The sequence below is a fragment of the Ochotona curzoniae genome, unplaced genomic scaffold (genome assembly GCF_017591425.1).
Source record: "Ochotona curzoniae isolate NIBS_2020 unplaced genomic scaffold, NIBS_Ocur_1.0 contig_2469, whole genome shotgun sequence".
Classification (NCBI taxonomy): Eukaryota; Metazoa; Chordata; class Mammalia; order Lagomorpha; family Ochotonidae; genus Ochotona; species Ochotona curzoniae.
Window position 1 is genome coordinate 88,227 of NW_024465471.1, and position 108,581 is coordinate 196,807.

Consider the following 108,581-nt stretch of genomic DNA (forward strand, 5'->3'; position numbering starts at 1 on the left):
TCTGCCATGTCAAGGAGACTACCAGCACCATCTCCAGATATTTTCAAAACCCCAAGGCACAGGACCCCCTACCCCCATTGTTTCACAATGTAAAACAAAAGCCTGCACCCTACTCTGACCTGCTAGTGTAGTACTCAGCTCTCACTGGAAATGTGCCCGGTATGCACTTGGCACATTTCCCCTCTTCACCCATCCCACCCCCAGCACACCCCACCCTCAGTTTCCCACCACAGACAGGCCGCTCAGGCACAACATCCAAAGAGCTTTATTGGAGAGAAACACTGACTGAAGCAACTGCAGAAAGGGGCAACCACACCTGATGGCCACCAGAGGCCATGTGTCCCTGACCTCCTGTGGGACTCCTCATCCGCCCTGCACCCCAGCCCCCTCCTCCCTCACAGGCCCGGGATCTGCTCCTGCTGTGGGGTGAGGGAGGCGCCCTGGCCTGGCCTCCCCCTCACCCCAAGGACTTCTGAGCCTATTTGCCCCAGGACGGCTCACCTCCCCAACTCTGTTCTCATTTCCCGACTCCTCCCAGGCAGACTGGAGCCCCTCCTGGGGAGGCTCCTCGGCCTCCTGGTCTCCTGCCTGGCCAGGGCTCTCTGGCTCTCTAGCCTCTGGTGGCCATCAGGTGCGGTCGCCCTTTTCTGCAATTGTTTCAGTCAGTGTTTCTCTCCATTAAATCCCGAGCCCTCCCCAGCAGCCTGCCAGGGCCAGGAGTGGCCTCAGGAGTGCTTTCTGTGGCCGGGGGAAGCCTCGGCTTCCTCAGCACAGGTGGAACCAACCCCTTCCCTCACGACTGTCCTGGAGGAAACCAGGGCAGGCTCAGCCGCGTCTTCCTCTGGCTGGCTGCTCATTCCTACCCGGGGCGGCCTCCCATGCCTGCATCTCCCAAATGAGCTACAGCAGCCTCATGAAGCCAGGCGGCCTCCACTCAAGCCTCAAGCTCCGCAGTTTGTTCTGCAGCATCTCTTTGGGCAGGGCCCTCATCAGCACCTGGCGGACTGGTGCCTGCTTGGCCATACTCGATTGGATGCCCCTCTTCTCTATACCCACCTGCAGGAAGTTCTCCAGGCGCATCGCATCACGCACAGTAGAGTCTCCCCACAGCAGAGACTCTCCTGAGGCCGCTGCGAGCACGTCAGGAGCTTGATCCGGCAGGTCATTCTCATGTCCTTGGTCCCGAACACCTGCGCCAGGGTGGCCAGGCACTCCTGGGCAGGGATGTCTGCGTTGTCCTCCAGGACCTCAGAAATGAGACCCAGGGTGGAGCCACCCAAGCTCTCCCTCCATCAGCCGCCACCTCCGCTCTCCTTCAGTGGGACACAGATAAAGCACGTCGTTGGCGTGGTCCAGCCAGCTTTCCAAGGACTCTTCCCCGCAACCCAGCTCTTCTATCCCAGAAAAGGTTCTCAGCTCCTGGTAGGCCATGTTTTCCAGCACCAGCTGCAGGGCCTGCCTCCACTGGTGGGCCTAGGCTTCTGCTTTGTCTACAGCTGGGTCTACATCTGCAGCTCCTGCCATGCCCAGAGATCCTGTGACACATGCAACCCCCATGTCACCGGCAGCTCCCTCCTCATCTGACACTTCAGCCTCGCCTGCAGCTCCTGTCCTGCCTACAGCTTCTACAACACCTGCACATCCTTCACCCGATACTCCTGCCTCACCTGCATCCCCTGCCTCACCTGGACCTCCTGCCGCACCCTCAGCTCTTGTAGCACTTATACATCCTGCCACTGCCTGTCCCTCGGACCCTTCAGCACCGTCAGATCTATTGTCCAAATCAGCATCAGGGACCTGGGGCAGGAAAATCACAGACCAGGATACCCCCTTGCCTGGTATCTGCCTGGGAGTCAAACTGTGGTTCAAATACTCAGCAAACTCTATGAAGGTACCTTGGACCTTAGCTCCATTCTGAAGAGCTTGCCAAGCACTCGGTATCTGCCCAAGGGCCACAGGGCTGCGTGCATGGCCTCTTGGAATTCATCTTCGGCGCAGTTGTCAGGGATGCCCAGGATAAGCAGCGTCCTCTGGGTGTTGACGCCCATCCAGCCACACCAGTGCAGCTGCATCTCCAGTGCTGTGGCAGAGGACCTATGGGAAGGGAGTATGATGTGATGGGAGGTGCACTGAGTATTGCAGATAGCCCCCACTGCATTTCTGTTTCCCACCAATTGGGCGTCTCAGGGCTCCTTCTCTTCGTTTTATTTCTTTCATTTTAGAGAAGTTATCTATCTGATAACAAAATTCGATTTATCATCTATAGTGTTGTTGTGTTTTCTATTTCATCTTGTATCAACTTTAGTAAGCTGCTTTATTTTTCAAATAAATTTAAGTTTTCAAAAATTTGGCACAATTTGTTCATAATACCCTTTCATTTTAATGACTGCATGATGCATAGCAATATCCTCTTTCATCCTGGCACAGGTGGCTAGTGAGATGTTCTCCTATTGTCTTGATAGACATGCCTGAACTGACCAGTTGAGTTATTCTTTTTTGACATTTTTTTTCAAAATTTATTTTTACAATGTCCCTTTATTATTATTAGCATTTTAAAAATGTTACCGAAGGCGGGCCTGGCAGCGAGGCCTAGCACCTAAAGTCCTAGCCTTGAACGCACCGGGATCCCATATGGGTGCCGGTTCTAATCCTGGAAGCCCCACTTCCCATCCAGCTCCCTGCTTGTGCCCTGGGAAAGCAGTGGAGGACGGCCCAAGGCTTTGGGATCCTGCATCCGTGTGGGAGACCTGGAGGAGGTTCCTGGCTCCTGGCTTCAAATCGGCACAGCACCGGCCGTTGTGCTCACTTGGGAAGTGAATCACTGGACGGAAGATCTTCCTCTCTGTCTCTCCTCCTCTCTGTATGTCGGACTTTGTAATATAAATAAATAAATCTTTTTAAAAAAAATGTTACAGAAGGCAGCAGACATACTGAACTGACATGAGATTAAAAAACATTGTTGGATATGTCACCAAAATGTGTCCCAGATGAGGAAATAGCAATATCTAACATTTGTCAATATCTCCTTCATATTTCTGATTGAGAAACATCAGAAGGCAGGCTAGGACAGACAATACCACCATGAGAAAGTTTAAGGAGGGGATTGGTTAAATTATTCATTAGGTTGCTCATTCCAGTTATTTGAATCTACTTCATGGTATCCCACAGTTGAATTATTCTTTAAAAAGACTTAACATCCACGGAGACCCAAGATGGCCAAACACGGTGTAGCCACAGTGACTTCAACTGCTTTGAGATACTGAAAGAACGAAGGAAGGACCACATTTCCGGGGCTCTGATAGAATTTTTTTTTTCGCCAAGAAGAGGAAGGACAAAGACCCCCATGGGATCAGAGGAGCAAAGACAGAAACACCGCTGTGACCAGCTGCTGCCTGTCCTACAAGCTGCCATCTTACCATGCCATGGTAGCAAGAGATTTTCATGTGTCCCAGTGCTCGCAGTTTCAGCTAAAGGGAATTTTGCAGTCACCCTGTGACTTTTGCTTCAGCCTGGAGAGTTAACTGGCATTTAAACAATGGCCATGCTAGGAACAGGGAAGCTGCACTGCTTCCTCCCCCTCCCCAAGTCACACAGAATGCCATACTCAGCAGCCAGAAGTTGCACAGGACAGCACTGTTTCACTCCCACCAGCATTAGTGTCAGGGCAACGTATGGAGCAAATGACAACTCTCCTGAAGCCTGAGCTGTGGGAGTTTTGGGGCATCAGCCCCAGAGCTGTGCTCACACATTCTATGTGTGCCAGGGGGACTCACCTTAGCCTCTGGGCACTAACACCAGAAATAACTCATAAATTAAAGAAAAAAATCTTGGGACAATGGCATAACAGGGTTAATAGGCTAATCATCTCCCTTGATACCAATATCCCATATGGGCACTGGTTCATGTACCAGCTGCTCCACTTCCCATCCAGGTCCCTGCTATAACCTGGGAAAGCAGCAGAGGATAGCTTAAGTCCTGCACCCATGTGGGAAAACTAGAAGCTGCCTTTGGATTGGCTCAGCTCTAACCGTTGAGAATTTATGGAAAGAAAATCTCTCTCTCTCTCTCTCTCTCACACACACACACACACACACACACACATATATGTATGTATAGATAGATAGATAGATAGATAGATATGGATAGATAGATAGATAGATAGATAGATATGATTTTCCATTAAAAACAAAATTCTCTTCCCAACTTAGGAGATCTGGGACCCTACTATACCCTATGATGCCTGAACCTATAAAAATCAGTTCCAAATTTCTCAATGCACTAGAATCTGTCCAATGGATCTAGTTAGAATTTATTTGCATTCCACCACTTTGCATTCACGCCCCACAAGGGAAAATCTCCTGTATTTCTTATGGTCAGCTGTAGAGACTGCAGGAGGATTCAGCTCAAATGCACTAGTCCTGGGCTGTTGGTGTTAAAAGCCACAGCACCAGTTGGAAACTCCTAGCTGGACCTGAGGAAGGATCCATCCACATCACACAATCCTAGAGCCACAACAATTGGAGCCACAAGCCCCAGCATCATTGGGGTTGCCAGTAGGGCATGGCAACGCAATCTTTTTCCCTCTCAATACCAAGAATAAGGTCCTGCCCATCAGTCACAGCGAGACTGACCCCAAATTCTCTGTGGACCCAAAATACACATCCTAAAAAAAATTACTCACCTCAAAGCCACATTTCTATTCATATTAACTGCAACAGACTAGACTACTGTGTCACTTATTGACACAACTGACATTAAGATGAAAGAAGATCTAAAGACTACACTCCTGGGCATACTTAAAACCAAAGCCAAAACATATCACTTCCAAAATCACTCACACAGCAGGTAGAATCAGTATCCAGTCAAAAAATGGCATGTCTTAGTTCTCATCTGCCAATACTAAACTTGAAAATAAGCAGAGACTTAAGTTAACTGAATAGATAAAAACCAAGACCCCACTACATACTACCTACAAAAAGCTCATTCACAAACAAACAACAAAACACACAAAGTCAAGGGTTGGAAACAAGGCAAAGGAGAACCAAAAATGAACAGGGGTAGCCATCCTGGTATCAGATAAACAGGTTTTAAATCAGAAACTGAAAAGAGATTTTTTTTTAAAGATTTATTTTTATTATTTTTTCATTGGAAAGGCGGATATACAGAGAGGAGAGACAGAGAGGAAGATCTTCCGTCCGATGATTCACTCCCCAAGTGAGCGCAAAGGCCGATACTATGCCGATCCGAAGCCAGGAGCCTCTTCCGGGTCTCCCACACGGATGCAGGGTCCCAAAGCCTTGGGCCGTCCTCGACTGCTTTCCCAGGCCACAGGCAGGGAGCTGGAAGGGAAGCGGGGCTGCCGGGATTAGAACCGGCGCCCATATGGGATCCCGGGCGTGCAAGGCGAGGACCTTTAACCACTTGCGCCACCGCGCCGGGCCCTGAAAAGAGATTTTTAAAAACACTATATTTTAATAAAATGTTCAATTCACCAGGAAGACATAACAATCCGAAATATATGTACACCAAATACAAGATCATCCATATACATACAACAAATACTATCAGACCTAAAAGTACGGATAGATTCCAATGCAGTCACAGTGGGTGATTTCAACATCTCACTCTAATCAACAGGCAGATCATCTAAGACAGAAAATCAATAAAGATATATCAGAGTTGAAATACACTATGGACCAAAAGGACCTAACAGACATTTGCAGGGCACTTCACACAACAGATACAGAATACATATTCTTCTTATCACCACATGGAACAGTTTCTAAAACAGACCTTATAATCGGTGACAAATCTGAGAAAATTCAAAAGCACTGAAATTATACCATATATTTTCACAGACCATAACAGAACAAAACCAGAAATCAACGACAGAACATTCATACATATTTGGAAATTAAACAACATGCTACTCAATGATCAATGAGTCATTAAAGAAATTTAAAAGGAGGGGCCTGGTGCGATAGCCTGGTGGCTGAAGTCTTCACCTTGAATGCCCCAGGATCCCATATGGGCACCTGTTCATGTCCCAGTAGCCCCACTTCCCATCCAGCTCCCTGCCTGTGGCCTGGGAAAGCAGTCGAGGACGGCCCAAAGCCTTGGGAGCCTGCACCCGTGTGAGAGACCCAGAAGAAGCTCCAGGCTCCTGGTTCATGGCTCCTGATTTCTGGCTTTAGATCAGCTCAGCCCATCGCAGCCACTTGGGGAGTAAATCAGGGAACAGAAAATCTTCCTCTCTGACTCTCCTCATTTTGTATATCTGACTTTCCCATAAAAATAAATAATTCTTTAAAAAAAGAAGTTTAAAAGGAAATCAAACTTTTTCTTAAAATAAATGAAAATAAAAACACAACATATAAAAACCTGTGGGATACAGTAAAAGCAATAGCAAGAGGGACATTTATAGCATTAAGGGCATTGAGAAAGTCTCAATCTAAAGATCTAACAATGCATCTCAAAGACTTAGAAAAACAAGAACAAACTCTACCCAAAATCAACAGGAAGCAAAAAATAAGGATCACAGCAGAAGTAACTGAAATCAAAACAAGCATGTATATTATACATGTTTTATATAAAATACATTTATACAAAATACGTGTATTATAATATATTAAAATACACTTTATATACTTACATATTTAGAAAATAGATAAGTATTAAAATGCATTTTTATATGTTGTTTTTTACATATTAAAGAAAATGTATATGTAAGATCAACAAACTAAAAACGCTGGGGTTTTTTGAAAAACTAAGCAAAAGTGGATAAGCCTCTAGCCAAACAGAGAAAGAACAGTAATTGGAGATTTGAAAAAGGGAGGCATGACAACTAACACCATGGAAATACAAAGAATTATAAGAAACTACTTTGAAGAAACTCTTCCTAATAAACTGGAAAATCTCAAAGGAATGGATAAACTCCCAGATACATATAAGCTACCAAGATTAAATCAAGAAGATATAGGCAACGTAAACAGGTCCCTAGCAGGCAATGAGACTGACACAGTAACCCGAAATCTTCCAGCAAGGATGTGATTGCTTCATCACTGAATTCCACACAACATTGAAAGAGGAAGTAACTTGAATATTTTTCCAACTCTTCTAAAATACTGAAGAGGACAGAATTTTTATGAGGCCATCAGCAGTTTGATAACCAAAAGCAAAGACATGACTTGAAAAGAAAGCTACAGAGCCATATCTCTCATGAACACAGATGTAAAGATCGTCAACAAAATGGAATCCAAATGGAATTTTAACCACATCAAATATTCATATGATCAAGTGGGATTTCTCCCAGAAATGCAAGTGTTTTTAACATTTGAAAATGAATAAACATCATAAATCGCATCAGCAGAATAAAGAACAGAAAGAAACCATATGGTCATTTGAAAAGATTCAACACTCCTTTATGATAAAAATTTTCCACAAATTAAGTGTAGAAGGAACATGCCTCAAAATTATAAAGACTATAAAGCACAACCCAACAGCCAATATCATACTGATTGCAGGAAAGCTGGCAGCATTTCGCTCAGATCTGAAACAAGACAAGTATGTGCACTTCTGCCACTCTAACTCAATATAGTACTAGAAATTTGAACAAGAGCAACTGGCGGGGGGAGGGGGAAGAGGAAAAATAAAGCCATTGGGGGGAACGGCGTTGTGGTATAGTAGATGCTGCCTGCAACACCTACATCCCATGTGGGTGCTGCTTTGAAACCCAGCTGAACCACTTCCAATCCACCTTCTTGCTAATGCACCAGAGAATGGCCCTCGTGCTTTGGCCCTGTAATCACGTGAGAGACCGACAGGAACCTCCTGGCCTTGGCCTGAGCCAGCCCTGGCCATTGTGGTCATCTGGAGAGTAAACCAACAGGTGGAAGTACTCTCCCTTTCTCTCACTCTCTCTTGATTTGCATCTCTCTCTCTCTCTCTCTCTCAATTTTGCCCTTCAAAAAAATAAATAAAATCTTTTAAAAGAAAAAAGAAAAGGAAAGAAATCAAAATTGGAAAAGAGGAAGTCAAATTATCCGTGTTTACAGATGATGTAATGTTGTATGTGAAAAAACTGAACACTCCACCAAGAAGCTGTTACTGGTAAACCAACTCAGTAAAAGATGCAGTTTACAAAATCAACAGCTAAAAATAAGCAGCTTTTTATGTGCTAGTCATAAGCTCACAGAAACAGAAATCAAGAAAGAAATCCCACTCACAACAGCCACAAAAAATGAAATATTTAGGAATAAAAATAACCAAAGAAGTGAAAAATAATCTCTACAATGAAAATGACCAGATATTGATGAAAGAATTCATCAAGGATACAAAAACCATAATGATATTCCTTACTCATACATTGGAAGAATTAATACCATTAAAATGTCTACACCACCTAAAACAATCTGCAGATTGGGATCAGAAAAGACTCCTATTAGCCGAAGGAGTCCTGAACAAGAAAAATCAATCCAGTGGAATCCCAATACCTGAGTTCAAAGATTAAAAAATTATAGTAATTAAAACATCCTGGATCTGGCATTAAAAGCCTATACACACAACAATGAAACAGAATAGAGAACCCAGAAACTAACCCATGTGCATGTAGCCAGTTGATTTCTGACCAAAGTACCCAGACCACACAGTGGAGTAAGCATAATGTTTTCAACACATATTGCTGTCAAAGAACAAAAATGAAGTCAAGATAGATAAAAGATCTATACTTAAGACCCAAGTTATTGAAGCTGCTGAGAGAGAAGGTAGAGGAAACACTCCAAAATATTATAAAGAACAACTTCCAGGAATCAAAATGGCGGAATAGGGAAAAGACACATTTCAACTGATGGAAAAAATTAGGCAGTGTGATGAAGAGAGGGAACATTCCAGGAAATAGGAGAGGACAGAACAACAGCAGAGGGGTATCTGGAGAATGACAGACATAGGAAAGCAGTGGAAAGTGCTCCTCGTGCTAGTCTGTTTGTTTTAGCCAGGAGCAGAGAAAGAGCGGTAGACCCAGGCAGGCAGTGCAGGAACAGGGTGGATTTCACAACCCAGTCTGCCCCTACAGCTGAATCAGGCATCATTTTGTTTAAGGAGGTGAAGGCTATGGATAGTACCAAGCATGCACTGAGCTGGGAGTGAACTCATTACTGGCTCAGTAAAATGCAGCAACATGGCATCCTACAGGTTCCACCCAAGACAGGTCTGGGTAGCACTCAGAACTGAAGGCCAGCATCAAGAACTGCACAAGTGGCACACCAGGTACCATTTCTTACAATGGGGAGAACAATTTAAGACTGCGAGGCTGGGCACCATGGCCTAGTGGCTAAACTCCTAGCCTTGAACACGCTGGGATCCCATATGGGCGCTGGTTCTAATCCCGGAGCTCCACTTCCCATCCAGATCCCTGCTTGTGGCCTGGGAAAGCAGTGGAGGACGGCCCAAAGCCTTGGGATCCTGCACCCATGTGGGAGACCTGAAAGAAGTTCCAGGATGCTGGCTTCAAATCAGCACAGCACCGGTTGTTGCAGTCACTTAGGGAGTGAATCATTGGACAGAAGATCTTTCTCCCTGTCTCTCCTCCTCTCTGTATATCTGACTTTCCAATAAAAATGAAATAAATCTTTAAAAGAAAAAAAAAAGACTGCAGGGAACAATACTGATCTTTGCATGTGCTGAGCCTGGCAAGACTTCACCAAGCTCAGTGCATTGCACTGGTCCCACAGGATAATAATAACAACTATGGCATCATACTGGTCAAAAGAGGTACATGTGGCCCTCAGACCTAATGGACAACAGGTTCCTGCAAGATCAACACCACCAGCAACCTAGCTATATAGGATACCTGCTATCTCCCTAATCCTGAGTCCTACTCAGCAGAAAGTGGGAGAAAGGTTGTATAGACAACGGGGCAGCCTCAGCACAGTATTACAGGAGGTGGAGACTTGTGAGCCAGGAGCTGGGGCTACGGAAACCATGGTGGAAATCTAACAGAAGAACCCAGACCTGGAACTCACTGGAGAGAGTGGCACAAGTGACTGCAAACAAAGAGCCCTGACCAACCACAGTAAGTAAAATCAAACTGTAGACCTGTGGGTGACGCAGCTTAGAAACCTGCCCCAAGGAGAAGACTCTGCTAACCAGAAGTACAATGACCAAGAGCAAAAGAAGAGACAAAGGCACAATGAACATTACCGAAAACTCCCCTGCAAAGGGGCAAAAGCCCTTGCCAACCTCAGAGTTCACTGAGGAAGACATCGAGGAAATGGGGGATACAGAATTCAAAACACTGGTTATAAAGCTTCTTATCAACAAGAAGCAAGTAAAGCAGGCATTCAAGGAATTCAAGGAATATGTCATATAGGAAATGAATCAAATGAAAGCTGATATATTAGAAATGAAGAATACAGTGGAGCAAATGAAAAGTACAGTGGAGAGTCTCCAAAGTAGAATGAAGGAGGCAGAAGAAAGAATCTCAGAATTGGAAGGTATTTCCTGTCATCAGAGGGAAACAAGCAAAAAGCTGGAGGCAGAGCTGAGTCAAGCTAAAAAAAAAAGTCTCCAAGAATTGAAAGACACTATTAAAAGGCCAAATATAAGCCTTTTGGGAATCAACATGCAGGAGGGACACAGAACTCCCATCAGGGTTGACCAAAAGCAGTCTTCACCATGACACATGGTCATCAAGCTCTCTGCAGTTGAATATAAGGAAAAGATCCTTAAATATGCACGTGAAAAAAATCAATTGACTTATAGAGGAGTGGCAAATAAAATTACACCTGATTTCTCACAGGAAACTCTACAGGCCAGAAGAAAATGGAACGACACATTCCAGACTCTAAAAGTAAAAAATTGTCAGCTCAGGATAACATACCCAGCAAAGCTTTCCTTTGTCTTTGAAAATGAAATAAAATTCTTCCATAGTAAAGAAAAGTTCAAAGAATATGCCCCTTCCAGACCTGCCTTACAAATGAAAAGGATGTTCTTTTGACAGAGAAAAGGGATATAGTACCCAAGAAAACCAAAGACAAATGTGAAGAACATCCCAGTGAAATAACAGAAGGTTAAATGAAACAATGAACAAGCCATTGCTAAAATCACAGGACCAAGTTACCACCTATTCATATTAATTCGGAATGTAAATGGATTAAACTCATCAATCAAACGTCATGAATTAGGAGACTGGATTAAAACCACAAAACCCATCTATTTGTTGACCACAGGAGACACATTTCACCAACAAAGATCAGCAGAAACAGCCTCTCATGGATTTTGATTTTTTTGTTAGTTTCATTGCCTCAAAACACTTTCTTCTGTTTAAATTCTTCACTGACTCATAGATCATACAGAAGCATCATTTTCTTCATGAAGGTTCTTGATTTTCTTTTTCATTTCTTCTGCGACACATTAGTCATTCAGTAGCATGTTATTTAACTCCACAGCGTTGTTAATTTCTTTTTTTTTTCTTCCTGTTGTTTATTTTGTTTTGTGGCTTTTCATTTAAGGGGATGTGTAGTAACTGCAACGGAGACTGTCATATCTAGTAACATGTTATTTACCTTCATGGTGTTGTAAATTTCTATTTTTCTTCTTGTTGTTGATTTTGTATTGTGGTTTTCATTTAAGGGGATGTATAGTAACTGTGTGATGGAGACTATCATATCCAGATGTGAGGATACAATGTAGTATGCATCTCTACTTCCAGACAAAGATGGACTCCCAATGAAACTGTTCACTATATCTTGACAATAGGATGCTGGACTCTCTGCCATTGTCCATGCCGCAATGATGGACACATGACTGTTTACGAACCATACTATAGTAATAATTTAGGCGAACCCAGTGGGAGTGAGGGGACTTGGGAAGGGAAGCAAAGAGGGAAGGAAAGGAGGAGGTATGTCGGGCTGTGTCTCAGTATTGCTGCAAATACAGTTTTGTGAAACATACCTTTGTCAAACCAATGGTTAATATTTTAGCTATCTGTGATTACTTTAAAAGTTACTGTATGTGAATGAAATGATCATTTTTTCCATTCAATTAGTGTTCATAGCCATTGTCCCACTAAACTAAAATCTTTTTGCTATTTTGTCATTAAACTACTTGATAAAGTATTAAACCTTTTTTTATTGCAATGTAAACTTAAAATTTTATTTATTTTTTTTTTATTTATTGTTGCTTACATTATATTATGTAGTACAGTTTTATAGGCGCTGGGGATCCCCCCCACCCCTCCCATACCCCTCCCCCCATGGTGGATTCCTCCACCTTGTTGCATAACCATAGTTCAAGTTCAGTTGAGATTCATTGCTTGCAAACACATGCCTAGCATAAAGTTCAGCGTCTTATTGTCCAGATAAGTTCAGTGGCCTCTTGGGGAGACCTTCTATGGTCTGAAGATAGGTCTAACACAAACTAAAAAAGAAAAAGAAAAAAGAGGGGGGAAGAAATGAATATTATCTCCAAATAGTATCAAATACTAAAAATTAATCAAAATTTTAATAAATAAAAACCCAAAAAGAAAAATTAACATTTTATTTGCTAATTGTGTCTATAATTTGTTTTCTATGACCAATTTCTTTTTGCAATGCTATTTCTTCATTTTATTCAGTTTGTGTTTATTTTTGCTCTTCTTTTTTCAGTTTCTACAAATGGACCATTAGATCATTAATTTATGTCATTCTTCTGTAAAACAAGCATTTAAAGTAATAGAATGCTCCCTGGTCTGACTTCCATTGTGTCTGTTAAGAATTCAGTGCAACATCTTATTAGTGTCCACTTAACTACAATGTTTGACTTTGCTGTAATTTCAAGATTTCCTCTTTACCTTCTGCTTTCAGTACTTTGACATCACTGTGTCTGAGTGCAATTCTTTGTGTTTGCCCAGTGTGGAGTTTCAGTGAGCTTCTGGAATCTGTAAATTACCTCCACACACTGGACATTTCAGTCACTATTTCTTCAAGTAGTTCCTTCTTTCCCAGACTCTCTCTTCTCTCCTGGGATTCCAGGAGACCTTTGCATGTAATTTTAAGACCTTTGCATATTTTTCCACAGGTTACTGATCTTCTTATTCAGTTCATACTTTTTAAAAAGTTTTTTTCTTCTCTCAGATTTCAAGTCTATGGTTTGTGACTTTCTGGTGTTATCCATAATCTATTAAGAGCATAATGTGAAACCTGTGCTTCATTTCAGGTGTACAGTTTACAATTGGTTGTTGTTAATAGTTTTCCCTTCTGAAATTTCCCACCTATAAAAATTCATTATGAACATTATTTGTGTCCCTAACACATCTTACTTTTTAATTACTTGTTTATTTTTATTTGAAAATCAGGCAGCAAAAGACAAAGAGATCCCCCACATCTGTTGATTGATGTACAAATACCCTAATCAGTGCGGACTGGGTCAAGTGAAAGCCAGGAGCAGGAACCCAATTCAGGCCTCCTAGGTAATGGCAGGGAATAACTACTTCAGGGGTGTGTGTGTGTGTGTTTTCAGGGAGGCAGGGATCATGACATTTTGTTTCTCCTAATTGGCACTGCATTATCCCAGACATCATCCTAATAAGTTCTAGTGCCTGTGGCCTCTTGGCTTCTATTCTATTTCTCAAAAAAGGATTTGTTAATAATGTTGTCATTACTGTTTTGCCTGTTCACTTATCCATGTGAACTCCACCTTTCGTTTCCTCTGCATTGAGCATCAGTTTAAATCTGTTTTTAGCGCTTTTGTTAGAATCTTTCCTGTGCATGCACAACTCTTGAGTCAAGAGTCAAGCAGCAATTTGAGCAAAACTTATATGCTAAATCCAGGACTTTGTATTTGTTATTAACTCCTCTTCAGTGCTACCCCTCTTGGTCTCCTTCTGCAGGAATCCTCCCCAAGTCTACCCTCCGTGTCTTAAGTTTTAGCCACCAACACAGCATCCTCTTAAGCCTGGCATCCCATACGGACAAGCAGTGGTCCCGTCGTCCAAGTGTCAACTTGCCTACAGTTCCTACCTCTGTTGTTTCGCACCTAGTGTCATCAATGCTTTTAATGCATTGGGTTTCTAGTTGTTTATCTTCAGGATTGTTCTGATACGAGCTATTCTATCATTGTCAAAGACAGAAATTGACTTCTGTTTTAATAAAATCACACGGGCTTAGAATACTAACCATCTACTTGAGGTATTGTCTCTTACCCAATGCATCTTTTCGTGGTATGTGATGCAGAGTTATCATGGGTGTCTAAAAACATGACTCTTAAAACCTTTCCACAAATTCTATGACACTACCTCTTTTAAGAGGTGTGACTTCATTGTCTTCCCTTTGAATGGAGGCTAGATTCAGTGGCTCACTTCTGACAACAGAAAATACCAGTAACCATGGTATATAGCTACGAACTATATGCTGGCATTTTGGGTGTCTTTCTTCTTTGGGTGTCTGTCTCTCTTCTCTCTTGCTTCTGCCTTCCCCCTTTCTGTTTGACACTCTTTATGCTTCAGTGGCTTTGTGGGCTTCTCTGCGGTTGGCAGCCTCGTGGAGAGGCCCACAAGGAGAGGGACCACACCTCTTAAGAGTCAATGGTCACATGAACAGCCTTGGAGTGGATGCCTCAGCCAAAGCCACATCTGCAGTGACTATAGCCCCTTGCTGGAATTTTTATGGTCACTTTGTGAACCACCCTAAGGCAAAACATCCCTGCTAAGTCACTGGGGATAGTTGCTACGGAGCAAAAGACAACTATCACTGTAGCCGTTCCTTCATGCGTCCAAGCCTCAAACACAGCTACAAATTTTCCCCCACCTATTTTTCTGAGAAGCACTGACTTAGTAAATGACACTGAAAATCACTCACAGAGTTATCACTGGGAGATACTTGAGGCCATGTCATCTATCTAACAGGTGATAGGATGCCACCAACTATTACTAACCAGAGACAAACCATCCCTTTATAGGTAGGCTGGGGTAAGAGGAGCCAGTTAAGGGCTGTGCGACATAGGGGCTCCTGGGAACTAAGAAGCAAGCCGAGAGCAACTGGTGTGCCTGAGCCAAGCCTGGGAAGGGGCACGTCAAGCAGGGCCAGCTCTGGTGGCATCTGCAGAGTCTGCTCCTCACACCTGTCAGTGGCCCCCGATGAAAGCAGACTGACTGATGGAGGCACAAAGGAACAGCTGCAGGGCATCCCACCTGCATCTCGGGAGGGTGGGAGGAGCAGGCTTGGCAGCTTTGCAGGGAGGTGCCCCTGGCTCCCCTCATGGCTGGTGCAGACCCTGTGGGACTCACAGCTGGCACTGCTCCTCAGCAGCAGGTGGTGCTGACCCTGCACCACCTGGCCACCCTTGTGGGGTGTGGGGCCCATTCTCTTCCCCTCTCAGGCCTGAGAGTTACCGCAGTGGGTACATCTGACCACATCCAGCTGCAAAGGAAGCCAGCAGAGTGTACACCTGCCAGGTCCCTTGTCTCTTACAGAAGGTGGAGCTGTACCAAGTGAGACACCTGCACGAGCAAAGATCCTGGGGTTGAAAGGAGCTTAGTGTTTTGAATAAAGAGAGCTGATGTGAGTGGAGGATAGATGGAGAGGGAAGAAGAGAGACAGAGACACAGGGAATCTGGGGAAGCCATATGGTGGAGTTTCCATGAGTCTGCGGTTGGCCACCCATCTACAAAATTTGCCAGTAACAATGCATGCACACCCAGAGCTTTTTGCGATGTGATTTTGTAATTTAACAAGTAAATGCTGTATTAATTGTGTTTATATGTATATACTTGCCTTTCTATTTCTTTGGCTTCTTTGGAATTAAATTATGTGAGGGTCAAACTCCATGTACAACAACAGGTACAGAATAAGTGAGAGTCACAAAAAGAAAAAAAAAGAGCCGACTCCAGTTTTTGTCCTTTCATTTGGGTGCAGGGGTCTTGTTTTCTCTGTGGCAGGGATCACAACAAGAGCACTGCTATGGCATAAAATGCAGGCTTCCCTTGCCCCTGCAGCACCACAAACATCTAAGAGCAGGTGCAAGTCAGGCAGCTGCATGCAAGGACCTGGAGCTCGGAAGACAGATGTGACCTGGGGATGCTGACAGCACAACATGCAGAAGTTCAGGTGAGCAAGCCTGGAGTCTCACCCCTGCCACTACCCTCCTGGGCCTGGCACAGGTAGCCAGTAGAGCGACAGGCACCCTGGCCTCACGTCAGCCACAGACTGGGCAGCTGGCTCACCAGTACAGCTTGGCAGTGGTGGTGCTCCCAGGTGATTCCCTACCAGCTAAAGAGGGACTGCAGATTGCCCACTGCCCTTCCTTGCAACAAGAATCCTCTTTTCACTGCAGTTACAGCCTTGCCCTGACCTCCCATTTCTGTTTAGGCACCTAGGGAGTGTAGCAGGTGGTCAGCCCCAGACCAGAGCCAAATGGAGTTGGACTGCAGAGCGCAAGACAGCCAGCTCCTCCTCGCCACTCCCGTTCTTTGTAAATCTTCCCCACTTTGTAAATCCATCTGGGTTTGCCAGTGAGAAGGGGTGGGTCGAGGGCGGGTCAGGGGAGTGGAACTGCTCCCTTCCTTGGGTGACCATAGCGCAGTCCCCTAGCTGATAGCTGCCCCACAGGCGTCCCACTGACCGCAAAATAATGAGTGCAGTGCCCACCAGTCTGATCCATGAGAGCTGATCAGCCAGCTCTGGCCCCACCCTTGTCCCTTCAGGAACTGCGGACACCGACTCCCAATGTCCCTGAAGCCTGGCGGCAGCCCAAAAAACAAAAGTGCCCTGAGATGCTTGAGGAGCCAAGCCAGACGCCCCTGTGCCCCTGTGGGGCGGGCACGGGACAGCACCCTCCTGTTGCGCTGCACGTGCTCCGCATCCCCCTTCCACTCTGGCCCCCCCACTCAGCGTCGTGGGACACACAGGACAGCAAGCAGTACGCGCCTACTGAGCAACTGCCAGGGCCAGGGTCCAGACTTGGCCAGCAGCCACCCACCCCCTGCGCCCTGCCTCTTGCGAACGTGGGCCAGGCAGGACTTCTGGAAAGTGGTGGCTTGGGTTTCCAGGGAACAGGAGGGGAGGCAGGCTGACAGCCGGGCCACCCGGCCACTGGTGGAGACCAGGTATGCCAGCACCGAGAGTGGGTCAGGGGCTATGATGGGGCAGGGGTGGGGGAGTGGGGAAGGTAGGAACAGGTGAAGGCAAGGGCAAAGGTACAGCCAGCAGTGGCCATAGTCCCAGGAGGCAGGAGAGCCAACAGGCTGCCTGTGACGCTGCCCCTTTCCAGGGAGAACCTGGGGAGCGGAATAAGCTGGGGAAGGGTGCCAGGGGAGCAGTTTTTGTCCTCTGATTGATTCTCAACATCTGTGCTTGAGTTGGCCAAAGAGCATTGCCTGGTAAGCTTGCATTTCATGCCTGGAGCTGTGGAAATCCTTGCCATAGGTACGTGTTAGCTGGTGGCGCTGGTGGCGCTGGTGCCACCTGACCACAGGCATGGGCCCACAGGGGCCCTTGGCAGAGACAGGGACCCCCCCATTTGTGCTACTGTAGCCATGGACAAGAAGGGTGTTGACATCAAAGGGGGGGTGAGAGAGAGGAAACAAAGGCCACAGGGCAGATGGGAGAGAAAGGGGGAAAGCTAAATGAAGCCAGTGGCTGTGCCTGAACTATTTCAAGCCACCAAATATTCATCCCACACTCACAAGAGGGTGGCTGAAGGCATCCAGGAGGGTGTCGGGGAACAAGGCAGCAGCAATGGCAGCCTGTCTGGTTCTGGTGAATGGGCCTTGGCAGTAACTAGCAAGTGCTCCAGGTGAATAACTAGAGCTTTGCAAAGGTGCTAAGAGCCAGGGAAGGGAAGTGCGGTTGGAAGTTTGAATAGTGTGATTAGCCTGGGTCTCACTGGAAAACACCATTTCTACAAAACCTTGATGGTGATGAAACAGAGAGCCATGTAGTTGTCTTTTGGAAGAGTTTTGGAGGAAACAGCCATGCAAAGGCCTTCAGGCAGCAGTGGCTCATTGACTCAATGGAGGCTAGTGTGGTCACATTGAGAGAAGGGTGTCCCAGAAAGGACTGCAATAGGGAAGGTCAGGAACAACCCCACCCAATCAGAGGGACTTTTAAAGTCCAGGTTGGCCTGTGTCGCCATCAGGTACCTGCACCTGGAGACATCACTGGCAGGGGAGCAAGTTTTGCCAGGCCAGGCTTCGTGGAGGTTTCTGAGTGGAGTGGGGACTATTCAGCTCTCCCGTCAAGGCTGTATTTCCAGATGGGCATCAGGTGACAAGAGCCTAGGGCTGAGGGAAAGCTGGTGGACTTGAGAGTGGGCAGTCAAGGCCATGAGCTGCTAGATGCCAGAGAAGTTCCACCAGCAAGGAAGAAAACTGCCCATGTGGCTCGGCCACTCTCTCCTATGGACGCCAGAGCCCGGATTCCTGTTGCAATGTCACTGACCTTGCTGCTTGCTTTTCGGGACATTTGGTTGCTAGGGTTTTCCGTTTTTTGTGTTTTTGGTGTGTGTGGTTCTTTTTGTTTTGTCTTTTTGGTTTTGGGGTTTTTTTCCCCTCTGGGGAAACTGCCCCATCTAGTGGTCATCTGCAGGAATGGGCCGGAAGCCTAGTGCTACCTCTCCCTTTTTGTTAGTTGAGCTGCCTTTGGGTTCATTGTCCAACACTTTTTCACTGTCCTTTTTACATTGCTTAGTGTGTGGCTGCTTGACACATTCATCTGCACTGAGAGCAGCACGGGAGGGGCACCTCCTCTCCTTGGAGCCTCACAGAGGTGGGCCAGCTGCGGAGCAAGCCCTAAGGGATGCTGGCCACATCAAGGTGGAGTCCTGTCTGGGCAGGTCACAGCTCCTCTGTGGCCTGCTGCTGTGCAGACCAAGCCAACTCCAGCTGTGTTGTGGAATGGCAGAGCTAGGCATAATGGTGCTTACTGCAAATTCCTCCAAAATGCAGACTGAACCTGCACTGTTGTGGTGGGGGGCAAGAAGCAGGGCGGGGGAGGGGTGAAGGACCCACGCGATAGGCTGATGCTGTTTCCCAACCAAATACGTGATCCAAGGCTGGAAACATAGAATTTGCCGGAACTCCTGACATACAAACCCTAAGCTCCTCAACAATCTTTCCTCAGGCCCCTGGACTCCAAGTTCTGGCAACCAAACAGAACTTGTGGATAGTCTTATTATGGACACATCCTACCATCTGGATGCTACACAGATGTTAGCTGGCACATCACACACCTGCCAATGGATAGCCATTACTATTGGCACAAATGAAAGGCAGAAGCTTTCATTGCTTGCAGCCCTGCAAGACAAAAAACATTTGTGGATGGTCCAGAGTGTATTGGCTGTCCCCAGGGGTCTGCTTGGTGGCTGATGAGGAGGGCAGTTTAAAAGCTCAGGGAGCGAAGCTATCAGAAAAGGAGCCTTGGGGAGAGAGCCTCAGCATGTGTGACATGGACAATGTCATGTGCACGAGTCACATATCCCTGACTCCAGGTGACTGTTGCTGCTGTAGACATTGGGTATGTAGCTCACTGAGCAAATACCCACTGTCCATTTTCATGAGCATTGTCCTCAGGAATGGGCAACATGCGACTTGCCAGCCACACAAGATCCACAAGATTATTTCGTCTGACTCTGCCAATGCAACCGTGGAGGGGCATTCAGTAAATGTCTACAGGCTAATGTTTAAGTTGATTATTTTCTCTGGCCCACCTTTGATGTTGGGAATATGCAGATGGTTTCTGGCAGGAAAGGCATCCCAACCCTGCTCTAGGCAGTGTTCCTGGGACCTGCAGTGGTCTGCCACAGCTTGGTCCTTTAGGTGGTGCTTGGGGAGGTGAAGGGACTTTTAAGAGGTGGGGCCTGCTAGGAGATCTTTAAGAGAGCACCAGTGAGTTCTCAAGAAAGTGAAAGTTTTGAGGAGAGCAAGGCTTGCATACACTCCAGCATCTGCTGGCACTATTGGGAACAATTGCCATTCCCAGTTTCCTTTCTCCAGGGGACACCTTTGTGGCTACCCCATGGATGGCCCACCTTTGAGGTCACTTTCATGCTTCCTGGTGTCCATCCCTCCCTACGGGAACCTTTTGTTCCTGACTACTAGTCATCAAAAACAGCACTGATTTTGTTTAGCATTGTGTCAGCTGAGGGGTGAGACAGCAGCAGCGTTGAGGGCGACTGGCTGCCAGGTGAGGGCGGGCCTTCAACTGAAGCTGTCATGATGCCACTGGGCACGCCCCCACCCATAATCAAAGTACCTGGAGTGGAGTTCCAGCACCCCTCCTGACTCCAGCTGGGAGGCAGCCAGCATGCCCCAAATCCTTGGGTCTTTGCCATTCACATGCGAGACCTACCTGCATTGGGTAAGCAGCTCCCAACCATGACCTTGGCAGTGAACCAGAACATGGGAGTTCCCTCACTCACTCCTCTGGCTTATGGAATAAATAAAATGAAGAATTGAAATATCAGATGAATTGAGATGTAGTGTCCCCAGGGATGTAGCATGCCTGGGGCTCTTGGGAGTCCTGCCCCTCACCCCCTGTTTCTCTCCCCTGTCACCCTCTTTCTCTATGTCCCCTTTTTATGTCCCTTTTATCTGTCTCTCCCCCTCCCTGTCCACAGTCTCTCCCCGGTCTTTCTTCCCCTCCCCCATCTGTAGCCCATCCTTCACACTGTCGTCATCCTTACCCTGCCCCCACTTCTCTCTGCCCCGCATCTCTGTCTTTTCCCTTATGTCCCCCTCCTCTCTCTCTCTGCCTTCACCCCCTCCCCTGTGTGTCACTTCTTATTCTCCCTGTTCCAACTGTGCTCCCTGTAGCACCTTCTTTGTATCTGTCCCCTCTCTGTCTCTGTCACCCTGTCTCTCCCTGGCCATCCCTTCCCGCCACCATTACTCTGTGTCCAGTCCCTGTCCCATTTCTCTGCCTGCATTCCGTTTCTGGCATCTCCTCTCTCTCACTGTTCCCACCCCAGCCTCTCTTTCTCTGTTACTCCTTCACTCTCTCTGTCCCTTCCCCTGTCTCTGACCACTGTCTCAACTGCCTCCCCCTCCATGTCACCCTGTCTTTCATGCCCCTTGTCCCACCCTCTGTCCCTCTCTCTCTCTCTTGCTCTGTCCCTGATCTCTCTGTCCCTTCCTGTTTCCCATTTGTCTCTGAGTCCTTACCTCTCCCTGACTTCTCCATTTGTCCCATTCTGTCCATCCTCTCTTTGTCCCCAAGTCCCCTGTCTCTATGCCCTTCTCTGTCCCCCCTTTCTGGTCTCACCCTATTTCCTTCTCTCTGTCCCTCTCCCCCTATATTTCCTTTTCTCTGTGCATCCCCATTCCTCAGTGTGTGTGACCCCTCCATCTGTGCTCCTTGCTCTATCCCCTTCTCTGTCCCCAAGTCTCCCGTCTGTCCCACACCCTGTTTGCCTCTCTCTGTCTCTGCCTTCATCCTATATTTCTCTGTCCCCTCTTCCTCATACATGCAGCACCTTGCTGGCTGCTGCCCAGGCTGCTTGCTGCCCAGGCTGCTTGCTGCTTTGCCTGGGACGTGCATGTCTGCACTCTGCCAGCTGGCCAGGAATTACCACAATGGACAAACATAGTTCTACCGACTGACACGGGCCCATGGGAAGTGATACAAAGCAGCATGAGGCTGAAGTAATTTTCTGTCTCTTCTGTCCATGGTGTGCTGTCTCCGGCCACACGTGATGTTCAAGATGCCCTGCCAGCACCTAGTTCTTGCGCTTCTGGCCTCCACATGTGGGGGAGAATCCATGGAAGTGGTTTGGAAAACCCAGGCCATGGTGCTTTACCATGGCAGCTGCAGTGGGCAGGGGTTAGGGTGGAACTGCCGTGGATACTTCTGCAAAGAAAGCTGCTGGTGGCGCCTTTGCTCCGTGCCCTGTCTGCTCTCTCTCCCCTCACAGGAGAGTGATGGACAAAAAAGAAAGACTCAGCTTGGAGCTTGTGAGACACATCTCCCTGTGATATATCCTGTGCAGCCTGGGGCCACTCCCAGCTGGCCTTGTCTCACCTGGAGCTCTCTGCACTTTCTTTAGCTCCAGGTGGTTCCCCGGTGATGGCAGCCATCTTGCTATCCATGAAGCCAAAGGTGAGCGGTCTCCAGCTGCCCCACCCAGGGGCCCAGGGACTGCAATTGTCTGCCCTCACAGCAGTGGCTTCTCTTAGGTGCTAATATCCTTTGAGGATGTATCTGTGTGCTTCACCAAGACAGAATGGAACCTTCTAGACCTCAGCCAAAGGCTCCTGTACAAGCATGTAATGCTGGAGAACTATGGGCACTTAGTGTCTCTGGGTAAGTATACCCTGTTCACTCCTGGTTGTGCCACTTGCACGACTCTGGGGCTCCCCTTCCCTGCCTTTGCCTGCCCCCAGCGTCCCATCTTCGTGACACTGTGGAAAGAGCCAATTTTGCCAAGTAAAAGGCAAAACCAGGATTTGTAGGCTTGGGGCACTAAGTACACACTTCCAGCGAGCCAAGGAGGAAGCCTTGAGAATGCACTAGCCTTTGCCTCTCAGCAAGTCCAGCATGCTCAAGAGCTTGCCCTGGCTGTTGTCTTTCCAGAATCTTCCCTGCTGCTGCCCAGGGTTGAAACAGTTCTGCTCCCTTGCCTCTCTGATGCCCTACATATCCCACCCCAGGAGTCTCACCCCACGGGAGATCACCTTGTTCCTCCAGCTACCTTCTGACCCTCAATGGGCCGCTCTGGAGTTCCAGGGAAAGTTCTAGAACGTTCAGCTGAATGTGCTGGTGAAGCAAGAAGCTTCAGTTTTGAGGGCTCCTTGTTCTTTGAATCTTCATGTGCCATGAGCCCGGCTCCCTTCACAGCCCCCAGCACAGCCCTTCTCTGGCCTTGGCCTTGCAGCCCAAGCAGTGCAGCACCTGCCCGTGTCTGCCCGTGTCTGCCCAGCCCCTGCGTACCCTCTGCTTCCTTACATGCCTCTTTCTGCCTCTTCATGGGACTTGCGCAGCAGTCCTTTCTAGAGACTTCTTTGTTCCCCACTACTGTGTGTTCAGGAGTGACTCTCCGTTCTTAGTCACAGAGATCCTGACTTGCTTTGTTTCCATACACAGAACTTGTCTTCTGTAAGCCTCACCTGGTGTCACAGCTGGAGTGAGGAGAGAGGCCCTGGGTGGCAGAGACCTATTGGATGCAGACCACCTCAGGATCGCAGGCAGGTGAGTGACAGGTGCTCAGAGGCTTGTCTCAGTCAAGCAGAGACAGCAGCAGTGACGGAGGGGACTCAGTCACTTTGGAAGGCAGATGTCAGTGTCCTCAAGCATCTCCATCCTGGTGTCCAGTGAAGGGCAATCTTCTCTCCTCCCCTGCCCTCCCAACTCAGCCCGGTGTGCCCTGTGTCGGCCAGCTGCCTACTCCTTCCATTCAGGCCTGAGGACAGAGGCGCAGAGCCATCGAGTAGAGACCCAGGGAAGGGTGGCACTGTCCCCACAGGTGACAAGGGAGTGAGCAACACGGCCAAGCCTTCTGGAAGAAACTTCCCAGAGACAGGCCTTCGGGCTGGCACGTTGGCTCCGGTAGTAAGACTGCCTGCACAGTAGAGTGACAGTACCACCCAGAGAGGCCCCCGGCTCGGGGCTGCCCATGGCTCCGAAGCCCAGTCCCCAAAGGGCCACGAAAAGCGCCACTCGTGCCAGCAGTGCGGCAAGAGCTTCCCGCGCAGCTCCAACCTCATCGAGCACCAGGTCATCCACAGCAGTGAGAAGCCGTTCATGTGCGCTGAATGTGGCAAGCTGTTCCAGCGCAGCTTTGCATTGATGGAACACGCATCCATCCACAACACATAGCAGCCCTATGTGTGCCCCGATTGTGGCAAGGCCTTCAGCCGCAGCTCCAACCTCATCCAGCACCAGCGCGCATACAGCGGTCGCAAGCCCTACAAGGCCGCCGCCAGTGCGATGAGGCCTTCAAGGGTGTGTGGCAGCTCACCCACCACCGACGCAGCCACCGTGGCGAAAGGCCCTCCGCGTGCGGCCTGTGCGGCAAGGCCTTTCGCGGTTGCAGGGGCCTCCGCCAGCACAACAGTGCAGCAAGTGCGGAAAGTCCTTCTCGCCAACCTTTTCAAGCACCAGGCGGTGCACAACGGGCCGCGGCCCTGCGAAGGCCAGGTCTGCGCCCGGACACGTGCCAGGCAACAGCAGTAGGCAGTCCCACGCGTGTGGGCGTTGCGGTGTGGTTCTCGCAGACAAGGCGCGCTTGATCTGCCAATGGCGTGCCCCTGGCAGCGACCTCTCTGAAGCACTCATCAGCCCCCACTGCGCCAGTGCTTCAGGCAGTCCCCCCTGTGGCTGGGGAGTGGCAGGAGAAGGCAGGATGGGTTTGAAATTTGCTTTAAATGGACTTGGAATAGAATCTGGGCAACAGAAATTCTGGATTTGCTGGACATTTCTTAAGAAAATTAGAGATTTGATTTGCTTTGAGGGTTCTCTTATTCAGGGTTAATGTCCAGTGAAAACAGGTTTTGGCCATATGAGACTGTCAGGGAATGACTCCTTAAACAAAAGTCTGCCCCTCCTCCCCCTCCCCAGCAGACCTCAGGCAAGAGGGAGGGGACAGCCTCAGATGCTATGCGTACTGCGTGTGCTCACAAGCCTGGTGCCCTAGTCCTGGGAAGCCAGGGCAAGCCCCTTCAAAGGGCACTTGATGGAAGCCTGCAGGGCTGTTTCAACAAGCGAGCTTGTGGCTGCTGCCAGGTCCTGTCCCACCCCACCTATGCTGTCCCTGGAGCTGGGGTTGGGATTTGTGTCCCTTGGTGTTCTCAGCTGGCCACCTTGTTTCAGCTGTCTCCACTTCCAGGGGAAGGGGTTATAGCATGTGCACAAGACGGGCAGGGGTGAGGGTAGCAGAGCCCCCCTACCCTGTAGGGTTGCCAAGGAGGAGCCTGTGGTTTCCATGCCAGGACACTGCTTAGCGCTCCAGTCACTAAGACAGCTGTAGAAATTACACACACACCTGTGCACATCCACACACAGATAAGCACAATTCCTATACCTACATAGCTATGCTTTGTACCCAAAAGCAGAGTCTAGAAAGTTCTAGATCTTTGTTGACTTGCTTTTTGTCTTCTTTGCTGCATCCGCATCTCCTTGCCCTCGGATTGCCTCCTCGTCTGGCAACCTGCACCTCCCTGCACTGCTAGCCTTTGTGTTTTCCATGTCATGTGACGGAACCCCGGCTTCAGTGCACAGGGCACCCTGGCCTTACTTGGAGGTAAGCCAGAGTATCTGCCATTGCTTAAGCCGGATGGGTACCAGCAGCAAGAAGCTGTGGGCATTGGATGTAGCCTCATGTGCCCATGTCTACTTTCATTGCTCTGGCAGGCAGATGACCTGATTGGCACAAGTTAGAGCATCCTCAACTTTTACTGTGCCATGACTCTTCTGCTGTGATGGCCTTCACTGGTTCTTGCGTGGGAGCCCACTCTTTTTCACAGGAGCACCTTTGTTCCCCAACCCCAGAATCTGCCCCTGAGGATGACTTCCAACAGGGGAGTACTCAGACAGGTGGTTCTGGCAGAAAGTGGTTCTGCCAAGGAGACATGCTGGGCCTTGCTTGCAGTGGATCCTGTTGCTTCAAAAAGCACCTACTCTTGGGTTCTGATCTGGGTGAATGGCATCCGTAGCAGCAGCATGTCTTTTTGTTGGCCAGTTCCCAATCAGTCAAATGTACACCTTGCTACAGGATGTTACGGGAGCATTTTCTTTTAGGTGTAGCAGTCAGCTATGCCACATGAGCAGAGTGCTTAGGTGCCTTAAGATTGGCCTCCCTTGCTTTCGCCATGCAGCAAGCTGCGATGCTGACTCACGGCTGCTTTTCCGGGGCTGTGTGGATTGTCAAAGCTTTGGGCTATTAGAAAAAGTCATACTTGCTGCTTTCCCGTCTTGCCCCCATACTCCCATCCTCCCCAATGATAACTTCCTTAGATGCCACACTTGGACACCTTCGCCTTTGGACCAGTTGGCCTTTGGGACTCTAGACACTTAGCAAAAGCTGTGTAAAGGCTGTGGCAGTGTCTGGAGTAACTGCTGAATCGGCCTGACTGAATGCATCGGAAAGGGTCATTGGGTCAGAAAGGAGCTTCAAGCTTTGGCCTTGAAATGAACTCTCTAGTGGGGAGGAGCTATGTTGAGGATTTAAACTACACAGATAGGTAGTTGAGCCCAGATACAGAAGGTGGGCTGCTCAAGTGTGCATGTGTCTCCTGAAAATCACAGGCTGACATGTAGGTGTTTTTGTCTCCAGCTTTTGGGCAATGTGGCAGTGACCACACGGCCATGGTGAGTGCTCTGCAGAAGACAGCATTCTGAACCAGAAATGGAGTGAGAGATCCCCAGCAGTGAGGGGACAGAGAAGGGCTGGCTTTGGGACAGTTTAGGAAAGAAAGAGGGATATGGTGTGTGTTGAGCAAAGGCCGAAAGGTGAGGAGGTCACAGAATAGCTGTGGGTGGAGCCTGGGGTGCCCCGTGTGAAAAAGCAGGAAGCCAGCAACTCTGAGCAATGCCCAGGAGTACCCACTTTCCATGGTTTTTGTAACTGCGCAAATGTGTCTGGGATATCACAAAATAGCATCCCTCCAGGATCCCTGATCCTCAAAGCAATGCAGTGCCTCCTTTGAAGTTCAAGAAAACTGCAGTCAATCTGTCTACCACCTGGGAACATTCAGCTGGGAAACAAAGGCTAGCTGCAGCTTTGAGGTGACTGATTTGTTTTTGAACTTTCTCTGACAGCCTCATGGAGGTATAAAGAGTGCACAGTAGACTCTATACCTTTATGTGTACGATTGTGTGGCTTTGGACATCCATGTATTGCTGTGGTCATGACAGTGAACATAGCCACCTCCCCTAGAAGTGGCCTCTGCTCCCAGTAACTCCTCCTTACTGCCTCTCCCTGGCCCCCATTCTACACACCCTATGCTTTGCTGTCTCTTAGCTTAATTTGCACTTTCTAAAATTCTGTGCCAGTGGATTCATATAGTGGATGTCTGGCCTTTCAGCATAATTGGAATTTTATCCTGATAATAGTAGGGCATCAATACTGTACAGTTATTGCTGAGTAGTGTCCCATCAGATGCATGGGCTACATTGTGGATACTGTTGCTAGACATTGGGGTTTTTTTTTTGTCATGGCATATAGAATGCTATGAATATCAGTGTGCAAGTTTTTGTGTTGATATGTATTAATCTCTTGGCAGTTTATAGCTAGGAATGCAGTTGCTATTCTCTAAAGACATTGCACCACTTGGTGCAACGGTGGTCCCAGTTTCTCCAACTCTGCTCATTGTCTATCATTTTCATTTTAGCTATCCTGGTAAGTGTGAGTTGAGATCCTATCCTGGTTTTCATTTGCCTGCTGACTAATGACGTTGAGCATCGTATCATGTGCTAGTTGGCTGTGCATGTAATCTTATTCGATGAAGTGTCTGTTCCAGCTGCTTGCTCATTTTTTATTATGTGTTTTGTCTTATTAGCGAATTTTAAGAATTACAGGCACAACCATATTGTTTTTCAAATGTCCTCTTGCAAATATTTTCTGCCTTTCCATTATTATAGCAGTGTGTTGTGAAGAAGATAAGTTGTTTTGCTTTGATAAAGTTCAAATGATGGATTTGAATATTTTTAGTTCTTTTTATGTTATGGTTGAGAAAGTATGCAAAACTCAAGTCACTATGATTTCTCATTCTATGCTTTTTCATGTAAGTTTTATAGTTTTTCTCTTGATAGTTTTTATCTCATACTGCTTGCTATCCTTGTCCAGTCTCCTGTCAGAAGGCTTCATTGAACTATAAAGGAACCTCGGGCCTTTGCCGCACATAAATAGTATTATTACAGTCATAAAGACAAGAGCAAAGAGAGTACAGCCAGGAATGCCAAGACCCCTAGAGATGCAGCCGAATCCAGGAGGCATCCTTCCTTGAAGCTTCCGCCTCGGCCTGGTCATTTCTCACACAGGCTCCACTGGATGAGGTGTGACACAGCTGTGACCCATGTTATGTATGGCATGATGCAGATGCATAGTTTACTTTTCCTATATAGATATCCACTGTTCACAGTACTCTTTGTTGAAAAGATGATCTTCTCTCCACTTTTTGGACTCTTCATGGCACTGCATTGATTATGTGCAAAAGTCCCGCCTCCTAAGAGGATGATTTTAGGAGGTGGCACCTCTGGGAATTAATTCAGTTTGTACAATGTCATGAGACGGGAGCTCTCAGTATGGGAATGGTGCCATTATAAAAAGAAACACCAGAGCTTTCTCTGCCCACCAAGTGAGGCCTTAGCAAGAATGCAGCCATGTAGAGAGTTCTTCCTTCAGAAAACATGTGCCAGAAGCTGGACTGCTCAGCCACCAAAACCGGGAGAAATCATCTCTGCTATTTGTACTGCCCTACTGTGGAATCTGCTTGCTACAGTGCACGCAGTCTTAGGCAGTCTGCATGTGTTTATGCCATGTGACTCTCTTGACTACTGGAGTCTTACACTAAGTCTTGAAATCAGGTAATCGTGAGCTTTCCATCAGTCTGCTTGTTGACGATTTTTTGCTTGTTCTAAGTTTGCTGCATTTATGTGGAAGTTTGGGAACACTTTTCCAAGTTCTATGAAGAAAGACGCCTACTGCAATTGGGGTTGTACTGATTCTACATCGTTTTTTGACTTCGTAACAATATTGAGCCTTCCAGCCCTCCCATAGACATGGTACATGGCTCCATGTTGGCGGACCTGGAATCCCTCTCAGCAATGGCTTGCATTTTAGGTGTCTGGCTCTTCTGCACAGGTTGTTGATTTTTAAACTGTGGTCTCAACCATCCCTAGGAATATTGATTTGTTCCTATGATGGGGGGGGGGTGCTGCAGATCGTATTTGACAATAGGCTCAATAATAATAATTGTGTATCCCTTCATGATGGTTCTGGGGACTAATAATTATTCACAGAGATTTTTTAAGGCTTCTGACAGAAAAAACAAAATCAAAGCAAGGGAATTGAGAAAATAATTTTGAGGGTTTTTTTCCCAATTAAAATTTCCTCAATGTCCTTTCCTTTCATATTCTAGCTGATGAAGTGGCCAAAAAGTGAGAAGATGCAAGCAAACAAAAGGCAGGGCGAGAAGGACACTGAAGGAGAGAAGCAGAGCACTCTGTGCTAGAGAAATGCTTGGCTCAGAGGTGCTTTAGGAAAGGTTGCTGTGGTGGTGCAGTGACTTAAGCCACGGCCTACAACGCCAGCATCTCATATGGGAACATGGGTCCAAGTCCCAGCTGCTCTGCTTCCCAGCCAATTCCCACTAATAGGCCTGAGAAAACAATAGAAAATTCTCTAAATACTGGGGGCCCTGCATTTGCTAAAGATCCAAATGAAGATCTGGGCTCCTGGCTTCATCTTGGCCCAAGTCTGGCTATTAAGGGCATTTAGTGAGTGAACTAGAGACTGAAAGACATTCAGTCTCCTCTTCTCTTTCCTCTTCTTTTCTCTGCTCTTCTCTCCTCTCCTCTCCTCTCTCTGATTTTCAGAATAAATCTTAAAAGAGGAAGAAGGGTCTGTGGCATCGTGGCATATCAGGCTAATCCTTCACCTGCAGTGTTGGCATTCCATATGAACGCCAGTCCGTGTCCCAGCCACTCCACTTCTGATCCAGTTCCCTGCTTATGGCCTGGGAAAGTAGCAGAGGATAGTCCATAGCCTTGGAATCCCTGCCACCCATGGGGGGAAACCCAGCGGAAGCTTCTGGTTCCTGGGTTTGGACCAGCTGAGCTCCAACCATTATGGCCATTTGGGGAGTGAACCAGCAGATGGAAGGTATGTGTGTGTGTGTGTCCCCTCTCTCTATAAAAATCTACCTTTCAAATAAAATGATAAATATTTTAAAAATAGAAGTTATCTTGGCTTGAGGACCAAGCACAGCATACAAGTTAGGAAACTGGTCACAGATTATTGACTATGCTAGATTAAATAATGAGAAGTATGATTCTTTGCTTGAAGTTTCTGGAGAATTCTGCAGGTGGCTTTCTGGCTCTGGTTCAGTAGCATCTCTCTGAGCAGTTTCACCTTACCTCATAACCACAGCGAAGGTATAACTATTACTTAGACTTGCAAGTATGGACAGAGGAAGGGGCAAGGCCAGAGTCCTGAGTCTCCACTTTAGCTTCACCCAAGAAGTTTCTATAAGGATCCAAGAAGGGTCTCTGTAGCCAGAAGCAGCTCACATGGTCACCCTTAGCTGCAGTAGAGGCTGTGAGAGCAGGCCTAAGATGACAGGGCCCTGAGGCCAGGCCCACTGTTGCCCAGAGCAACAATGGAATGACGCAGCAAGCCGAGAGAGAACTTTGTAAGTGACAGAGTATGTGGCAAGCCCAGCTCCAAGCATGAGGAAGTTGACAGGAAACTCAGATAACAGGCCAAGGACCTGGTTTAAGCCACCTAGATCCAAGGCCAACCTCCAAGACCCAGCCTCCAAGAGAACAAGCACTTACCATACTTGAATCAGAAGGAATTGGCCTGGTAAATATCACTCCAGCTTACCGTTGCCATAGCAACCTATAGATATAATCAGGTTTGGAGAAAAGGAGGAAGATTCCCTAATTCTCAGAAGTCACTGTCCCTTTCATGCAAATAATGTGCATTTGCCAAAGCCCATGAGAAAAGAGCAGAAGCCACACGTGGGGCTGCTCTATGGCCACCCCTGCTCCTTATTGCTTTTGTTAATAAAACCCTCACGTTCATGTCCATGATTTGTAACTGATCTTTCTCTTTCCCTTTCCAAAGCTATGGGCTTCTCTGAGGTCGCAGTGGTTCTCATGGGCCTCCTGGCTGTCCATACCTGCAGGAACATCCGTGGGATGCCAGGAAGCAGTGCGTGGGCTCCTTCATGTTCCTCAAGGTCTCCCAACTCCAGCCAACCCCAAAGCTGCTGACTCAACTCTGGTCCAATTTCCCACCTTTGTCCATTTAGAGATGACTCCATGAGTTTAACAGATACAATCACCTCGAAGTAAATTCGATGCTCTGAAAGGGATTGTACAAAACAAAATAAACTGGTAAGCCCTGCCTGGGGTCTAGATTCTTAGCTACTGGTCCCTTCAGATACTCTGCACCTCCATTTCCAGCTGCCACATTGAACTGCACACTGGAGACAGTAAAGAGCACAAAGGAATACCTGAACTCATTGCAGAGGGAGGAGGGTAGCAAGGCATCCAGCCCTGCAGGGCTCCCAGGGCTCAAAACTAACAAGAGCTGTGGCCCCTCCTCCCATCACTGTGATCCTCAGATGGTCTGCAGTTTACAGGTGAGCACACAGGGGGGCAGATCACAGAGTAGTTTCAGCTGCTCATGGAGCAGCCAGTGGGGGACTAGGGAATGTTGTCACCATCAAGTCCACCCCCACTTCCTGCTGAGTCCCTTCTATCCCAGGAAAGGCTAAGGCTGCCTCACTCTGGCTCAGTAAGCAGGCAAGTGGGCTCCCCAGGACAGCTGAGCTGCTGCCCTGGGCTGTACTGCCAGGTTCCTGGACAGAAATGCCAGCATCACAGCTGTCCCCAGGGCTGTGGTCCTAAAACTTGTGCTCAGCCCTCTGCCTTCTGACCTGATCCTGCTGCCTGGGTGCAAGTCTCACGCCGCAACCCCCCCCCCCCCCCGCCAACCAGGGAAAGCTGTATGTTCTTTACCCGAGGGCTGCCTGGGCTCTAGTATGGCCTCAAGGGGGCATCTGTCCAGTCAGCTGGAAGGTGAAGGTAGGGACCAGCATCCCAGCTAGCTGGAGAGACCTAGACCCAGGGTGTAGGGTTGGGGAGGTGACATAGAAGGACAGAGTGAGTCCCTCTTGGCCTCCCTGACCCTTGGGTAGACAAACCCAAAAATCTGAATCTCTACCTCTATCTCTTTCTCTTACTCCTCCTCCATCCGCCCTCCCACTTTCTCCTTCCCTCCCTTTCAAATAAACAAATAAAGGAATTCTTAATAATCTGAAATCCACAAATATGAGGGGTGTTTGAGTTCATGGAAGATGTGTACTGTGGGGGGGGCATGGATTTCAATTTATTGATTTGGAGAGAGAGAGAGAGAATGTCTTCTAGCTGCCAGTTCCCTCCCCCTGCAACAGCTGGCCCCCAAGAGCCCAGCATGAATTCAGGTCCCCTGGGAGGGTGATACAACCCAGCACTTGAGCCATCCACTGCTGCCCCGCAGGGTGCGCACGAGCAGGAAGCCGGATGGGAACTAGAACTGGAACTTGAACCTGGGCACTCTGATAGGAGCTGGGGGTTTTCCAAGTTGTGTATTCGCTGCTGTAGGCTTTCAACTTTCAAACCAAAGGAAACTTATCATATAATGTCTTTTTCCACAAACTTTTGAAGTGCCCCTTTGTAGCTAGTTTTTGGCTGAATACCAGCATTGCTGTGATTGTGAAGGCATTTTTACATGAGGTTAACTTTCTACGCGCACAGTTAGATGGGTCATAGTGAACCGGAATCCTCAGAGGCCTACAAGTGCTCTATTTGCAGCCATCGGAGACACCCATGCTCCCAAGATGCCTCTGTGTTTGATCCAGAACCAGGAAAGGGGAGAATCTATACAGATATACAGATAAGAAGGTCCATGTGAAGTCTATGGAGGGGCCATAAACTTCCCAGATGACTTCATGCATGACCTCGCAAACGAGGCTGGGAACAGGGCAGAGCTATCTGTCATGGTCCACGGCTCGGGTGCACTCAGGAGGGATACTGGCGACCACGTGCTTGCTCTCTCACTGTTGAAGAAGCCCTGTGCCTACCTGGGTGCCTCACAATGTCTCCACTGAGAATATCTATGTCTGTGAGACACTTGAATCTGATTAAGAAATTAATATACTATGCGGCCGGCATTATGGCTCAGCGGGTTGAGCCTGTGTTACTGGCGTCCCATATGGATGTCTGTTAAATACCTGGCTGCTCCACTTCCGATCCAGCTCCCTGCAAAAGATGACCCAAGTGCTTTGGTCTCTGCACCCACAGGTGAGACCCAGATGGGAGGACTGAATATTTCTATGCCCGCACCAGTTGAATCCACTGAAGACCTAGAGGAAGAAGATGGAGCCCTCTGCAGAGGACTCCCACTGCCGCATTAGCTCTCCCTGGGCCTCCAACTTCCCAGTTCAGACTGCAGGATTTCAGCCCTAACTCAGTTCCTTAAAATCTTTCAATCTCTCCCTCTCTTTCTCCCCATATCCCTACACACACACACACACACACACACACACACAGCATTTGGAAAGGAAATGTAATAAAACACTAATTGGGTGCAGAAATTGTGAAAGCCCTGGAAAGCTTTTTCGTGACCCACATTTTCCATGAATTTCTGGAAGATTACCTTGTGTGAGTGTGCGTGTAACATGAGGACTCTGACAAGCACATTGTTAATTCAGTAAATGCAAACATAGTAAAAACGTAGTACAATATGTAAAAGAAAAATCACTAGACATGAAGAAACATCCCTATCAATGCTGGTTGCAATAAAATACCTTAACATGGGTCCAGCACGGTAGCCTAGTGGTTAAAGTCCTTACCTTGCATGTGCCGGGATCCCATATAGACACCAGTTCATGTCCCAGCTGCTCCACTTCCCTTCCAGCTCCCTGCTTGTGCCCTGGAAAGCGGTAGAAGATCTTCCTCTCTGTCTCTCCTCTCTGTATTTCCTCCTTTCCAATAAAAATAAAATGAATCTTTAAAAAAAAGATTTAGGATTTGCTCCAGAGCACATATACAACCTCAGCACCACAGGGGGTGGAATAACTTGCTATGCCACACACTCCGTGGTTGGCGTCGTGACACAGAGGGTTCAGCCAGTGTCTGCTCATTTGCCTGGGAAAGCAGCGGATGATGTCCCAAGCATTTGTCCCTGGCTTCTGCTATTTCAGTCCTCTGGAAAGTGAAACGGTGAATGGAGGATCTGTCTTTGTCTCTCTGTCACTCTGCCTTGCAAATAAATAAATTACATATAGCAATAAATCTTTTAAACAGCATCAGTAAAATAAAGTGTTTATGATTTTTAAAATAAGTGATGTCTGGTAAGATTCCACTTATACAAAAGCATTAGTCAGGGATCCGGCAGGATAGCCTAGTGGCTAAATTCTCTCCTTGCAACTGTTGGCATCCTATATGGGTGCCGGTTTGCGTCCCAGCTGCTCCACTTCCCATCCAGCTCCCTGCCTGTGGCCTGGGAAAGCAGTGGAGGACGGCCCAAAGCCTTGGGACCCTGCACCCATGTGGGAGACCTGGAAGAGGCTCCTGGCTCCTGGGTCCTGGCTTCAGATTGGCTCAGCTCTGGCCATTGTGGCTGCTTGGGGGATGAACCAGTGGATGGAAGATTTTTCTATCTTTCCTTCTTTCTGTAAATCTGCCTTTCCAATAAAAATAAATAAATCATTTTAAAAACATTAGTCAATATGTGGGATGCATATACATATGTGGTGTATGTGTTGCACAGGAGTTACGTGTGTGCAGGAATGGGGGGGTGGGGAGTTGTAAGTGTGTGTGTGAATATTGATGTGCTGTGGTCCGTCTGTATCCCCCGAATTCCTGTGTTAGAACGTAATCACCAAAGTGATGGTCTGAGGAGGTGGGACCAGCGGGAGACGACAGGGTCATGAGGGGATTAATGTCTCTGTACAACATGAACACACCACACAAAGGCAGCATCTACAAAGGGCAGGTCCTCAGACACTGAACCTACCAGACCCTTCATCTTGAACTTCTAGCACTATAAAAAATGTGTGTTGTTTAAAAGCCACCAAGGAGTGGGGTTCTAGCCTACCAGTTTAGTTGCCAGTTTAAACACTTGCGTCTCACATTGCAGGATCGGGGTTCTATGGCTGGCTGGCTCCTGACTCCAGCTTCCTCGGAAACAGCAGGTGATGGCTCAAGTGCTTGCCTTCCTGTCACTTACATGTGACAGCTGGCCTGAGCTCCTAGTTGCTGGGCTCAGTTCAACTCACCTCCAGTCACTGAAAGCACTTAAGAAGTGAACCAGCAGATGACAGAGCTCTGTCTCTTTTTGTTTTCATTTAAAAGCCACCTGGTCAATAACTTTTTGTTGTGGTAGCCAGCACGCACTGAGATGAAATGCAAATAACACTTCCCAGATCCTCATCCAAGCTGGTTCGCTTAGGAAAGGTTGACCGTCACTTTAAAAGGCAAATTCAGGTGTGTGTCAAAAGGAATCTAAGTGCAGCGATGCCTGGGGGCCAGGGGGAAGGAGGAAGGGTATTAGTGTATGTGGCGGGGGTATTAGTGTATGTGGCGGGGGTATTAGTGTATGTGGCGGGGGTATTAGTGTATGTGGCGGGGGTATTAGTGTGTGTGGCGGGGGGATTAGTGTGTGTGGCGGGGGTATTAGTGTATGTGGCGGGGGGATTAGTGTATGTGGTAGTGTTCGGATGTATTGCACGAGCGTGTGTGTGATGAGAAAGGATGACTGATCCTGAGAGGGAGCGTACCGCTTCTCAACTTCACAGCTAAAAATCAGTGCAGAGTATGTGTATCCGTGTACAGGGACGCCTCTGTGTGCAGGAAGGGCTTGTGTGTGTAAGGATTCCCCTGTGTGTGTACGGAGATGTCTCTGTGTGTCTGTGAAGGGTTCCGCCGTGCTTGTGTGTACGTGTGTGTAGGGGCTCCTGTGTGTATGCGTCTGTATGTATGTGTGTGTAAGGATTCCTCTTTGTATGCGTGTGTATGTGTATGTAGGAGCTCCTCTGTACACGCATGTGTGTAAGGATTTGTCAGTGTATAAGTGTGTGTATGTGTGTGTAGTGATTCCTGTATATGTGTGTGTAGAGGTTCCTTTGTGTGTATGTGATGTGTGTAAGGATTCCCCTGTGTGTGTGTAGGGATTCCTCTGCCCCCTGTGGGTAGGGGGATTTTCTGTGCACGTGTGTGTAGGGTTCCTCTTTGTGTATGTGTATGTATGTGTGTAGGTGTTCCTCTGTGCATGTGTGTGCATGTGGGGGGGGGATTCCTCAGTGTATATGGGTGTGTATAAGGGGTTCCTCTGCATGCATGTGTGTCGGTGTGTGTGTATGTATATGTAGGGACTCCTCTGCGTGCATGTATGTGTAAGGGCTCTTCTCTGTGTGTGTAGTGGTTCGTCTGTGTATGTGTGTGTCTGTGTGTGTTAACAATTCCTCTGTGAGTGTGTGCCTGTCTGTGTGTGTAGTGGTTCCTCTGCATGCATGTATGTGTATGCATATGTGTGTAGGCATTCCTGTTTGTATGTGTGTATGTGTGTGTAGGCATTCCTCTGTATGTGTGTATGTGTGTATGTGTGCTGCTGAAGTGCATACAATGTGTGTGTGTAGGGGTTCCTCTGTGTGTATGTGTGTGCATATGTGCATGTGTAAGGATTCCTCTGTGCATGTGTGTATGTTGTATATATGTGTGTGTAGGGGTTCCTCTGGGTGTTTGTGTGTGTGTAGGGAAGCATGTGTGTAATCCTCTGTGTGTATAGGCATGCCCCTGTGTGTGTATGTGTGTAGGGAAGCGCATGTGTAGGGATTCCTGTTTGTTAATATCCGTGTGTGCGTAAATGTGACAGAGAGTGTAGGGATGTCCTGTGTGAGCATGCGTGTTTTTACAGAAGCCTGTATGTTTGAGTGTAAGGGTGCCTGCACATGAGAGTGTGAGGATGCCTCTATGTGTGTGTTACTGTAAGTGTGTGCGTGTGGGGGTGTATAGGGGGCCTTAGGGACCCTCTGTGTGGAGTGCCTCTCCTGACAGCAGGTGTCTCCCAGAGGTGAGGGCAAGGAGGGCAGCTGCTTCCCACCTCTGACTTCCCACGCTGGCATGCTACATGGTGTGGTTCACACTTCCCGTCCATCACGAGTCACTGTATAAAGACCAGCTGGTGATGTGCATGCCCTTCATTGTAAATGTGTCCCACTCCCTGGATAATTCCCCCGTCAACTGACTTAGAGATCTGCCCCCTGCCCCATGTGCTGCTGGGATCACAGCTGTGTCCCCATTGGCAAATACCCTTATGAGCTGATGCACAGCTCTGGGAGGAGAGCTGACGCAGTGGAGCGGCTCTGCACATGTACTACAGGCTCTTTGCAGCCTGGCTCCTTTCATTCGGCCCAGTTGTTTTGAGTGCCAGTCACTCAAGTCATGGGTGGCGGGGGGGTGGGGGGCGGCTCACTCCTCTTGGTTGCGGTTGCTTAGCAGCAGCTCTGATCCAGATGTAGCATGCATTACAAACCATTCACCTGCTAGTGGACACTGCAGTTACTAGTTTATGATGACACTGGGGTCATCATAAAGCCATGATGAACATTCTAGAATTGACTTTCCACAGGTCTACAGGTAAGAGCCTGGGGTGAAAGCGCTGGGTTGCATGGTAGGTGCACGTTTCATCATTACCGATACCAGCAAAGTGTGCTGCAAAGCAGCCATGGCATGGACCACCGTGGGGACCTCTTGTCCTCACTAGCACTTGAAGTGACTCGTCGGTTTTGTTGCAGTCATTCTAGGAAATGCAATGCTTGGGAATTTGCAGGGGGTGCTGGTTTTAAACACAGCCATTGATTGTTGAACATTAAAGTAGGGACATAAAGTATTTAGCCTAGTGCTTAAGATATCTGTTAAGACAGCCCCATCCTATCAGAGTGCCTAAATTCAATTCCTGCTGTAGTTCCTGACTCGAAAGTCCTGCCACCCGCATGGGAGACCCGGCCTGAGCTCCAGTCTCCTGGCTTCAACCTGGGACAGCCCAAGCAAGCATTTGGGGAATGAACCAGTAGAAAGAAATGTGCTCTCTCAAATAAAACAATCTTTAATTTAAATTACATAAATAGGCACTAAAAATAAAGGAGAACCTCGGAAAAATGTGGTCCCTACAAGGTCAACAGCAACACAAAGGAAAAAGAAAAGGCTCGGTCAGAATTGGAAGCCCCCGGCCCGATTCAGCAAGGACAGTGTTCCCGGCACGCCGGGCCACGCAAGGCTCTGGCATGAGCCCTTGCATAGGCGCTATCCCAGAGGGGCTGTCTGCTGGCTATTTATCAGCACGTCAAAGCCGGGAGGCCCCAGGCACGTCAAAGCCTGTCTGAGCAACACAGAAGTTGGATGCTTGGCTCAGACTGTCCAAGTGGACTCAGGGAGACTGGGCAAGACCAAACTACCTTGGCACCACAGCGGTGGGTGCTGGGAACTGAGCCTGGGCAGTGGCCCACGGGGAGCCATTAAGGGCAACCCACCCAGCAAGGTAATGACAGATCAGCACTGTTAGGGCACTAACTCCTGCTTCAGGCTGCCAGCCGCATGGAGCCTACTTAGGCCAGTAAGTGGGAATAGGCCCTGCCTTGATAACAGACCTGGGGGTGCTATGTCCCCTGGCCCTCCTGCGCTGAGGTGCAGTTCAGTCGGCCCCGGTTCCTGTGAGACTCCCCATATATTGCCCTGCCCCTCCCCCAGCAGAGCGTAGGCCTGGTCAGCTTCACTCCCCGCCGGCTGCTGTATTCCTCCTGCAGACCACTCTCCAGTGAGCAGCTGGAAAGGCAGTGTACAACACAGATGAGACTCTGCTGCTGCTATTGACAACTCTGAGGTTGCCCAATGCTGTGGGCCCAGTTCAGTGTGACGTGGCCACAACCTGTTTGGTGTCGTCACCCAGCTAGCCACTTTGCACGCTGCAGTGGTTCCAGCCACTGTGACCTACTTAGCGTCCCCTAAATGGGCCCAGCTGGCTCAAGACTGGAGGCCTTGCTCATGCGTCACTCTTGGGTGTGGCCACCCCACCCTTTCTTACCTGTGTTTGGTGACACAGGACTCTCCTCACCCAACTCCCCACGCACTGGACTTAGAGTGCGTCCGGAAAGGGCCCCAGAGGCAAGTTGGCCAGTACCCCAAAGTTCAGCCAAGGCAGCACCCAGGGCAGGCTCCTTTGCAGGTGTCGCCTTCTCCCCCAGGCCCACCTCAGCTGCACACTGCCGAAGGATACCAGCATACTTGTGCCCGCAGCAAACGTAGGTGGGTGTGACTCCTTCCCACTCTGGATCACAGCACTTCATGCTGTGCCCATTTCATAGAGCAGGCACACAGGCTGAAGGCAGTGCTAAGCGCTGGTCCTGCAGGCTCGACTCCCCAAGCCACTGCCCTTTCTAAGGCCCTGCTCATCGCTTCTGTGGGGCAATGACGTAGAAAGTGCTAGAACAAAGGACTAGTGACAGACCAGCCAGGGAAGTGGCTGGCAGCTCAGGGTCCCCAGTCCCAATCCATCAGCCCCCCCCCAGCCGTCCCCATCCACACATGCAGTTCATTGCAAGGACACACTAAGCAGGCACGTGTGGCTCTGCTCCGGCTCCTGGCCAGGCTGGGCAGTGAAGCACCTGGCCCGAGAGTATGCAAGGACAGCCAGTGATTAGCTTACAATGTTTATTGAGAAAGGACCGGAGAGCAGAAGCCCCGCAACAGCAAGCTGCAGTGGAGCACGTCTGGGCCCGGCTGGGCCTCACACAGGGCTCTAGGGGCATGTGGCCGGGGAGCCCAGGGCGGGAGTAGGGGCGGGGCAGGGCCTCAGAACTGGGGGTCAGGCGGCATGTACATGGGCTTGACGTGGACCCAGCTGCGAGCCTGCTCATCTGCCCAGGTGAGCAGCTCGGCAGCACGGTGCAGGAAGATCATGAGTAGGGTATGCACATCCCCCTCAGCTGAGTGGGCTGCACGGGGCTCTGCCTGAAAGTAGCGGTGATAGAGGGCGCCCAGGCTGTAGCCCTTGCGGCCCTGGGAGCGGGTGCCATGGCTGTGAGCACGGTCTAGGCCCCGCAGCGCTGGCAGTGTATCCAAGCAGATGGTATCCTGGGGCAGCTGGGCTCCGAGGCGTTGCAGCTCCATGCACAGCAGGGGGAAGTCGTAATCAAAGCCATTGTGGGCCACAAGGCAGATGGGGCCCTCCTGGCGGCTCAGGAAGGCCTGCAGGGTTCGCACCACAGCACTGTCGAAGCTAGGCTTCCGGGCCTGCACCAGGCCTTCACTGCTCAGCCCGGTGAGCTCGCTGGCCTTGGCAGTGAAGGGACGCCTGGGACTTATGCACAGCGTGAGCTTATCCAGGATCCGGGGTAGCAAAGGGGCGCCCCGCTCGTCACGCTCCGGGTTCTCCAGGGAGGACCGGTGAACAGCGAACAGGGCCAGCTCAACGATCTCAGGCTCATCGCTGGGGAGCCCAGTGGCTTCCAGGTCGAGGAAGACAAAGGTCTCGGCCCGAAGTACCTCAGACATGGTGACGGCGTCACAGCGCAGCGAGGCTAGAGCAAGAGGCACCAAACCTGAAAATTCCACCCATGACATCTGGCCCTGCTGCACACAGCCACCGCTCTGGCCGTGGCTCACAGCCGTCCAGGCCCTGGGCGCCCTTTGCCCACCTCCTGGTACCTGCACTGGGAAGCCAGCAACCAGAGACTCACTTCAGCATGGCCTGCACTGTGTGCTCCCCTAGCCTGCCGCAATCCTGCCTCCTTTCCCCAGGCCCTCTCCCTCTTGTCCCAAGCCCAGCCCCTTCACCCCTTTACCAGCAGCATCAGGATCGGATGCCAGGCTCCCCTGGGCCGCCTCTGGCCTACAGATGCTGGCCCCAAAGCAGCCCGTGCCTGCCTCCAGGCTCCTGGTAGTAGTCACGACCAACACCAGCGCTGGCTTACCTGGGGCGGGTGCTGGCTGGCTTCTTGAGCTGCTGGGCACCTGTCTCCACACAGGCTGCTCCAGGCTGCCTTTAATCAGTGGCCACGGCCCGCCCCCTGCCTCCTGTTGGGCAACCAGGAGACGTGAGGCCGTAGGACCTGTGCAGCCGGCTTGCTTGCCACCCCCTCGCAAGCTCATAGCCACTGGGACACACGCCCGTGTTGACAGATGAGAAGACAAGCTCTGGCTACACGCAGGCTCCTGAAGAACACGTGCTCACAGGCATGAGAGAGCCGCAGGGGCTCAGAGTCCAGTGGCAGCCAGGCCACAGATAACAGCCCCAGGAGATGCAGACTTGATACCTAGCCACACACTGGGACAAAGCAAGCATTGTAGGGTTCCCTTTTCGATGCTTCTGCCTGCCTGTCCATCCCAGGGAGCCCAACTGCCCCTCATGAGCATGGGGTGTATCCACAGCAAGAGCAGGGCACCCCAACACATGACACTCAGCTTTGAAGGACAAATACCTCAATGCTGCCCCAGTGCACAGGGCTGGTTTAGGGCCACCCACATGTTGCCAGGCGCCCGCAGGGAGAGGCAGGTGGGAGCAGACCATGCTGGGCAGGAGCAAGTGACATACGGCACTGGACACAAGGCCCCAGAACCCCTGGAGCAGGAGTGGAGCCTCCGGCCACTTGGACCTTCTACTCCAGGGGAAGGAACTGATTGCAACGGCAAGAGGCAGTGTCCGGCGGGAGGTCACTGCAGCGTCCGCGTCCTGCTTGGGGTGCAGGCCAGTGGTCAAGATGCTGGCCCCGTGCACTGCAGGTCCTTGCCAGTGCCTCAGCTGCTTTGCTGGGCAGTGGTGCCCACAGGCTTGCCTAGCTTCTCGGTCACCTCCTCCCCACCCTCAGGTGGCTGAATAGCAGCAGGGGGAGCAGGGCAGGATAGACAGTGGGACAAGGGAGCCATGTCCCAGCCACCTGCAACCTGACAAGGGGCCAAGGCCCCATCAGGCATACTTCTTCCCAGCTCAGAGGAGGGGAGGTGACTGTGAAAGGCACATCACTCAGGAGATATGGAGTCAGTCTGGGAAGCCAGGAACAGCTTCCTGGACAACCAGTCTGGCCACTGAGAATTCCCCAGCCCAGCCTAGTGCTCACAGGCCCTGGGAGGAAGGGGAGCAGGAGCAGACACCCCGTGTGCAGGCTCCTGGGGGTAGCATGCGCAGAACAGGGAAGGGGCCTGACACGTCCTGTCATGGGGCTCTGAGGTTGGCTGGGGAGGCGGTGGCAGGGAAAGAGAAGGCTACAGGGCTGGGGCCAGAGGCCAGCAGAGGCCTCTGGGGCTCGGCTGGGAAGGAGGAGTGGAGGTCTCAAGGCACATCTGGAGCAGCTGGCAAGGAGGGGAAGCTACCCGAGTGTGAGTGGTTGGGGTGGTGGGGAAGGACAGGGGGTGACACAGACCGATGCAGCAAAGACCAGGCTGGGAGTAACTTGTCGGAATTGGCAGTTTCCTTTCCCCAACAGACCTTCTAAGCGGCTGCAGTCTCTAGGCAGAAGGGGGCAAAGGGGGCCCAAGTGAGGCCCAAAGGGCTGTTAGCTGCGGCCAGAGCGGTGGCTGTGAGGCAGGGCCAGGTGTCATCTTGGATGTAGTTCTCAGGTCGGGTGCCACAGGGGCTGTGGCCGCAGCAAAGGCTCTGTGGCATCTGGCCCTGGCCAGCTTCTGCAACCCTAGCCTGGGTCCTGGTACAGGCTGTCGTTTCAGACCGTGTATGCCAGTGTAAGTTCATTGATTTTGGAGGCTGCAGAGCAAAGAGAAATACAAACAGCATAGTGAGTGTGGTGCTCGCTGGCCTGGAGCAGGCCATGACCACAGGCTCCCCATGACACCTCAGCAGACAGAGGGGCGCTCCCACAGCTGGCCCTTGGGAGTAGACTTGCTCTGTGGGTGCTGGGCCAGCAGCCCTGGGGTCCGGGACTGGGTCCCAGCACCCACAGCGCCAGATGCCAAAGCTCAGACCAGACCCCACACATCCTATCCCAGCTGTGGAGCAGCCCCAGCCTGGGGCGGGGGGGAGAGGCAGTACATTCTTTTTCATCAGAGCAATGGCAGGGGCACACAGCCCAAGGCTATGACAGGGATGGGCTCCGTGACTGCCCTAAAAGTCATCTAGTGCCTCCCGGCAGTGCACGCAAGACCTTCAGCTCCACCCTGCAGGTCTCCCTGCCCTGGTGCCTCAGCTTACGCACACATCTAGTTCTTTCCTCAGGCACTACGGCTTGACACCTCCCGGCTTGTCCTCTGCAGAGGGGGTCTCCTGCTTGTCCTCTGACCATCCACAGCTCTCCTCAACGTCAGTCACACTTGTCTTTCGCAAAGGAACATCATTCCCATTGACAGCAGAGTTTGTGATGACCCCTCCCCAGGGTGCCTCTGGGGACTCCAGGGTGATGCCCAAAGCAGTGGACTCCTGGTCTCGCAATGATATTCATTCAGCTAAAGCCTCCATCCTAGATGGCCCCGCTAACCTGGACATCGAGCCGGCTAGCAGGCAAGGGTTCTGCGATGCATGCCACCCAAGAGCCAGAGCGCTGTCTCCTGATCTAGCAGAGCAGACATGTGGCTAACGTAGGTGCAGCAGGTCAGCTGGGAAACATACCCAGCCCATGCCAGACTGAACCCCAAGGGTGTACCCCCCGCCACCAACACCCGCAGTGACCCTGGCTTGTGGACTTCCAGCCACAACCCTGCGTTCCCCTGGGCTCCAGCTTGCCTCCAGCATGGCCCAGGCTTTCCCAGCCTCCAGCCCCTCATCCTGTCCCAGTTCCCCTCCCAGTCCCAGTGTCCCTGGTCTTGACCTTACTCTCAGCAGAGCAAGAGGCCCTAGGCTTGCCCACCCACTCCCACCCCAGCCCCACCATATTCTCCAACTCAGAACCGTAGAATGCTAGATGAGACTACCCTGTTGCTTAGCCAGTTGTCCTGCCTGTTCTCTCTGCTGCCTCATGAGGGGCCTGGAGTGAGGATTTGGGGCAGGGAAAGGAGGTTCTGTGGTAGGAACAGATAGGGGTCACCCCGCAAAACACAATCCTTCCCCCACCCTCCCCGCCATCACCAAGACCAAGGAGGCCTGGCTATTACTGGGCACTGCCAGGTACATCAGGTTAGGCTCAGGTTGCTCATTGCTGTGCACTGTCTTCACTAGAAAGCAGGAGGGTCCACCTCGGGTATAGTGCCACAGGGTGCAGCTCTTGCCCTCTGCTTGTAATCCCCATTGAGGGGTCCATGGGCTTCCACCCAGCTGACAGGTTCCCTCGCACACCTCATTGTCCACCTCCTCACCAGCCTCCGTCCTGTGAGGGTGCAGGGCAAAGGCCAGGAGTGCGGTGAGGCAGGGTGCCACGAGCCCACACCAGTCACTACAACCCCACTGTTGGCACCCAGACATACTTCTCATGGCATGAGAGCTACGGGAAGCCATCAAGACCAAGGCAAAGAAGCATGGCATCCATTTGACACCAACCCCTTTCTCTGGACATACCTAGAACATAAAGATTGGCATCACACCAAATCAGGGGGCTCAGTTGACCAAAGCCAAGTAAGGAAGCAAGGGAAAGACCTGCTCCCCTGACAACTCCAAAGCCATTGTGCCATGGTCCCAGGTGAGATGGCACACTACTAGGAATAGTAGTGACCATTATTATAATAATGGCAGCATGGATTATAAGCAGCTTATTAACAGCAATTATACAGAGAGAAGTGAGAGTGAGCAACAGGGTGAATTGGGGTCAGTGCTCTAATAACCTTAAACATGGAGGATTCTGCTGCAGCTGAATTAGCAAGCAGATACTCCTGAGTGTCTGCTACCCACGTGCCAAGGTCAAGATTGGCAACACCACCGGCTGCCAGAGCAGAGGGCTGGCTTTGGCTGTTCACCTAGACAGCTTCCAAAGAGGGTTGTGTGAGTACATGGCCTAAAGCTACCAGCTGGGGCAGTTGCGGGCAGGCGCTATTGTTGCTGCCATCTGAGGAGTTGGGGAACCACTGGAGCAAACTAGACATTGACCAAAAAGTCGGCATTCTGCAAGATCACGTGCACACCAAGAGTCACGAGAGTTCCCAAAAGGGACCTAAACTGTCCATTACCCCTCACCTCTGGCTGACCTCGAGGCTTTGAGCAAGACAGACATGGAGGAGAAGGAAGAGCTGGCAACTGCCTGTCTGATCAGGAACTCAAAAGAAGCAAGCACTCATCCATGCCAAAAGCTCCAGAAGCTCCACATGGGATCCAGGCCGAGTACACTCCCAGGTGTTTTTTTAAAAAGCAGGAAATGTTTCACTAGTGGATCTTCTCTCCCAAAAATAGCAAAGGACATTAACAGTAAGCCAAGGCAATGGACAGATGTTGAGCCTACAGGTGAAGGTGCTGCTGAAAATGACCATGTCACATATTGGGGTTCAATCCATAGCTCCAGCTCCTAACTTCAGCTTCCAAAGAGGCACTGGTGACGGCCCAAGTAGACGGACTCCTGCCTCCCACGTGAGAGACGTGCAGGATGCTCCCAGCTCTTGGCTCTACTTCTGGACCAGGCCTCGCAGTCAGGCATCTGGACATGAACCAGAGTGTGGGAAAGAGCTCACCTTCCCCAACCCAGCCCCAAATTCAATTTCAATACTAAAAATTCCAATAAGAGCTAACATTAAAAGTAAAGATAAATGTATCTCCTTCGATTTGTGTTTAGCAGTAGTTCCATTTGAAAGGCAAAGAAATAGACAAGGAGACATAGAGCCCTTTCATCCACTGGTTCATTTCCCAAATGCCTGCCAGGGTTGGGTCAGGGCAAAACAAACAGCCTAGAATTCAACTGGAGCCTCCTGCATGGGACGCAAGGACTGAAGCACTTGGTGAGTCGCAGGGCCCTGGTGAGCAGAGCTGGCCCAAGCCCGGGGATTCCACGCTGCGATGCAGACATCCCGAACACAGCTAACTGCAGTGACGAACACCAGCACTGCCTGTGCCTTACTGCACAAAGGAATGGTTATAAATCTACTATGATGGGCATATAACATATCAAGTTGTAACCAAAATGAAATAATAGCACAAAGTACAAGAGGCTAGATGAGAGCACAGTTTCTACGAAATTAGCTTGTTACCAGATATTGTCTTTTTTCAGATTTTTTTTTTTAATTTGAAAGGCTGCATTATAGAGAGATGAAACAGAAAAAAGCATCGTTCATCTCTTGTTCACTCTCCAAATGGCCACAACAGCCAGGGCTGAGCCAGGCCAAAACCAAGAGCCTGAAGCTTCTTCTGGGTCTCCCAGGGGCTGGCTGGGACCTAAGCACTTTAGCCATCCTCTGCTGCTCCCCAATGCACAATTGCAGGGAGCTCAACTGGAAGTGGAGCAGCCGGACTCAAAGCACTGCACATACGCAATACGGGCATTACAGCTAGAGGTTTAACACACAACACCACGCCATAATGCCAGTCCCTAGACTGTCTTAAATTGTCAACTGTAATCGTAAGGGAACCACTAAGGAAGTAGCACTTAAAACATAACTTGACAATAAGAGAATTAAAATGATAGGCTGGAAAATGCTCGTTTACATTAAAGAAGTAGCAGAGCACGGGGGATTGGAATGGCAGATCCGCCTCATCAGTGATCACATTCCAAGTGACTGCGTTGGATGGCACAATGGCTCAATCTCTAAATCTGCACCTGGCAAGAGCCAGGACTCCAAACAAGAGCCAGTTCGTGTCCCAGCTACTCCACTTCCCATCCAACTGGGAATACCCCAAACGTCAGTGAACTGTACACTTTGCAAAGAATGAACTTTGCCGTGCGAGATATAGCTCAGGAAAGCATTTTGAAAATAAAGCAGAGCAAGGCCAAAAAAAAAAAAAAAAAAAAAACGGATTTATCTTATTTGCATTTCTTTTGCATTTGCTTCACCTACCATTTGGTTTAAGTGAGCCTGTTGGGCTAGCATGAGAAATGTTATTGTTTTTACTAGTTTGTTTTTTTAAGATTTCACTTCAAAAAAAAATTATTTCAGGGCCTGGCGAGGTAGCCTAGTGGCTAAAGTTCTTTCCTTGCATGCACCAGGATCCCACATGGGCACCAGTTCTAATCCCGGCAGCCCCATTTCCCACCCAGCTCCCTGCCTGTGGCCTGGGAAAGCAGTCGAGGATGGCCCAAAGCTTTGGGACCCTGCACCCACATAGGAGACTCAGAAAAACCTCCTGACTCCTGGCTTCGGATGGGCTGAGCTCCAGCCATTGCAGCCACCTGGGGAGTGAATGAATGGATGGAAGATTTTCCTCTCTGTCTCTTCTCCTCTGCATATCTGACTTTCCAATAAAAATAAATAATTTGTTAAAAGATGTATTTCATTTGAATAACAGAGTTCTGGGGAGAGAGAGGGAGAGACAGAGAGAGAGATCTTCTGTCTGTTGGTTCGTTCCTCAAATAGCTTCAACAGCTAGAGCTGGACTGGTCTAAAGCCAGGAACCAGGAGTCTCTTCCAGGTCTCCCACACCGGTGCAGGGGCCCAAGGCCTTGGCCTGTCCTCTACTGCTTTCCCAGGCCACAGGCAGGGAGCTGGATCAGAAGTGGAGCAGCTGAGACACAAACTGCAAACCATACGGGATGCTGGCATAACAAAGTATAGTTTGCCCCTACTATTTTCTATTTTACTAGTAACAGAGAAAATATTTTCCAATTTATGTATCAAACAACTCAATGTACTGTTAAACTGTCCTCAGTGTTTTTTTTTAAGTAGCAGTCATCTCTGTAGCAGTTTCTCTACAATTCAACATAAATAGTACGGTAGGAGCCGGGACAGTGGCTCAACAGGCTAATCCGCTACCTCCAAGCACATTATCTCATATGGGCACCGGTTCATGTCTCAGCTGCTCCACTTCCCATCCAGCTCCCTGCTTATGGCCTGGGAAAGCAGTAGATGATGGCCCAAGCCCATGGGCACTGAGCCCATGTGAGAGACCTGGAAGAATTTTTTAGCTCCTGGCTTCAGATCAGCTCAGCTTTGACTGTTGCAGCCATTTGGGGAGTGTACCAGCGGGTGGAAGATCTTTCTCTTTGACTCTCCTTCTCTCTGTAAATCTGCCTTTCAGAGCCCAGCTTGCAAGCACTGGGATCCCATACCGGCACCAGTTCGTATCCTGGCTGTTCTACTTCCCATCCAAGTTCCCTGCTTGTGGCTTGGGAAAGCAGTCAAGGATGACCCAGGGCCCTGAGACCCTGCACCCACGTGGGAGACCTAGAAGAGGCTCCCAGCTGCTGGGTTCAAATCGGCTCAGCCCCAGCTGCTGTGGCCATTTTGGGGAGTGAACCAATGGGTGAAAGATTTTTTTCTTTGTATCTCCTACTTTACATAAATCTGATATGTCTTTCCAATTAAAAAAAAAAAGCTGCCTTTCAATTTAAAAATAAATAAATCTTTTAAAAAGTAGTGTCAAATGAATTGATGTATGAAAGTGTTTCGTGCCATAATAAAGGTTCTTTAAAACAAACTAATAAATTAACTCTTTAAAACAAATCAACAAACAGCAAAACAGGGCAGAGAATGCAGAAACCTACATATACTCAAGCACTAAACAATGCGATGGTGCTGCAGCTCAGCGGGGCAGAGTGATGCAATACAAAACTGACCCCTTACCTCACACACTAACATCAACTTTTCTACTTCACAGGGCCACGCCTTTTGGTTTTTTTGTTTGTTTGTTTTTTTATTTATTTGTTTTAAAGATTTATTTATTTTTATTGGAAAGTCAGATACACAGAGAGGAGGAGAGACAGAGAGGAAGATCTTCCGTCCGATGATTCACTCCCCAAGTGAGCGCAACGGACGGTGCTATGCCGATCCGGAGCCTGGAGCCAGGAACCTCCTCCAGGTCTCCCACATGGATGCAGGGTCCCAAGGCTTTGGGCCGTCCTCGACTGCCTTCCCAAGCCACAAGCTGGGAGCTGGATGGGAAGTGGAGCTGCCGGGATTAGAACTGGTGCCCATGTGGGATCCCGGTGCGCCCAAGGTGAGGACCTTAGCCGCTAGGCCACGGCGCCGGGCCGGCCACGCCTTTTGGAAGAAGCTAGGAAAGAGCTCCATGGGGTCAGAGGAGGAAAGTTTTCTTCCATAAGCTACAAACATACTATCCACCTTGACAAATCTGAACCAAAAGCTACTTTATATCAAAGGGCCATACATACGGTTTTTAGGAGGTAAGTCACTTTTTAGATGCAATAAAATGAGCATCAAAGGACTCATATCCTGAAACAAAAGGGCTGCAAATCCATGTCAGAAAGACAAGCAGGGCACTAGAAAAACAACACTTACACAGCCCCTCCCAAAGGAGAAAATGTCAACAGGTCGGAAATCAAGACAGCGCACATGCTCATCCATCACTGCTACCAAAATAAAGACACAGCAAAACACCACTGCACACGGACGGGCAGCACCAGTGAGAAAGCCTCAGATGCAAGTATTGATGGGTGTGGAGCAATGTGATGTGCAAGATGGTGCTGAGGGGACAGGCGGGTTGGTAAGAAGCCTGGGAGATGCACTGCAGAGCTAGCCCAGGGGCCCAAGAGGCCACGTTTAGCAGCATTCACAGGACCCAACACAGAAAGCACCCACAGGCTCAAGAACATAGAGACAGGTGCCAGCTACAGCCCACTGCCTCTTTCTGGAAGCTAGGTTTCACCAAAACACAGCTACAGGACTCTATCCTATGGCTACTTCTGAAAGCAGTGCAGCGGCAGAGTTGAGCCGTTGCCTCAGTGAGCATAGGGGCCACAAAGCTGGAGATATGTACAATCTGAGGAAAATATCTCCTGACCCATGACACATGACAATGAGCATAAACACAATGGAAGTGAACCTTACAGGACAGCAATTACCTGGACGCAGGGCACACAGCTCCACCTGCATACACCTTGAACTCTTTCAAACTAGAATGGCACAGGGAAAATGCAAACAGTTCAGGTTCCTAGCACTACAAGTTGGGATTCCTTCCAAAATTCATTGTTCTTTTATTAAAATTGAACTTGGAATGTGCATTTCCACAATTTCTAAAAGAACTTACTCAGACAACAAAAAGTTTAATTAAAGTTAAATGCAGATATAATACTGCCTCCATCCAATACCCAAAAACGTGAAAAAGGCTCAAACGCAGTTGCTAAGCCTAGCTTCATGATTCTGGGACATCCATGGCAGGAATGCCGTATAAACGAGGCGAAAGCTCTGTGTCTGAACACACCTATGAGACTGAAGTCCAGAGCCAAGGCCAAGGAGACTGTGAGCAAACCTGAAACCACCTGTGCTTCTCCCACCCACCAACGCCAAGTCCACATTCTGGTCCGTTACTTTCAGGAATCCTGTGTGTCTTGCAGCTCTGCGTACCCTGCACCTTCCCCATCAATGGACAGAGGTGCCCCCTAGCGCTAGATTCAGGAACTGCTTCCACTTCCCACTTGGCACAGGAGGGAGGCTACTGCAGAAAACTCAGGGCGAAAATAGCATCGAAAGCTCAATATTGGCACAGTAACTGAGAAACCCGTACAGGTGACTCACAATGGCACTTTCCATTCACTTTGTGAAGACCTTTAATAAGTAGCAAAACTCTGAAACGACTTCCCAACTCACGAGCAGAAAATTGTGCAAACTACACCACAGGCCTGCGCGGAATGTTTGACAATGAAAACTTACCTAGGGTACCTGGGAAAATGCTTACCAAAAAAAAAAAAAAAAAAATAGGTCAAAGGGAAAGAAAGAATACAGAACACATGTAAAACTGTGCACATGTTATACTTAAATCTCAGTTACAAAGATAATGTTAAAGATATCGCTCTTTGCTTCTGCATACTTCTCATTTTCTACAACACATGCTTTTATTTTGTAACCCATTGAAATCTCTCAAGACAAGGAACATGTGTATTACAGAAAGCAGAGAGGGTCCACCTCGATGCATGATGTGTTCTGGTGCTGTTTACACGCTGGGATCCCATATGGGTGCTGGTTCGTGTCCCAGCTGCTCCACTTCCCTTCCAGCTCCCTGCTTGTGGCCTGGGAAAGCAGTGGAGGACGGCCCAAAGCCTTGGGACCCTGCACCCATGTGGGAGACCAGGAAGAGGCTCCTGGCTCCTGTTCTCGGCCTGATCCAGCCCCTGCAGCTATTTGGGGGCTGAATCAGTGCATGAAACATCCACTTTCCTCTATCTCTCCTTCTTTCTCTGTTATTTTGTCTCTCAAATAAACTAAATGAATCTTAAAAGAAGGGGATAAAACAGAGGGGCCAATCCCCAAGTGGCAATGTACAGAGAAGAGGAGTCCCTGCACACAGCAGGCTTGCCCCAGCACGGACAAGCGGCTACATACCTAGACTTTTCATGGCGTGGCTGCTGCCCCAGCGGATGTGCTCAGCCTGCTGCCTCCTGGCCATCTCCATGACTTGTGCAGAGGTATCCATGATCTCTACGACTGCTTTCAGCAGCTGGCAAGGAGGAAAGGTGGGGACTGCACTCAGTGTCCTGCTTCCCGCTCAGTTCACACTGAGCATGCGTGACTCATGCCCCCAGAGCGCCAAGGGGGAACAAGAGAATCCCTAGCAGGAGGGTCACCAGAGTTCTCCAGCTAGGCTCTGGCGACCTCTCACTGCACAGTGACCTGCCAGCACTGCACATGTCCCAACCCACACAGCGCACTGGCAGGACAGGGAGAGGGCCTGAGATCTAAGGCTGTTTCCGACTGATGGGGACTGAGCCCAAGCCACCTCACGAGTTGCCCAGGACAGGCAAGCCAGGCTTCGGAAAAGCTGAAGTCTCCCTGTTAAATAAGCCAAAATAAAAGCCGCGCATGGAACCCTTGAGCCCTCGTCAGAGTTGCCGATATGGCAACTGAGGCCCTTGCCACTAAAGTTAGCACTGTTGCTTGCTTGCTGCGGATCTGAAGGCAGTCAGCCACAGCGACTCAGAGCTTGGCAGCATGAGTCCACCCTCTCCTGTCCCCTGGCTCACAGGCACAGACCTCGCCCTGCAGGGCCAGGATGTAAAAGCAGGGCATGGCCAGTACAGGTAGGAAGCTGTAGGCTGAGACAAGGTCTCATTCAAACCCCAGCAGCCCTCAGGAGCCATACCAGTGGCACACACCCTCCCTCCACAGCTACAGGCCCCTAGGCACAGCGAGGGTCACCACCCCAGCTCAGATCTTGGGTCGCTCAGCAGCAGCAGGGCACAGCTGCAGGGAGAGTGGGTAGGACAGAGCAGAGCAGGAGGACTGGATATTACCTGGCTACAAGAAGTCAGAGTCTGGTGCACGGCCTGGATCACGGGGCCACAGGGGTGCAGGTCAGGCCCTGGGCGCCGGCAGCACTCGCTGAGCTCATTATCATAGACTTGGAGAAAGGCCAGGATGAGCTGGTAGAGGTCAGACATAACCAGGCGCAGCTTCTGGTCCAGGGTGCTGGCGTCGGCCCCACTCGCAGCAGACCCTGGCTTCTGCTGAGAGAAGGGCAGCAAAGCCCCTCAGGCTCGGCCCACCTGGCCAGCTAGGCCCGCAGTAAGCCCAGGCTGGCAACCCCAGACCAGTCAGCCTGAGGAGCAGGCTCACAACCAGGCACACAGCCCGCTCCATCAGAGCAGAGCCTAAGCCAAAGGCTGCTGCGCCAGCCCGCATACCACACGGTGTGGGCAAGCTGGGAGCTTCAGGCTCGTATGTGCACACCTTGGTGCCTGAGGCCCAGCCTGTAACCAGCCTCTCGCCCTCATGGGGACAGCTCCACATTCTCAAGCCTGTGGAGCCCTACACATAACCTTACACACATAAGCCTCATAGCACACCAACCTGGGGTGGGCGACATCACTCAACCTATGACCGCGGTGGCTATGGCCTTATCCCCAAGCCCCACAACCCCAGGAACCACCGTCCTCACCTCTGCCTGGAGCGCCTGCAACTTGGCAACACACTGCTGCAGCTGCCTGGCCAGGCCTGCCAGCTTCTCTTCCTCTGACTGGGGGGAGTAGCAGGTACTGCAGGCAGAAAAGAGGGGACACTCTCAACTCTCCAGTGCCAGGGCCTCGGGTACTTTGTAGGGCACATGGACAAGGGTCCATCTGAAGTGACAGAACACCTACCTCGGGTGCTTAGCACTTTGCTCATCGAAGACAGGCTGCACGTCCAGGGGCCACGGGTCCCTCCGGGGACTCAGCAGCGTCTGCAGTCTGCAGCTGGAGAAGACCTCCCCAAGCATGTCCTCGTTCTTCTCCAGCGTGTCCTCAAAGTACTCCTGCAGGCTGCCGAGGCATCCCCAAGGCCAGATGGTCACAGGCTGCAGTGGCACTGACGCAGCAAGCCCTGGGTGCCCCACAGAAAAGCCAGAGGACAAAGGAGACCAGGCAGCAGGGCCAAGAGACAGCTCTCTGCACCCTTCCCGCTGGGGCTGCTCAGAGTGGCCCACCTCTCCTCGGAAGCAGCCCCGGGACTCACCATGCTCTGGCCCACAAATAACCGCCCAGCTCTGGGAGCAGTAAGCCAGCATGCTACACGGCCACTCCTTGCCCAGACACTGGCCCCAGAGCAGCCAGCCAGCTCTCTGGCACAGAGGGTGAGGGGTCCTACCTCAACCTGCACCCCGAGATGCCAGAGGAGGGTCAGCAGAGAGCAGCCCCCACCTCCAGTGCTCCAGATCCAGGACAGAAATAAGCCCAGCTGCCATGGCAATCTTTACCTGACACAGTTGGAGCCTCCGACGTCCAGGCTCCGAATCACGTTGAGTAGCCGGTCCATGAAGTGCAGTTGCTTCCAGGGGCAGGCACAGCCCTGGGCAGAGAAGATGACACGCTGGCTGGGTACTACACAGGCCCCACCCCACCCACTCCACGTGAGCCCCTGACGGGGGTCACTGGCAGCAACGCACTTCCAGGTGTGCCACCTGCACTGGCCTGGCCTCAGGGGCTGTTGCCATGCAGGAGCTGCAACAGTGCCTGGCACAACTCTGAAAAATGCCCAGTGTCACAAGAAGACAGAACACAGCCCTCAGGGACGCAACCGTGGTGAGCTGTGCTCAGCTGGCAACACAGAAGCTTGCACATGCAGGCAAGAGCAGCCGTCTGCCATGCCCAAGATGTGCTTCTTCCAGACCATCGCTATGGGTGCAGCTGCATGCTGCCCACCCTCGGCGTCCAGCTGCCTTCTCCAGGCATCACTCCTATGGGAAGTACCTGTGCCGTACCACATGCTGCCGGTTCAGTCAGCAGTGACGGACATTTGGGTTCTTCCTACTTGCAAGCTATGAAAATTTTATGAACTTCACGTGTGAGCTCGTGTGTGCATCGGCTGTCAGTTCCCTTGACTGTGTGCCTAGGAGTGGACCTGTGTGGCCAGACAGTAAGTGCACTACTGCACACTCCTCGACAGGCCTCTTGGCATTGCTGGATCTTCAGACAAATGCCTGTATAGATCCCTTTGCCCATTCAAGATACGTTGCAATTGATTTGAGACAAACTGATCTGATGGCAAGTTCCAATCTGCTGGTCTCTGAGAGCCTGCAACAGCTGGCGCTTACTGCGCTGAAGCTGAAAACCCGAAACTCAATGCGGCCCACTGTACGGGGGCAGCGCGGGCCGGGAATGGACTCCAGACTTCGTCACACTCCTGCAGGTGCTTACCCACTAGGCTAAACGTCTGCCCCCAATTCTTGAATTGAGTTTTGCCTTTTTCTTAACAAGTTGCAATTCTGAACAGATTTCAGGAACACAAGTCTCGTATCGGCTAAATGACTTTCAGATACCTTCTTCCATTCTGGCAGATGGTGCCTTTGGTGCACCAGATTCCTTAACTTTTTATAAGGTTTCTTTCTTTCTTTTTTTTTGAAAGGTAGATTTACAGAGAAGGGCAGGGAGTGAGAAACAGAGCCGCCTCGCACCCACTGCTGCACTCTCCACATGACCGTGACATCTCAAGCCTGGAGCCCCTTCCAGGTCTCCCATGTGGGTGCAGGGGCCCAGCGACTTGAGCCATCTCCTGCTGCTTTTCCAGGCCATAATCAGGGAGCTGGATCAAAAGTGGAGCATCCAGTACACAAACAAGTACCTACACGGGACGCCAGCACCACAGACGGCTGATTAGGGTGCTATGCCAATGTGCCGGTCCTGCAGTGCAAGAGGGGCTACTTGAGCTTTTAAGGTGAAATGATGACTTTAGGACACCCTGAGCTCTTCACGTCAGCGCACCTGCAAGGCTGCAGCCACTGTGTTTGTCACAGTCGTGCAGGCCCCCTCTGGGCCAGTATTTCTAGCATTAGCTGGCTCCTGAGCTCCTCACATATGACCCTGAGTCTAGGCTGGCTGCCTTGCTCCTCACTGTGTCAGGGCGCCCTAGCTCCGCCTCGTGTCCAACAAGGATCACATTGCTCTACGCTTCTTTTGAGAAAAGACACCCATATATGTAGGGCTGGGGCTGGAGCATAGCATGTAAAGCTGCTATCTGCAGCACTGGCATGCTATATCGGTAATGATTTGTGTCCTGGCTGCTCCACTTCCCATCTAACTCCCTGTTTGTGGCCTGGGAAAGCAGCAGAGGATGACCCAAATCCTTGGGACCCTGTACCCATATGGGAGACCGAGAAGCAGCTCCTGGTTCCTGGCCTCAGATCAGCTCAGCCCCAGCCATTGTAGCCACTTTGGGAGTGAATCGGCAAATGAAAGATCGTTTTCTCTTCCTCTCTCTTTCTCTGTAACTCTGACTTTCAAATAAAATATATCTTTTTCAGGCCCAGCACGGTAGCCTAGCGGCTGAAGTTCTTGCCTTGAATGCGCCCGGATCCCAAGTGGGTGCTGGTTCTAGTCCCGGCAGCCCTGCTTCCCATCCAGCTCTCTGCTTGTGCCCTGGGAGGACAGTTGAGGATGGCCCAAAGCCTTTGGGACCCTGCACCCATGTGGGGGACCCGGAGGAGGCTCCGAGCTCCTGGCTTCAGATAGGCTCAGCCCCAGCCATTGCGGCCTCTTGGGCAGTGAATCATTGAATGGAAGATCTTTCTCTCTCTTTCTCCTCTCTGTATATCTGACTTTGCAATAAAAATAAAGAAATCTTTAAATATGTATATTTTAAAAGACAACATAAGTTGGACAAAAGCTAAGGATCTTCAGTCTGTGCCTGCTTTCTCCAATGCCAGCTCTCAGATTGAGTGCCAGCATCCGCAGCAAGGAATGAGGTTGTGACCAGGGTTGGTGCCACCCAGAGGGATCTGGTAACACGGGGAAACATGGCACAGCCAAGCAGGGCCTGGAGGGGATGGGCAGTGATTGCTGGAGGACACTGGCCTCCTCTCCTTCTGAACACAGAGGTAGGGACTGCGCAATGCTGTGAATGCGCCAAACGCCACTTGCATGCTTTGTGATGCTTCAAAGTCAAGTGCAGCTGCAGGCTGGGGAGATGAAAAAGGTCTGGAGACGGACGGCGGTACAAGCAAAGCTGATGTGGTTAACGTCAGTCCACTGTGCACATAAGCACGGTGACCAAGGTCTGTGGCACATGATGCCTATTTCAAATATGGCTAAAATGGTAGATTTGGCACTGTGTCCATTTTAGCACAACCAAAAATGTGATAAGTGCCAAGAGCTGGGGAAAGTTCCCACAGTGCGGAAGATGAAGGGTACACACCGTCTCTCAGGCCTCCGCACGCCCCTCCCAGCGCCGGGCAGCTGTTGGGACTCCCTCAACTTGAACCTGACCCTAATTGAGAGCCGGAAGACAGCACTGCAGAACAGACACAGCTTCGAGCTGGGACACACTGCAGACAAACCGCTGGCTCTGGCTGGGGAGCTCAGGTCACGCAGTGGCAGAGACAGCCCCGATCCAGAAGTCCAAACTGCGAGGGATGGCAGCCCGCTCCCATTGAGTGGAGCACAGTAAAATAAACAGCGAACCCCAAGGAACCAGAAAACATCAAAGACACTGCGGGGCGGGGGGGAAAGAGATCCTGCAAACCTGAGAGTGCTCACACGTGACCCCCCGCAACACACAACCCACCCCGTGGTCTTGGGCACAGCCAAAACAGAGACGGAGGTCTGGGAGCCACAGCGTGGCTGTGTTAGCAGCAATGCACAGAGCTGCGCCAAGGCTGCACACGCGCAGAGGACAATGTGCACTCACTTGGCCCATGGAGAACCCCAAGAGAGAGCTTCCGAGCAGCAGGTCACATGAGCATGGCAACTGCTGGACGCAGGCGCGGTGCAGCTCCCTGCTGATGTGCCTGGGAGAGCAGCGGAGGTTGTCCATGTGCTGCAGCTCCCGCACCCAGGTGGGAGACCAGGACGAAGCTCCCAGCTCCTGGCTTCAGACCAGCCCAGCTCCAGCCACTGCATGCATTTGGGAAGCGAACGAGAGTATGCAAGACCTCTCTACGTAGGTATCTCTCTCCCCTGCCCCTCTGTAACTCTGCCTTTCAAATAGAATAAAGAAATGTTTTTAAAAATAACTAACTCAAAGTGGCTCAAAGGCCTATATCAGAAGAGCAATCTTCACTACCCCGGACTTAGCAATGGCTTCTTAAGCACAGTCAAGTCCAGCAGAGAGAGAGAGCCAAGCCCAGCAGAGAGAGAGAGAGAGAGAGCCAAGCCCTGAAAATACCAAAAGGCAAAGCACAGCACAGGATACAAAAACCGTCGATCAAATATCTGACAAGACTTGAATTCAGAACCCAAAAACAATGTTTACAAGCCAGCAGTAAAGAGTCAAATGAGCCCATTTGAAAGGCAGCAGGGGCCTTGCAACAGAGCCTGCTAACGCCTGGGACAGCAGTGGCCGCTGCAGGACCATAGGTGCCAGAAGAGGCTGCAGGCTGAGGTGCTCACGCCACATGGCCACCAGGAACGTGAACAGTCTCTGTGACGATGTGAGCCGCCTACGGAGCCAAGAGCACCGAGCACAGGCCCACTTGTGTGCCTGCAACACAGAGGTCATCATCTCAAAGCAAGTTTAGGGGCTGGAGTCTGTTGGGTCCACTACTGGGTGAACTGGCAGCTGCTGCGTAAAAGCCCTCAGGCAGGAAGTACGTGTGGGAAGGCACACAGGTTGAGGTGGAGGGCAATCTCTGCCACCATGTGACTCCAGGCAAGTTGTCACCGCCCGTGAAATGAGGTTGAGCTAAACATCTACTGCCAAGTGCGCGTGACAACTGCCTGCACGTGACGTAAAGCCAAGGGTTGGATGCACTTACTGCAGGCCACAGATCTGCCTCCACCTCCATCCTGCCCTCCTTGCCATGCAAGGGATGGTCAGAGCCCACCATCAGCAGACCCTGGCAGCGTAGGGCCCCACGAATCTCAAAGGCACTAGGGAAAGAAACTCCTGGCAACCAGGGCACGGAGCATGCACAGCCTTGGTGGGGCCAGACAATGGCCTCTTACCTTCAGGAGATCCTGGTCATCTGGAGCGCACAGCATCAGCTCATAGCCAAGCTTCACCATCTCTGCAGGCACACACAGACAGTTACTACAGCTCCCACGCTGACAGACAAGGCTGCTCACAGCACACAGGCACCCAAGGTTCTGTCCTGTGACATCACCGGGCTGGTGCAGTGTGGACATGCTGGGTCAGCGCTGCCTGCACCTGTGGCCTGCTTCCAGGCACTCACCCTCTCTACAGCCGTTTCCTGGCCTGCAATGGGGGCTGCAGACCTGAGACTCCACCTCTGGCTCCTGAGGCTGACCACAATGGGGGGCTCTGCCACCTGCTCTGTGTCTACTCCTAAAACCAGCACACACATGTGCTAACATCCCACACACTCTGTACCATCACCTCCCATCAGGCGGCTTGTCCACAAGGTGGGGCCGGGCTCCACTTAACAGATAGAGAGCTTGAGGCCCTGCCCACAGCAAATAATGCCTGGCCACATCTTCCAGGGGTGCAGGACATTCGAATATAGGGGTGCTGGGATTCAGTGGCAGGAAGCAGGTACAGGCCTGTGTGTACCCCAACACACCTCAGCAGGAAGCCAAACCCTGTGGTCATGTGCTCTGGCAGGCTCCAGCAGGAAGGAAGCGGAGAGGCGATGGCCAACACTCTATAGGTAATGGTGGGTGGCCCAGGCAGGCCCACTGCGCCACAGCGCTTAGCCCCAAAGCCTCAGTTCCCTGACCCTTTCTTGCTTTCAGCCAGTACAGCTGCTCCTCTGTCCACTAGCAAGCCAGGGTCTGCCTGCAGCACTGCCCTGGATTGGTCACAGCAAGAGCCCTGCACTGCCCCCCGCCTCTGCCCGATGCCCTGTTCTCAGCACAATGGCCCCAGAGAGCAGACCACAGCCTTCCCTTCCCCTTCCGCCTCCTCCTTCCCTGCCCTGCTCTCCACCATGCCCTAGCCACTCTCCCTCAAAGCCTGTGTCCCCACATCCTCCTGCTCTCTGACTGGCTGGCTGCCTCCCTTGACTCCATCTTTGTCACCAGGACCATCCTCTCCCTGACCCTCCGACACCCCTCCCCCCAACGCCGCCTTCCTCTGGGTGGCTTACAGTGCTGCTTTCCACGTAATGCTTAGAGCTTTACAGCAACTCTCTCCTGCCTACCACCCCACGAGGGTTAGAAAACATACCACCATGCCCCCAGAACCTTCAAATGCAGCTGCTCCTTCAATACTTGGCAGGTGGAGATGGCCATTTGGGACAGAGGTGAAAATGCCAGTTGGGAAGCCCTTACCCCATAGCAGGACAACTGGGTTCAAGTCCCAACTCCACTTCCAGTCCCAACTTCCTGCAGGCATGACCCTGGGAGGCATTGCTTGGTCCCTGCCACCCACTTGGGAGACTGGGGAGAAGTCAGCAGCCCCCACCTCCAGCCTAGCCCAGGCGCCTGCTGCAGGCATTTCAGCAGTGAGGCAGCACATGAAAACTCTCTCTGTGTCTGTCTCTCTCCAGCAGACAGAAGCTTGCTCTCCCTCCCTCTAGCCCCCTCCCCCTCAAAGCCTGTGAAATGAGTTAAAAGTTAATTTACGAATAAGCACGATACTTGTCAAGATGAATCACAGAATACTCCTAGCACCCCAGTCGTGCTGGCACTGCTGCTTCTGCTCGTGGAGAGCCCTGGCCCTCAGCACTGCCATGCGCACTGCCCAGGAGCAGCCTGACGCAGCAGCAGTGCACCTGCAGCGGGCCAGGCTTAGCATGTGTGTCCGTGTGCACATGCGCCTCAAGGAAGCCAGCAAGCTCCTGGCTCCCGGGTAGTCCCATGGGGGAACAACTCTGGGAAGCAGAGCGTACTCACCAACTGCTCCTGTCCCTTTTCAGCAGCAAAGACAAAGGCAGCACAGTTACTGCGGCCGTGCCACTTCATGCATGGACAGCAGTTCCTAGGTCCAGTTTACCTGTCTTGACTCACCTTAAATCTGCAAGGGTCTATCAACAGCCACAGGCAAACTTTTAAGTTGATCATTTCACATGATGCACTAATGACATTATAAGTATCCAAGTGGCCCCTGGCAGAGAAAAGAATCCCCACCCCGGTGGAAGAATGGGACCTACCCTGGATCTTCACTTCCACCGGGGCTGTCTTCAGTGAGCCAAGCTTCTCCTGCAAGGAGGGGCAGGCCCTGCACACACGAAAGCAACAGCAGTCAGGCCCACGCTGGCGCACGCGCAGAGCACCCCACAGCTGCATCCGTATCAATTACCAGAGGGAAACCACTTCAAAAAGCTTATTTCCAGACATGGGAATTCCAGGACTGACATGACAATTCTTCTCTAGGCTCTAAGCTTACCTACTGCATAGGACAGCACCGGGGACAAAGGCTGCAGCCACCCCACCATCCCCTGTCCCAGCGGAGCCTTGCCAACATCCTGCCGTGGACAGGACACCAGGAGCTGACTAGCATTCCTACCCCATCTCTGTGCCATGGCCGGACAGAAAAGGCAGCCACCAAGTGTGGGACACACGTGTGGCCCTGGGTTTAGTAAATGCTGATGCCTGGCTCTTTGTAGCCTCCTGCCAGGTCATCCTCCCGTAGGGCGCAGTCCACCTGCTGCACACTGGGTCCTGAGTCCTGGGAACCCTGCTGTGGTGGTCCTCACTAGGGAGCCAGGAGAGTCCGAGTAGGCAAACTCAGCCTGGCTGCCACTGCAGCCCACCTCACCACCTCCGGGGGGTATAGCGCAGAAAGCAACACCCTTACAGCGTGGGCCCCAGTAACCCAGGGGCCCACGTGGTCGTGGCCCACCCTCCACAGAGGGCCAATGCCCGGCACACTTGGAGTCCACAGCCACTACGACTGCAGCTCCTGGATTCCCCTGGGACAAGGTGAAGAAGGCACATGAATAACACTGCACAGCCAGGTGCTAAGGAAGGAATGTGATGCTGTGGGAGAACCGTCAGCTGCCCAATCTTCCTTTGGGACCACGGCTGCCAGCTTGGGCTACTTCTGGTATTCACAGGTACTAGGAGCAGCTGGGGGACACGGCCTGCCTATCCACCCCTGCGCAGGCAGCACAGCATCCCGGCTCGCAGCAGAGTACCCGAGCTCACAGCTGGCCTCCAGTTCTACCTGAACCTAGCAGGTGTGTACCTCCTCCTGGAAGTTGGCTCAAGACCCTCGCACTTGGCCAGGCAGTCCCTACCAGCTCCTCTCTTCCCAGGCTCCTGGCTCCTGGACCGGCCATTGCCTCCCCCACACCAGCCCCACCCCAGGAGCGGCAGTGGCTACCATAGAAGCCATCTGCCACTCGGAACCAGGCTCTTGCCATTTTTGCCTGAGTTACTGCTACCCTGCCTGCAGCCCTTCCCCTCCAAGTCCATCTGTCACACAGCTCCTGGGCCACCTTGCCAAAATGCGTTTCAGTAACTCGGTCCTTTGATCCCGTGCCTGCTCTACTCAAAACATACAGTCCAAAGGCCTCCAGGTGCTCCATAAGGCCCCCAGGTGATCCCCCACCCCCAAGCTGCCACTTGTGCTGCTGACCTAAACTTCCCTCTCATGTGCAAACAAGTGCCAAGCCAGCTGCTCAGTGACCCAAGGCAGCATGCACGGGCTAAGGGCTCTGGTAGGAGCTCACTCCCATAGTGCTGGGTATCAGGGCAACAAGGAGGACATTTTACCCCATGAATTAGGAATATTTTCAAATTAAATGGAACTGAGAGCTGGGACTTCAAAGTCTGTGTAGGAGTTCTGGAGAACATGCAGGCACTCAAACGGTGTCTCCCAAAGGGAAAACAAAGGTCAATGAAAGAAAGACGTTTGCAAAGCACTGGTTTGCTGAGGCCTAAGGAAGGCTCTAGAAGATGGCAGGAAGATAAAAGATCAAATATAAAAATGCCTGTTTCTTCCCCTAGCTTCTCCCCAATCTTGCAGCTCCAGCAGCACAGGCAGGCATTCCAGAGCGCAGGCGCACCAACAACCCATGGCTACTCTGAGAGGCTGAGGCTGTGCGCAGGCTGCCGCCAACCTTCCCTAGCCACAGCTAAGGCAGCTTGGGGACACCTGTGCACCAAAGGACATCCTACAGCTTTTCCCTCTGCTAGCACCTCACCCAAAGGACTGCAGAAGCCAGAAGAGCTGACACCACAAAAGGGCCACTTGCTGAGGTGCCTCACAGCCCAAGCCCACGGCCTGGCCCACACAGGTCACTCCTCTGGTGCAAGGGCTCCAGGCAGGACAGGGCTCCAATCACAGCGTCAGCTTTCACGGCTCAGATGGCAAGACCTGAGATCTCCCAAGCAGCTGTGGAAGGGAGAAGGCTCCTAAGGCCATCTCAGCTGCCCAGTCTGAGTGCAGCCCCCAGTCAGCACTTCCTGTGCACCCAGCTGTTGTCCCAGTATGCCGGACCCTGTGGGAGGACGAGCTCCCGCCTTGCCCACTCAGCTAGGGGCTACCCTGTGCACCCACAGCAAGAGGGAGGGGCATTACCGTCTGCACATCCACTCCAGAATCTCCAAGCGGTACTTGGAGGGTTTACACAGCAGTTCCTGAATGGTCTTTGGGTCAGTGATGTACAGGCCCTCCAGCAAGGGGCATTTCAGGTCCTGCGCAAAGGAAACCAAGATCAGAAGCTTTTGGAGGGAGGAGATGGAGCCAGGCAGGCAGGAGCGGTCTGGTGCACCTGTGACAGCTGCCTGAGTGTAAGCCCCGGGGTTCCTTGCTGTGGCACCTCTGACACCTAGCCCGTGGCGCTCATCTGTCCTGTCTGCGGCCGGCAAGTTTCTGGAAACCAGGGTCTGTGTTCTACTGTCTACACTTGCCCCAAGTGCCCAGGTGCTCCAGCAGACTTGGGTACCTGGTACTGACCCCAGCTGCCAGGCACAGGTCGCAAATATAGACAGAATAAAGGCCCGGGGCACCCCTAAACGACAAAATCGCACGGCCTGCAAGCTGCCCCATGCAGGGCTGACCCAGAGCCGCCACAGCAGCAGCCATGGCGAGGCCTTCCACGGCCAGCTCGCCGAGGCTTCCGGCAGGGCACGGCTCACGTTGTCCAGGAGCGGCTCCGGGGCCCCGAGGCACCTTAAGCTTCTGGAACACCTCCAACGCCGCTTTGAACACGCCGTCGTCACTCTCCTCGTAGCAATCGCAGGTGCTGAGGCCGACCCCGCCGACCCCGCCGACGCCGGCGACGCAGGGAGTCTGCCCCGCCATGTTTCGCGCTCTAATCCGCGCACCGCCCACATCCCGCCTCACTCGCTGGCCGGACTGCCAATCAAGCGCCAGGCTGTAATTCGTTAGGGGCGGGATCAACACCACCCAGCGACGACCCACTCCTGCCCCGCCTCGCCTTCCCATTGGGCTACGTCTTCCCCGGCGCCCACGCGCTTACGGCTCGTCACTCCCCGGGAAACCAAGCACGGTGCCGGGAACGGGAGGAGGAGGGCGGTGGGTCGAGCTGGGGCTGACGCCGCGTCACGGGGCCAAACGGCGGCGTCCGTACTGGAAGCCTTGGACGCGTAGAGGCGAGGCTCCCTCCGGCAGGGGGCGCGCCCGCCTTGTTCGGGTTCTCCCTGACAGCTGCCCGGGGGAGGTGGTGTGGTGTTCCCAAGGAGGAAAGGAATCCTTGAGTGCAGCATGCTACTGGGACTTGAGCAACCCTTCTTCCAGCACGGAGATAATCTGCTGTCCCTCACGTGCCCGGTATATAGTTGGACGTTTCTTGACTTCAGATCCAACCTGCCCACTTACTAGCTGTGTGACTCCAGGTGGGTAGCCAAATCTGTCTGTGCCTCCTCGCCTTGAGCGTGCCGCATCCCTCCTAGCAAGAACACTATGGAAGTATCTGATTATGCTGGGCCCCAGCTTTCTCAGCTTCGCGAAGTCCCCAGCTCACTGAATGTTCCCAACTCTGACACCTGCTAATCGGACATAGCCCACTTAGCCAGCTCCTGGAGTTAGGCGTCAGGACGTGAGCCTGCGGCAGGGAGCCGCCAACACCCTTCTACCGTCCCCCGCCTGACAGGAAGTGCTGTGCTGTGTCTTGGGCAGGAGGGACCCTCGCTGGGCCCTGAGAGACCTGCTTGGGCCGGGCTGCACTTGGGCAGGGTCTGATCCCAATGGGAAGATTTGGAATGTCAGGCCCTTTTGAATCCTTGGAACCTCTGAACTGCTGCCAAAGGAGACTGCAGGCAGGAAAGCGCACACGCCCGGCTCAGGGGCCCGGAGCCTGCTCTTTCCACCACTCCCCGGGCCACTGCCTTGGGCCTTTCTGGAAACTGAGCCAGGACAAGGGGTGTTTTGAGTTTGTTGTTGTTGTTGCCTTTTTTGTTTGTTTTAGCTTTTTTTTTTTTTTTTGCTTTCCTTTCTTTCTTTTCAGAAAAATTCATTTCAATCATAGCCCCAGCCCAGACGTTCAGATTCTTGTGGGCTTGTCTGTGGCTATTTGCAAGGGCTGGAAAATTTGGCAGGAGCAGCCATAGCCGGGTGGCAGCTCCTTCCCCCACAGCCCTTCTCCTTTGCTCCTGAGGATCCAGAAAAGAACAGCCCCTGTGTACTCTGGAGGAAAGTTCCTCTTCGCCACCCACTCTCATGGAGCCAGTCCGTTAAGCAGGCCTTTCCCCCACTCAGCGACTCTGTCTATGGCACCAGGGGGGACACAAAGCCCTGGGGGGGGGTGGGGGACACCATATCACATACACGAGGTCATGAATCCAGGAACTGCCCACCAGCCCACAGCTCATGATGATGCCTGTGCGAGGCACAGCAGCAGCACGCTGCCCCTCCCTGACCACATTACCCCGGATCATGCAGCTGCCAGGCACTGGGAATGGCTGCAGGCTGGAGACAGAGAGACTGCTGGAACTCTCAGGGAAGGGAAGGCAAGAAGAGGCCCACTGGTAGAAACCTCTAGAAAGACAGACTCACGCTCACAGAAGCACTCCTACCAGAGAGCACTACCTAAACATCAGCTGAGCACCTAGAGGCGCAGGGATGTGGATGAGGCTTTGGGCCTGGGAACATCTCTAAGGGAAAGTTATTCCCAGAGACGTGATGCTCTGGGAGGGAGGTCTAAGTGGGGCAGAGGCTGAAAATGGGGCTCCAGGCCCTGCAACGGAGCACAACAGCCTGTGGGGGCCTGGGCACACCTGGAGATGGCACACAGCCAGACAGCATCCTAAGCATGGGGGAAACCCGGATGTGGGTTGCCCAGCACAGCCTTATCCGTGTATTTGTGTTCAACAAACACATGGGAAAATTAGAGCAGCTGACAGGCACCAGCCCCACTGTGCCCGAGATGGCCTAGCCACTGTGGAGGCCTGTGAGACACTGCGATTTCTGTGGTGGCTTCAGAGGGACGTGGCCCGGCAGCTGACTGCTGAATCGGCCTCCGAACTGTGGAGCAGTGAGCCAGGCCAGGGGGAGCTGTACAGAGCATCGGGCCAAGTGACAGCGCTCCAGAAGCTCCCCACCTTCTGCACCGAGGCAAGGGCCTCACCAACACCCCCAGTGGCCACCACTGCTGGCAACAAGCTGACATCAAAAGCTTAGCTTTTCACAGCATGCCACAGGGGTTAGAGTTCTGAGGAGAAGGGGTGCTGGGAGCATTGAGAATCCAAGCATGCTGTGAGGGCTAAAGCCCCCAGACCTGCCTGGTGCTATGGAACCCCAGACACCTGAATGCATTCACAGAACTGAGGTCTCACTCCACCCTCAACCCCTGCCCCATCTGCAGAATTCCCAGTGAGGGTACTGGGCACCAAATGCTGTCTAGCCAACAAAAGCCGTGTGTTTGTGTGTGTGCGCGTGTGCTCACACACATGCACACAGAGAGATTTCAGGAGGAGAGCTATGTGACTGCACAGTTATCATGTGTCTAGGGAAATGACAGTGCGTGCTGGGTTGCTGTCAGCCTCAGCAGAGCCTTTCCAGGTGAGATCCAACCTGTGTGGGGGTGGCCACTGCCTCCTCCCCCTCCCTCCTCCCCCACCCTCCCTCTCTCTACCCTCTGCTGCTCTTCTGCCCATTGTGCCTCTCTCCGTTGCATGCAGTGCTTTGCTCCTGCCATGCAGGGTCTCCAGCAGCCCCCACTCGGACATGTGCTAGGACTGGAATGACACTGACTTGCACCTGCTGGCTGAGGCTCTGGATTCTCACCTGGCTCCTCACATGTGTCTGTTGCCGATAAGCCCTAGGACGCCACAGCGGCCCCAGTGGGCCATACAGATAGGGGCCTGCTGTGACCGCAGGCTTGGGGAGGCTGGGGGTCTCTGGTCTTAGCTCCACATGACCACGAGTGTCATTCTAGGAACTTTCAACAGCAGAATGTTCTCATTTCAGGCTTCTGGGTGCCCCGAGCAAGCTGCTGGCACATGAGGACGGAGAGGCTGCCAGGGAACCTTGGTCTCATTTCCTGCCACTTGCATCCCAGTGCTGGGGCGAGGGTCATGCAAGACAGGGGCTGTTTCCCACTGGGATTCCTGGGCAGTGCCACCCTCAGCCCTTGCCATGCATCCCTTCTGCAGAATAAATACAGTAGCTGCCACCATCAGCACGGGACCCAGCTGGGATCCTAGCCCACTCCTAGGGCTCAAGGGACTCCACAGGGTCTCTCCTGCCTCTGGTGGGTGCGGCCAGAGCCTGGATGGGTGGCTGGGGTGTGCCCGGGACAATGCACCTCCGCCTCCGGGGAGAAGGGTCACAGGCTTCATTTGTCCACTTGCCTCAGTTCCTTACAGAGGGGATGGGCGGGCCCCTGACTCCCTCACTCGCACGCTCTCTGAGCAGGCGTGGCGTGAGCGCGCACGGGCGCACGTGCGCGGGCCTCAGCCAGGAGGGCTGGCCACAAAGGAAACGACAGGGCGGGATCGCCCCCTCCGCGGGGAGACACTCGGGTCTAGACGGATTGGCAAGGGCGGCGGGGCTGAGTCACTTGCGTCTGGAGCTGGAGACACGGGCGCCAGGACTGGAACATGAACATGCCCGCTCGGACGGGGGAGGGGTGCTCGACCCCACCTCCTCGCCTGAGCGGAGCCTGACTTCCAGCGTCAGCTCAGTTGAGGGGCCAGACAGGGACAGCTTTCAGAGAGGGGCGAACGGGGTCCGTGTTATGGGCAGGAAGAGGCAGATTGCGGCTGGGGGAGAAAGATGACAAAGTCCCAAATGTAATGCCACTTCCCCCCAGCCACGTGGGCTGACTCAGAGTCTCTGAGGTGGATTCCCGTCCCCCTTCCGAAGGCGCCTTCCTTAGAGACCCCCACACCCTAGAACCGCAGCAGTTGAGAATCTGGGAGACCCCAGCAGCGAAGGGTCTGGGAATTCTCTATTGTGAAATCAGCATTTCTTCAACTTTCCCTATGCCCAAGCATCAGCGTCCTGTTAGGGCTTGCTCTGAGAGTGAGTCTGGATCGGCTGATGTATTTAGTGCTCACGAAAGCATAGGCAAAAAAAAAGTCGTTTAATTGGGACCAGATCCTTTGGGGTTGCGGTGGCTTTAAAACCTGATGAGTTTCCTCCAGGGAAGGGCTGCTGGCAAGGGGAAATGGCATGGAAAGTCTGGCTTTTTGCTCCTCAAGGCTTTCAGGAGGGAAAGGCCTGGGTACCTTTAATGCCATACAAGGCAGCTACAAGAGCATGTAGCCCGAAGGACACGTGCCCAGTACTGTGTGGGTAGACCCAGGCCACGTGTGTCTGTGTGCACCCTGGCGCCCATGTCTCTCAGATATGATGGGAAAAGTTCAAAACTAAGCCGTGCCCTTGGCCCTGAGCTCCACATACATACATGCAACTGGTTGCCAGAGTTAGCTTGGCTATGTAAGAACCAACCTCCCAGTCTAGTGGTTGATCTGTTAGGTGTGAGGATGGATGGCCAACTCCTTCCACAGAATCCTGACTCCACCTGCTCCCCCGCACCCAGTTCCAATCCATGCACCAGTGTCCTCCCCAGCAGCCTGAGCGACCCTCTTAGAAGTCAGATCTTGTTAGCAATGTGCAGTGGCTCCCTATATTGTCTGTCCACAGGCAGAGAGAAAGCCCATCCGCTTCAACACCCTAACCCAGACGGCCACCGCCTTCCCTCCTTTCTGCCACTCTTTCTTGGGGACCCTGCACTCGCACGCCCACCCGAGTCACTGACACAGTCCTTGCCTGTCCCTCCAGTCCCCGTGACCAACCCCTTTATTGATCACGTTGTTCCCGTGTGCCTGCCAGCAAAAGCTCAGGACGGTTCTCTGATTGGACAGTTCTCCAAGGAACCTTAAGGGACATGGGTCTTGGCTTTGGAGTTCCAACTCACAGAGGCACACGCAGGCACCTGTTTGTAGGCCATTGGCTACAACGTGGAAGGCAAAGAGGAGTGGAAGAAACAGCCATAGCTTCCTTGCTCTTAGTGTCTGAACATTGGTCAGCTAAACGCAACCTTGATCATCTACTGCAGTTTCTGTTGGCTACTGCCAACCAACTCTGACACTCTAGAACTTTCTCAGAGCACACTATTGAGATCAGGAGACTGAGACACTGCATAGGGAGGATTGCTCCTTAGATTACATGGCCAGTTGGGAGCCTGAAGATCCTTCCAGCAGGGCCTGGGCTTCATCCCTGCTTCCTGGAAAATCCCAGACACTAGGCTCCAGATTAGCGTTGGCTAACAGCTCAGGACTGGGGGAGGGGTGGAGAAGCCAAGGAACTCTGGTTTCTGCCGAATCCCCTCCCCAACCCCTCACCCTCAGCTAGCTGCGCTCTCCAGGGATCCTTTAAGGTCCCCATGGTGGTTAGATGCCCTGAGACTAGACAGAATAGGAGGAGTGCCACTGCTCCAGGGGCCCATCCGGGGAAGGGCAGCAAGATAAGTACTGGGAGGGAACTGAGGAAGTGAGAGCACTGAGGCCTTGGCCCTTCCTGCTTAGGTGGCTAAGAGTGGGTGCCTCCCTCCTCCGGGCTGCTTATGCCAGAGAAACCTGGGAGCAGGCTCCCCCACCCCCAGGCAGCTGATGGGAACCAGATGGCGGGATGTTTAGTCAGCGCCCGGGGAGAGCATGAGCAGGGGAAATGGGTAAGGGGCCAGGATTCCAGCAACCATTCCCAGCCGGGGGAGGGGCAGCACCAAGGCTCCCTTGCTGCCTTCATCCAGGGGCCAGGCCCACTGCGATGCCCACCCGGGAGGCAGGGAGCTAGCCTTCTTGTGGTTGGCGGCGGCCTCTATCTCTGGGCCAACTCACAGACCATCTGCCTTGTATACCAGCTTTCTCATACCTACATTCCCCTACCCCAACTTCTGTGCCCTCCCTTCCCCCAAGGAAAGCCACCGGGTGCACAGGCAGACACAGGCCTCACCCTTGGCTCCCAACACGTTTGCTCACTCCCCAGACTGTCCCTGTCTCTGTTCTGTGTGTGAGCTGGTCCCAAATTCAGGTGGCAAAGCAGGATTTTTCACAGTAGCAGGTAGTGGGGAGAAAGATTCTGGGGACCCCATGTTGGCTTCTGAGGACAGTGACTTCCACCACTGCTCCTCGCACCCTGCACAGGGGTAGCAGGAAAGTTTGTGTTGCTTCTTATACCTGCTGTCTACCATAAGGACCTGCCCCCATGCCCCATGGTCATGGGCAGGCTGCACCTTCCTTGCTGATGGCTCTTCCAGGCCATGGACCCTCCCTCACCACATCCTCTTTCCCCACCTCCCCCAAGCAAGCCTTGCCCACAGTTAACTCATTTTCTCAGATTGTGTCCAAGCATAAGTCAGTGCTGGACAGAGCTGTAGGAAAAGCTTCCTCAATGCTGGCAGCAGGACCAAGCCTTGCGGTGAGCTCAGTCCATCCTGCCAGCCCCCCGGCCCCTCTGCCTACCCTCGGCCAGGTCTGGAGGGCTGGAGCTGCAGGATCAGCCTGCGGATGCAGGGGCCAATCTGCCGCAGTGGGCACTGCCAGCAACCTTCTGCTTCTGACTTGGGGACCTGTGTCCCAATACCCACCCCTTTTGTTCCACCCCCAGCTGGCAGTGCCGCCTTCTGAGCTTAGCCTCACACTCCCTGACACACAAGAGTCTCAGAAGCTGTGTGTGTGTGTGATGCCCTGGGGCATCTGGGAGTAGGCTGACTACAATAGTGCTTGCACCCTTGGCCAAGAAGTCTGGGTAGACCTGTGAGATGGCCAGCGTGCCCATGTGGAGGGGACAGCCCCAGGACATTCAAACTCCCCATCAACATACTCACACATGTTTTACAAAGCAGGAAATTGAAGCCGGGAGGACATGGGGCCAGTACAAGAAATGAGCCAACTCCAACTTGAGGTAGGTCCATGCCCAGGTTCTACCGGGGTGTAAAAGTCAAGGGGGTCACACTCCCTGCCCTGCTCTCCCCTTGTACCCCCATTTCACAAGCCTCAGCGCTGGCCCTCAGACTGCCATTGGCTCTAGCACCTTCCTCCACCACCCAACCCTCACCGGTTCTGGGGGAGCCAAGCGGCTCCAGCCCCTCTCCTTTCCTGGCCTTGGAGGTAGGAGCTGGCAGTGCGTATCGAGCGCCTGGTCTGTGGTAAGTCCCACAGGCCCACTGTGTGTGGACACAGGCGCCCCATTCATGGGGGCCACTGGGCCCATGCCAGGGGCGAATGAATGCAGGCTTCATGGCAAGGAACATCAGGGCCAAGGGAAAACTTCTGTCGGTAGGCAGCTCTGTTGGCATCTGCACTTCTCCTCAGCTTAGGGAAGCCAGAGCATAGCCTGTGGAGTTGTGTGTTTGAAAGGCCAGGGGCCATCCTGGGATAGGACCAGGAAATTAGGCAGTAGCACTGTCGGGAGCCGTCTGGCCAGACCTCAGGGACCATGTGTCCTATCTGCCACAGCCCCTGCAGCACCTCTCTGGCCCTCTGCCACCACTGCTTGCGGGGCCTGCCCACTGGGGTCATGAGGATTGCACTGGTCCCCACCTTGGCCCTTTGGGTGGGGTGCTGCTCTCAAGGGGTCCTGGCCAAGCTTGAGAAAGCCCACAGCCCTGCCAACCCTGCAGCTGCTGCTCAGCTTGCTTGGGTGCCCCAATGGTGAAGAGTTAACACTTCTCCCCACCAGAGGAAGAGGGGTGCCTGCCCAGAGAAAGCCAGTCAGCCAAGGCTGTCTGCCACTCCCTTGGTGTGCGCAGCCTCAGTGGCCCCATGCCCAGGCCTTGGAAGGGACCAGGGAGAGACAGGCCCCATAGAAGGGGACGCTTCACAGCACTGCAGGAAATTCTCTGGGTTTGTAGGGGGTCAAGCAAATCTGGCTGCCCTGGGGCGTGCCGGGATAAAGAGCATCTCAGGATAGTTCAATGCAAGGTTCATGAGTGGGATGGGGTGGTCAGGAGAGTAGGGTTTAAGGCCCTCAGGTAACTGACAGCTCCTCAAGGAGACCTCCAGGCTTGCCTGTCCTGCCGCCTCCCAGCAGTCTCTGCAGCTTCCATTTGCAAAAGCAAACCATGCCAGGTAACAGCAACCCATGCCCCTCCCCAGAGGCTGTGCCTGGCAGGCACCTGGAGGTCTCTGCTCACCACTTGGCACAATGGAGATGGCATGTTGTGAGTGCCCCGGCTCTGGGGGTTGTGAAGGAAGGGAGGCCACAAAGTCCCCTGAGCGGATCCCTCTGCCATGTAGGAGTTCCAGCTGACCAAGTCTTCACTAGCTCCTTCTGCAAGTCACCTGCGGGCCAGCCTTGTGATCCATCACCCAGATAGACCACGGGCTCAGCTCACTGCCAAGAGGGGGCCCATGGAGCTCACACAGAGCTCTCTGCCCTGCTGCCAGAAGGCACCTGCAGGGCCATTACTATGAGAATAGCGGTCTCCAGCATCCGGGAAGAAGCAGCAGCCTCAGAATAAAGGGCTGGGCAGTGAGCTCACTCACTCCCAGGCCAGGGTTGCCGTGCAGCCCAAGGCAGGGAAGCTCTGGGCTGAGAAGCTTAGCTCCTTGCCAGCCAGCAGAGCCTATGGGACCCCAGAGGAGCTGTTGGCCCCTCGGCTGGGCCCACGCTGGAAGACAAGAAGCCAGGCAGAGAAGCCTAAAGCTCAGGAGACCCCTCCAAACATAAGCAGTAGATGGAAGATGCACAGCTCCTGGAGATAACAGTCACTCATGAGTGTGCCAAATGGCAACCAACCCCTGCCCAGGTCACTGGGAGCCCAAGTTGCATGTCTAGGGCAGAAGGGAAACCTTCCAAAGTCTTGGTCCCCAGCCTCAAAGGGAGGGATCCTAGGAGATCTGTGCCCCTGGTTCCTAGGGGAAGCCAGCAAGCCCAGGATGCTCTAGCCCTTCACAGCCTCTGTTGATTGTGACCAGGCCAGTCTGTGCCTCTCTCCCCCAGGGATGTGAAGCTGGCACCAACAGAAAGAGCACAGCAGGGGCCACAGAAGCAGCAGCTGTCTCGCAGAGGCCACTGGTGGTGGGCTGAGAAGGCATAGGAGCAGGCGAGGGCATGGGTCTGGGCATGCAGTATCAGGTGCTGTAGGATGCATCATGCCCTCCCTGCCAGCAACATGTCTGCTGGCCCCTGCGGCAATGCCAAAGTGAAACGTCCTCACCATGAGCGACATGGGACTGACCACACTTTACCTGGTCAGTGAGCAACTGCTCTTCCCCAGCAATCACCCCTGCAACAGATCTAAGAAGGTCGTGTGGCTCAGTCCTCACCCTGCTCTCCCCCAAGGTGGATCCTCAGCAACTGGGACTGTCACCAGGCAGTGGGACTAGCACATGTTCTAGTAGGTCTGGGTCACAGGCAGAAAATGCCCCAACCTGGGAGTCAAAATAGGTAGCTCTTCCGAGGAGTGTGTCACCACTACCTCAAAGGCCAGACATGGGAAGCAGAAAGAGGCAGATGGCAAGGACCCTAGGTACATGTAGTATGGCTGCTGCCCTTACGTGCACAGAGAATGAAATTGCCAAGATCCCAGCCCATGCATTCCTGGGGCTACCCAAGCTGGAGGGGCTGGATCTGAGCAAAAACAAACTGGATGGCCGTGGCCTGCACCCCCATGCTTTCAAGGTGTGCCATTAGCCCTGCACCTGCTCTCTCTGGGGGCCTGGCAGGGAGAGGGACTGTGCAAGGGAGAGCTGCGGGAAGCAAGGCTTGGAAGAGGCAATGCAGACAACACCCTGCATGGCTGTCTTCCATGAGGGGGGTGTACAGCTTGTAGCCAACAGCATGGGGAGCACTGCACACTCTCGGGCTCCAGGCAGGATCACAGACAAGCCTGTCTACCAGGAGAAGTAAGAAGCCATCAGGCAGCCACCAGGGGAGGGGGGGTGTGCCTTAGCCAGGACAGGCTACAACCATGCCCAAGTGACCATCACGGTAGCACCCCACACTCCAGCCTAGCTTTTCTCCCTACCCTTCAGGATCTGACATGCCTAAAGTAGCTGAACCATGATGGGAATTTGCTGCCCATGGTGCCCGCCAGCCTCTGCACAGCCTGCTTTACCTTGCAGGGGCTCAAGTTCAATGACAACCTCCTGCAAGGCCTGCAGAAGGGTAGCTTCCAGGGGCAGCGAGGTCCAGGGGCCAGCTTGGGGGAGAGGCGGAGAGATGTAGGTGAGCCGAGGGCATGCCCAGTGGGATGCACAGCCACGCAGTTGCTGGGCAGCCTAGGGAGAGGGCCACCAGCCTGGCTGGGTGGCCCTGGTCTTTCCTGGAGCTCCCTAGGAGCTCTGCAACCAGCCAGGGTGTCTGCCTTGCCACTCCCACAGGGCTCAGCAAGCTGCTGACGCTGGAGGTAGAAGGAGGTGAGCTGTGGAAGCAGGACATCTCCCCCTTGGCCCTGCTGCCTCTGCACAGCCTGCTCTACCTGAGGTGAACCAGAACCCCACCAGCCTGCTGGCCTCCCTGCAGGTGAGCTAGGAGCCCCCAGGACGGAAATAGTGTTGCCATGCTCAAGCAGCCTCAGCTTCTACTGAGAGTACAAAGGGAAACCTCCTGTTTAGAAAATTTATTAATCAGTTGATTTGACAGACAGAGCGACAGACAGCATATAGAGGGAGGCCTTTTGTCTGCAAATTCACTCCCCAAATGGCTACAGACAGCCACAGCTTGGCCAGGCTGAAGCCAGGAGCCTGGAACTTTATCTGGGTTTCTTACCTGGGGTGGCAGGGGCCCAAGTAGTTGGTTTAAATCTGTTGCTTCCCCAGGCACATTAGCAGGCAGCTGGATGGGAAGTGAAGCAGCAACGACTTCACCTGGCACTCCCTAATGCAATGCTGGCATCACAAGTGGTGGATTAATCCTCTGTACCACAACACTGACTCCCTTGACAATGATTTTGGTAGCTGTGTTTCTGGAGGCTCTGGGGACCTAATGGCACAGATGGCAGGTATCCTCAAGATCCTTTGCACAGATGCAGAGACAATGACAGCTGTGTCCCCATGGGTAGGGCGGGGTGGGAGGAGGCAGTGCAGGCAGGGAATGGGAACAGGCTGAGCAGGGCTCAGTGGGGAGTAGAAGCCCCTCACTTGACCCTTGACCCTAGGAGCTGCACCTCGCCACCAACCTCAGTGAAGATGTGACGGAGGGCATGCTGAACTACAGCCTCAGCCTCAGCACAAGGACTGCCTGCACCCCAAGCGTTGGGTCGCCCTCCTGTGAGCGCCCCAGCTCAGCAGGGCTTCATCCTGGCAGGCACACAGAGCCCAGAGAGGCTAGCAGAGTGGGCCACAAGAGTAGTGTTGAGCCATAAAGGCCCAAAGAGGGCCAAGGGGACCAAGGGCTTCATGGCTCAACACCAGGAGCTGGTAGCAAGCAGCTGATTTGGTTTACTTGGGTCCCTACCTGCCACTCACCTACTCCTCAACATCTTGCCAGCTTTTGAAGCCCTTCAACTCTGGCCCTGAGATCCTCAGGCCACAAATCTGGAATCTAAGTGTTAGGGCAGCACATGCCTGCTAGGGGGTTGGGGCATCAGGGTGCTCCTTCGCCTTTCCCAATTTCCGGGGACCCCAGCTCACTCCAGTCACTGGGCCTGTCTGCGCATGGCTTCCTCCCCTGTTGGAGCCTCTGTCCTCTTTTCCTTGGAGATCCTGGACCAAGCTCAGGCACCATCCTTCCCTCCAGCCACCAAGACCCTTTTGCCAAATAATGCCACGTTTGCAGATTCTAAGCAGACGTATTTTGGGGGGGTCGCCCTTTCTCAGTACTGGAAGGTCTCCGATGACTCCAGATGTGGTTGGCAGAGCTGGGTTGGGGCACCAAGGGGCCAGGACATGGCATGGGGACAAGACAGGGGCAGGGCAGGGTGGAGGCCAGGCGAGAGGCTGGTGAGGTGCTGGTGGCCACCATGGCAGCGCTGGGGATGGCGCGGGAGAGAGATAGGGGTCCACAGACGCTCTGCCATTCCAGAGCCTCCCGCCCAGTGTCCCTGTGTTCCAGGAAAAAGTTACCAGAACGTTTGGGTTTAATTATTCCATTTTCCTCTCCCACTCTTGCCAAAAGGGGCACAGGAAAGCAGACAGCAGCCTGGGAGGGGCTGCCACGCTCCATTCCCACCGCCCATCGTGGGGCCGGGGCAGGGGGCTGGCGGCCAGTCAAGCCTGAGCCTACGGCTGCTGAGGCCGGTTGCGCTCTCTCTCTCTCTCTCTCTTTCCCCGTCCGCCCTGCCTTTTGGCGGAAGGGGAGAGGCCTGTTGCTAGCTCTGTGGGGGCACAAAGTGAAGGCGTGCGCACATACACAGGCTGAGGCAGCTGCTCCGCCTGTTCTAATGCCTGCTGAAGGCTGGAGGCCTTGCGGCCTGCAACAGCTGGTGGGCCCGGCCTCCCTGTGCGGAGCAACACACCCCCGGGCCACCTGATCCCTGCCCACCCAGCCATCTTCTCAGGCCCTCGAAGCTCCCTCCCTGGCACTTTTCTGTATAGCTGGTGACAAGACAGGTGAGGTGGTAGAGATACAAGGAGAGGGCCGCACAGCACCTCACCCTGCTGTGTTCTTGAGGCTTAGGAGCCCAGGCGGCCCTGTGCCAAGGGTGAAGAAGAGGGCAAGGCATGGGAATTCCACACACATCATGTCTTCTTGGGCCCCTGGGGACAGAGAGGAGCCCGGCAGCCCAGCAGGGCCTGGTCTATCTCATGTGAGGCCCAGGTAGAGCTGCCTCCTGGGGAAGTGGCAGCTCGCCCCATACCTGCGCACTCCCACCTCAGGAAGCTGGCTGGTGCCCATGCCCTCCTTCCTGCCCCAGGGCCTCAGGCACCTGATGTCGTACCACAACTTTATTGAGTGCATCCTTGGCCTCGTGTCAGCATACATGAAGCCCAGCCTGGAGTGCTCGCAGCTGTCCCTCATCAGGCTATGTGCCAACAGCATCCATGCTGCGTCTCTCTGAAGCCTGCGCAGCTTCCTAGTTGAGCTGCTGCTGGATCACGACAAGCTGCAGGCTGTGCCTCAGAGACTGCTGAGCCTCAGGCAGCTGCAGGTGTTATGCCTGGCCTGTGCTGTCCCCCGTATGCCACTGCCCACCACCAGCAAGGGGAGGAAGACGCAGCCTGAGGCCTGGAAGCCTTTCCTGCCTGATGTGCTGGGAAAAGCTACTGCCCCTGCAGAGCTCAGAGCCCTGGGAGAGGCCTCAGCCAGGCAGTGGAGGATGACGATGGCAGTCTGTGCCCAGCAGCCAGAAGGCCGTCTGGCCAGGAGTAGCCCTCAAGTGTGCAGGGGGCTGGAGGCCCCCATGGCAGGGGCCCACTCCTCTGAGTTCCCCCGCTTCTTACAGCATGTCTGCCATCCTTGCATGCTTCACAGACACGTGCCCCTGAATTCCATCTGTGACACAGGTTTGGCCCAAGACTCCAATCTTATCTCCACACACCTGGAGCACAGCCTCATCGCCCCACACCGCATCCTGCCCAGGGCCTTCTCCTGCAGCCAGCCCTACCGCAGCGTGGTCCTCCAGCCCCCCGCCAGTGGGAGCTGGAACCCTCCTAGCTCCACCCTGGCCAGCAGCTGCCAACACATGCATGCTCACTGGGGCTGTGGGTCAGATCAGACTTCGAGAGGACCCTGCTGTGTGAAAGGCACCCATTTCCCAGCCAGACTGAGTGAGCAACCCATCAGGGTATAAGGAGGGCAATACTTGCTTGCACTTGAACTTAATAAATGTGTCTTGTTGAAGCCAAGGGCCCTGGGCCTTGCCTTGGCAGCAAGGGCTGCAGAGGCCGCTTTCCCACCACCCAGCCTTTGTCCTAGACACACCCATGTCTGCACTGAACCCAGGGGCTGCTCTCAGTGGCATTTTGGTGGGAGTACTTTCCCTCACCCCTCCCCACTCCAAATTCCAGAATCCTCCTCCTGGTCCCCTCCCTTTGCGCATCCACCATCCAGCTTCCAACGTAGCCTTATGTCAGAGGAGGCTGTGGGGGAGCAGCCACTTAATAATGCCTGGGGAATCAGCACTTGGTCCCCAAGGACCCAGCGGTGACTGCCCCCTGGCCAGAGCTGCTGACCACGTTGACGCTTCAGCTCAGGCACAGACCCCGTGTCTCTGCGGCGCCCTGCCTCACAGCTCAGGACACCACCATGCCCCCTGCTCTGGAGGGGGCAGGACAAACCCCAGCTTTAAGCCTTGGGGAAGTGGCGGTTCATGGCAGTCTGAGAGCAGCAACACAGCCTGGGGACAGGCCAGCAGGAGATGGGTGGAGTAAAGGAAGGAGAAAGCGTGCTGCCCATGGCCGAGATCCCCTCTCCCTCCCCCGCTCCCATGTTCTCAGACGCTGACTGGAGCAGGGGAGGCCTGGGAAGCTGGTGGAGTGTTTGCTTTGGACTCGTCCCTGCATTCCTTCGCCTCCCAGGCCAGGACCACCAGATAGGGCACTTCCTGTTTGGGCTGGGTTAGAGGTCAGCAGCCCTGGAGGCACTGAACACACACACACACACTCATTTTTTTCAGTTCTTTCGACCCCCTCCTTGGGGGCCCTGTCTGTTCTACTTCAGGCACCCTCCAGCCCCCATGCCCCTCCTCAACATCTTGTCCTCCCCACGTTACCTCCTCCAAGCTCAGGAGGTGAGAAGGCCAGCATTTATCAAGCAACCTTGTCCCATGAGAGGGAGAAGGGGCTGGGGGCAGTACCACAGGGTGAAGGGGCAGGGGATGGGCAATGCACAGCGGCTTCCCCAGCTTCACAAGACAAGTAGCTGGGTCCTTGGGGCTGCTGGGGGCGGGGGAACACAGCCTGGATGGGGACCAACCTGTCCCAACTCACACTCAGGAGGCTGGAATGGAGGATTTACATGGGAGCTTTCCAAGTTAACACTTGGGCTGCTAACAGGCAGAGGCGAGAATCAGCCAACCCCGCAGGCACTCAGGTGCTGGGTGAAGGATATAAGGCTTCCCTCCTTGTGCCAGTATGAGCTCTAGGGATGTGGCAGGGTCCAGCACTGCAAGGAGCATCCCCAGTTCAAGTCCTTGTCACATTGTGCCTGCCTTCTGCCAGCAGCTGCCCCTCGGTGCCCCAGGGGTCTCCTTAGGGGCAGCTGCTGGTTCCTGTCAGGGTGCTCTGGGCAGCATTACTTGCTCAAGAAGTGGCCTCAAAGAAGTACCAGTGACTCACAAAACTAGCAAGTTCAAGGAGTGGAGAAGGGGCAGGGAGCCATAGTGCTCCTGGGGGTTCATTCAGCCTGTATATGCTGCTGGGGATCTCAGCAGGACCTTGGCCCTCAGCTCCTCTCATCCTGACCCTGGGCCCAAAGTCAACCTTTGTTTCTCCCCCTCATCACTGGGCTCCCTTCAAGATCCTTGCTCTATAGCAACCACACAGGGACAAGCCAGTCTGGGTGGGACTGTCTGGCCCCAGGCCAGGTGCTGGCCTCTGCTGGGGATGTGGGTACCTCATTTAACCTGCATCTGCCAGGCTGTCCATGGAGGTTCCCCAAGGCCCTCCTCTGGCCATCTCCCCGACCCTGCGTCTCTAAAGATAGCTAAGACGCAGGCTGGACCTATGCAGAGCACCCCCCGCGGGCCCTGAAATTACAGCCCTGGTGGACCAGAAGGGAGAGACGCTGTGTGATTATGTCCTCGGGAGAAGGTCAAAAAAAAGCTCCTGGCATGGGCAGCGCCAGCTTTCACCAGCCACACCTCGGCCATCCGGCACTGGGAAGCTTCCAGAAAGTGGAAACTAGACCCACTCAGCACCAGCTCAGCTCTCTAACCATCTCCTGGGCATGTTGGCAAGAGCCTCCTGTGCAACTGCCCTGACCCCTGCACGCCGAAGAGCCCCGAGGCCTGTGCGTTGCTGCAGCTCTAGCCACATTGGCCAAGCCCAGCGCCTGGCCATCAGGCATGGCCAAAAGCAGCTCAGGTCTCCTTTCTGGTCTTTCTGTGTAGGAAGCTGCTACCCAGGGAGAACAAGGGAAACAGGACTCAGATGGCAAACTCTCACGCCGCTGCCATTGCCAGCGGGTTCCAGACCGTGTCCTGTAAGGGCCTCACACCACAGCCTAGCATTTCCTGCCGAAAGCAACCTGTGTGGGGCTTGGAGCGTGCCCTGTGTGTGCCCCACTTCTGCCCTGACCTCCAGCCGCCTTCAAAGCTGGGCACTGACAGCTGCAAGCCAGCTGTGGAGGCCAGGCTGTTGCTGACACAGGGTCCTCAGGTTTGTACATAAGCCAAGGGAGTGGCAGCTGGCTGTGGCTCTGTGGGACTCATGCTTTCCCCTCAGCCCTTTCCTCCTTGGGACTCCCCTCCATACGCCCACCCTCACCGGAGCATCAGCAAGCACCGCCTGTGGAAAGGTAAGCGAGGGCATAGTGGCTGGGCCCGGAAACTCCTGGAAGCCTGACGGGGATGAGAGGTGAATGGGATGTGTGCCTGTCTGGGCTCTAAGAGCCTTTCCCAGAGCCACACAGCAGCGGCTGCCACAACTGCAATCAGAGGCACCCTGCACCACCCCCAACTCCCATCCCCCCCACCCTGGGCTTCTGGAGAGTTAAGCCAGCTGTGCTCTAGCCTTCTCCTGCTCCGGAGCCCCAGGGGCCTCCGGAAATGCCTGCTCTTCCTTCCTGCCTTGCCGCACACCCCCAGCCCCAGTCCCACCCCAGCCTCCTCCCACCACTGCGATGCCTGACCCCTCTAACCAGCCAGGACCCTCAGCTCCTTGTGCTTCACATGTGGTCTAGGCTCTTTGTGTGGAGCTTGGAGGCAAACAGAAAATGCACGAACTTTGGTGCTTCCGGTCTGGTCTGGGAGTGGCCCCCAAATTAAAGGGCCAGGCCAAGTGACTCAGTAGACCTTGGAGCGATTACAAACCATAGACACAGGAAGCCTCCAGGCACAAGAAGTGGCTTTGTGCCAGGATCAGCCAGATGCAATCCCCCACCTTCAAGGAAGAGCTCTGAGATGCATCCCACCATCCCCTACCCCCCCACACAGAGGGTCACCTCACCACTGCCAGCGAGCCTCTCCAGGAACTTGCCTACCGCCTACTGGCGTCCTGAGAGTGAGCTGTAGGCACTCTGCACTATAGTGCCCTGCTTTAACTCACCTCCTCCAGAGAGCCTTTCTGTGTGTGATCCTGAGAAGGCAAGAAATAAGAAGCAACATGGGCCCAGCACCGTGCTATAGCGCGCTAATCTTCTGCCTGTGGAGCTGGCATCCCCTATAGGCAACTTAGTCCTAGCTGCTCCACATCCCACCCAGCTCTCTGCTGATATGCCTGGCTAGGAAAACAGTAGAAGACAGCCTAAATGTTTGGGACCCTGCACCCACGTGGAACACCCACGAACTCCTGGGTCCTGGCTTTGGACCAGTCCAGCTCTAGTCATTGGGGTCATTTGGGGAGAGAACCAACAGATGGAAGACCTCTTTCTCTCTGTGTCTCTCTTTCCTTCTCATTCTCTGTAAATCTCCCTTTCAAGTGAAAATAAATAAATCTCAAAGAAAGAAAGAAAGAAAAGATCACGCCAGTCGCCTGCTTGTGTCACATTCTGCCTCCTGGGGCTCCCACTCCAGGCTCCTGGAGGTCAAGGCTGGAGTGGCAGCCTCTACAGTCAAGTGTGCTGTATTCAGAGAGGCCTTGCGTGACTTTCTTGCTTTCCAATGGTGCCTTTTTGACATCTCCTTTGCATCCTGACACATGGCCGTGAAATCATGGTTTTGTACCAAGCTCAGCTTCCGCTTCTATCATGCATCCCATTTGCCTGTGGAGAACGCCTCTGGAATCTTCACAGAGCCATGCAGCCCTCAGCAACTTCAATTTTAGAACATTTTCCTCAACTCAAAGAAAAAAACAGATCTTTTGCTAGCACTGCTGTTACTGCACTGCCCACCCCCCTCCACCACCACCACTCATCTCCTTTCTGCCCCCAAGGATGGGCCGGGCCTGGCCTGGCCTTGGCATTTGCTCTGTCTGCCACTGGCTGTTGACCCTGGTACATACGAAGGATGTCTCTGCCAAGCCATATCCGTGGTCAAGGCCCTTGTGGGAGGCTGTGACCCTGGCCTGTGAGCTTTCAGACCCCTCACAAGACGCCTTCGGGATTTTCCCTGGTACTCTGCAGCCAGGCACCTCCTCCTGGGACTTCCCCCTGCTTCTGTGTGAGGGCAGCTTCCGGTGCCAGCCCCCTTCTCCCAGCTCCCATTTGTCCTGGTCTCCGTACCGGGCTTTTTTCACTGCCTGCAGGGTCTCACTTGTTTCTGAAGCTGCTCTCGCAGGAAGGGCTGCCAGTGGATGGGGAGGAGGTCCTAGGACCCAGGGCCCCAGGGAGCAAACTCCTTGGGCCCGCAGGAAGTAGCTGAAGCTTGGCCGACTGACATTGCGAGTCTCTGCAGTGAGCAATGTGGGAATCAGCAAGAGGAAATGCCTCCCACAGCGTCCTCCTCCTCCTTGCCCCCTACCCCAAGGCCCCAGGATGGAGCAACAAGGGTGACTGGCTTTCCCACGCAGCTTCTGCCCCCTCGCTGCAACTCCTTGCTCAGACCCCAGCAGCCGCAGCTTCTGGGTGGGTTAGGACGCACTTCCAGGGCCCTTTCAGTGGCTTTGCGACCTAAGGCCACCTCCATCCACCTCATCTTCTTTCCTCTGCCTGGTGAGACTCCAACAAGCACCTCGGTGTCCCCATCTGAGCAGTGGAAAGTTTGACTCTGGGTCCTGGTGTGAGTGACTGCGAGTGTGCGCCTGCCTGCCCGGGGAGGGGGCTGGGGAGCGCAGGAGGGGAGGGGCACAGCTAGCCCAGCCGTCTAGAGAAAATTGCTCCCTTTGAAGCTGCCAGGGGGGCGGGAAGCCTGCCCCCTCCCGCCGGCCCGCCCTCCGGCCCCTTCCCTCAGCTCCCTCCCCGCCCCCTCCCCGCCGTCCCCTCCCCTGGCCCGCCCGCCCGCCCGCCCAGCCTTTAGCCTTCCTCCTGCCGCCTCTGCCTCCCTCTCTCCACCAACTGCCCAGGAGTGAGCAGCTGCTCTCGGTCAGCCCCCCCCCCCGACTGACGGAAGTACGGACAGTCTGCCACCTAGCCGGCCTGCGCCTGGCGGCTTCCCCTCCCCAGGTAGGGCACCCTGCGCCAGCTCTGCACTGTCCCCGCAGCCCCCACAGTGCTTCGAATTGCCTCTTGCTAGCCCCTTACTGCCCCCAGCCCCTTTTCAACTTCTGGTCCTGTTCTCTCCAGATTGCCCCCCAACTGCCTCTCCAGGGCACCCAGATTTGTAGGCCACTCTCCGCTGGCTCATGGTCCCTACACACCCCCTCCACCCCAGGTACCTTCTCCCCTGCCACCCTTTTCTCTTGCCTCTGACTTGACTTTGCCTCATCCTGTCCATCCATGCCAATGACCCTGCTCTTCCCTGTGACTCCTAGGAGCACCCTCCGCCCTGCCAGCCTTGCTCTGTCTGCAGCTTTGCGCCCAGTCCGGGTGGGCAAGGGCTTCTGGGCAGGCGCCGCGCTCAATGCTTAAAAGCAACTCCTTCGGCCCTCAGCCTGTGCTTGGCACAGGCTGCAAGACTTGGTTTCCCAGGCGTGCCCCAGGCACTCTGCCCAGATGGCTCTGGCTCACACACAGGCCCTACCCTGCCTCTACTTCTTCCTGGATGGGGCATGTGCCTGTGAAGCCCAGTGGTGGGGGTCCTGAGTGGGGCTGCCTGAGCAGCTTGGTCCCGCCTGTCCCCCAGAGCACCTTCAGAATGGCAGGAGGAGAGGGCAGAGAGAAAGGCAGCTGAGTGTCCCACGAGATTGTCCATGGGTGAGGTTGGGTGCCTGGCCCCTGGTGACAATTGGAGACCCCAGGTCGTGCAAGGCGGGGCGAGGCTGGTACCCACTGCTTGGGACTCTGCTCTCCAACAGTGTGTGGAGGCAAACCCTCTGCTGGCCAACCAGGCCACCCGTGTCCCTGCCCACAACTTTCCTCAGCCTGCCAGCTCTCTGCCTTGTAGTGACTAGGGTAGACTCAAGCTGGAGCGGCCCAAAAGCTCCCCCTGGGAAGTCAGAGAGGTGGCTGGGCAAGCTGCATCCAGAGGCATGGGGCAAGGGGAGGGGGCATTTCCTGCTGACAGGCAGCCTCCCATGCCAGGCGCCCCCTAGGAGAGTTGGTGCTCAGGCAGGAGCACCTGTGTATGCCACATGCCCATGTATGGTGTTGCAAAGGACTGGGCAGTAGAAATGGGCTTGGAGCGGGGGATGGGGGCTGAGGTTGGAGGCTGGTGGGGCACCTCCAGCCCCTTCTCTAAGCCCCCTGGGTCCCAGTGGGCATGACCGCTCGGGCTGCTTCTGCACCCTGCACCGGATCAGGGCTCAAGGGTCCACATGGCCCCAGTTCCACATTGGTTCATTTTAAGGTTCAGTGCGTAGGGACGCTGCCCTATAGCTTCACAGCAGCTGAGGTGGGGGTGGTGAATGGCGAAGGCTGGAAGGAGAGGGTGTGTTTTCATAGCAAGCAGTGTCTTTTGTTAAGCAGTGGTCCCGTAGTCCGACAAGGCTCTCTGCCTGTCTCCTTGACTTCCTGTCCCCCTCCCTGCCACCCCTCCTTCACCTTGTCATTGTCTTCAGTCCCACGCATTCCCAGAATGCAACCCCTGCCTACTCCAAGTCCAGCAGGGGCCTGCGATAAGTGATGGGGGCACTTCTGGGGCACATGTGGGGTGGCTTGGGCTCCCTGGGAAAGCAGGCCAGTTCCAGACTCCCGCTGGCTCTGGGGCCCTTCCCTGATAGCTGGGGCCCCCCCACCCAGCCCCAGGGACCTCGTGCTCTGTTCAGTTTGCTCACAGTGCCATTGAGGCACCCTGAGGGGAGGGGCATGGTTTGTTCCTGCTCTAGCCCTACTCCACCACTGCCCCAAGAACCAGCATCCCAACCTCCCCTGGGGACCACTCTTCCTTACCCCTCGTCTTCACACCTGGAGCTCCCAGCCAGAGGGCTGGCCAGGGGCCTCCTTCCCCACCTGTGGGACCCCATTCCCCCCTCCCCGCTCTGCTCACTGCTTGGGGGTGGAGTAGTTCCTGGGCACCCTCTTGCCCAGCATGCCACCCATGCTCCTGGCTCTCTGTGCTGGTGCATCTCTTCGGATGGATCCCTGGGCCTCTCCCCAGCCTACCTAGATCAAGCTATCCTGGTCCCACTGCTACCCCACGGCTGCTGCCTGAGCTCAACACAAACACCAGCCTGGGTGGGCTCGGGCTGCAGGGCAGGGACATTGGACGGGCCTTACACAGCGAGGATCTGAAGCAGGGGGCAGAGGGCAGAGTGGCTCTGATCCTCTTGCAGTCTGAGCTGCTGCTTGGCCTTGGTTGCCTTCCCATGGGCATCTAGAGCTTCCTGGCTGCAGGATGGCACACAGCCCTGGGAGTCCCGGTGGCCCCACGGGACCTAAACATGGGCAGCCTCCGGGAGCCTCTGGGCCTCCTGGGCTGTTTAAAGAGGCCTGGATCCCGCTTCAGCCAGAGTCCCTGGCAGACTGAGTGGGAGCTGGGGCACGAGCAGGATGCGGGAAAGAAAAGGCTCCCCAGCCTTCCGAACGCCTGGCTGTTCTCCTTTCTTGGCAAGCAAGTGGGAAGATGGACAGACAGCACTCTACCCCTCTGTCACGTGCCCAGATCAATTATGGTCAACAGCATGGAGGGGCTGGGTTACAAAGCATCCCTTGAGTCTCTGGCTCACCCACCCCTCACCGCAGGTGACAACATCCTTCTTCCTGAAAGATTCTAGAACATGCTGAGTAGAGGCCTTGATTTCTTCAGTCATTGGGAGGAGAGCACATGGCTGAAGTGCCCTGGACCCCACACCCAGCCCAGCTAACCAAGTCCCTGCGCTGGCCAACTCCGTCACAGCAGAAAGGAGCCTGCGCATCTGCGCCCTTTTTGCAGCCTGGTCGCAAGGCAAGACCAAGGCTGTGGGTCCAAGCAGTGGCCAGCGTACCAATGGGCTGGGGCTCAGTCCCCGCTCCTCACTCCAGCCACCACCCTAGCAATACACAATGGGGTGTCAGGCAGGGCTGACTTTGCTAGCCAAAAGGGAGAGAGAAGGGGCAAGCAGCGTCACCAGTTCAGTCAGTCTCTCCTCAGTCTCTCCTACGCAGCCTCACGCTGAAGGGGTCAGAGGTCAGGTGGGGTTGCTGAATGGGGCCAGACTCACCCGACATCCGCGCCTGAGTGGCCGCCAGCACACATCTGCAGACAAGCCCGCAGCAGCTGCCAGACCTCAAACCCTGCTCCTGCCGCCCTTGGCTTGGCCTCAATGCCTGGCTCGGCCCGGCCGTGTTCTCTGAAGCTGCCAACGCGTCTTGTTTGGCTGGGACCTGGAGCAACTGGTGTGGAGAACTGCGATGGCTTTCAGAGGGCCAGACAAGGAGGGCCCTATGGAGGCGGCTCCCGGGCTCCGCATGCACACCGCTGGCCTCCGGCCTGGTGCTGGCATCCGGGGGAGGGCGGCGGTGGCGGGGGGACTTCTTCTTTCCTTCGCTCTGAGGAACTGCCTTCCCTCAAGCTCAAAGCGCACTTTGATGACAACTGAGCGCCCCTACCCTCAAGTCCCTCGGGGGTGCACTCCAGAAAACCGGCAGAAGAAAATTGGCTCTGGGGATCCAAGTGATAGGAAGGGGTGCCTCTCCGAGGGCCTGTCTCTGGGAGCCTTCTAGTTTGTGGGCTGTGGCCCTGCCTGCCTGTTCAAGATGTGTATGTGTGTCTGAGTGTGCGTGTGTGTGTGTATGTGGCAGGGTTGGGGTTCAGAGTGGAGAATGGCGGGAAGCAAGATGACACAAGACAGCAGTCTGCCTTCACTATCCCTAAACCACTACTGCCATGCTCAAGCCAATCTGGTCCAGAGACACCAGCAACCCCCTGGCAACACCCCCTCTCACTGCTGAGGGCCAGGCTGGGGCAGCTGGTACCTGGGCTGAACGTCCAGGTCTGACGACCCCCCCCCCCCACCACGCAAGCAGCAAGCTGAGTGCTTCGGGGAATGTCAGCTTCTCTCTCCGGGCCTCAGTTTTGCCATCTCCTATTCCATGGGAGCCCCACTGGGGCCCATCAGCACTTTCTGTAGTCTCAGTATCTGCCTCATCCCCTCCCCTGCCAAGCTGTGGGCACTGACTCATGCTCCAGTTCTCTGAGGAGAATGAGGGCTGTGCTGGGCCGCCCGCCTGGCCCCCAGCCCGCCAACTAAGCCGCGCGAAGCTGGCCTTGCCTCCCTCCACTCTCATGGTGAGCCAGGGTTGGAGCCCAGAGCTAGGCGGAGAGCCAGCCTCTGCCCTGTGCCCCATCAGCCCCTTGGAGACACCCAGGCTCACGACCGCAAGGACACCGGGCTGGGACTGCTGCCGCATGTCCTCCACAGCGCTGGGCACCCGGCACCAGCCTGATGAGGCCAGTCAGGCCCCCAGTGGCCAGGTGGGCCCTGGCTGGCTGCCCAGTACCCTAGCAAGCTGCCCTGTGAGGAGCGAGGGAGTTGGCTCCTTGGGCAGGCTGTGCTGTGGAGCCCTCCAGGCCCGTGACGGGATGATGGCCCCCCACAGCGCCCCGCCTGCACCTGGCCAACCACCCCAGCACAGCCCCAGCTGCCCAGCCCTGACTCACTACCCTGTGAGGTAGCGGCTTTGGCAGGGGCGGTACCGGGCAGCTGCCTCCCCGTCTCTATCCTGCCTTCTCGCCTGCATCCTCCCTTGCTTTCTCTAGAGGCTACAAGCTGAAGGGGAGAAAGAAGGGGAACAACATTTGGGTAGGTGAGCACAGCTGCCTCTACCTGCACTGCGGCCAACTCCGGGGCTTTCCCGGACGGCCCTGAGTCAGCCTGTAGCTTGGACAGAGTGGAGAAGGGGCTAGGCACACCTCCAGCAGAGCCTGGCCAAGGACTGCAAGGCAGCCTCTTCCTGGGAGAGGGAAATAGAACTACGCTGTGAGGTCTGCAGCCAGGGCCTTGGGTAGGGGGCTCTGTAGGGCCGAGGCTGGCTTCGTGAGATGTAGCCCCAGAGCGCTCGTGAAACGGCCCTAGCATTGGCTGCTTGCACCCAGAGCCAGCCAGGCCTGCTGGCGGCAAGGACCCTGCAACAGCAGGAACTGGTGGCTAGCTCAGGCCCCTGCCCCTCACCTTGTGTCCTGGGCCTACCAGAAAGGCAGCCGGCAGTCTGAGATTGGAGCTCAGCTGGACCCCAAGGAAGCAGCTCCTTGGCTAGGCTGGGTTTGGGGCCAGCTGCAGTCCCTGGGTACACAGTTACCCCCGGTAACACTAGTTCCTCTGGACATTTGTTCCCAGTGAACAGGCAGGGACCCAGGAGGCGGTGGGCAGGCAGATGTGGGCACTGGGGGCAGGCTCAGGCAAGGGCAGCTTCCCCTTCCCCCTCCCCACTGCTGCCTCCATCAGCCTGAGGTGTCTTCAGACAAGCCTGCCCCTGCCTGCCACCCAGGCTGCTGCCTGTCCTTCCCTGCCCCCACCCCCACGGCGGAGCCTCTCTGGGGACCAAGGGCACATGGGTACAAAGGGAGGCCAGAAGTAGGCCTGGAGGCCAAAGGCTGTGCTGCGTGGCAGTTTCCCGCGGGAGGAAGCCAAGGCCCCAGCAAGTGAGCTGGTGAGCCAGCATGGGGCCCCCTCTGCTCACAGCTGCCTCGGCCCACCGTGCCCCTGGCTGTGGGAGTTCCTTGAGGGAAGCGTGGGCAGAGAGAAAAGCAGTCCCATGGCCCAGAGCCCAGAACTCCATTCTTGGCAGCCCTTGGCATCAATGCCCTCTCGTCCCTACTCCCAGGTGGGTTCTGGCTGACTCACTGGCCTGCTGGGGAGGAAGGGGGCTTCATAGGCCGAGGTGCCAGCTCCCAGCCTGCCTGCTGCTTTCCACTTGCCCCAGTACTGGCTATGGCAAAGCACACAATGCCAGCTGCCGCTAGGGCACATACAGGAGTGCTAACTGAAGAGCAGCCCCTCTTCGCCCTTGTGTCCCAGGCTCATCAACTATGTGTGTGCTGTGGCTCCTCGCGGCTCTGCTGGCCATTGGCCAGGCCCTACCCTTTGAACAGAAAGGCTTCTGGGACTTCGCCCTAGACGATGGGCTGCTCATGATGAACGATGAAGAGGCATCGGGTGCCGACACGACCTCAGGAGTGCCAGACCAGGATGCCGTCACGCCCACTTTCAGTGCTATGTGTCCCTTCGGGTGTCACTGCCATCTGCGGGTCGTTCAGTGTTCTGACCTGGGTCAGTGCTTGAATACTGTGTGTGTGAGAAAGAGAGAGAGCCCATGTGTGTGTGCTATGGGATAAAGGGGACAGGACAGGTTGCAGGGAGGCAAAGTGAGTGGGCCATCGGGTATGGAGGCCATGATGTGAGGGTAAAGATGTGAGGGTGCCTTGCCGTTGGCTGCAGAGGCGTGGGAAAACAGCCCAACTCTAGGGTTTGGCCTACTGTGGCTAGGACCCCATGATTGTGTCCAGAGCTCTTGGGGCGGGGGGAGGGAGAGGCCGTTACGGCCCGGGGCCATGTACTCACACTGGCACACTGGTGTCGGCCCCAGGTCTGAAGACTGTGCCCAAGGAGGTGTCGCCTGACACCACGCTGTTGGACCTGCAGAACAACGACATCACTGAGCTGCGCAAGGATGACTTCAAGGGCCTGCAGCACCTCTACGTGAGCCCCTCCCCGTTCAGCGTGACTGGGTCCTTCTGGAGGAGCTGTGGGGGTCGGGAAGGAGGGGGATGGGTTCCCAGTGGGCATGCATGCTCCGTGAAGCAGCTGCTGAGGTCCTGGCATGGGAGCACTCAGCCCACTACCCTTGTGGCAGAAAACACAGGTAGAAAGTTCACTGTAGCCAGTGTGCAAGGGGGGGAAACTGAGGCACAAGAAGCAGCAGTTCCCTGTGCCAGCGAACAGCAGTATGACTGTGCCCTGAGCTGGCTCCCTGCCCTGTGCCCAACCAGTGAGCATGGCATGAGCTCCTAGAGGCCAGGCTAGACAGCTCTGCAGCATGCTCAGGCGGCCCCAGCAGAAGGGAGCAAGGAAGCCTGGGACTGGCTATCCACCTCCTGCCTTCTGTGCCTCAGGCCCTTGTCCTGGTGAACAACAAAATCACCAAGATCCATGAGAAGGCCTTCAGCCCCCTGCGGAAGCTGCAGAAGCTCTACATCTCCAAGAACCACCTGGTGGAGATTCCACCCAACCTTCCCAACTCACTGGTAGAGCTGCGCATACATGACAACCGCATCCGCAAGGTGCCCAAGGGCGTGTTCAGTGGGCTCCGCAACATGAACTGCATCGGTAAGTGCCGCTAAAGGTAAAGAGGCACGCAGACGAGGCCGCAGACGGGCCCGGTAGGCCTCCTGGAACATTCCAGAGCCTTGTCTCAGAGCATGGTTAGCTTGAGAACCAGTGTGTCAACAAGTTTAAAGAAAGGCAGAGTATCTGTCAGCCAGATGGCCGATGCAGGTCATCACTGTGGCTGAAGGGCAGTGGGCAGAATGACGCCCTAAGGCTACCAGTGTTGAGCAGCCAGGAACTGTCAGTTTGTCTGCTGAGACATGTCCATCTCTCACTCCATTAGAGATGGGCGGGAACCCCCTTGAGAACAGTGGCTTTGAACCCGGAGCCTTTGATGGCCTGAAGCTCAACTACCTGCGCATCTCGGAGGCCAAGCTCACTGGCATTCCCAAAGGTAGGAAGCTGGCACAGATGGCCAGAGCTGGGGCTGGGAGGCTGGAGCCAGCCAGCACCTCCCCTGCCTGGGGAAAGGCCTAGAGCCCTTCTCCGTGCCCCAGCTCTCCATCCAGCTTGGTGTTCCCTTGTTTCTGGGTAGATCTTCCCGAGACCCTGAATGAACTGCATCTGGACCACAATAAAATTCAAGCAATCGAGCTGGAGGATCTGCTCCGCTACTCCAAGCTGTACAGGTGGCAGCCGGAGCAGGCAGGCTGGAGGGGTGGGAGAGAGAGCACCAGTCCCCACCCACTGCCCTCTGACCTCCCGTGCCTCCCACAGGCTGGGCCTGGGCCACAACCAGATCCGGATGATTGAGAATGGGAGCCTGAGCTTCCTGCCAACCCTACGGGAGCTGCACCTGGACAACAACAAGCTGTCGAGGGTGCCCGCCGGGCTGCCCGATCTGAAGCTCCTCCAGGTGAGCAGGGGTGACAGCAGGGGGCCAGAGAGCCCTGGGCTGCCGGGTCCCTGAAGACTGCTGGAGGGCACAGAGACCTCGCCTAGAAACAGAGAAAAGCTCAACACCCTCAATGCCAAGGTCTTGGCTTGCAGCCACATGGGAGAACTTGGTCTTGTTCAGCCCTGCTGTTGCCCTCCACCTCTTCCTCAGCCCTATCACAAATGGTGGGAGTGCTACCCTCCTCCTCCTGCTTCTTCTGCTCCTCTTCTGTCCTGCTTCCGCACAGCCCAGCTGACACAGTGCTGCCCAAGCTAGGCTGAGTGCGCCCTCTAGTGGCCAGTGTTCTACTCAGCACCACTAGGTTGATGACTTGGTTTCTTTCACCACTACTCCCACCCCACCCCCACCCTGGGTACCAGGTGCTGCTGAGCACTGTAACGAGGGAGGGCTCTTTCACTGTAAAGAAGAGGGTCTCTAGAGTTAGAGGCACTCCCCTGCAGGCAAGCAGAGGCCCAGAGATCCCAGAAGGAGGGTCAGGGACTGACTGCATGCGTTGTGTCAGGACCAGTGGTGGCTCCCCAACTCTCCACCCACAAGCAGCCCCAATAGCAGCCCCTGCCCTGGCTCGCACCAAGCCCCTCGCTGCCCCGTCCACAGGTGGTCTACCTGCACTCCAACAACATCACCAAGGTGGGTGTGAACGACTTCTGTCCTGTGGGCTTCGGAGTCAAGCGGGCCTACTACAACGGCATCAGCCTTTTCAACAACCCTGTGCCCTACTGGGAGGTGCAGCCAGCCACCTTCCGCTGTGTCACTGACCGCCTGGCCATCCAATTTGGCAACTACAAGAAGTAGATGCAGCGCTACCTGCCATGCTGCCTGCAGTAAGGGTCTCTGCCAGAGGAAGCAAAGCAAGGGAGCCCTGCCTGGCTGTACCCCACCTGAGGACCCCATTCACCACCCTAACGTGCCTCTCCCCAGCCCCTCCTCCTGCGAGTAGCCACAGGTACAGCCCCCATCGTCCGCACCCTCGGCCTCCCGACTGTCTCGGCTCAGCCACCACAGCCACTCAGATGCACCCCTGCCAGCTTTCTTCCCTCACATTCCAAAAATCCACCTGGCCCAGGCTACAGTCCTAGGGAAATGGCCCATGGCCTATGAGGCCAAGGCAGGTAGGGGTTGAAGGACTCTGCTGAGGCCTCCAAACTCGGGCAGGCATGGCTTCCTCCTCATCAGCTCCTTCCATGTGTCTTTTAAGTTACTGGGCCCATTGCCCCTCGGCCTTTCCGTGTTAGGCACCTTGCTCTGTTGGCCCCTAGAACAGTCTGTCTGTCTGTTTCTCTGTCTCTGTCTCTCTCTCTCTCTCTCTCACACACACACACACACACACACACGCACACACACACATCCTGACTCTGTGCCTTAGGTTGACTCTGTCTCTGTCTTTCTGCCCAGCCCTGTCTTAGTCAATCTGGGGGCAACTGCCCCTCCTGGCCTGCCCTACCCAGGCCTTGCCACCAGCCCAGATGGTCCTGGAAGAGGTGAGCAGGTGAGGCCCTGCATCCGTGAGCTTTAGAGCAGCTTGTGCTCCACACATTCAAAAGGGAGCCTTTCTCCTGTCAGCTGCAGAGCCTCCTGGGCTGCACCTGAGACACAAGCGGGACCTCCATCAGCCATCTCCCGTGCCCCAGCTCCAAGAGACCACGCTTTTGAGGCCGCTGTCATCTTTCAATTAAAGAAATACCGTGCAACAGGACTCTGTGTGCTGCTGCTCGCCCTGAGGGGCCACCTCTGCTTCTGCTCGGTTGTCCTTGTCCTCACGAGAGGTTCTTCACCACTGTCAAGCCCCAGGCTGCAAAAAGCCAGCCTGCTCCCCTCCCTCCAGGCGCTTTCATTGCCCCAGCTGTCCTTGCCAGGCCTGCCATGGGCTCTACCATGCCCTTGCAGAATACTTGCCAGGCAGCTACTACTTCTGGGGCCCCGTGGGCCTTTTGCAGCAAGTGGTGGCAGGGTTAGGGGTTATGAAGTGAGCCCACCAGCCCCAGGTGTGCACGCAGGCCTTGAGGCGACTGCAGTGGGCAGGGGAGGGACAGGGCCTGATACACGCAAGGCACCATGCTGTGTGTACCATACAAGCCAGCGCAGCCTTGATTCCTGGCAGCCCCAGAGAGCCCACAGCTCCCTAGCAAAGCTTGTTTGGAGTGCACCCCGCCAAGGAAACAAGGCCCCTCTCAAGCAAGCCTGGTGAGCTGAGGCGAACCTGACCTGGGCTCAGCCTGGCTACCCTGCCCTGCACCTTGCAGAGCCTCTGGTTCAGCTGGTAGGAGCCTGGCTTTCCTGGGCAGGATGCTAGCAGCGGGAGCTGAGTGGACAAAGGCCAGTGCCATGGGCAAGAACTTGGAGTTACACGGCTGGCCTAACCCCAGGGCACCTGGCATTTCCCTGGTTCACTCAGCTAGAATGTCAGCAACGGCATCATAGCGCTATTCTGGGGCATGTGCTGCATGGCCAGCAGCCTCTGCTGAGCTGGGCAGGCCCAGGGCAAGGACACTGGCCACAGGCCAGGAATCCGGCTTCAGTCAAGTGCCCTCACTGGCAGGGAGGGGCGGCAGCCGGCTTCAGGACCTGGAAGACATGGAAATGAGCCTTTGCCCGGGCCTAGTGGCTGGGCCTATGGTGCTGAGTGCATGTTTTGGGGGCAACCCCATCCCCCTACCCCCAGATCTCTGTCTCTCTTCCTGCTTCCCACTGCACTGGCTATCTTCCTTTCCTGTGCTTGAGCACAGGGAGCGCAGCTGCCGTTATGACACCTGTTCCCACTTTCTCCTAGCTGCCTTTTGTGCTGTTACATGGATGGTGCACCTGAGGGCGCCCCGCAGGCAGCCCCCATGTGGGCCCCGGCCAGAGACTATGAGCTGCCTGGCTTGTGGGTCAGCCAAACAGCGAAGGTGGTTTTGACCGCAGTGATGTCCGAGTTACCTCCCGCAAGCTGACTACCCTCCCCCCACTCACTTGCAAGTTCAAGACTCTAACTGGGTCACAGGCCACAAGGATTGAGCCCCAAGAGCCGGCCTGGCTTGCAGGGATACTGGGCAGTCACTAGAAAGTGGCAGGTCGGGTGGGGTGGGAGAACACGTGCCAGCCCTGGTCATCGGGGCAGAGCGGCTGTGCCCAGTGACACAGTGTCACCTGGGGTGCCCCCTGCGGATATTGGCACCCTCTTCCATAAACAGGCTGAGAGCAGTGAGCGGTGGACCCCTCAGAGCTGGGGCAGAGCCCAGAGGGAGCTGTTCACACGCGCGGACATCTGCACAGAGAAGCACACTGCACACGCGGGAACACTGGTGGGCTGACCCCCAGAACCACGAGCATACACACAGCAAAGGAAGGAAGGAAGCAGTCGTTCCTGGAGCAGCTCACATGGGCAGCTGCTTGGGGCAGGAGGGGCTCGCGGGGCTCACTGCGAGTCAGGTGCCTGTGGAGGCGGAGGGCCCAGCAGGAGCCTAAGCCGAGTCCTCTGTTGGGGTTTAGACAAGCTGCGGCTTGTCATGGGGACAGCTGGCCAGGCGTGCGCAGAGCAGGGCTGCTGCCCAGGGATGGGGGCTATGGGTACTGATGCCAGCCAACCTGCAAGGCTTGAGGTGCACAGCAGGTAGGCTCTGGGGGCCCGCAGCACCACACAGCCGGCTGCAGTTTCTGTAACACGAGACCACAACTTGAGTGAGGAAACAGCAGCAGCTGGGCTGATGCTGTGGCTTAACAGTCTAATTCTCCACCTTCAAGTGCCAGGATCCCATGAGTGCTGGTTCTGGTCCCAGCTGCTCCACTTCCCATCCAGCTCCCTGCTTGTGGCCTGGGAAAGCAGTCGAGGACGGCCCAAAGCCTTGGGACCCTGCACCCACGTGGGAGATCTGGAGGAGGCTCCTGGCTCCTGGCTTCTGTTCAGCTTGGCTCAGCTCTGGCCATTGCAGCCATTTGAGGAGTGAAGCAACAAATGGAAGATTTTTCTGTCTCTCCTCTGTGTAAATCTGCATTTCTGATATTAAAAAAAGGAAGGGAAAGGAAAAAAGGGATAGAGTAAGGGAAAGGAAGGAAGAAAGAAAAAGAAAACAGCAGAGGCTGGGACTTACGTGGTTCTGAAGAAAGTTCAAGGTGTCAGGGGGGCAGCAGCTCCCCCAATGGCTCTAAGGAGCCTTCTTGTTGGCTCCAGGCGTCCCTTGATTGCAGTGCCCCCAATCTCTGTCCCCACCCCACCCCGCCTCCTTTCACAGACCCACATGCAATCGCTAATTCCTGACCCCCACCTTGGTCCCACGAAGGCCGCATTTCAAAGGAAGGTCACATTCCAGCCTGGGTGCGGGCGTGCAGCTACAGACGGTTCCATCATGCCCCTTGGCTGCAGGTGGTTGAAGGACTGCAAGCATTGTGACCTCAGCTCCCTGAGGGAAGATATGATGGGAAGGCTGGGGACCTGGGCTGGCCATGTCGGTATCCGTTTCAGGACTAGCCTTGACCTGGATGCCCCAGGGGAGGCGCGGAAACCACACTACAGTGGCAGCAGTGACAACCAGCAGAGAAGGGCCACAGCCCAGAGTCCGATGGAGGAGGTAGAGTGCGGAGCCTGCAAAAACCAACCTGGTCAGTGGGGGGCTGAGACAGAAAAGGACCCTGACGAGGCACAAGACACAATTTGGGTTGAAGAAGCTTCTAGCCAACATTCTTCCCATGTTCTTTACAGGTGCGGGTATTGCCTGCTGACCCCAGGGCCGCCTCTGCTGCTGCTGCTGACCATTCGCTCTTTGGGGACCACAATTTGCTTAGGACCTGGGGACGGCCCCCATGGCACTTGTCAGACAGGCACCTAACATGGCTGATGAGCGTATCATGCCCCCGCCTCAGGTTTCTCTCACTGGTACATGGGGCCTCCAGTGGTGTTTTTTTTTTTTAACATGGCACCCACATATGCACACTAGATCAGCTTCACAATTGGCTCCAGGGAACATGAGGTGACTCTCAGCTCCTGTATCCCTAGCTGGAATGTGGGGTGACACCAAGTACACCTAGAAGGTGGCAAGGCTCTCACACGGTAGCCAGTACCTGGTTCCTAACACGTATGCGAAGACATGGGGGCTGCCTCTGGCTCCTGCTCCACCGTGCCTGCCCCAGGCTCCCGGGCTGCGGGGAGTGGGAGAGGGAGCAACCTCCTTACCCGTATGCAAGTGTATGTAAATCGACATGGACATGTGGATCATTGGCAGTAGGCAGGACTGCATGCACAGGCCAAGTGACGGAGCTGCTGTGTGTGAGTGTGTATCCGCATGACACAGTGAAGGTGCAACAGCATGGGACTGTGAATCACTGGCACGCATGGCAGCGGTGAGTGTGAGAGGGTGTGGGACAGGGGGCACTGCGTGGCTGAGGCCATTGGGAAGGGCATCCCTTCCTGAACCTGAGCCCCCAGAGCTACGGTGTGTATAGCCTCCCATGGCTGTGCCAGCAGCACCCAACTCCTGCACAGGTCATGAGACACCCTGGGGCCTTCTGCATCCAGTCTCTCTTATCTGCCACATACTCCCCCCTGCTGCTGGGGGTGACACTTCCAGGGGACTTGTCACTCCTCTGGGCCTCCACCTTGCGTCTACCAGCTGCTCACAGCTGGCAGCAAAGACCTGGTGGGGCATCTCAGGCCTTTGCCCATGATCTGGAAAGCTTGGGGGCAGCTCCAGGGCTTCCTTCTGCACCTGTGCACACGTGGGAACAGGCAGGTGCCTGCGCTGGGGTCGCCTGCAGTGGTCTCCACCTGTGTCTGTCTCCAAGTGTCCACTTGGGTGCAGCCATCGGCTTTGCAGCAAGCCATTAAGCGACGTGTGTCATATGAGTCACAAGCCTGTGGATCAGCAGACCACCAGCCCTTGGAGGGCATCAGTCCCCACGCCAGCTGCCCAGCTGCATGCTCACTTTACCATAGGGCAGCAAACTGGAGACACAGTGGCAGCCGTGTGCCCCTCTACCCATGTGCTCACACATTCCGGCCACTTTCTTTGCCCCCAGTCTTCACTCATGCCCACCCCCCCGCTTAATCAATGCCCTGTAGGACAATACCAGGTAGGGAAGAATACAATGCACGTGTGAGTACTAGGCTCGTGGCCCCCGTGGCCTCTGTGCGCCCACCCTCCCCCACCCACCCCCACTGTATCTGTAACCCCTGCCTTCCCTTCTCTTCCCTCCTGCTCTTCTTCATCTTCGTCTTCTTCTTCCTCCTCCTCCTCCACCACCTCCTCCTCCAACTCCCTCCCCTCCCCCTCCCTGCCTCCCTCCCTTCTTCCCTCCCTCCGCGCTCAGAGCTGCGGCTGGAGCTGAGCACACCGCGTCGCCCGCCGCCGGTGCGGAGCGTGGGGCGCACTCGGCCGCAGCCCTCGCCAGCCGCGGAGAGTCGCGCCCCACGCCGCCGGTCAGTCCGCCCCGTGTCTTGGCCTTTCCGTCCTTGGAACGGATTGTTGCCCGCCGGGCGCCCGCCTGCAGCGACTGCGCCCGCCAAGGCCGCGGTGGCGGCCGTGCCCATGCCCGGGTAAGTGGTGCCCGGGGCGCACAGGCACCAACCGGGTGGGCGCTCGGGCGGGGGCGGGGCGGGAGGGCTGCCCAGCAGGTGGCGCGGCGGCAGGTGGGGGGGGCACGGGTCCCCGCCCGAGGCACCTGCGCCCCGCACCCGGCCTGCGTGTCCTTGCGGCACGGCGGCCGCGCGCCCACCCAGGACCCCTAGCCGGCGGGCAGCGCCCCGCACCCTGCGTCCCGCATCTTGCGCGCACGCGCATCTGTGTCTAAGGAACAAGGCCGCTGGGGGCTGCGGGTGGGGGCTCGGGAGGCACGGCTGGGGGGCGCCCAGACTGGGAGCCCAGCCATTGCGCGCTCACGTTCCTGGAGACTCGCGGCCCCCTCCCCCTGCGCCTTCGCACCATGTCATCCTCCCCCTCACACGTTCTCACACTGTCCCCCCCCCCGCCCCCGCACTCCCACACAGCAGCCCAGGCGACCCTATGCTGGTGCCCTGGCCACACTTGGGGAACTCCCGCATCCCCCTCTGCACTTGTGTGACCTTGGCCAGAGGGCTTCTCCTGGCCCAGAGGAATTTGCTCCTGTTTTCCCTGGGCAGAAGCTCCAGCTTTGCGGTTGTGGACTTTGGAGCAGGTCGATGTGGCATCTCCCCAAACCTGGGACCATCCACTTGTCTATCTCTGGTTCTGTGTCTCTCTCTGTCTCTCTTGGATCTGGGCTCCATCCCTCTGCCCAGTGCAGGACACGTGCAGCCAGGGCGGGTACCTGGCCCTGGGCACCAGGAAGGGAACCTCGGACGGCCCAAGCTGAAGGCACAGAGGAATGGGGAGACTGAGTGCTAGGAGGGCAGGGGCAAAAGCCCACAACTAGACCCCTTGCCCTCTCCCAGACAAGGCCCTGATGCTCTGACCTAAAACGGATCAAGGCTAGCCGGTCCCTGGCTGCCTTTCCTCCTGGGACTTCAGTGCCAACCTGGTAGACACTACCTGCACATATCCCACTATCTTTGCCCACTAGCGACTACCCTGGCTTCCAACAGTCACTCCTCAGTAGTGTGTCAGCTTGAAGGCAAGAACTGCCTTTCTGTCTGCAGGGGCTGCCTAGTACAGGCCTAGCCCCAAGTGGACACTTGGTTTTCTGGGTGTCTCATTTATGACCTTGACCTCACTGAATCTGCAGGTTCACCTGACTTGGGAGAGGCCAGGAAGACCTGGACCCCGCATTTGTCCCCATTTTTCAGATGGGATCATTGAGGCCCCAAGAGGGGAAGGAATTTGGCCCTAGAACAACTGCATGTGTGGAGGCCCCTTCTCTGTGAGCAGATGGCTGAGGTCACTCCTATGGACCCAGCAGTGGGGGAGGGGGAGGAGGAGCCTAGCAGTCAGAGGCCAGCCGGTCTTCCTGAGCTCTGCTGTGTGCATGATGCTCGCCTCTTCCCCCGTTTGAGTCTCACGTCATCTACACGTACAAGCTGTGATCTTCATTGCCCCTTTTCCATAGGCAAGGAAGGGAACCGAGGCCATGGACTCTGCAGAGGGGGACAGGGCTGCAAGGCCACTGCATGAGTTAGCAGAGGCCAGGCAGGGGGGGGTCTAAGCGTGAAGCTAGTCCCTGGAGCCCGCCCCTGCTGAGCGAGCCAGTTGGAAGGGCCTGGGCAGTTGTGGTCCCAAGGCATTGATCGTCCCTGCCACTGGCCTCAAGGGGGAGAGGGCCAAGGACACAGCAGTGCCAGGTGGCTTGAATGAAGGGGCAGGCCTGCTCTGGCACAGGAGGGGAACGCAGGCAGATGGAAGTGGGGCGGGCGTGGGAGGGGGCTTTGCACAGAGCCAGGAGGAGAGCCAGTCCTTTGGGGAAGGAAGCCCCTGAGGCAAAGAACGCGCTGGAGGGAGAGCTCCACCCTCAGGCCACAGCAGCACTGGGCTGGGGGTGGGGAGGGGTCTCTGAGGTTGGGGGTAGGGTAGTCCTCACTGACAGGGAAGACAGGAGGGGGCTCAGGGGCCTTGAGGGAGACAGCTGGGGCTCTAGCGACAGGAGCCCCAGGGGTTAGTGCCAGCACAGTGCCTGATGGGCCGTGCGACGTCTCTGCTCTGACATTTCAGGATCCGAGCTTGGAGCTGTGCAGGTTGAATCATTCCTAAGCACAAGAGGCCAGGCCTGTGAGTCAGTGAATGCCCTCCATCCCACAACATCTGTTCCTGGCCTGGAGAGGCAGGCCAGGGATGCAGAGTTCAGCCCCTCAGGTCTCGTGGAGCATGGCTGGTGCAAGGCAACCCTTGCCTTTCTCACAGACGGGGTGACCACGGCCCTGGCCCCCAAGGCTCCTGTCACCTGCAAGGCCAGATGAGCCCAGTTTCCCATAGCCACATACATCTCCTACACCTTACACAGGAAGTTGTCAGCACACATAGACTCCTTCCAATCAGATTGCATTTTGCGAAGACTGATTTATTTGAAATTGTGTGTGTGTGTGTGTGTGAGAGAGAGAGAGAGAGAGAGAGAGAGAGAGAGAGAGAGACAAGGCAAAGGGGTGGAATTAAGTTCTGAAATGGCCACAACTTTTGGGACTGGGGCTGAGAACCTAAAATCTCATCCGGGTCTCAGGCATGGGTGGCAGAGGCCATCTTCTGATGCTTTCCCAGAACTTTAGCAGTAACGTTGGATTGAAAGCAGGGCATCCAGGACTCATACCAGCTCTGATATGAGATGCCAAGATCTAATGCACCACCGCACTGGCGCCCCCTTTTAATGAGAAATGAGTGGTTTGTATATTTCACTGAAGGCGTTAGCTTCACCAGCAGTTGCTAGCACATCATGTCCATAATGAACATAATATTGCTAGCAGTCATCTTGTGCCAGGCACTATTCCATTGCTCCATTGCAAATGAAGCCTGTGTTGGCAATAGACCCATTTTGCAGATGGTGGAACTGAGACTCGAGATTTTGGGTCATTTGCCAAAGTCCACGCAGCCAGCAGGTGGTAAAACCAGGACAGGAAGCCTGGCTATTGGGCTCTGACTGTATCCCTGTTGTCTCTAGAGATGTGTGGGCGCTCGGCGGAGTGGAAGTCATGCATGCGGGCTGAGGGTGTGGAGTACTTCTAGAGCTGGTGGCCTGAAGCCAGGGCTTCTGGGAAAACTCTTGTGACCTCTTTGCCTACCCCCCATGTGCCCATTGATCGGAACGGAAGAATGTGACAGAGCACTCAAGCAAGAGCAGGCTTGGTTTGTGAAAGTGACAGGTGCATACAGCCCCCCCAAAGCAGACAGACACTCTAGTGTAAACACCTGTGGGCCTCACCAGTGCCACGTCTGAGCTGGGCCGAGCATGCGGCTCCGTCTATGACCACATTCATGGTTCCTTCTGTCTGCTGTGGTCTGCAAGCTCTTCACCTGCCCTCTGCAAAGCCAGCAGAAGCCAGGCCAAGTGGTGCCTGGCTGGAAGCCCTCCCCTGCCTGGGCACCTTCTGTTGGGTGGGCGGTGCTGGCAGTGAGCCTGAGACAGGCTTAAGCAGAAGGGGCTGAGGGGAGGAGGCCCGCAGACCTGGGGAGAACTGCCCACGTTGGACTGCCTGCCAAGGTTGCAGAGGAAATGCACCCAAAGTCACACAGCCGAACCTGAAGCAGAGCCCCAGGGCAGGAGGAGCGAGGTGAAGGCAGCTGGTGGGTGCTATGAGAAGAGCACAGAGCAGGTCCTGGGCAAGCCCTGGGAGAGACCCCTAGTGAAACAGGTCCTGACCTTGCTCTGCCCATGAGGTGGCTCCAAGGCACGGCAATCATTTCATTAGGTTTAAATCGAACTACAGGTTGCGTCCCTCAGGTGCACTGGCTACATTTCAAGTACTCACTAGTCATTCCTGTCGGTGGTAACCATGTCAGATGGTGCAGGTAAAAGACCATGTCTATCTTTCCAGAATGTTCTGTCACTGAATGCAGTTTCAGCACCTCACATGAAGCCAAAAGTTGACCCACAAATTGCCCCCATAGCATATGGCCATAGATTGGCTTAAAACACCTCTGAACTCACTAGCATTTGGAGAGGTATCCCTGGCTGCACCAGGCTCTAGTCTGAGCTGGGGCCAAAAGTTGCCAGGCGGTCTGGAGTGAGTAACTTATTTTTTTAAAGATTTATTTATTTTTATTGGAAAGGCGGATATACAGAGGAGGAGGAGAGACAGAGAGGAAGATCTTCCATCCAATAATTCACTCCCCAACACTCCCCAAGTGGCCGCAACGGCTGGAGCTGAGCCAATCCGAAGCCAGGAGCTCTTCCGGGTCTCCCATGTGGGTGCAGGGTCTCAAAGCATTGGGCCGTCCTCGACTGCTTTCCTAGCCTACAAGCAGGGAGCTGGATGGGAAGAAGAGTGGCCGAGATTAGAACCAGCACCTGTATGGGATCCCGGCACGTGTGAGGCGAGGACTTTAACCATTACGCTATTGCGCTGGGCCCGAGTAACTTATTTTTTAAAAAGTGTTTATTTTTATTAGAAAAGTGGATTTACAGAGAGGAGGAGAAACAGAGAGGAAGATCTTTCATCCGATGATTCATTCCCCAAGTGGCCACAACGGCCAGTGCTGTGCCAATCCGAAGCCAGGAGCCAGGAACTTCCTCCAGGTCTCCCACATGGATGCAGGGTCCCAAGACTTTGGGCTGTCCTCCATTGCTTTCCCAGGCCACAGGCAGGGAGCTGGATGGGAAGCGGAGCAACTGGTACATGAATGGACGCCCATATGGAATGCTGGCATTTGCAAGGGGAGGACTGGCCAGTTGAGCAATCATGTCAGGCCCCCTCAGGTGGCTCACTTGTTAGAATGGCCACATGCCATTGGTATGATACCATTAGGGGCTCTGCCTTCATGCAGCAAACATGCTTTTCTCAGCGTCAAGGAATCTGCAGCCTCAATGGCTGCTATTGCCACCCCATCTCAGTCCCAAACCCAGCCTTACGGCCCTACTCCAAACCCCCTAGTAGCCACCCAGCTATGCAGATGGATTCCATTTTCTTTGTTCCACAAACCCCAAAGCCATCCCCAAGAGCATCCGCCATGGCACCGTGAAAGGGAGTGGGTGTCACAATTGTGGGTGCCTTGGGCAGAGAAAGACTGGGGGCCTTTGCCAGTGAGGGTCAGCACAGCAGACAATGACATGCTCAGCTTGGTCCTCACAAGGCTCAGCACGTGCGCACCTGCAGGCCTGGGGCAGTGGCAGCAGTGGGAGGGACCGGGCAGCTCAGCGCAGATGGACAAGGCAGTTTGTTTTGTTATGTTTAAATGAATTTTACTTCTTCCTATTTAAAAATAATGTTCTTCATATGTATACTCTTTATAGAAAACTTGCGAAACCCAGGGGAGTCAAAGACATTAATATTGACATTCTTTTGCACTTGTTTCCGCTCACTTCTCTTTGCATAGTCTATTTATTTTCATATTATTGTAATTATACCATGGATTTGACTGTGTAATCTATTTTTTATTTTACATAAGCATTTTATTTATTAATATAATTCCTTCTGAAATGGACGTTTTCCCCAAAAAGGATATAGTTTAATTTTTTTAAGATTATGAAAGCCATAAGTGCTGATTGCAAAAGTAATGAACTTGAACTGTGCAAAGAAAAAACTCCAGATGATCATTCCTTTGCTTGACAGTTATTTATCAAGTTCCCAGGATGTATCAGGGCGGTCCTCAGTAATTACAATTTTTAATGGCTGAATAATATTCTCTCCAGAGATTGTAATTCGCTTAATTATTCGGCTATTTTTGGCAGTATAGCCAGCCAGGCTGCGTCCCAAGCAGAGTGCCTGGCTGGGTCCTAGAATCAAACCCAAGTGTGGCTCTCTTTAGTTGCTGCTAAGGATCTGTATTTCCCCATGTGTTTATAAATTGGAATTTTATTTGTTATATATATATCTTTTTAGTGATTATCTACTCTCATGCTTTGAGATCGCGGTGTTTGTCTTATGGGTTGGAAGAAGCGGAACCCAGCATCCCTGCTGCACATGATTCATCCTTTTTCAAGCTTTGTGTTTGTGATTTCTTCCATTGCTTCTAAGCTTACCATGTCCTTTATTGAGAGCTGTACGCAGCTGCATTTTCCATGTGTCTCAGTAGCACTGACCCTGCATGCACAAACGGATCCGTGTGCCATGCCCAGATTGCTGGCTGGCATCAAGCCGCTTGCTCCTGACTAGCTCCTATGGCCTCCCAGAGCCCATCCTGACCCTGCGGGCTGCTGGGCCCCTTTCTGCTCTGTCTCCAGTGAGTAGCTTGGGATTCTCTTGCTTGCCGTCCCTCAACACCTCAGTTGTCATCAACACTGAGCAAGAGGAGCCAGGTCCCTCTGAACTGTTCTGTACAGCCCACCCTCTCCCCTGGAGTCAGGCTTGGGGGAGGAGCAGGTGCATCCCGTGGCTGGTGGTGAGGGGGAGCACAGGTGGCTGGCAAGCTTGATGGTGAAGAGAGGCTCACAGCTGAGGCTGGGCAGCTAGCAGCCAAGGACACTAGAGTCTCCTGATAGGGAGCAGCAAAGCAAAGCTGCCCATGTCCACTCCAGCGGGCGGCCACCTCCACCAGGCAGGATTTGTCCCGCAGGCTCCTTGTAGAAATCACTTCTTTCGCTTACCACAAAGGAAGGTGCATGAGAACGGGCCCCCGACACCCGGGGATTTTGCTGCTCCTGGCATGGTTCCAATGCGCCAACGCGCCCTCCCCATCTGGGCCTCTGCACACTACTCTGAGCCCAGGGATGGCTCCTGTGTGCACATGTGCAAGGAGGGACCCTCTCAGCACCTGCCTTGTCACACACACCCCTTCTTGATTTGGAGCCATGGACCTGGGAGGAGCAGTCATGGCCCAGGAAGTTCCCCCCAGTTCCTGTCTGCAGAGAAGAGCCTTATGCAAGGGGACAGGGAGGGGCACAGAGCTGGAGTTCAGCCTTGTCTTGCCTTCCTGGCACTTGACTCCGCTGCCCAGAGAAGCAGGATGGCAGGCGGGCCTTTGCTCTTGGAAACCTCTGCCCAGGGACTGACAGGAGAGGGGCCAAGGATAAGAGTGTCCTGGGCGGAGGAGGGCTCACCATCCAGGATCCTGGGCCACCAAGCTCTTCCTGAAGGAAGGAAGTAAAGCTAAGGCAGAGCCAGGGGAAGTGGGCCAGAGGGCCTAGGTGCGTGGGAGTCTTGGTCCCCAGCCAGTTGTGCCCCTGCCACCTTTGCAGCATCCTCTGGCTAGGCGCAGGAAGGACTCACACTTCCTCCAGGGAACACTAAACCCTAGGGGAGCTTTGTGGCACAAAGCTCCATCCGTCCATGGGATTGGGAGGCAGCCAGACTGCTGCTGACCTTCAGTTTCTATGGTCGCAGCTGGTCAGGTTGTCGAGGAGGCAGGCACGGCGGCTGCAGCCTCCCAGGCGGACACTGTTGGCCACATTTGGACAACGGGCGCCGGCCTCTGTTGTGCTACTGCTTTGTGTCTGGGTTGCGCAAGGGCAGGCTTGACTCCCACCTTGAGTCTGAACACATCTTTCTGTTCCATCCAGCACCCTTGTCCTGTCACCCCACCCCACCCTGTCAAAGGCTCCGCATGATCTGGGTATCGACAGTCCCCATATGGTGACAAGTCCCAATGAGCTCTCTGAGTAGCGCATCCCCAGCACTCCCTATCTGGAGCTCTACCCTCCCAGTGCTTTTACCAGCCCCTGACCTTGACCCTAGTGAATGCCCCTAGGCCCGTCCTCCCAGAAGCAGGGATCCACCAAGGGCCTTCTTCCTTGAGCCCAAAACTTGTGTCCTGGCGGTCGTCTGCACGTCAAGTCACTGTCTATTGCTGTGGAAAGAACACGTCCCTGGCCCTGCTCCCCATGGCCTCCAGCCGGTTGTAATTTCCTTAATTACCTATTTAGGCCCTGGCTGCATCTGGTTCATGGAGCCAGCTCTGAGCCTGGAGGCTGCCAGGGGTGGGCACTGCAGTGCCAAGCACAGAGCTGTGGAGCCTGGGGTCTTTGCCCGTTTTCCTGTGCACATGTGTGCCATGAGGCTGTGGGGTAGGCCCCGCGGCCCCGGTGAGTGGGGTATGAAGCTGGCTCAGGTTCCTGCTGCATTGCAGGCCCCACACAGCTCCCGTAATTGGATAATTAACGGCACTACGCCTCCTGCCCATAGGCGCCGAGCTCCTGCTCACTCCTCCACTCTGGATTCTCCAAGTTCTTGAGCAGGAGACAAATGCTCCTCTTCCCACCCTCAGCCACCCGCACCATGAGCCCTCGAGGCCTTGGCATACAGGTGCAGGCATAGGGATACCCTCCAAGTGAGGAAGCAGCTCCTGGCCCAGTGGGGCATCCTGGCACTGGGCAGTGGGGCCTCATGCTGCCCTATTAATTGCAAACAGCTCCGGGCTTCAGGACAGGATGCAGAAGAGGGCTGCGACAGGGTGAAGGTGTGGGCACAGGTAGCACTCCTGTCTCTTCTCCCTGGAGAGGCTCTAACAGCAGAGAGAAGATGGGAGCTAGGGCACCTGTTTGGGCTGCAGGCCAAGTCACTGCCCCCACAGTACAGCCGGGAAGGAGGAGGACCTTTTCACAGGCCCCACAGTGCAGGCCTGGGGCACTTCAAGGACCTGATTCAGCTCATGCAGCTAGCCCTCTCCGAGCGAGCTTCTGCAGATAGATTTCCTGTCTGCTTGCTTTGTTGAGCGCTTATTGGTTCTAATCACATTTGATGCTTTTTCGTGGTTTGCTGTCATTCGACAAAGGAACTGTGCAGAACCTTCTGAAGCTGAACCACTTGACTTCGTGTTGGCAACTGCTACTTGCTGGCTGTGTGGCCTTGAGCAAGCCCCTAACCTTCTCTGTGCTTCACAGTGGGGGCACCACACAGACGTCACATCTTCCTGCAGAGCATGGGAGCTGTGCAGCCCGTGGCAAGATGGTCCTTCTGTCCTGTCCACTTGGCCTTGGCGGCTGCCTGGTTCTTTTTTTTATTTTTTTTTTCCAAATAGCATGAGAGTATTTTAAAGATTTATTTTTATTATTTTTTCATTGGAAAGGCGGATATACAGAGAGGAGAGACAGAGAGGAAGATCTTCCGTCCGATGATTCACTCCCCAAGTGAGCGCAACGGGCCGATACTATGCCGATCCGAAGCCAGGAGCCTCCTCCGGGTCTCCCACGCGGGTGCAGGGTCCCAAAGCCTTGGGCCATCCTCCACTGCTTTCCCAGGCCCCAGGCAGGGAGCTGGAAGGGAAGCGGGGCTGCCGGGATTAGAACCGGCGCCCATATGGGATCCCGGGCGTGCAAGGCGAGGACCTTTAACCACTTGCGCCACCGCGCCAGGCCCGGCTGCCTGGTTCTTAATGCTTTGGACTGCTGTGACATAAATGGATTCTGCCAACAAGATGGCGCCCCATCATGTCAGCAGCTCTCATCTTCACATCAGCATTGCAGTCAGCAGGAGGAAGGAAAAGGGCAGGGAACATCTTGTCCCCTTTAAAGCCACGACCCTGAACTTGTGCCTATCGCTTTTGCTTCCATCCCATTGGCAAGAACACCATCACGTGCTCCTAGCAGCTGAAAGGGTGTGGAGGAATGCTCTCATGAACTGACAGGACTGCCTAGCTGAAAATCAACATGATGGAGAAAGTGGGATCACAGCTGGAAAGTCTCCGCCACGACCTTGGGGGGGGTGCTTATTAGCGTCCCTTAAAGTCATCATTTATAAAAACAATGCACTTGTCTTAAGGTCTTCTGCGCATGTTCCAGCCATCTACTGTGGGGACACAGTGCCTCTGTGTCCCTCAAAACCATGAAAGCATCTGTTGAGCCGATGCAGCTTTGGGAGGCACGGGGGTAGCATTCAGGCCCGGCGCCATCACCCTGAGCACACTGTCCGTTGCTGCTCTGTAAGCATGGCGATGCACACACTGCCTTCAATGTATCACGGCAGACTGGCAGCAGAGCACGTGGCATTGTCATGCATCCATTGGTACTGTGCACCAGCAGTGCGCATGTCCTTGTCCCCCAGAGCAGCTCAGTCCAACCTGCAGCCCCTGGCCCTGGTGTGCTGCTGTGTGTCTGTGAGCCCCACTCCTGCAGGGACCGCCTGTGGGTGCACTCCTATGCTACTGCCCTGCCTCGCTGCTCTCCCCAAGCACCCCAAGCCCATTGGAGCATGTCTCTGAGTCCAGAGGGAGATTGCCAGCCCTGTGCCCATGCCTTGTTGGATGTATGAGGAATCACAGTGCTGCCCCGTACAGAGGCTGTGCTGTTGGACACTTTGTCGAGGCCCTGTGTGAGAAAAAGCATTGCTTATGTGTGTCTGTTAGAGAAATAGACACAGAGAGCAATAAAGTGGGAGAGAAAGAGAGAGATTTCACATCTCCCATCTCAGGTTCACTCCCCAAATGCCTGCAATGCCAGGGCTAGACTAGGCTGAAGGCAGGAGCCAAGAACTCCATCCATGGGCGGCAGGGGCCCAAGCACTTAAGTCATCAGCACTGCCTCCCAGGGTACATGGTAGGAGGGAGCTGGGACGAAGAGCCAGAGGCGAGTACTGAACCCAGGCATGGAATATGGGCGTCCAAACAGGTCAAATGCCTGCCCCCACCCTGCGCACAAGGCAGCTCTGGACCTGGGACTTGGCATTCTTAGCATTCTGCAGGCAGAGGGACCCACCCAGGTTTGCTATCAGCTGCTCCGGGTAAGGCTGGAGGTATGAGCTATCAATTCGCCCATCAGAAGGCAGAGGCCACAACAGCTCCGTGTTTTTGGTCCCAGACTCTCTTGGAATGTGCATTGGGGTTTTTCTGGCTTCTAGAATCTTCCCTAACTATACCTTTCTTAACGGGCACCTGCATTGCACCTGTGTTCCTGTAGGTCCTGACATTGGAGGGCAGGATCCCCTTGGCCTTGCTAGCCAGGCCTTGAGGGCGGATCCTGGGGGCTGATGGGTACTGTGGCAGTAGGGGAGTGGGGAGGGGGCACCGTGGCTACAGTTGGCCGTTGTCTGTTATTGTTCTTGTCCAAAGCTGTTCCACTGAGAGCTACTTGGTGTGTGCACAGATTGTACCAGGAACAGGGGGAGGCAGGAGCAAGCACTGGGACAGGAGGGGGCGCCTGTCCCTTTAAATCTGTTTTCTCGGGTTTTGTTTCTTTCTCTTTTCCCATCCTCCTCCCTCCACCAGCACAAGCATCGGAGCTGTGAGGGCCCAGGAGCTGCAGTGACGGTGCCTCTGAAATATTAATGAGGCTGTTCTCTGCCTGGCTCCTCCCTCCCCCTCCCAGGCTGCATGCATGCCTCGTCCTTGGAACCCTCCTTCCTCTCCCGGGTGGTCGGGTGGTCGCCAAGGTGCGTCAAGCAGAGGGGAGGGGGCGGGGCAGGCAGGAGGGAGACGTGAGCAGTGAAGGGCTCCAGGGTGTCCCTGGGGGAAAACGGTCCCCACCTGCAGGGATGACCCAGGAGAGGATGGGGGGCTGTGACTATGCCCCCAACTGCTCCCAAACCCTGCCAGGGCTGCAAGTGTGTGG

The 108,581-nt window shown here is 54.0% G+C and overlaps 3 protein-coding genes and 1 pseudogene across 3 annotated transcripts; 1 reads left to right on the top strand and 3 right to left on the bottom strand.

Annotated features, from left to right (window-relative positions):
* Positions 1-825: 825 nt before the first annotated feature.
* LOC121152548 lies at positions 826-2,072 on the bottom strand (annotated as a pseudogene).
* Positions 2,073-39,388: 37,316 nt separating this feature from the next.
* TREX2 (three prime repair exonuclease 2) lies at positions 39,389-40,820 on the bottom strand. Its single transcript, XM_040974568.1, has 2 exons — positions 40,643-40,820; positions 39,389-40,249 (listed from the first exon to the last, which is right to left on the bottom strand). Exons 1-2 carry the CDS (start codon positions 40,818-40,820, stop codon positions 39,522-39,524), a joined length of 906 nt encoding a protein of 301 aa, XP_040830502.1. The 3' UTR covers positions 39,389-39,521.
* Positions 40,821-42,339: 1,519 nt separating this feature from the next.
* HAUS7 (HAUS augmin like complex subunit 7) lies at positions 42,340-63,254 on the bottom strand. The gene is made up of 10 exons (XM_040974679.1): positions 63,123-63,254; positions 62,529-62,644; positions 60,154-60,221; positions 58,049-58,110; positions 53,368-53,459; positions 52,775-52,933; positions 52,573-52,669; positions 51,929-52,141; positions 51,021-51,135; positions 42,340-42,426 (listed from the first exon to the last, which is right to left on the bottom strand). Exons 1-10 carry the CDS (start codon positions 63,252-63,254, stop codon positions 42,386-42,388), a joined length of 1,095 nt encoding a protein of 364 aa, XP_040830613.1. The 3' UTR covers positions 42,340-42,385.
* A 19,188-nt stretch (positions 63,255-82,442) lies between these two features.
* Positions 82,443-92,190, top strand: BGN (biglycan). Its single transcript, XM_040974688.1, has 8 exons — positions 82,443-82,502; positions 88,373-88,624; positions 88,941-89,053; positions 89,467-89,680; positions 89,964-90,074; positions 90,216-90,309; positions 90,398-90,536; positions 91,176-92,190. Exons 2-8 carry the CDS (start codon positions 88,384-88,386, stop codon positions 91,371-91,373), a joined length of 1,110 nt encoding a protein of 369 aa, XP_040830622.1. The 5' UTR covers positions 82,443-82,502; positions 88,373-88,383; the 3' UTR covers positions 91,374-92,190.
* The last annotated feature ends 16,391 nt before the right edge of the window (positions 92,191-108,581 follow it).

Bases quoted from the DNA above. Each gene is read 5' to 3' on its own strand.
- BGN (XM_040974688.1), top strand. From the start codon at position 88,384: ATGTGTGTGCTGTGGCTCCTCGCGGCTCTGCTGGCCATTGGCCAGGCC. The intron at 88,625-88,940 runs GTCAGTGCTTGA...TGTCGGCCCCAG, and splicing joins CGTTCAGTGTTCTGACCTGG to GTCTGAAGACTGTGCCCAAG. The intron at 90,537-91,175 runs GTGAGCAGGGGT...CCCCGTCCACAG, and splicing joins CCGATCTGAAGCTCCTCCAG to GTGGTCTACCTGCACTCCAA.
- TREX2 (XM_040974568.1), bottom strand. From the start codon at position 40,820: ATGAGCTTGCGAGGGGGTGGCAAGCAAGCCGGCTGCACAGGTCCTACG. The intron at 40,250-40,642 runs GTAAGCCAGCGC...CTCTTGCTCTAG, and splicing joins CCAGCCAGCACCCGCCCCAG to CCTCGCTGCGCTGTGACGCC.
- HAUS7 (XM_040974679.1), bottom strand. From the start codon at position 63,254: ATGGCGGGGCAGACTCCCTGCGTCGCCGGCGTCGGCGGGGTCGGCGGG. The intron at 52,670-52,774 runs GTAGGTGTTCTG...TTCTGCCTGCAG, and splicing joins CAAAGTGCTAAGCACCCGAG to TACCTGCTACTCCCCCCAGT. The intron at 51,136-51,928 runs GTAATATCCAGT...CCTCCTTGCCAG, and splicing joins CTCTGACTTCTTGTAGCCAG to CTGCTGAAAGCAGTCGTAGA.